The sequence below is a fragment of the Paramisgurnus dabryanus genome, chromosome 17 (assembly GCF_030506205.2).
Source record: "Paramisgurnus dabryanus chromosome 17, PD_genome_1.1, whole genome shotgun sequence".
NCBI lineage: Eukaryota > Metazoa > Chordata > Actinopteri > Cypriniformes > Cobitidae > Paramisgurnus > Paramisgurnus dabryanus.
Window position 1 is genome coordinate 9432456 of NC_133353.1, and position 144179 is coordinate 9576634.

Below are 144179 nucleotides of genomic sequence, written 5' to 3' on the forward strand. Positions count from 1 at the left end.
TCTTTTAATTGAAGATACATTTCCAAATAACAATGAATCACCCACATGCACGTAACCGTGCCTTTATTTCTACACTGAATGTTTCTTTCATGAGAAACTCTCACGCTGGATCCTCATTTGCATTCTGATCAAACCATCGGTCCGGTCGGAAGAACTGAAGTCCACAGCTAATCTGGAATCTCAGAGTCGTTCTCTTACCGAATGAGATCCTAATTATTCTTCCACTGCACATCTAAAGAAATCCAGCTGCCTTGCGATGGGATTCCCATGACCCTGCCCCCAAAGAGACCACACGCTCGGAGAGAAAACTGCCCCCAAATACCCCCGGTCCCATCCCACTGACTCTTTTGTCTGGAGTTGGTAGTTCAGCGTCTCTATTGTTCTCCTTACGTCTCAAATTCTGCTCAGTTAACTGCTGTAGAGACTGGAGCTCATGTAAATGAAGGGGTTTGTGTGATGAATAGCTGAGAAATACTAGAATTTTAACTATGGAGTCCAAATGGATTATGATTTAATTATTGTAGCAACTAGTGGGTCGCTCAACCTGAGGATATTCAACCAGATGATGATACATTTATTTCTACATTGGCTTAACTTTAAAAAGAGAATATCAAACTATATTGCTGTTGCACAAATTCATCTGTCACTAGATAAAAACAAGAATACCAAATCAGGCCTGGACACTTGATGTAAGGACGCTTACATGTTCACAAACAATGCAATACAAAAAGTGATTTTTTCCTATTCAGCCAATGTTGATTTAAAGGATTATTCTGTAAATCTTTTTATAATAAAAAGACATTCGTTTTGGGTCGTCCATCGATGCTCCTAAAGCAAAACAGCCAGCAAATAAGCAAGAAGTCGCCTGTGAGTAATTTTCCTCTTTGATAAACATGCTGTCTTTCTTTTGACTTTATAATTAGATGTGTGTTTTGCCCTCGCTTCTCAAAAAACCTTCATGTAATTTCCATTTGACCACAGCTAGCACATTTGCATGTATTCCCCAGACGACAGCGAGTCTTTGTAGGAGAAGTGAAGTTGAAACTTGGATGTCTTCACCTCACAAGGCCAGCGGTGGGAGACCTTGACCTGTGATGGGTCGAGCAGGGACATCTGGTGCCTGGTCAGGTTTATTTATTTATTTACCTACCTCATAACAAAAGACAGGTGGTCACACGCGCGCGCGCACACACACACACATGCACATAAAACAAGAAAGTAAGCGGCCCTCTGTCAGAGACGAGACCTTTGTGTCTTATATAATTAACTTCAAAACATTTCATCCTGTGTGTGCTGTGGCATTATCATACAATGTCACGGTACTTTGATGTATACAATAGTATTACTGTGTTCAGGTACTTTACCATGGCACATGATAACATACCACAGTGTATTTTCACATTAGATGCCAGCAGTTTGGATTTAAACAAAACCTCCAGTATTAAACCCGTATGTGTGCCTGTCCTGCAGCTTTTAGAGCAAAATGGTAAAAAGCATCTGCTATATAAATAAATGAATAGTTGAGGTCAGGTGTGATCTTTAGATTTGAATTTTATCTGAAACCACATAGCAGTGAAGTAAAACTCTCAAATATCTTATCAACAATCTCAACATTACAAAGAGTTCAGAATGTCACATTTTCTTCTTCATCTATCAGTTAACATGCATGTATAGATCATCCGACATCATCATGTATTGTGTATAAACTGACAGAGGAGCTGTCCAACATCCACACAGCTGTCACTCCTTCACTAAAACACACACACATATATTTATAGGAACGACATCAGTAAGACAGGACTGTGTGTTTGTGCACAGCTGTTCCTGCACAAATGGGAGGTGAATACGGAGCCACACGCCTGCACTTAAGTCCATCCAGGAGTCAGCAGGGCCCGGGAGGATTTCAGGGGTCTCTGGCATGTGACACAAAGAAAGACGAGACGCATAGGAAGTCACAGCTCTGACCTTTTACAGTAAAACCCTCATGATGTTGAGAAGAACAGCTGAACACAAACAACAAACCGCATACACGTGAGGAGAGTTTGGTGAGGACTTGCTTTTGACTTCATCTTCTAAATATATAATGAAGTAAGAGATCTCAATGAGTGATTTATATGACACAAACAGTTTCAATTCTACATTTGATTAAGAAAAAAATATTTATTATTTGACTGATTCCCTATCAGAACATTAAAGGTTTTAAATAGAAAATCATCATTTAATGCACAATGGAAGAAATTCATACAAATTTGAAAAACCGGATTATGTAGACTTTTTTGGGGGGATGAGAAGCGGTGAGCTATTCCTTTAGGTGCTCAATGTTAAATATTGACTGCAAATTACAAACTATTAAATTAAATATATTTCAAATATAATCAACTTTGCATAGGGTCAGTACAGATTTACTGTTAAAACAGCTGAAAAACTGCTCAACAGTAAAATAAAACCTCGCAATAGACACTGGACACAGTACCAGATAATAAAATTGACAGAATTTAAATGCTACTATGGTATTTTTGAGTGGAACAGGCCCGCAGAGCCAAGACAAAAGATTGACTTTGCATAAGGAAAAGTTTTTTAATGAGATATTTAATACAATTTGCACTTTGTTTATTACTATTTGTTTATTTGCACTATTCATTTCCTGAAAAACATTTCAGTCTTAAGGAAAGCATCAGAATAAAAGCAACTTTAACCCTAATCCTAATTCTGATGGTGAGAAACAAAAGATCTCCACACTCACACCTCCGGACCATTAATAGTTTCTATTACAATGCTGCACTCTAGTGGCTAAAACTCAGAACAACACCACTGTATGAATGCAAGACTTTTAACCCTGGAGAAACCACAGGGTCAAATTTGGTCAATGTTAATTGCTGCTACACAACATTTTCTTGGGTTCTCCAGGGTTAAGATAGAAACGGTCATCACTTCTTCACGCTCATGTTCTTGTAAACCTGTATGACTTTTTGTAAAATATATTTTTATAAATGAGAGCAAGCACACAGTTTGTGGTACCTGTCAGCTTCCATAGTGTTTTAATCAACATGCAGTCAACTGTGTGCTTAACATAAAAAAAAAAAAAATTGTCCACCAGAATAAAGAAACTCATACAGGTTTAAAACAAGAGCGTGAAGAAATTACAATTTTTCATATGCCATTTTTCAAATCTCTAACACCACAGAGAACCAGCCAATAACTTAAGCTTCATATATTGATGAGAACACTGCTTATAAGCAATCATAGGGTTAACCTGGTTCCTGGAGTTTTATTTTACTGCAGAGATTCTGTCCAACCCCAAACAAACACCTCAACCTGCTAATCAAGCTTTTCACGGCTACCCAAAAATCTGAGGCAGATGTGCTGAAGTAGGACCACTGCTTTAGAACAGTAATTAAATACAGTTAATTAAACAGAAAACTGTTTTAAAAAACATCAGAAGTCATATTTAGGAAAGTCAAGTATTTATTTGAATAATCACAGAGTATTTACACAAGTAAAGGAAGGACAGGAGTAACAGTAGTATATAAAATAGTCATCTCATTTACATTTCATCAGTAATGAAGTAAAATCATTTCATAATGTCATCCGAGCACGTATCCATCGGTCTGTGTTCGATGAGCTTTGTGATCAGGATGAACAGCTGACACACAGGACGCGGTCATAACGCTCGCTGTAACTGCAATAAAGAGTTTCAGAAAGATGATCAGAGCTTGATCAACACAACACAAACATTAGAGGTGAACACAACACGTGTTTGTGACATCAGCAGTTAACGCTTCGCTCACTCACTCGGTAACAGCGCAGAGGTTGCAGCAGTGACTGGAGCAGCTGTTGCATTGCTGGGTGCACGCAGGACACGAAGATCGATCGCACTGCGCACAGGGCTGCCTCGACCCAGAGACCCTCTGACATACACAACACACCGCTGGACCTGACGCACAACCTGACAACACCACAAGAGTTATTAGATCAGTGACATCACAAAACAGCGTTTATAGATGCGTGTACGTATGGCAAGAACAGCAAAATAATTTAATCCTGATTTATGAAAGGTTCACCACAATCTACTATGCATTCATACATTTGCGCTGGATGTGAGAGTTTATAATTGGAAACACCTGGAAATGCACTGCATGTGGTTAATTACATGGGACAACCGATGAAGAGCCACAAATCACAGAAATCGCAACGATTGTTTCACGATGGTAATCTTTCATCTGGGACAGCCAAAAATCATGCAGCGTCTTCCAGGCTTAAGAGGCTGTGCAGAATGACTTTCGCATTGATCCCCTTAATAAACTCAGTGATGTGAATTCGAACGGCAATTAAATTACCACACGTCCTTGGCGTTTGAAAAAAAAAGGGTAATTCAGCCAGGAATTAAGTGAGTGTTCAGAGAAAGACATTCTGGACTCAGAAAGCAATAAAAAAAAACTGACTACCCCTGTAAATGAAGAAAATCTCTTGCGTCCTTTTAAGAAATAATTATTGTCCGAATAGGGCTTAAGACTTCTCTCAGAATCAGATTTATGCCGTAATTTAAACTGTATAATTATTGACCTGGAACGCTGTTTGCCTTCTTTAATCTGCCGTCTGTGCCGATGAGCGTTTGTCCTTTCAGAAGAGTTTGATGTGCAGGTGTTGAGGATCCAGAAGTCACATCAGACACAGAGACATCCGTCAGCTTCTCCTCTCCATCTGCCTTCCAGATTCGACCCATCACTGCTTTGGTCCCATTGAAGAGCAGATTTTTGGTCTTTTCTAAATAAACAAGAAACAAACAATTAAAGATCATCCATACAAGCTCATATTTTAAAGGAAACGCCTCGTTTTAGTCAGCAGCAGATGAGATTCATAAACACATTTAATGTGCAAATATGAATGAAACTTTAAGTACACGGTTTTTAAAGTACACCTTTGTTGGTTTTGAATAAGTGAGAACGACAAAATCACAACCAATGTATACAGCAAAAAACATTCTCCTTCTGTTGATCTAAACCTGTATGCGTTTATTATTTTAATCACAAAATATATTTTTATAAATGATAGACAGCACACAGTTATGGTACTCATTGAATTCCATAGTATTTGTTTTCCTACGATGAAAGTCAATGGATCCAATCAGCTGTGTGCTTGTCATCAATTATCAAAATATCTTGTGTTCAATCTGTTCATCAAAATAAAAAAACTCAAAGATCAAAATGAGGATTGGAAAATGACAGAATTTCCCTTTTTGTGGTGAACTAGCCCTTTAACATCATATGATATGAAATATCTCTGGATTACAGAAATGATCTCTCATCATACAATAAACCCAAGATTGATGAGGATTATTGGCGTTAGATAACGCGACTCACCTGTGACTGATCAGTTTAGTAAATATATTGATAAAGCGATAATACCGAGCATAACAGATCAGTAAACCGCGATTAAAAGTTACTAAACAATGTTTATACATGTTATAGTTACAGCTAGTGTTTAAGATCTTACCGTAAACCTCTTGTCTGTATTTGAGTCCAAACACTCCGCATTGGTTCATTTGCTTCTGGCCAACATGAACTTTATACTGAGAAGAAAAGGTTTCACTGAACGGATAAGAGCGCTTCGGCATTTTAATAAAACACAAAGACTTTAAAACGCGACTTTAACGCAAATAAACAAACTCTACAAAACAAACAGCGGGAAAACACCCACGCGCGCTCACGCTTTAAGGATGTCGTTTCTTCTTCTGCATGTCGAGCGGTTCGCGCGCTCAGTCCAGTGAACGCGCTCATCGCCACCTGCTGCTCAGAGGGAGAATTACATCTACACATCTACATCTACAAGATGTTTCTCTTCAAAATAAAAGTTTGATGAACTGAGTTGAGTTTTAAATATGTGCAACGTCTTACTGTGTATTTTTATAAATAAAAGTAAACTGCGCAAAGAATGTTTTTACCTTTCCAAATTGCCCTAGTAAAGAATGAGATTTGACTTATGTAAAAATAAATTTTCTGGCCAAATTTTTTTTTTAAATATATGCTAAATACATTTTGTAGGAAGTAAATCCTAATTAAATGTATTTCTAAATTTTAAAATATATTTAGTTTAAACCTTCATATATTAACATTTATTTTAAAATGTATTTCAAAGCCAACAAATACATGTCTAATTTTACAACCCATATGGCCAAAAATATATTTTTTCCTTGCCAAAATCTATAAATTATGTGTAAAACATAATATGTTTGCAGTTAAAAATATATTTTATTTGAACCTTTTCAAACATGTTATAAAGTTTATAACAAAAATGAAGTTTACTTTCAATAAAAAGTGTATATAAATGCTTTGTATACTTATTTTTCAAACATATTTCAGCAAATATATTTTATGACCATTGAAATATATTGCAAATTATATTTGAAAATATATATTTTTGTCATATGGGTATTTCTGCAGAGATCTGAGGTCAGTTCTGGTTCTGTCTGGGTTGTTTTTGGCACTGATAAGATGGGATCATGTTGACACAAATGAAAGGAACTGAATGTTCTCTGTGTCTATTTCTGAAGCAGATAATGTTCTGTATAATCTAATAATATCTGACAGCAGACAAAACACTGAGAAACATCCATCTTATTAATAAATCTGCTAAAACAATTAGCACAAAAGAAAACTTGTTTTAATGGATAAGATTGTGTGAAAGAGCAAAAACCTTATCTTATTCTGCAGCAGGTAAACTGGAAGAATGACATGCTTTGACAACTTGCAACAAAATATGAAACAAACAAAACCCTTTGCAAAGTTAAGTGTTTTAAGGTTATAAACATTGAAAATAATGAAGTTGAATTTAAAGAACACACTGTAATACCACTGTAATAAACAAGGACTTCAAACAGTTATATAAAGCTTTCTTGTGTTGATCAAAGACAATCAATCAATCAATCAATCAATCAATAAAATATAGTTGACAGATACACAATAATATTAATGCCTGAATATAAATACCAAGTTTATTATTTATTAAAGACTTTAAATGAGCAGCCAGTTAACCAGGAGACCCAGTGCGCCGGTCATCTGAAGATGAACAGAACTGGAAGATGTGCGTCTTGTAACGCAGGAAGTGAATTTATTTGTCAGGAAACACGATGTGGTCAGACTGCTGTAGTGATGTCTTATGGTCTCTAGAACATCTGTATCATACTTTCTCTGGATTTTCCAACACCAACCCACTTAACTGTGAAGAGATTACAAACATGAGGTTTCATTCAAGTTTCTCACTATGCTACAATGATGTTTGTCAGTTAACCGGGTAAATGACTTACTAGGAACGCCGACGTGATTCTCCACAAAGCGAATGTAGTTCTGAGCTTTAGGAGGAAGATCGTTCCACTTCCTGGTGGCTGAAGTGTCCGTCTTCCATCCGGGAAAAGTTTCATATTCCACTTCTACCTTCTGCAAGACCTCCAAGTTAGCTGAACGTACAGACCGACAGCAGGTGAAAGATGTTAAACCTTTGTTAAATCTGTGTCTGGTTATATTTACAAAAGACCGAATGTGACTCAGACCAACTCATCCATTTGATAAACTTAATCTAAATGTGAATCTCACCTGGGAAATATGGAATCCGTTTGCCGTTGATCTTATAGGCCACACCAACTTTAATTTCATCCAAAACATCAAGAATGTCTAGTTTAGTCAAAGCAATGCTACAGAAAAGAGAAAACAATAGCTGTAAGAAGTGAAGCACCTTCATCAGTAATATAGTGTTTAAAACATTTTACTGCAGCACATCATATCAAGTTTTTAAAGTTTTACGCAGTGTAATGTTGTGTTCACACCAGACGTGAATGAAGCGTTAAGCCGAAGTGATTTACATGTTAAGGCAATGCAAAGACGCAATAGACATCCTGCAGCACGCGAATAAGGGGCTGCAAGTTGAGCGTTTCAGGTGTTTGATGCGCGTAACGTGTGATTTGTGCATTCAAGCGCTCATAAAGCATCACAAACTCACGCAGTGAAGCCGTTGATCATATGCGCATATTTAAGGATGACCAAATCCAGCCAACCGCAGCGTCTCTTTCGGCCTGTAGTCACGCCCACCTCATGACCTCTGGTCTGCAATAGTTCACCTACAGCCTGTGAAAAAAACACAAAAAAACATATCTGATTATATTTATAATGTTAATATTATCAGGTGCAATGATACAGGTGCAGGTACTCACTTTGTGCTGCAAATAGATTGAATTATTAAGATGAAACACACACATGCATGTTGACAGATAAGCACATTAATAGATGAAGAGTTCCTGTAGGTGAATCTATCTGTAGCTCTGTATCTGAGACTAAAATTATCTTATGGTGGTGATGCTGTTTAATCACATGGAGTTAACAGTAGAGGACAGCTGGTTCACAGAGCTAATCCTTTCCATCCAAATGACCATAAGTGTGAAAGTTACATGATCTATAATTAACTCTAACAAACAAGAGATGATATTACTTTGTCTTAAAGTGCAGATCTATCTGTCTGTTCACATCAGTAAAGTTAAATTACGTCCACCAATCAGTGTCTTCACAGCAGATGATGGTGTGGTCAGAGTCTTACATTGAGTTGTTCTGTTGGAAAGGCCCCAATTCCCACTCGGGTTGTATAGGCTTTTGACACTCCGTACACCTCTCCTATGTTCGCGGGAGGGATGCCGAGACCCGTGCAGACGCCGCCCACCGTGCAGTTGGATGATGTCACAAACGGGTACGTTCCTACACGCAAGACGCACAATCTTTAGACCTGACATCTTTCCAAGTTTACATACTGTGAAGCATCTGATCCGAAGCGTCCTCACCAAAGTCAATGTCCAGAAGAGCGGCGTTGGCCCCCTCGACAAGAATTTTCTTTGGCGATCCGTGAATTGCATCATACATGAAATAGACACCATCTCTGACCAGAGGTCTTATCCTCTCTGCATACTCCTGCAAAAATGAAAGGAGCGTGAAATTAAGACAAACACAGACACAGTAAGATCCACACTGAGCTCATCTTGACCTTCTTCAGACCTTTAGCTTCTTCAGTTCACCCTCTGCATCCACCTTAAGAGTCGGATACATGGACTGATACTGCTTCACCAGGTGTTTGACTCTTTAGGAGTAAAAACAGGCAGTTACACTTGATATATAATCACTGAACTAATATGACTACTGTAAGAACATGACTGCATTAACCTCACAGCACACAAAGTTAAAATAAAGATGAACTCTAGCTTCAAATAAAAGACTTAATTTGCAAGATTATTCTTAATAGAAATAGAGTTTATAATATTTAGATTCATTTATGTTTTAACATGACAAAGAAATACTATATTTAGGGCTGACAAAAGATTAATCGTGATTCATTGCATACAAAATAAAAGTTTGTGTAATATTATGTATAAATACACACATACATGTATACATTTAAGAGAAATGTTATTTATGTATATATGTATTTAAATTATATATAATATAAAATATATCAAAATCTAAATGTTTCTTAAATACATACATGCATGTGTGTGTCTGTGTGTATTTATATTTATAAAATAATTTCCCACAGTGCACACACACATATATATTATGCAAAAACTAACTTTTATTTTGTATGCCATTAATCACGATTAATCTTTTGACAGCTCTAATTATATTATGATTATTAATATAAGATGATATCCTTAATAATGATTTAAATTAAGAATGAGTGTCTAACCTTGTAGAAAACTCATTGAAATCTGCCATTAGGTCACAAATGCGAAGTCCAGTACGAGAGGCTTTACATGCATACGTGGGTCCAATGCCTTTCTTAGTCGTTCCTATGCTGTAAACAAACAAACAAATAAATAACAGGAGTCTATCTACAGTATAATGATCCTGGTTCATGTTGGTGTCCTCATGTTCTTACTTTTTGCCCTCCTGAGCTTGTCTCTGAACTTCCTGAAGTCCATCAACCGCCTGATGAAAATCAAACACTGACACACAACGATAGACACATGAGATCACACTACATCATCTTTACATCACAACAGTATTTAGAGTTCAGAAATCTTTGTATGGCTGCATCACTATTTATCATTTGCAGAATAAAAGTTTATATCATATATGTGTGTGTATTCATATAAACATAATTATTATTATACACAGTACACAAACTTTAATTCTGCAAATGATTAATGGTTATGCAGCCCCAAATCTGTGATTTTTATATTTACCAATATGAGCTCGATCAGATATGACAAGTCTTTTCTCCCAACCTCTCAGACCTTTTTGTGAAAGAAAACATTATTTTGTATCATACTGTATATCACATGCACAACTACACACTGTATATGATGAAATTGTTTTTCGTGATCTCATGATCATTTATTATGATTGGAATGTAGAAACTTCTAAAGCAGTGTTAACTGTGTTTTTATGGTTTTGTATGAATGTGTTTGAAAAATGATTGTTAGACAAAATCCATTTTTTATTTTAAATGTGATTTATAAACAGGTCTTGCATAATAGTTATTGTAGAGGAGGGATTTTTACCTTTCTTCTCATTCTTGTCAATCTCCTCAAATAATCCTGGAAGGTGAATCACGACACCATTACCTGGAGATGATACAGACATTCATTTGCATTGTCCAGTAATCATCTCAACAGTGTTGACTGCATTGCATTGTGAAACCCAGTGTTTGATGTGCTCTGGAAAATGCAGTAGGTCATTTCATGCCAAAAGAAAATTTGCATACTCTACATTTGCAAAAGTACACTGAAAAACTATGAGTAGCGTGCTATTCCAAACATCATGTCTGATAATACTAAAAATAGGAACGCTAAGGTTTAATTTCTCTACTGTCTTTATGTAAATGTTTTCTTCTTTTAAAGGCACACTGAACTGCTGTGGAATGGGCAGCATTATTTGATGTGGTGACATGAACAGAACTATGGAGAAGACCCTCCCATTAAAAAAAATAATCAATAGCATTTAATCTTTTTCGTCTGGTCTCGTGGAGTAAGTGTCTCGTCACACCCATAATACTATATATTCTGTTCTATATACTATATATATATGTGTGTGTGTGTGTGTGTCATAGTTTTTTCAGTTTTCTGTGGTTTCTTTGTCTTTGATGTAAACCTGATTTAAAACAATGCAGCAACAGTGTAAAAAAGTGCTCTAATTTAAGAGTAACTTAGTTTCAGCTGATCTGTGACCAGTGCGTATCTATCTCACCAATGAATGATGTGCATTTCGTGCTGATGATTCCACTGGGAAGAAGATGAAAGTCATATTCCTTCTCATCCACCACCACCGTGTGACCTGCATTATTTCCACCCTGTGACAGAAAAACACACGTCAGTGACGTCACCAAAGTTCATCGAGGAAATGACTGTGAGAACAACTGGACATCTCTATAATAACCCTGTTTAAATTCACTGGGGTATTTTCTTCTGTATGGAAACATGATGGAAATATGAGCTAGCTGACTGGTTTGCCCTTTACTCGAGCAGATCTGCTGATAGGGCGCCTATTTTAACCCGGGTTTGTGTGCCGTGTCCTGCTGGCCTTCTCACATGTCCAGATGAAGCGCGGAGAATGTGACCCGACCACAGACATGACGTCTGTCAACATTCACTCTCTCGCACATCAAAAGTTTGATGAATATGATATATTTAACCTCTTCTGCACACATAACATGCATTGTAAGTTACTTTGGACCAAAGTAAATGCATTTTCCGAGAAATACCGTGTACGTTATTACAATTATAACATAGGACAGCATATCTCCTCTCTGGAGAAAGAAGGCAGAGAGGTTTGCGTAAAATCATCATCACCAGACCAGCATTGATGATTTACACAGAGAAATAATTGTATACATTTGCATAAGTTTAAATGATTATATAATATGAGTCTGTTATTATTACCTGACACCTGCACACAATGTCAGACTCTGTTGCAAGTAAATCGACAACTTTTCCTTTGCCTTCATCTCCCCATTGCGCTCCTAACACGACCGTCACTTTGTTCCCGTTGTCGTTTCTTGGCCGTTTAGTGGCGGCTGAGGTCGGGTTCGTGTAGCTCTTGTGGTCGTTGGCTGACCAGCTCATGATGAAGATGAATAATCCTCCTCTTTCTCCTGACAGCAGCTGTCATCTGAGGAGTATCTGAGGAGATCTCGAGGAGCACACGCGCTCTTCCATCGTCACACCTCCCAACGCCAAACGGAAGTAACGGTCACCTACTTTAAGTCTAAATCACTTTAATTTAAATTATTTTCATGTTTCAACTCATTGCTGAGTTTTTTAGTTCAACGTCGGTTTAATAAAGTTTTCAGTTTTATTATAAAGTAAATAAGTAGCAGACGTCATTAATCACATGATCCCTGTTACTTTTCTCCGCGTTGATGAGAGCTGCCCAATCAGCAGTAGTTTGCGATTACCGAATGAGGCATTCATTTAAAATAATTAAATAAAGAAGATTGTTGTTAAGAGTTTTTATATTAGTATGAGATTAACGAATCATTGGTACTGTTATATATAAAACAAGGCTTAGATTTACAATAAAACAAAAAAGTCCTGATATTTGAATGCGGCCTAAAAGGGAATAAATCAAGCGCCCCCCACAGGAGATGAACTGTATTGCATTACAAATCAATTTATAACAGCACGTGCCTATAAATAACAAAGCACTGCATTATTTCAAACTTTAGTGCTGAGTATGCGATATAACATCCCATGATTAACTTCTTCTGCACTCCATGAACTTCAATTTCAATGTAAAAATCAACAACATGCATGAACACAAACCTTAACCAGTATTATTTGCACATTTTTATTTATATAATTTATAAATTGAGCATACTCTTGATAGGCATGAAATACATCCTGACATCCATACGAAACTTACACGTGACGTGAATGATTTCATAATCCACCACAAATTCTAAATACAATCCTAATAATGTTTGTTACAGGTAGGCATTTTTATTACATTATTATTTTAGAATTTATACAAACTAATACTTTAATTGGTAATACCAAAATATTCATAACGTATAAAGTTTACATTCAGAGCAATATTATTAGTAAACAGTACATGTCTTAATTTCCAGCGGTAGCAAAGCATATTAAATGTTTTGTAAAAACACACAGCTATAATCCATGATTAATGATTATTCTTTACATCCAACTCTTTAAATACTCTTGTAATGCATGTAAACAATTTTTGTGTATCAAACTTATCTTATGGTGTGCAAATTTTTAAAACAAAGTTAGGTCAAAATTTGCATTTAAAAATACATATTTTGTTAAACCAAACACAAATACACAATGTGTTTCTTGTAAGCACGCCATAAATTGGTCCTCCACTGTATAAGGTGCAGATTGTGTGTGGTGTGCGCTGATCTCAGGTCAGTCTGTAGGCTTCCGGAGATTTAAAGCAGAATCACCGGAGGAACGCGCTTAACATTTCCTTCTGCCTTTGAGTTTCTTTTTCCTCAATTTTCCTGCAGTGTGAGAAAAAAACTCAATTAAACTACATAATCTTTTGACTGAAACTCGGATTTCACAAAGGAATTTTAAGAAAGCCTTCTGGTATCATTAGGGAGATAAACATCATGATGTCAAAGATCAAACCTTTCCTAACACTCAAAAAAACATCTTACAGGAAGTTCTTTGTTCACCCAAGAAGAGCATGACAAGTTTTCATTCTGACCCATTACACAAATATTTACTTTGCTTATCTTCCATTCTTCAGACAGATTAAAGTTACGATACAGAAGACACAGGAATGTCAGATATAAAGGTCAAAGGTCACAACAGCAGCATCATTAACTGCCTTACATACAGACAGAAACAACTCACGGTTTCATTATAGTTACACTCCTGGGTTGAACTTCATAGGAAAATTATTACAAATCATATCAATATAACTTAGGACAGAGATCATTGACAAGCAGGTTAAAATCACAAACAGGCAACATTTTGTTAGATCTGAATCAGTTATGATCAAGACAAGAACTGATTAATATGTTAAAGACACTGTACGTGTGAACATGATTCAATGTAGTTTACACAAATGAATGACAAAGACCCCCAAATCCAATAAAATCCCAAAGTTTAGAGACGAGAAGGTTATGTCACAAGTCATAAACATGTTGGTAAGCAGAAAGACATCACTTAGACGGATTTAAACGGACGCTCAGTTAGTTGGGCAGCGAGGCGTTGACCTACCTTACTGTAACACACACGCCTTTTTACTGCGTCCATTCCTTCTGTTACCCTCCACTTAAAGGGTTAAAAAAAAAGACAAACGCTAAAGGAACCATTGACATTTAATGGATGTGCAGAACATTACATCACTGCAAGGTTGATGGTTAACCTCACACAGATATTTGACATATGACAGTAATGGGATGAGAAAAGACAAACTCATGTTCATAATGACGATGATTAAAAGTTTAATGGGATTGTCATAAAAAGTGAGAATGACGATCCATTAACTTGATGAGGAGATGCTTATGGGGTGAATGGTTTTAAAACCTGTCATGAACATGTCGGTCATATTTCACCCAAAACACCACAGAAATAAAGAGATGATTAAAGAAAATTAAGACCAATAAGATTTTCTTCATGACAAAGATCCCCTCAAATTGTGACTCTTGATTGTCTTCATCTATGATGTCACAACTCGACAAAATAAATCTTAAAAAATAAATAAAATTATTTTTTAAAAAAAAGGGTCATAAAAGGGTCTTAAATTACTTCATGGAAAATGTTTAATTTCTTCTGGGAGCAGTTTCCCAAACAGGGTTTAGATTAATCCAGAACTAGAACTAAGTTTTAATTAGTTTTTACAAACATACCGTAGAAAAAAATAACTTTACTGTTTGCAATTTGAGACAAAACAATGGCATTGATAAGATCCATTAATGCAAGGTGTTTTTAAATGAAGGCAGCTCAAACATGCAGTTTAGTCTGGGACCAAAATAAGCCCTGTCTGAGAAACCAGCCCTTGATGTAGGGTAAAATATGACCTGAACATGTTTTCCAGAAACATCCCTGCAGTTCCTATGGACATATTTAATGTATTTATTAATATATTTAGTGTTTAAAAAAAAAAAGACACTTTGGGTTCCAAACACCAGTGCTGAACAATATGACTTTTATTAGATATAGAAATGGATTACCTTCATTGCTTTTTTTGTTTCTTTGAAAGAAACGTTTATTATTTTCAGCTTTCACAGGGGCGGGGTCTACATCAGGACTGGGTGGAGTTTGTGAGCGCTCTCCATCTAGTTCATCATGCGACCGCTGCGTTTCAACAGTGATTTCCGTCGACTCGTTTCCATTGCAGTCTACACGATCATCACGGGACTGAATCGCTTCATCCACTTGATCCTGATTATTTTCTTTTACAGAGTCATTATTTTCACAGCCACCGTTGAGACATGAGTCCACATAAGCAGCTGAATTTAAAGGGTCAGGCGTCTTTATTGGATTTGCATTCAAATCCTCTCCTGTTGCTCGGATATTATTCCCATTATGGTTTTCATCTGGTTGATCTGTATTTTTCAGCGTAAGGCACCTGGGTAATGGATCAGTCTGATTTACATTGTTTTTCTCCTGAGCTGATGATAATGATAATGATGTGTCTACAGAAGTGTTTTCCTCAGATTCGGTGCTCACAGAGGGGTTGTGCTGTGTGGAGATATCTGTGGTTTCAGGTGACTGGGTCTCCTGTACGTCTCGGGAGCAAGTCTCTGACTCACCGTTACCCGGCGATGTGTGTTCACCTTTGGGACTGAAGACGAAATCTTTGACCGGATCTTCTTGAGTAGAATCTTGTACTGTTGGAGATGCTCCGATGGCAGATGAGCCAGTTTCTTCTACAGACATGACACTTGCTGCATCAGAACAAGAAGAAATCGATTTGTTTCATCAACGCTATACGTTTGAGTTGAGTAGAGAAATGGACATGACAGCAAGAAGCAAAAGCGCAGAAGCATTATACTTAACAACACCTGCACTTTTTGTACCAATAAAAAAACATCACTTCTACAATGAAATGCTCTGCGTTGAGTGATGATGAGCGCTAAATGTTTTCATGCACTTACAGCTTGTGTTTCTAATTTTTGGGGTGACCCCGAATAGTCGAAGATTCGATGTTTCACAGTCGAATCGCAGATGTTTTATGAAATGAGGATCATTCAGTTTTGGCAAATAAGGGTGCACATGATCTGATATTAAATAATGTGTGGAAAGTAGCTTTCAATAAATATTTTTTTTATCATCGGATTTCACCATTTGTGGCTTGTGTTTTGTGCAATATGCCTTAAGCGCAGAGGGACATGTTCTGCACTTTAAAATAAATAAAAAACAAAGTCAAGTAAAGGTCAATTCTAATCTAATTTAACTCTGTTAATGTTGGATTGCTTTTCGTTTTATCGATGTTGCGCCGTTGCGTTCTGGCACATGCAATTTAGCCGAATGTGCTAGGTGCTCTGTGGAGTATATGTATTTTTTTATGTATTTAAAACAGGGGTGTTATCTTGTCAAATGTTAAGCTGTTCCTGAAATTTAAGTGATAACACTTAAATATATCTTCACTGTATATTTATGCCGGACACGATTGTCTCTTGTGATTTAATATTATTGTTGATGTTCACTTTCAAATTATTCCTGAAACAAATGATGATATAAGAATCAGTAGTGCCCATAAAATCATTAATTTCAGTATTTTGAGTGTGACATTTAAGGGATTGTATATACAGCTTAGTTTTTATCATTTACGGTAAAAATCCCAAATTTTGGTGTCATATGCTGATGTTTTTTTTTTGTCATGATTAATTTGATAATAAATTAAGTTTTTTTCTGTGTGCTGCTTTTGAATGAAAATAAAAGTTACCCATTTGTTGACTGTCTGGCTCCCAACCCATGCATACACGGATGATGCAACTATCAGTCAAATACAGGCAAGATTTGACAATTCTAATTCGAATATGTAAATGTTTATTCGGGGACACCCCTACTAATTTATATTTATTTACATGCACGTTTGCAGTTTTAGACATTGCCTAAAAACTTCAGTATGTAGATGAGTCGTGAGCAGCAAAGCCTCCTATTGGTCCAGCAGGCAGTGAACAAACAGGCTCAAACCCCAGAAGTCCAAACGCTCCTTTTCATCTCTAGCATCAATTCTAAATGTGAGTGGACAGGCAACACAATTGCTCTTTAAAGGGGTCATATCATTCTGTGTGATCTTGATTCATAATAAACGTTTAAATAAACTAATTAAACATCTTGACATGTAGAATGATTGACAGCTCTGTTGAGTTAATTGATCTTTATGCTCTTATCAGCATTAGTGATCTGTGCTGTGATGCATCAATTTATGATCCGTCAAACATGATATGACCCCAAGAATCTACTCAACACAGACAGAAGTGCATTTGGCCGGAGGAAACGGATGCGTTTGAGACTTCTGCGGAGAGTCTGACAGCCTCATGTCTTACCAGGCTCTCCCGTATCCCTATGAATTTCACTAGAAGACGCACTTTCCATTTCGCACCTGGGACGAGTCTTTCTCAGATGGAAACCCTTTCGTATATCCGCCAAGAGCTGGTCAATGATACAGTCGTCCTCCGGAGGCGGGGGTCCTCGTCTGACTGGAGGTACAGAAATATAAAACTCAATCTTGCGCTATTATTACTGAAGACTGATTTGTTTTCTTCGGAGGAAGCGCAGACACACAATTGGTTAATGAAATAACTCACTAATCTTTCCATCTTCTCCTTTCTGTCTCTTAGAGTCCTCCTCCGCCAGCTGCTGTTTGCGCTTCTCCGCTTTAGCAGCTTGTTCTTTTCGAATCTTGTTTTCCTGCAAGAAGAAACAAAATAACATCAGTCATGCTAACATAACCCGCTCATGATAATCAAGATGATTTTAACACTGGGGGATGCTGATGAACCGTTGCTAAGGTATCCAGTATCTATTAGGACTGCTTGATATAAAAGAAAGATATGCAAAAAAATAATTAACATTTTCTCTGTGAGAGTATTATTAAAGGATTACTCCACTTTCATAAATTTTTTTATAATTTACTCACCCCCTCATCATCCAAGATTTTTCTCCATATAGTGGACCTCAATGGTTTGCAGTTTCAGCACAGATTCAAAGGGTTTTAAACAATTCCAACCGAGGCATGAGGTTCTTATCTAGCGAGGCGACTGTCATTTTTGCAAAAACATATGCACTTTAAACACAACTTCTTATCTCACAGCTAGTGCAAGACACGCCAGTGTGACCTTACATATTATGTAATCACGTGGAAAGGTCACGCGATGCATGGGTGACTCGCACACTTCCGGATCATTTTAAAGGAACATGCTCACATTTTGTGAATTTAGCTTATTCACCTTATCCCCCAGAGTTAGATAAGTCCATAAATACCTCTCATTTCCGTGCGTGCAGGAACTCTGTCTGACGCAGCCCCAGCTAGCTTAGCACAAAGACTGGAAGTGAATGGCTCCAGCTAGCATTCTGCTCCCAATAAGTGACAAAATAACACAAACATTTTCCTATTTATGTGATGTGATTTGTATAGGCGGAGTGATTTGCTCGCAGCACCCGAGAAGCCCCTGGTGAGGAGCAGAGAGTTCGGTCAGAGTTTTGCAAATCACTCCGCCCAAGTAGCAGTGCTTCGTCTTCTAAGAATATAGTTCCCAGTCTGTATACTGTTAAAAGATGGCTGTGTCTCATATGACCTTGTTATTTGTACACGTTGTGACTATACAAATCACAACACATTAATAGGAAAATGTTCGTATTATTTTGTCACTTATTGGGAGCAGTATGCTAGCTGGAGCCATTCACTTCCAGTCTTTGTGCTAAGCTAAGCTAGCGGGGGCTGCGTCAGAGAGTTACAGCACGCACAGAGATGAGAAAGGCATGTATGGACTTACTTAACTCTGGGGATACAGTAATTAAGCTAAAATCTCTTCCTTTAAACGATAAACTGACACACAGACATTAATTCATATCATTACACACACAACAACAACAACAACATCTGAATGCTCCTCTTTCTCCACACTTGTAAACACTGGAGCGGTTGTCTCGCATACGTCATACGACCTTTTGACGTGATTACATAATACACTGGCGCATCACACTACCAGTGCAAGACAAGAAGTTGTGGTTTTAAAGTGCTTTATGTTTTTGGTGAAAATGAGCATGGTATCTCTAGATAAAACCCTTTTGTCTCAATTGGGATCGTATAGAACTCTTTAAAGCTGCATTGATATTGTAAACTTTTGAGGTCCACTATATGGAGAAAAATCCTAGAATGTTTTTTCAAAAAACATCTTATATCTTCACGACTGAACAAAGAAAGACAAACATCTTGGATGACATGGGGGTAAGTAAATGATCTGGATTTTTTATGAAAGTGGAATAATCCTTTAAAATGGTCAGTTATTGCAAACCACTGCTCTATTTGCAATACTTTGTACATACAAGGGATGCAAAATATTAAAATGATCAAAGATATTTGTTGATCTGTAGTACTGACTACAATCCAGCACAAGTCTATTTATATCAAAAGCAATCTTGGGGTTTATTTAAGTTAATTTTGGGTTGAAGCAGATGACTTACCTTCAGTGCTTTGACGAAGAGCACACGGAAGATCTTGATGTTACTGAAGAGTTCCTCAAGTGAGAGCTGAGAAACATCTTCACAGAAATACTGAGCCAGATCACTCTTCTTCTTTTCTAGACGAGTAAAACGCTCCTCAAGAGATTCACACGCTATCAGGTTCTTCTGCAGGAACATCAAGTCATTATCATTTAGACTCCAGATACACAACTTTCTGACCTCATGCATGTTTGATTTTATCATTCAGCCACTGGTAAAACACTGAATTAAATAAAGTAGCAAGTTCAGGGTTCCCACACCTTAGTTAACTTCAAATTCAAGGACCTTTCAAGGACTTTCCAGGTCCTATACCCTCAAATTCAAGGACTAAATGTGGGGACACATTTCAAGTGAGAGCAAGGTTACATCGTGTTACCTTTTAAGATACATTGTTACAGTTCACTTTCGAGGGAACTCGCGCTGCATCACTGCGGTGACACTTTGGGGACGCCTCCAGGGGTAAGTGTGTCTGAATGTGTATATCAAATTCAACCAATGGTGAGGCTTAACGACACAGACAGGGTGACGCGGGAGCCAGGAAGTATATCGCTAGCTGAAATATTGCCAAAGACGGCGTTACAGGGACGCAGGAAGTATGGCAAAGGAGACGCAGCGTCTCGTTCTCTTCTCATGGAACAACAGTTACATACGTAACCAGAGACGCTTTCATGTGTCAAACACAACTATGCAAAAAAGCATTTTGGTATGAATCAACATTCGCGTACAGAAGATACAAGCAACAAGTTTAGTATGTGTGCTTAAAAAGTCTAGAATTTTTATGATATTTTCCTACACTACACAGGTAATAATATGGATCTTTTCCAGAAAATGTCTTGCATAAAATAGATTCAAGCACTTTCAATGACCTGTATCTATGTATGTATATTTTCAAAAACTTCCCAGGGCCTTGAATTTTCCCCCCCAGATTCACAAACTTTCAAGGACATGTGGGAACCTGGCATGTTTTTGTGAAGTTGAGCATAAGCCTATCACATCATCATGCACACATTTACTCATTGAGCGTGACAGACACATGGTTGAATTGAATTCTGAATGATTTGTACCTGAATGAGTCCTGTGAACTGATCTCTGACATCATCAACTGAAGAGGAAACTTTCTTCTCAGCATCTCTCAACCGTTTCAAAAGAGCAGAGGTCTCGGACTGGATTGAGTCCAGATTTATACTGAGAGAGAAAGAAACACAGAACCAGTTCAGACTGAAATGCCAACGCTAATCTTGTGACACATACTCTTTATGAAACAACTATTCACAGTACACAACAACAGTGTGTTGAATTGTATTTACCCAGCAGCTCTCTCACAGGCCTCAATTTCTTCTGGAAGATTCAGCAGCTCTGGGTGGTTTAATTCTGCTTCCTAAAAAACACAGCAATAATTATATCTTCCTCATTTATCAGAAATCTATACTGAAAGGATGAATGTTAAAGCAGTGATGTCACAGCACCTCCAGTATGTGATGTAAGAGAGTGATGCGACTCTTGTTTGCTTTGGTTTCTGTGAGTTTCAATAGGGAACCAATCTTGAATCCCTCAGCATTTCCTGTGTGACTTCCCTGATAAAAAGAAAAAGTTTATTAGATGAGGAACTAATTCAGTGTTAAGCTGGCCAAAATTCCCAAACTGACCTAGAGATTTAATAAACCAGCAAACCATTGAGCCTAATGTTACCAAATTAAATAATTTCAACTGAGCAATAATAAAGAGTACGATCATTGAGTGTCTTACATAATTGAGAAAGTTTCCGACATCAAGGATAAGCTTACAGAAACTGGGCAGCAGAGAGCTTTGTCTGAGACCTGCCGGAGAAACACACGCACGCACATCTTAAACCTGCATTCATTTACCAAGGTAAACATTGTAACAAACATGGTCATATTATTAAAACAGTCAACGACTACTCAGCATGTATGGTCTTGAATATAAACAATGGAGAAAGAGCTTTCAAAATACTTATTAAAAATGAGTCATTCACAATAATAGCATTATGTTGATGTAGTTGACTTCTGGTTGTACAGGAAAGAGTTGAGAGATCAGATCAGATCAGACATAAACTTACTCTCACAGCCCGACTCTATCAGCTGAACTTTGGGCTTCAGGATCTCCAGTGTAGACTGAGTCTCTTCACACAATAACATGCATTCAATTCTCAGCTTATAACTGATGACAAACACAAACATATCATCACATCTTCATGACTTTAAAACACTTCAACTCGTAACAGGTCAAATGTAATATTACCATGGTACAGCCAAAAGTAAGAGGTAAAACCGGTCAACACTGGCCAGCTTGTCTAGATCTCCTTGAAATGACTTCAAGTTGTCGATCTAGAAGCAGAGAAATATAATTAAAGGTGTTTTGAAGTACTTCATTATATCTTAGTTTAACTACAGTATAAGAGTCAGACGGATGATTTCAAACACACTGATCTGTTAATGCGTTCGGCCTGACTCAACCAAATAATAAAAAATGTTTTGTTTTTGCAATTGTGTTCAGTGACCCTAGTGGTAGAGATGCACCGAAAGGAAAACTCTTTGGCCGAAGCAAAAAAATTTACACTCAGCTGAACAACTGAATTATTTTGCCAAATTTCTCCATCTAATCATTGGAAAAGTTAGAATTTCAGAATGTCCTTTTTATGATATTTATTTCACATTATTTAACACTGAAATTGTAACATTTCAGCTGTCATTATAAGGCCTTTTACACCTGGTCACTTAAAACTGTTCAATTTACATTCGACCACATAAATGAGTGCTGGCTAAACGGATATTAATCTGATCTTCTATTCTTGCACAAAATGCAAATAACCAATTCATTACTCCGCCTTAAGAAACTTGCAACGACGCTAATGTAGCACTGTATGTTGAACAGCAGACGCACGGTCAAGCATGAGCGAAGAGAAAGAGAGACGGCAGCAAAGTTGACAGGAGCGTGACAGAGGAAAAAGTTTTTGTTAATAAACATTTTATTTTCTGGTTTAATAAAAGCGTGTTTGTCATTGTAGCAGTTTACTGGTTCAAGGAAGTTTTTATTACATACCGCTGATGCTCTTTGTCGTTCTATGACGTAATGTAAAACTAAAGTCTCTCGTTCTCTGCGCTTGTGCATTCAGCAGATACCCAGGATCACCACCTCTGTGTCTTTCTCATACGCTGCATGCTGTTCAGGATGTCTTGTTTTTAAATGATAAATGAAACTTATAGTGCTGTATGTTTTTGCATCTTTCTCAGACACTTTAAAATGATATCACCAACATGTTTGCTGTATTTGGGTCTCATACTTTCCACTGGTTGCTATTCGATCACGTTGTCAAAGACCTCATTGTGCTGTACAATTATTTAAAAAAGTATTTTTTGCTATTTTCGGCCAAATAATTTCCTTGCTGAACATTTGGTGCATCCCTACCTAGTAGTGCATGAATGACACACTTTACCCTAAGATGCAGATCAAAGCATCAATCGCACTCAGTGCTGGAAACAAACCTCATGTTTTTCTGGAAGTAGTTTAAGAAGCTGTTTCAGGGATTCCACATCAAATTTAGAGCAATCGCCTTTCTGCACCATCATCACAAAGTCTTCATTAGAGCTGTTCAGAGGACAACCAAACATCTATGAAGGTCCAGTTAAAATATCAAGGTTTGAAGATGTTTTTTTTTTTTGTTCAGGATCTTACCACTTGAATTGTTTAAGAAATATATTCAGATTCAAATTCTTTTTGGCATCAATAAAGGATATCTGAAGAAAAACAAAAAACAAAGTCAAGCTTTAATCATATTTCAATACCTCTTTACGGTCGTATTGTACAAGTCACAACTGCATGTAGTTCCAGTGAATTTCATTTAGTTTAAGTATGCTCCACCTAATGCTTTTTCCTTTTATCTGGCTGTCATTATAAATCTCTCCAATTTCAACACGGCCTGTCATACAAATCCTTAAACAATACCCAGTTACAGTCATTCCAAAAAAACTGAATCAAGTCCCATCACGCAAACATCCGGATTAATCCAGACACCCAAATAATTAAAGAATTCAACTGGCCTTCATTTAAAAATAAAGCAGATTTGCAGGATATATTCATTTGAAGATTATTAAAACCTCTTTGGTTTCTTTTCTGGTTGGAGCGACAGTGCTTTTGTCTTTGGGTTCAGACACGGGCAGACAGAAGAGCTGTTCAATACTGGTGTAGTTCGGCTCTAACGGAGAATCAGCTGGAACTGATGACCACATCGAAGCACCATCTATAAAACAACCACAACAATTATGTGAGATGGGTCACTTACGACATTTAATCCTCATATGAACTTTGAGTGTACCAGACACACCTACATTACATTTATTCATTATCCAAATGAAAAAGCATTACTCATAAAGAGCCAACAGTAAGCACAGTCTACAAAGCTGTGTTACATGCAGGAATAGAGTTGAAGTAGATAAAAAAAGATTAACATCATAGAAGATAGAGGATGGTTTATATACATGTCAAATAATAAACTGCTCCACTGGTTTTGTTTAAGTTCCTCTTATACGCTGTTTTGTTTTGATAAGTGTGATATCTCACCCGTAACTGCTCTGGAATTCAGTTTCTGCCAGTTGAGTTTCTTCATTCGTAGGGTTGGATAGGGGCCACTCTTCACAGGCATGCTGTAACACTGCCCAAGAGCCTGGAAATTCTTTGCCACAATCACATCCCCCATACCTGGAGGAGGAGGAGGGCACGGTGGACCAGAACCTGGTGGAGGTGGAGGACATCCTAATCCAGGCAGTGGAGGAGGTGGTGGTGGAGGACCTCCAAAGCTCATCCCTGGAAGAGGAGGAGGAGGGGGAGGACCTCCAAAGCCCATCCCTGGTAGAGGAGGAGGAGGTGGTGGCAGACCTCCAAAGCCCATCCCTGGTAAAGGAGGAGGAGGAGGAGGTGGTGGTGGTGGCGGTGGAGGCACAGCTGCTGTTTTTAAAGGCACTGTTGAGATGACAGCAGAACCCACACCCGGTAGAGAGGTTGGTGGTGTTGAAATCTTGCTGAGTGGTTCCTGACTGGTTGATCTGCAGGAACATTGTAGTTTCTCATCATTCATCTCAGTCTGAATGGCTTGATTCTTTTTGTGGTGCACACGACTATCAACCTCAAAAGAACCTTTGGACGATTCCTTTGCAAAGATGAGGCGCTGCAGTATCTTCTCACACGATTCCATCTCAGCTAAAACAAATCCATCAAAGAATAAAATCAGTCATTGGACTCTTGGAAATTGTGACTATTAACTACAGATTCATTAATGGACTTCAAATGGCAACCTAAAATATTACCAAAATTGGGAACACATACTGTATTACACAAAAATGTATTACACAAACACTTTAGCAGACGCTTAAAATTAAAGCAATTTACAAACTAGATGTTTCTGTTAAGGTTAAAATTCTCATGAGCAGTTTTTGTAACACACAAGTTGTCTTACATGACAACATTCTGAAAGTTTCATCAGTGCTATTAATTTAACCACAAAACAACCAGAGCAAGAGGAACTTTTGAATGTTTCCACAGAAGAGCATCTCATGAGCTTGTTGCTATGATCAAAAGCTGAAGTTCTCGTAGAGACACGTGGTCTAAAGATTTAACACAGGAAGACATTCAGACAACTATAGCATCACATATCTTAATTAAACACCAAACTGAACAATTTTTCTCAACATTAGTCTTAACTGAGCTGGATTAGATAAACACTACTACTTTATTCTCATTTTAGGAGCACTTAAAACAGAAATACAATGGCGATGTGATGGAATCAGAGGGTAAAATAACATAACAGTACTGTTTATTTACCCTTGACACTGGGGTTGTGCCGATAGTATCATGTATCGACGATCGTCAGACATATCCTTAATAGCGGGCTTTCATGATGACAGCTGGCGAATAGTTATTATCATCATCATCATCATAGTTTCACATTAACATACGCATTGCATGCTTTTTCCTGCATGAGAGGGTTTGTGGGCTTCATTTTGCGCGAGAGAGTTTGTAATGCGAGCAGATTCTTAAACTCTTGCTTGGACCTTAGCACACGGCATGGAATCCCCCTAGCACCTGAACTTGTAATACGCACAGCTCTGACATTTCCTTGCATTAGAGAGGTTGTTAGGCGGGCAGAGGGTTAAAACCAGTGAGTTTGTTGTTCCCACTACGTTGTATGCAGGAAATTTTAGAGCACCTGTACTTAATGACGCGGATGAACTAATGGCATTTGTTTTAAGAAGGTTGCCGTTATGACAATGTTGCCCTTTCTTCCTTTTTGTCCACCCATTTAAGTGTCTTGTCATAAAAAAGTAAAAAAATTACAAATAAATGAGCAAACTACTGCCCCGCCCCCAGATACTATTGTGTATCGGCAATCTCACAGGCTGACAATAGGACGATCTCAAACACTACTGGACATACATCATAAACAGTACAACAAAGACTACCATGATTTTAAAATCACTGTGGTATCCCAAACCTGACATTACTAAGCTTTGGTAAGACTATACTGTAGCTGATCTTCATACTAAAGGACAAAGTGATTAATGAAGAAGAACTCACAGTTCTGTGCTATCATAATGGCTCGGTTACTAAGAACCTCCAGAGCCTGCCAGATATCCACTCGCTCAGGACCCAACAGCAGTAATGCTTGTAATATAGACAACAGCTGTAGGGATGATGGGAAACTGCTAACCTAAAAACACGAGAGATGAGAAACTGTTGGTCATATATCCTCAAAAACAATGATCACCATGTAATGACCAGAGATGAGTGACAAAATACAGCGCTCACTTTAGTGAAGAGTGATGTGAAAACCTCCTGAGGGTCATTCATATCAATCCCACCATAAACCCTCAGGAGCTCCTCTTCATCGTCAGACATGGCCTCTTCAAACGCCTCACACTGAATGATCAAGTCTTCATCATCCTGTTCCCTAACACACACACACAACATACATACACACTGTTTGTGTAGGACAACACACAGATATCTGTCCTTAAACATGAACTTCAGTGTAATTGTCAAATTCAATCCTTTGTTAGTTTGCAGTTCTTCTAATTTTTTAAGGGAAAGATCACTTTTACACTTACATGAATTCAAATTCAGATTACCTTAGCTTTGGCAGTAGCTGAAGCAGCTGTAATCCTGGTGGAGAAAAATTAATTTAATATCCATGAATTAACACACAAACTATTCCACTACTGTGTGTTAGAAAGGTCAGATTAGTCGCAGCACAGGTAACTTGACAGCACAGGTGAACACAGTTAAGACATGATCATCACCCCAGTGGCTGTGTCTAGAATAGCACACTGGCATACTATGCATACTACTTTTACATTATGTAGTATGCACACAGGTGTGATATTTCTGTATAATGTCTGTATGATATGTCCCACCATGCAAACACAAACTTGACCTTCTCTTATTTAGTGTAATCAAATGAACCACAAATCATTTATGTCATCACTTATTTCACAAATGTTGTCATTTTTTGAATTTTACGCAAAACTTGAGCAAAAGTCAAAACTAAAATAATTAAATTAATTTCTGAGATACTAGTTCACACACCACTGTAGTTTACTATCTAGTATGTAGTATGCAGTCTGCTAGTGTTCTTTAATGAACTTAATCAATGTCACAGTAAAGCATCTATAGAATAACATCTTTAAGTGACTTACAATGTGAATATTTTTTATATATACTACCAGTCAAATGAACAGACACAGCGGCTTATTCTTTCTTCTGATTGGTTGGTGCTTTAGAATAATTATTCCATGAGAACACACAACTGTACGTGTGGGATTATCTGACAATATTAATGCCTTGTGGAGATTATGTCAACTTCATGAGGAGAATAATGAGATGATTATAAACTATATAAAACAGTTCTGGACTGATTTTTTATTTGAACCGTGTAAAGTTAATCACATGTATGCACAATTGTTATCCATCTACAAAACAGGACTTTAAACGTAGACATTTAGATCCTAAGGAGCACAGCCATAAAATCAGCCACATTTTGACTGGTACTGTAGTTCATCTATATTATGCTACTATGAAGCAGAAAACATAAAAGCACTGTAAAACAATGTATTTTACATAAAAAAATATATAATTGACAACGGGCCATTGAATTATTGTAAAATAATGCACACACAAGGTGGTAATGCGGCACGACCCAAAGAGGAGACCATTTATTTGAAACAATTTAAAAGACTGGAGTGAATTATTCCTCTTAGACATTGCTCTGATGGTTATTTTTAGACATCTTAAAGGTCAGGTGTGCGTTTATCAAAAAAAGAATGCATACCTGTGGAACATTTCTCAACCAATCAGAATAAAGCATTCAACAGGCCCGTGGTCAGTGGCGGCTCGTGACTGCTCATCCCAAGGGTGCAAATTCAAAATATGTGTTCAGAGTGTCACGTGTGTTGCTTGCATTTTCAAAATATGTGTTTGTTGCGTCATGTGAACCATGTGTATCACGTGTTTAAGCGTCTCTTTTATTTTAAACCCTTTAGACGCGTCTGCAGCACGCACTTACTTTGACATGACGAACTTTGCATCGAGCGCCCTTGAAAAAAGAAGTCACCGGCCGCCACTGCCCATAATATAATACATGTTAAATATATATATGTGTCAAGTATAGCCACCCAAAGGATTTCTGTTTATTTAAACATACCAATAAACTCCTGCCGCATTTTGTCTCTCTGACGCAGGTCATCGATGCTGAAGATGAAGGCGTTGATGACGCTCAGAAGAGTCACCATATAAGGCACATTATCTGTAGTCTGGAGCTCATTCATAACCACACTGAAGCGATACTGTTGAATCTTTACAGACTTTAAAAGAAAACAACTCAAATTATCAGTAATGTCATCTGAACATGATCATAATATCTGCTTTCAAATACCTAACAAACAAACTCATGACGTAAAATCAGTGTTTATGTTTTTGGGAAAAATCAGGCCACAAATCTCTTTTTGACTCAAGCTGAGATGATATGAAGTCGTGTAATACAGAACAAAGGCACACTTTACCAAAACAACAACTCTATAACACTGAGTATATCGCAATAAAGTTTAAAGGTTCAAAGTTGCTTCTTTGTGACTTAAAATCAATAACTTTAGATTCACAGAAGCCCTTAAATGTGCACACAAAGTAACTGTGAACACTTGTGTTTGGTTTGTTTAAGAGACACTTGCCTTGTAATGTTCGAGGGCATCCAGAGCCAGTCTGTGTCCTTCTGAAGAGAACATACTGAGGGCCGCCAGCAGCTCAAATACCTGCTTCTTCACCATCGTGTTGGAGGTGTCCAGAGCTGGAAGAAAGAGGAAAGGTACCACCGCATTGTTAGATTCTTCCTCCATGCGTTTCCTCCGTCTCAACTGATGGGATGTGTTAGGGTTTTGGGGGACGTAATGTGAACTTTGTACTTCTTATGGCAAAAAAACAGCTAAGCATGTGATAGGTGTGAACAATGTTGAGCAATGCAGATACCATGACCACTGCTCTGCTCAACGGGAATGTGTGTGTTTTCTCAAATCTATCCTGACCTCTTAGTCTAAGAAAAGTAAACGGCTTTGGAAATTACAAATCTTTCAGCATTTACTCAGCATATCATCAAATCAAAATATTTTCTTGTAGTCTGAATTAAGGTGGGTTGCTGCATCCTGATTCTAAAGGACATAAAGAGTGGATTTACCCTGAGATAGTTTGCGCACGTAACCCTCGTTGTCCACGATGAAGTGAATCCCAGCTGAGGAGTTCATGACGGCTTTCACGCAGTTAACGCAGGTCAGCTGCAGCAGAGCGTCTGAGATTCGAGAGCAGCCTCGACCCGACAGCCGGTCCAGAGCCTCCAGGAGCAGGTCCAGTCCGGAGAGCTCCAGAAACTGCACCATCCAGACCTTGTCGCTCCTCTCCAGACGTTTCTTCAGACCGGAGTAGTTGACCACGGAGGGCACCTGCAGCAGACGGATGCAAAGTTCTGCGTCTGCGTTCTCCAGGTTGGCATCCTGCGAAGAGTCGGAGTCTTGAGACGAGCCGAGTCGACCTCTCACCATCGCCCATTTATTAGGGGTTACGTCTGTCTTTATAGACATGATGATGAAGATGATGAAGATTCTGTGAAGTTAGAAACAGAGACGATGGTTATTATAAAACACTTTTCATTTTGGTCTTTTTCACAACTTTGAGGGCGGTGTAAATAACTCAAGAAGTTACAGCAAATCGATGTTCTTGATCAAGAGCACAACGCTTACCATGTTAAACCTGATTTTGTTTTAACCCAAATAAATAACCTAAACCTTGAAATATACCCTCCATTACTCAAGAGTTTTAGTTTAATGCATGATTTCTCTCATTCAACAAGACGTTTTCAGTTGAATTAACTTATTTAAGCTTATTTAAATCTGTGGATTTCAACATTTCACCCATCATGGATTGCAGCATGCATACATTATATTTCTACTGTTATAGGACTGTTGTTTTGATGTTTTTATTTATACAACTGCAGCTGTTTTTGTTATGATTGTTGGTTATTATTTTTGTGGTGAAGTTAAGAGCTCATCGTCAGATTTGATTACTGTCACCGTCATTGAGATTTCTGTGTAAAGTGTTGAGGTCTCTGTATAATAATAACAAGTTGAAGACTTTGCTTTCCTTGGAGTTACATTTGCTTTGCAAGATGGCCTCTTTTTATAGAGACAAAATTATAGAGATAAAGTTAAAAGTTTTATAAAAGTATGATAAAATAAGACATGTGAAAAAGTTTCTCATTATTGTTAAAGGTGCCAAAGAATGCATTGTAATAATCTGTTAAATTGTTCTCTGATATCTGCACAGAAGGTTTGTGGCTTTATTAAGTGCAAAAAATTATCCAGAGTCAGTTTTATATGTCCATTTACAACCCTAGGATTTGTCTTTATAATAAAATGGTCTATTATTATCTTATTTGAAAGGGTCATGAATAATAATGTTGAGCTCTGCTCTGATTGGCTGTTTCTCCTTCAGTAGCTCTGTGTGTGTGTAAACAGATCTTATGTTTGAGTCTGTATCAGATTTTGAAAAATAATCAATTGTTTGGAGATTGTTAATGGACGTCTCTGAGTGGTAAGTTTGTGTTTTTTTCAGTATGGACCTGCAAAACGTAACTGTAACGTCAATAGTAGAACGCTATCAAATAGCCTTAACTAGCATATAGCATTTACTAGCATATATAGCATTAACTAGCAACTAGCTAACTCAGCAGTCACAACTTTTTTTAATCATTGTAACAACATTGTACTTAATTTACCGTTGTGGCATACATCTTGCAAGTAATGTAACAGTCGGTGTTACGTTGAGATTGGTCTGTTTTCCAGCGGTCTTTTGCATGCATGAGGTTTACATAAAAAGTAGAAAACAATGGTGTTTGAGGCTCATGATATGTCTTTACCATGTACACAACTCTTATTATTCATCCATGCGTACATAAATACAGTTGTATATTCTACGGCACCTTTAAAGGCTATTTGTAGAACAGAAAATGTATTACTGGGTTGAGACATTTTACATTCAGTGAACAAAACAATCTTAGTACTTTTAACGTGAAGTTACTTTGTTTGTTCAGCAAAGCAAAAGTAAAATGTTTAGGGCTGGGAGTATACTTTTGAATTTGAATGAACATGTCTGGGCTTACAGTGTTGAGTTTAATAATAGCAACCATTAACCTTCTGCTCATTAGTTCAGATGAGATTAAACCGTAGACTTCACCCATGCTAAACACTACTGTATCACAACTAAACCAAATGTTATGTCTTTACAAAAAAACCATATTGAAATTTTCATTAGAAATACATTTTTAAGAGCTTTTCCAATGCCTAGGTGTGTTTTTGTGAGATTGACACCTTATTATAAAAGTCTGACACATTCAAATAGAATAAAGAGGTTAAAGAATAGAACAAGGAGGATGTCATTGAACAAAATACAATAAGATTTGTCATAAGGAAGGACATAACCTCTATCAGAAGGGGTCATATTGAGAGGAAATGTGAAGAGGGGAACAGAAGGAAACCTCACCCACCACCACCGCACCGAACAGAAACACCGAACAGTCCAGACTAGCAAAAGAAAACACATTTCAACATTTCTCCATGCTGGATCAAATGTGAGGAACAAATATGAGGCTTGCTTCATACTGATGTTTAATCATCTGAGAGATCTGCTAACATTTTCACCCATGCAGAAACTTTCAACATCAAGTGTTGGCAGGAGCGACGTTACAAGCGTCTCTGAGATGTGTCTGCGCTCATGCTGTAACACAGACCTCATTTCATGATGAAGTAAACACCGACTAAACCTTGCAATTCAACAGAAATCTCTCTCATATACAGATGAAGAGTGAGATGTGAATGTGTGTGAGGTCAGGACACAAATATACTTCAGTCAGTGTTTGTTTTCAGACAGGTTTGGGTTTGTTCAGGAGTGGCTGATCTGTAGCAGTCATCATCCTCATATGTGAAGCAGAACGAAGAATTTAAGAACTTTTCTGGGAAGATGAAAGTCACCATCATCTACAATAAAACATTCACCTGATGTTTTATTCATTAGGTTTACTAAAGACTAAAACATCTCACTAGTGATCACTAACCAGAAAGCATTCGAGCAGCAACCTTTGATAATAAAGTAGAAAGGTAAACCTCACCCTTGGGTCTGCTTGGAAGGTAAACATCCCGTCCAGGTCATCAAACAAACTTCTGATGTTGTTGTGTACTGTAGCTATGTGATGTTTTAGTGTTCATATCATTGAAAAATCTCTCACATTCAGCCTCCACCGCTTCAAACATCACACTGATTATCTAATACTTCACACAATAGAAAGACCTAAACACAACACATCAGCCATCTGATTCACTTTAACACAACAGATTATCACTGGAATACTGCAGGGATTACTGTGTACACAATCAAAGTTTACACACCTGAACAAATAGAAACAAAATGTCTAATGAACCGTGCTATCAGATTTATTTCTACATTTTGACTAAAGGAAAATGTAACATATTTATCCTCACAGAAAAGCTATTTTAGTTATGGATGTGTTTGTTCTGGGAGGTTTGGGAATGTTCCAGAAATTCCAGTTACATGAACGTTTGTCTCTGGATGCCAGTTACTGCCTGGTAAGGTGAAGATAAACATGATCTTATGATTCACCCGTTTACATGCGTACTTTCTCACAGATCGGACTACACCACCACTTTCAATACAATCGAAATCTGCATCAGATCGACCTCAATCGTATTGATTAGGGTGTTTACATGAAGACTTTTCAATCTGAATCAATACCATTACAAACAGATTATTTGGTTGCATGTAAACGTACCTAATGACAAATTACATTTGATATTTTTCATGTATTTACAAACATTCATATTAATGAAGAACTTTACTTTGTGTATAAAATCTCATAAAAAACATACTGATGATACATTCTTCTGTAAAATGATCATAAAGTCACAAGTGTGCCCTGTAAACATTCTCAAAAAAGGCAAATATTCATGCAAGAAGGAATTTTACACCGCATGCTTGAAATTTCCTGGACACATTTCACCTCCATGTCTCCTACAGATTACGCTTGTGAAGGATTTCAGCACAGGAAGGAAAACTTGTTTTCCTGTCTTAAGTCACGTTGGTTCGTCTTTTTAATACAGTGAGTACATCTCACAAAACCTGTCATGAAAATGATGCCAGAATACATTTACATTTATTCACCTTGCAGACAAACGACAGAGCCTTCAACATTTGTACCATCTTAATGCACACGATAGATTAGTTTTGCTTTAAAGAGAAGCATGGGTGTGATAGTGGTCTAATGTCTCACATGCCTGTAAGGGTAAAAGTCTGGTGGTTGAACTACACAATCAATGTTCTTGTTAACCTGTAAACATCAAATCAATCTCACAATGATATTACATTCCTTTCGGCTGAAAGATTCTGGGCAATACTTCAATGAAACGCCAATAAAAACATTTCATGTATTAAGAGTTGTGCAAACCTTAGGGTGTTACTATAACAGGAATGCTTGATTTACAAGCTTCAGCAGATCTGTCTGAGGGTTTCCTCATTTCCTAAGCATCAGGCTTTTTCTGACACAATCTAACGGGACAAACAACAGCAGCTTCCCGTACGATGCAAATGCAGCCCTTTGATAACCGCTCTTGACAAACAATATCAACTAACATGACAGGAATCGTGCCAAAATGATAACAGCCTGTTATTAACCTCTAAATGAAATCCTCTCTTCATCCTTTATTATATCCATTATTATTATTATTATTATTTATTAACCAGATAATAACGCATCATTTAAAAAATGAGAAACATAATGTTGGGAATTAAATATGCATCTTTACAGGCATCTTAAACATGAACTATCACCACATTAACAGTGTTTATCAAGGTATCACAGGTTTAACACAAACACCTTGTGCAACTGTTTGAATCTGTGAGCTTCAGACATAAATGATGCTCAGATTGTGAAGATGTAACTTTCCAAAGCACCTGGTGGAGTAAAAGGAATTGAGGACTGAATATCAGGCTAAATAACAACCTAGCAACCAAACACATAACCCTAACAACCATCTAGCAACATCATAGCAACCATCCACTACACCTTTTCACATGCAAACCCAACTTTTCACATGCATGCATTTAGCAAAGACAACTATAAATTTAATTTTAATTTCTAATGCTAACAAACCAAGAAGACATCGATCTGTGCTCAACAAAATCCTGCAGTGAATGCGAAGATAATCATTTTCAATAATGAAAGAGGTTATAGTGCAGTAAATAAAGATGTGTCCTGCAGCAGAGACACAGAGTCACAACATCTGCTTAACATCAAGTACAGAAAAACACTTTCTCTGCATCTGATCACAAGCAGCTGTTCTTTCTCTCTATAAACACCCACACAGATCAACAATATTAAAACAATGAAAAACAAATTACTGCAAACATGACCATATAACGCCATTGCAACACTCATAGAAGTAAACTGTTGTCTACATTCTGTTACAGTAACATCATATTCAAAATCATCTTTATAGATATCATGCAGTAACTTTTAGTTTGAATTTAAATCATTTACTTCTACATGTCATGAGCTGTCATTTAACACCAAACTCATGGACACATATTTATTATATAAACATTATATCATGATATGAACAATCTCAAATCTCAACGCAACAACACAGCCATGTTTAATCTGATATATAGTTGTTTGGATTAAGATGACAGACGTGATTGTATTTGCTATGTTTATGTAATGCTATGATCAATAATCAATAGTTTACAGGGCATTGATTGACCCGATAATTATTGAATAGATACTCTCTGAAATATCCGACAGTCAATTCAAGCCCTCATCTTCTCATCTTCTCCTAAACATGGAGGCGAATTTTCCTCCACAGCGCCACATACACACAATCACTGACTGAGAAACAGCAGATTTTTGCTCTATAATGAAAAGTCTTTTAATAAATCACCTTATATCCCTAAATCCATTTGAGTTGTAAACATGAGGACATTACCTGATATATCTACTGAATGTCCTTGAGGATGTGAAGCTGGAGGTCTGATGTAAGGAAACACATTCCTGATGTCTCTCCAGATAGTTTGTAACACTCGGCGTGGCTGCTGGATGAGAGTGAAATGTTGCTGTGTCTACACATGCCTGACTCCGCCCCTCCCCCATAGTGGGCGTGGCCAACTCAACAATCAAACTACAACATTGCTGCTCACTGCATTAACCCCACTGAAAAAATCAGCCAAGAACAGCAGAAATAAGCTGGTAGATGGATGTAGTTGATATAAGGTGGCAGTAGCTGCTTTACGCTGTTCCACCCCAGCCTGGCAAAACTGGTGGGTCAGCTGGTCTTTCAGCTAAATCCCACTATACCAGCTTAAAAAGTGACCAAAAAACTAGACCAGCTTGCTACACCAGCAAAACCAGAGAGCCAAGCTGGCAGAAGAGCTAAAACCAGCTCATCTGCTCATTTTTTTAATAGGATTCTGCACTCTTTATACTCTGATCTTAATTTACAAACATTAAGTAGTTTGTTCAACAAGTGCTGACTAGTTGTCACCATCTTAGAAATTAAAAATATTATTTTGCCCATTTCATAATTTTTTGTTGTTGTCTAAAATTGTCTAATTTCCACAAAAAAGTTACATAAATGTATTAAGAAATAGATGATACAATGTGACTAATGTTTATTTGGGCTCTTTTAACTAGTAGTGAGTGCATTGCATTGTGGAAAACAGTAACTACAATAATGGCTATATTTACTAGTACAAATTACTACTGAAAAATGCAGCTAAGACCAACAGAAGCTGGTTTAAACTGGTCCTCCCAGCCTGGCAAAGCTGGGCCTCACCAGCTAAGTCCTGCTATACCAGCTTAAAAAGTGACCAAAACACAGCTAGACCAGATTGCTACAAAGCTTAAGCTGGTTTTAGCAGTTTTTTCAGTAGGGAAAAATCATAATACAAATATTGTGGCTTACTACCTTATTCTGTGCAGTATATACTTTATTTAGAAACAGAGGCATTATGCACCAATAAATATTTCAGAGATATTTCCATTTTTAATTCAGTATAGGTTAAATAATAAAATATATGCTCAATATTAAATTAATATTATTAAATATCTAAAACTTTAAAAATATTTCAACACTCCAAGACAACTCCAAAAGTCTAATTTCACAGAGCATAATCTCCTAAATTTTGAAAGAAAGAAATGTTGTCAATGTGCATGATAAGAACTTTTGCATTGAAAACTGCTATTGCACATGTATCTAGAGACATTTATGTGTCATGCATACTTGTCTTGGGTGAGGTTCACTCCAGATCCTCTGATTCAGACAGAAGAACATCATGATCAGAGTGAGACAAGCATGATATAACAATGTAATAATAGTTATTGAACAGATAACTAAGGTATTATTATTATTGAGATGAAGGTTTTTTTAATATGCTTCACTGTAAGAATGGCTACAGCATGCTGTAAATTAAATTTCTAATGCATTACTTGCCAACTACCAACAGAGCAAACAATCTAAGTGCACTTAGCATAAATATTTTAGTGCATCTTTATAGGGATAAACTGAAAAGCACAGTCTTCGTAGAGACTGTTGTGCAATTTATCTTATATGCACACGTATTTATTTTAACAATCTATCCATAACATGAAACCGAATACGTGCTTGTGGTTATTTTATATGTACAGGTATGCGTATAATTATGTAACGTCACGTTATAAAGCAATGACAGCGAATTCATCAGTTCATCCGACACTGCAGGTGGCGCTGTGCAGTTTTAATGTGTTGATATCTGTCGCTTTAAAATCACACTGAAGAAGTTCACAAACCCATGCTAAACATCTCAAGAGCTTTATTATCATCACAGTTTTATTTTCACAACCAAATAAAAGCATGGCGTCAACAAAAGAGCTTTTACAGATGGATCTTTACGCGTTATTGGGTGTTGAATCTGTAGCTACACAGAAACAGGTGCGTCTCAGCTGCACACATCACAGTATTCATAATCATTCTTATCTCATTAATGCCTTTTATTTGATTCAAGGACACATTTACTTTAATCTCACCTTTATAACAAGTTCAGGTGAAAGAGGGGATGTTTCTTTGTTATACATTTGAGAATCTATATAACTGTTATGTACCGTAATAGATGTCACAGAATCTCTTTAAATGAATGCATTTCTGGTTCGTCTATTTCATGTAAAGAGTTTTACATTGTGTATAACATGCTCATAATGAGAGCAGGTTTTCACTTTTATCTGTTTTGAGGATTATTATAGTCTATTGATTAACATTAACTAACAGTATTATCATCTGATCTGATGACTGATGTTAGAAGCCAATAATCAATAATGGTTTTAATAAGACCAATAAATTACGTAATTACTAAATTACTGTGTTTTGTTTTAATCAACACAATTTTCCTAACACATTATTATCTGTAAATAATCTACTGGAAATTCAGGGTTGTAATGAAGTTCATGACCAGTAGGTGGCGTTGATGCCAAAGAAATGATGATGAGTTTTACATTGATGTTTTATAAACTCAGCCCTGGTGTTGTTGTATTGTGGTTTAATATTCTTACAGGAATCTCATGTTGAAGCAGAAAGCTTGAGTTTTGTCTTTTGCACTCAAATAGTTTTTTCATCTGCCATAGTATAAAATAGGCTAAAATACATTTACATTTATTCATTTAGCAGACACATTCAAAGCGACTTACAAATGAAGAAACATTTAACATTTTGCCAACAGTTGTATAAAGTCATTAGGGGAGAAGTAACACTTTTGGGCTTTGTCTCTGTCTTTCAAAAAATATTTAAGTTATATGAATCATTTTTCACAAAATCACCACACACATCTCTGCTACAAATGAACACTTAAAGTTTGTTTGTGTGATCTACCGTTATCCTACAATTACACATAAAGTGTAAGGAGGGCAAACATTTTCCCATAGGTGAGCTTCATTGTAACAAACAGAGGGTTTGTTGTTACACCTCTAGAAAATTTTGTTTAAACACAAATAAGTCAATCAAATTCTGTCGATATACTAAAGGTGGATATTGTTTATATATCTGCCTTTAATAGATAGATATCCACACATTCATCAATCCATGATCCTTCATTTAATCATTCGTCTATTATACATCAATGCATATAAATAGTTTTTAGACAAAAAATAATCAAAATAGTGAGTTATTTCCCCTGATATTGTATTAACAGTTATCATTTTGATGAATAGTATTTACAACTAAATCCTAACTACTAAATGTAACAACTAACCCCGCTGTGTAATTTTTTTTCAATCCCAGCTATCAGTTACTAGGAGTTGTTGACATGTTTCATGGATGTTATGTTTTAGGTAAAATAATATACGGTTGGATTTGATGACTTACACACCCAACTCAGAAATAAAAATAAAAACTTAAGATGAAGAAATTTACTTTCATGCCTCCAACACTCTTTATCAATATCTTAACCAAAACACATAAAATCTTTAACAAATTGACAGGAGATCTTCTGACAGCAAGAGAAAAAGACCAAAAGCAGAGATTGCTTGACTCTGTAGAAATATATAAAGTAGTCGTGTTACAATTAACCCCACGTTAGTTTGTGGCCTGCAGCGCTCACCCCTGCTGTATCTGCCAGCCATTCAGCAATGTGCAGTCACACATCTGAAGATGTTTTTAGGAATCATTCTTGTGTTTGTTGTTTTATTTAAAGTATATCAGTGTTCACAGTGTCTCTTAAACAAACATTAGTCAGCTGTGCTCCTGCTGATTTCATACCATCTTCTATAGAGATCAATTTAGCACCAATGTCAGGGTTAATACTGTTGATGTGTCGCTGTAAAGGCGTGAAAGTGCACCGGCAGAGCCCAGCTGACTGAGGCTTTAATAAGGTATTAGTGAGATGATGCCAAAGCAAGTTTGAGTCTTTGTCTCCTGTGAGACGTCTGTCAGCAGCAGTAGACATCATCTAATGAAAAACACAGTCGTGAACTCGGCCAACGAGACTTGCGGCCCACATTCCCAAAGACTCCTGGGAGTTTATGGTGAAAACAGATTTCTGACCGAGGTCTCGTACAGAATGTACACATACTCCAGTGCGTGTTATTCTAAAATGCAAGTCATGTTTGAAATTTGCTGGCAGATGCAGGTTTTAGTTTTGTGCCGGATGATGCGTGTGCAGTTTGACAGTAATGTGTGCGCTGTGATTTAAGACGAGCACTTGGCCCGGACATCTCTAAATTTTCAGGCTTGCGGTGAATGTTACCACCATCTATTGTTATAAAACATCCCCAATGGGTTATGCTTTCCAGGAAACGGTGGGTCCGGCTTTGCTTTGTCTTGTGTAAAAGTTTGTGCAATAACTTTTTATGTAATAGCTGCACCAAACACAACAGAGAATCTGAAATATTAAAGAGATATTAAATGCAAAGAAACACACAGTGGCTTGGGCACGGCGTCAAAAAGCATTTGATAATAAAATGGATTTAAGGGTCCTGATGTTTATTTGTGGTCATGTGTGCACGAAACTCAAAACGTGATTTATTTTTGCTGTTTTACAGATCAAGAAAGCGTACAGACAGAGAGCGTTATCCTGTCACCCGGACAAAAACCCAGACAATCCTAAAGCTGGTGGGTGGAGTTTCATCTTTGTGTATTATTTACTTCATGCATGCATTAACGGTGCATTCGTTCATTGTGCTCCTATATAGCTCAGTGCATAAGGTCATGGGTTTGAACCCAGGGAAACACACATACTCATAAAAAATGCATACCTCGTAATGCATTATAAGTCAGAAGTTGGATAAAAGTATCTGCCATATGCTATGCATGAATATAAAGTTCATTCATGTTAATCAAGGTGCTTGCATAAAACATTTTAACCATTTCCACCCTCTCCGTTTACAATTAAACAGTCGGTTTGCTTAACGTCCCTGCAAATGATCTCTGTAATGATTGGCTGAGCTCAGTGGTTTAGTTCCCACTGAATAGTAAATATCTGTTGATGGGTGCTTGTGTCTTAATAACCATAACTAAAGTTTACTTTACTGTGAGAACTTTTCATTTCAAAAGAACAAAGACATTTCTATTATATGACCCATCAGAAATGTTTATACAGGTTGGCATTGATTATGTGCCACAAAAATAAAGTTTTCCTTGGTTAATAGAGACTGATCTCTCTGGCCTTTAGACGTCTGTGAACTTACACAAACTCAATGTCACCATTGTCCTCTTCTGAGATGTGTGAATGTAATTCATACACAAGACAGACAGATGCAGGGCACTGTGACAAAATGATCTCTCCTCACTATGAAACCCAGTGTAAAGCCAAGCTGTAGCGTTTGCCCGGGCCAGCGTTTCACAAACGCTCAGGGCTACAACAGCGCTCGACAAATCCTACAATCTCCAGCATGTGGCTTTTCTTAAGGCCTACACAGAAACATGTACATAATCAATGCTGGGAAAATCAGTCCGTGTCAGGACAAACACAGCGTGCACCTTTGGAGAGAGTTGCATGTGTTTTGAAAAGGAAATTTTTTCTGCGGTCTCTGGATGAATTTCACAATTCCTGATTTAGTCAAAAATGGGAAACGCGGAATAGTGGAGAAGCTTCGCCTCCCATGAAATGAAAGAGGATACGACTGCGGGATATGCAGACGCACATGCGCCCGTTTATTCCCTCGCACGAGCTGAAGTCTGCACGGGGGGTGAGACGGAGGCCAACGTCCCGGGTCACGAAACCTGCTCGCGTGACGATCCAGCGAGCTGCCCGGCGTTCACACACGAGCTCTGTTATAATCACGCAGGTAGCGTGAAACCGGAGCCCCGGGCTTGACGTGGGCCCTCTCTGTGACCGTGGGTTCTTTTGGGGGTGAAACCGGAGCTTGCAGAAGCTTGTTAGTGGAGAGCAGGAGCTCTTCAGCCATCCGTGAGTCATTAGAGGTCCACAGTGTGTGATTGCTTTGATTGCTCATGCGGTCCTGTGGGGGTGCAGCAAGGGACCCCCAAGTTTACATGGAGGAAATCAGCAGGGTATCATTAGTGGGAGCGGCTTTCGTGAGACTGCTGGCACCCTGCTTTAATTCAGGAAATGTGTTCGCTAACAGGATAGAGAGGAGAGAAACATTACAAAAATATACCTGGTAAAGACTTTCCTTGGGCTTTTGAAATTGAAGAACAAGAGGGTTTATGTGCTGCCCACATGGAGTCATGTAGTTCAGTTAATACAGCATGGGTTTGATCACAGGGAACACACATACTGAAAATAAAGTGCTAAACGCCACCTCCACCAAAGAAAAGATGATATTGACACACATAAGACATTCATCAAATATTTTAGCTTCAAATCTCATCATTCCCAGAATTGGAAGAATCCGTTAAACAAGTTTTCAGAGAAGTCAAATTGGGTGAACGACAGCACGCGTATGTCGGATTTCAGTTGTCGAGCTGCAAGAGTTTACCCGGTTAAAGGAGGTTTACTGAATGTTTTAGCCTTTACCTTTGTTCAGAAATGACAGCAAGGAGTGACTGTTAATAAATCGTGTGGGATTGGGAAACTGTAGATCATATTTAAACTTGGGTCTCTCGTGAGCAAGTGTTGGGAAAGTTACTCAAAAAAGTTATGAATTAATTACTAGCAACTAATTACATCTTCAATCATGTGATAAGATTACTGTACTGTACAAGAAATTACTCTCTCCAAAAAGTATTTAATAACTTATCACTTTCTAAATCCTATTTAGTAAATGATACAAAGATTAGCTTGAAACTGCTGGAATAAATCATATAAATGTACATCCAGGGGTCAACATAAAGGACTTCCCGGTGGCCCGGGGCAAGCGTAAGAGACGTTCGGATCAGTAAAAAGCATTGTCACTTGACCGATCGGGCCAGTGCTTCACCCTCACTCACTAAAATATATTTTCATCAATGTATATTATTTAACATCTTTGAAGAAGACATTTACTTGGGTAAATCACGGCAAAAGAAATGATGTAATATTTTGCACAATTTGCTGTCAGTTTACAGGTAAAGCAGAAAAGTTGGGAGCCTTTTTTCGTTGGAACATGTCTGTTGTATATGTATACAATTATATTTGACTTTTGAATTATTATTTTTTAATATGTGACATTTTTTTATTGGGGCCAGTGAAATCTTTAGTCACTTTGAAACTGTTTACTACGCCTTGTTTAAAATGTGGATATTCTTTCAGAAGTGGAGGTTTTGATTGCACGTTTGAAGCGAAATAGTCAAATTTGTTAAATAATAGCTTCACTGAAAAAAATGACTTTCTTACTTAATATTTTAGTTTTATTGTAAGGAACAAATATCTAAAAATTATTAAATCAAGATGTATTTTCTTGATGAGCAAAATGACCTAAGAAAATAAGTCGTTTTTTTGGACAAAAAAACAAAAACAAAACATCAAATGTAAGGGAATTTGTGCTTAAAGCAAAAAATGTGCAAATGGGGTAAGAAAAAAATCTTGAACTTTTATCTTAAACTCCTAATTTTACAAATCATTTATGAAAAAAAGTTACTTAAGAAAATGTATCTTGATTTAAAAAAATGTTCGATATTTGTACTGAAAACAAGACAAAAATACCAAGAAAGTCATTTTTTGCAGTGTTAATGTCACTCGCTGGTGGATTAGTTAGTTTTGATGTAGACCTTGAGATCTTTTTCTTGCTGTAGCTGTTTGAGTAAAATGAGTTTGTTTATTTGTCTTGTACAGCTGAACTCTTCCATCAGCTCTCTCAGGCTTTGGAGGTTTTGACAGACGCTGCTGCCAGGGTAAGAATCACATTTCATTTATCGATACGCATCCGTGCATCATTACTGTCATGTTCATCTGTATCTCATTCACCGACACCTTCATCACTTCTGTTCTCTCAGGCTGCCTACGACAAGATCTGCGCTGCTAAAAAACAAGCTGAGGAAAGAAACCGAAAACTAGACGACAAGAGGAAGAAGATCAAACTCGGTCAGCTGCTCTTCCTCATTCTGCTTCACAGCGATGACCTCACACACGTTCCTTTATATCACGTAACATTTCTGTCGTCTGTGTTTGTGTTATGTGTAGATTTGGAGACACGTGAGAAAGAGGCAGAGACTCAGAAAACCGAAGAAGTCAAAATTAGCCGTACGTTAGAAGAGGAGGTAAGATGCTTTTCATTACTGTTAAATGGAAGCAATCAGAAGTTCTGGGCTTCTTGCACATTAATGTTCAGGTTTGAGTCCAGAGCAGTGTTTCATATTAAGAATATTACATCTCTCCGTCTGTTTCTCGCTGAGGTGACTTATTCAACGCTATGTGCGGTGCCAGTTTTTTGAGTATTGTCTGGGACTCGAGCCCATGACCTTACTGTTGCTTGCGTCATGCTCTACCAGCAGAACTAAAGAAGTTCATTACTATTCACTCGCTGCTCTTTTCATGTGGAAAGATTACATTTCCTGAATTTAGTTTCTGACTCTGTGAAGCGTTCAGCTTCTTTTGATATTTAATAATGATGTTGATAAATGTTGTTTATAAGTTCATTTACTTGGAACGTGTCTGCACTTCTGTCCTAAAACTGCAGTAATGTCAACACATTGAGCTGTTGTGGTCTCAGCCGGTCGATGTTTGATGTGTAGAGTTTCTGTGGATATCTTAAGGGGGTCACACAACAGACGAGAAGTGTCGCGTCATGAATCTAAAAACAGAACACATTATTAATTGTTAATTGTTTCAAAGCAGCTTTACATGAAAAGATGTAGGGGAAAACACAGAATAATCGATATATAATATATGAAGCAGAATACAGCGGCTAATAATAAACCGTACAAGCGAGTATAGTAATAATGTTACATATACAGGAAAGTGCTAAGTTAAGCCAATGTTAGCTGACTCCAGGGTTTGAAAAAACCCTTGAAAAAGATACATATATATTTATATATATATAACACGATAGGGATATGAAACGAGTAGGCGGATTAAACTGGTTCAGCTGGTGGTCGTTGGTCAGGCATTGGCTGGGGATCACGTTGAAGGACAGCCAGTAGATCAGTGGTGCGATGACCTTCACAGCAGCAAGAACTGGGTCTGTTTGTCTCATTGTCCTCGGGGTCGAGGACGAGACAGGGAGAGAGAAACAGAATCCTATTAGCGTAGGGGCCGTTCGCATGTAATGCAAGTGTCATACGGTATTGTGGTTTAAAATTCGCTTCGGTTCCAGACAGGCTAACTATTGCGGCATAAGTATATTACCCAGATGAGTTATGTGAATGCTTTGTTCTGGACAAACTAGCTATTGCGGGATAGGTACATTTACTGGATATTTTATGTGAATGCTTTGTTAAATAAGAATGTCTTAAGTTTAGACTTTAAGTGTGTATGGATTAATTAAATATAGCCACAGATGCTAGAATGACGTTAAGAAATAAAGAAAAAACTGTTGGTGAAACGGCTCAACACAGTTATGTTAGATTATACCACGGGTCTGTTGAATGCTTATATAAGAGGAATAATTGACTCCTTTGAATTATCTGAAAATAATGCATAATTTTTTAAAGGACCAGTATGTAGGATTGTGGCCAAAACTGGTATTGCAATCACAAAACTTGTGGCTAAAACTGGTACTGCAATCACACAACTGGTGGCCAATACACAACATGACAACACAAACATCAGTTGAGGGCTGCAACTCCACTTTTTAAATGACAATATCCTGACCGGACCACTGTTGTCAGTGATATAAGTATTTGAAATGAAAATGATTTCTTAATGTCTAGTGACATAGCAGGGCCATTTTATGATTCATTGATAAAAAATTCCTACATACTGTTCCTTTAAATTATAATTATTTATGAATAATTCAATGGCCGGTCATCATGTTATTGATTTAAAGATCATGATTCGTTGAATATAAGTTGTGTGATTGTTTGTCTATTCTAGATCGCACGTCTGAGGGAAGAAGGTTCAAGAGAACTTCAAGAACAGCAGAGACTCGTGCGAGAGCAGATCCAGAGAGAGACGAACACTAACACAAACACAGGTAATTTATACACACACACACACACACACACACACACACATGCAGAGTTTGAGGATGATATATATATATATATATATATATATAGAATAAAGGAGAAGTGAATGATTGTGTGTGCGTGTGCACTTTTGTGTGTGCGTGTGCACTTGTGTGCGTGTGTGTGCATGTGTGTGCGTGCGCATGTGTGCGTGAGAGTGAGGGAGGTCTTGGCGTGAGCTGTGAAACCAGGCTCACCTCTTTCAGACTGGAGCGTTTGCACGCTAGTGGGGCCCTCAGGGGTCCGTCAGAATGTCTGCGGTGAGGAGACGTGCTGGAAACAATCCCTCTTCTACTCTTAACTTGAATAGAAAGCGACAGTGACCGTATCTGTGTGCTAAATGACCTCTGACAGCCGTCTGTCTGTCTGTCTGTCTGTCTGTCTGTCTTATACCTGAGCTGAGAAGACGAGTCGAGTGTCCTGTAAGACTGTTGAACTCATCTCTCTCTCTCTCTTTTATATCCTTTATTCTGTCTTCACAGACTCGTCATCAGGATGGAAGAACAGCAGTAATGTGACTCCTAAACTGAAGGTATAAGATTAGCTGATAATAAATCACTGTTATCACAACCATCTCATATTAAATACTTAATGAGATAATGTGAACGTACCGAACTGTATACGTCCAGGTGTCTTATGCGATGTTTCTGTGAATCTTAATAAAAGACATTAGCTAATGTGTTAGTGCATTTAATCTAAACACGCCTGATGAATTCACTTCACCTTTGTCTGCTCTTTTAGAAACAATAAACATCAGTATAAGTTCTGTGGTGATGTACGGTGTGTTACATCAGCGTTTGTCTTTAGAGATCTGTGCTTCAGACGTATCTATAGATTATTGTTTTTATTTCTTAACTCTCATAGGAGACGCTCAGATGAAAGCTCTGATTCTTTGCTGTTTCTCATTACATTTTGTTCATACTAAATTGATGCCAAAGGAGACAGAATCAAGATTGCATTTCACCCCAGAAAGACAAGGGGAAAATTAAGTTATTGTAGTAAAAATCTTTTTACAGGATGTGAATTTTTTAGGATTGTGAGATTTCATCTTTCCTTTTATTTGTGCTTTTATTCAGAGCTAAACAATCAGGTTTTCACGCTTTCTGTTTATTTCTCAGTTAAAGTGGAAATGTAAAAAAGATGATGCAAGCAATGCAGGATATTCTCAAGAGTGTCTTCAAAACCTCTTTCAGAAGGTGAGAAAGTATTTACATTCATTAGTTTTCAGGAGATTTGGTTTTATAGACCCAGTGTTTCTGTCCAGGTCGGATTAAAGGTCATTAGGTTTAATCTGAGCCATCATGGAGGTCTATCCAGTCCAGGTTAGGTTGTTTTAAAGTGGTGTGAGAAAGTGACCTCGTGTGTGAATAAACAGTTTTGTGTTCTTAATGAGAGCAGTCTGGTGTCCAGCGCCGCGGGTCTCGGCTTTGCATGACATCAGCTATTAAAAAGTTTTTATTTCCCCCCCGTGTGTGAGCCCCATTAAGTTTTGTAGCAGAGCAAAACGCCGCGGGCCGCGCAGTGCCCTCTTAAAGCGGCGCAGGCCACCGTTACTGCCCTGCTTCACGGACACGTTTAGTGCCGTCTGGAGATCTGCGAGGAAATCTGCTCTTCACATGCAATCGATGGCACGCACTTGCACACCTCGTACACCGACGCCCCCTGTCCAGAATCTGTTGGCAACACCGCCACTCTCGTTTCAGTCAATTGTCCTTCTACACGCACATCTCTATTGGTCGGCATTGGCGTAAACAACTCGTAAAAATCCAGCACTGTTACGGAAGCGAAGTGGGCGCTGAGTATCACATTAAGCGAGCGATTGGAAACGTCAAGTACAGTTGATGTAAAGACTCCGGCGAGAGCTGAACCGTGTGTGTTTTGGCCTCCTCGAGTCTTACGTCTACCGCGTACGGCCTTTTGCCAACGCGGGTCAAGGCCTAAGTAAGCTTTAGAAATGCTTGGATATATAAAATAGGCCTCCATTGGGACTCTCTGGCTGCTGTGTCACCGTTGGCAAGTCAAACTACTTCTGAAAGTCAAATACATTCTCAGACAGCGATAAAACAGATTCTCAGGGACCTCAAATTCTCAGAAATGTCTTTTCCAACTAAACGCTAATGGATTAAATGAACACTTCACCCCAAAATCCTGCCATCATGGACTCCCCCGCATGTTCCTCAGAAGAAGGAACAGACTGTATCGGGTCGGTGTTATGATGTTTTAAAGTGGTTAAGGCTTTGGTCAGTCTGAACTTCATTCTTCTCTCTGAGGGTTGAAGGTCAAATACTGAATTCCTGATGTAAATTCATTCTGGCAAGCGTCTGGAGATGAAGAACGGCTGATTTCAGTCCCATCAACCCTGTGAATCCCACCATTAGCAAAACATTCCTCAAACATACTGACTAGTTCTTGAACACATTCTCATCAGGTCCAGGGTTTCTCATGGCCCCGAACAAAAATAAAATGCGTATCTTAAATATATCTACTGACTGTTGTGTTGTATGATTTGTTCTGCAGTATGGAGACGTGTTGAACATTTTAATCTCCAGTAAGAAGACCGGCAGTGCTGTCATTGAGTTTGCCACAGTTAAATCGGCTGTAAGTATTTCTTATCTGTTATATTGTTCACATATTGGTTTCATCTCATTGTAAACATGCCTATGTTTATTTTAAATTAAGACTTTTATCAATTTTAAGGTGGTGCCCTCAAATCCCTCTTACCATTTGTCTCAGTACTGTAATACTTTTTTCTTTTAATTAAATTGAAAATTTCAAAGTCCCTGGTTGCCCTTTGTGCAGGCACTCTTCAGTTTTTTGTAGCCTGAAATGAATGCAAGTAGCCAGAATAAAATCAAACATTACTTTTAATGTAGAATATTGAGACAAAACATCTATCAAAACACAAATAATACATAAAATAAATCAAATTACAATCTTTAATACAAATATTTGCTTATAACTGAACTGAAATTTAACTAACTCATTGAATGGGCCAAATTTTGCCAATACAAAGCTTATAGGGCCACTATCCACAATATTTTTGCTCTGCTATTCGTGTTATTCGTGTGTTTGTTGTTTTTTAACAAACAAATGTTCATGCTCATCTCCACACTGCACTGCAAAAAATGATTTTCAAGAAAAAAAATTCTTAGTATTTTTGTCTTGTTTTCAGTAAAAATATCTAAAAATTCTTAAATTAAGAAGTGCTTTCCTGATGAGCAAAACGACCCAAGAAGATAAGTCTAGTTTTTAGAAAAAAAATTTTGTGCATAAAATAAGCAAACAAATCTGCCAGTGGTGTAAATGTTTTTCTTGAATTTGTCTTGAATTTAGTGTTTAAGAAAAATGTTTAAGATTTTTTTGCTTACCCCATTGGCAGATTTTTTGCTTGTTTTATGCACAAAATCACTTAAATTTGATATTTTTGGTCTAAAAACTAGACTTATCTTCTCAGGTCGTTTTGCTCATCAAGAAAAGCATCTTAATTTAAGAATTTTTAGATATTTTTACTGAAAACAAGACAAAAATACTAAGAACATTTTTCTTGAAAATCATTTTTTGCAGTGTGGATATACTCTCCATTTAATAGTGGTTTAATGGGTCACAAAACTCACAATTTGGATCATATAATGTTTTTCCAGTTACAGATTGAATAATGTTTTCAATCAGAAAAATAGGGGCTACTGTCGCTTTAAGAGCGAGTTCTGCATGGAGTCACATACTGTAGCCTTTTTTTGCAATTCTCTTCCCCGATATTTTCCCCGATATAAAAGCATTTCCCATTATCAAGCATCGGTTATCGGTTTTGTAAAATAGGATTAACTGATAAACGTCATCAGTTCAGTAGTGTTGTATTAATTGTGTCAAAACAGAATAATAACAGGAAATGAAAATCGCAACTGAAAAGTGAAAGTATACGCGAGCACGGTTTCAAACACGAATGCATAAATTACATACACCACAATTACCCAAACAAATCGGTGAGAGAATGCAAAAGCATTTATATATATTTTTCCTCTCTATAAATCAAGATAGGCCAACGGGCAGGATGGAGATGCATTGGTAGCCCGCCTGTAAGCCACAATAGCCCCAGGGAGTCGGGCTAGCAATTTTGCGAGCCCTGGTGTGATCATCTGATCATTAGTGTTTAATGTAAATCATAACCATTGGTGTTGCTCCGACCTGCTGACTGTCTGAGATTTGGGCGCTGTCGTTTAGGGATTGTTACTGTTTTGGGTTGGACTACATGGCCACAGTCATTAGCTGTATGGGTAAATGATGGGTCATCATTGAGACAGACGTGTTGTTGACGTGCAACGCTTGTGTTACAGACATAAATGATCTTTAGATGACATTTTTACGCTTTTTACTTTTATTGCTTGACAACCATTTTGAACACTAGAGCAGTATGGTGATGATTTTTGCTCACTCACAATATCTTTAACAGTGTGTAACTAATGTATCTCTTTTTTTGGGTTTAGCCTCCTTTTACAGGAACAGTGTTTTATGTAATGAATGTTTAATTTGCAGGATCTGGCGTTCAGAAATGAGAGTGGTCTGACTGGAAATCCTCTAAAGATCACATGGCTGGAGGGTCAACCTGACCCAGCATCACATCTAAACACACCATCAGATGTTTTCTCCTCTTCACAGGTACCTGCATACAGTTTACCTCTCAATCATTCACCGCCTTCACATGCACAATATAAGAAGAGGAACCGATGATAAATGTTGTATATCAGTGGCACTATGCTACATACCTAACTACATAAATACAGGCCTGAACCGAACAAACAGCTTAATGGGAAAATAATGTGCACGTAAATGTGGTCGTGCTTCTGTGCGTGAGTCTTACAAATTGTATTAAAAGTGTAACGTTACTGCAGCCATCCATATGATCCCGTGGATTTGGCACTCAATCTAAATAGCATATTTCATATATCTGTCAAAGGAAAGTATGTAAACATTCAAGGTCTTGCTTTCATATTGCTGTGCAAATATGTCCACCGTTCTCATTCTCTGACCGTGAGTTTCCTTGAACAATGTGTTTGGTGGGTTTGTTTGACTTGGAACTCACGCTGTACGCACGCGAGCGGCTCTCCGGACCCCCAGCACGCGTCTCATTAATGTCTGACCCGCCAGACTCCGACTGAACGCTCGGCAGGAAGGAGGGAGAGGAGGGGAGGGGTGCCATGTGTAATGTGTGACTGGCACGAGATCTTACCCCCCCCAAAAGCCCCCGAAGGGCTCCTGAACTCCCCATCTCCTTTACACCGCCTTTCTCTCTCTCTCTCTCTCTTTGTGTTTTCTCTCCTTGCACTTCCACACGTTTCTCAGTCTTCAGAGTCAGTGGACTTACTCGGACAGATCTCATTCCTCTAACAAGATCTGATCTCATGACAGGAGTCCTCTAGACCTCTAATAAGGTCTGATAGACCAGCAGATATGGAGTCTAATGGAAAATGTCTTTTCTCTCATGGATGTGCTTCACTAAAATGATGTTGCATTGTGAATCCAGTATCCAAAATTCAACCTTATGAACTGATTGTTGTTAGTCATGGGCTTGTGTTACCACCAGTAAACCTGACTTTCATTTGTTTCTTCACAAGCATTAGAGATTCTCTGCACATCATTAAATCTCCATTTAATAGCCTGTGTATGTTTGGGGTTGGATTGGGGTCGTGGTTCAATCTTTGGGACTTACCAGAACAATATGCATGCACGAACGCTATAATGGCAAACTGATTTCTCGTTGCCGATGTTCAGATTGCTTCATCAGTTTTTGGCTTTCTAGAGGCTAGTGAAGAAAAACATGATTATAATGGGGTCATTTTCACATTAGCTCACAGCGAAAGAGTCGTGTCACTGAACGGAGAGGCGAGCATTTGTGATTACATTTCTACATGCTGGCCAAGGTCAACTGAAAGCGTTTCAAGTGTCTGGCAGAGCCTCCGTGTAACCCCAAGTTTCTGGTGAAGTGGCAAAGACACATATAGAAACTTCTTCTGTCGGCTCGGATTCAAGAGTCGACTTCTGGTAAGGCAGCAGGGTTTTGGAGAAGCTTGTTGTCTATATGGTTTCACATTTATTCACTTTACATATTGTGCCTTTAAATGAGCTATTAATCTCAGTTAGTGGTCACTAAACAACAACGGCTGCAGCGTCAGTTAAAGTCCCCATGAAATCAAAATAGACAATTCTTATTTTTTAACAGAAGATTGTGGTGTTCATTATAAACAACTTATCTGCGTAAGTACATTTTTTTGTCATGAATTCACGTGCCCTAATAAACGTAAAAAAAAACAGAAAACATGCGAGATGACTTGGGCGAATTATCTGCTAACCCCGCCCCCTCCACCTCTCAAACACATCCGAAATAGCTCCCTATAGACGGTTTCATCAGTAACAACATAAACATGCGGCTTTCGTGGTCATCGCGTAACTTCCGGTAAACTCTGCAAAGAATAAATAACAACAAAGTCCTTTTAAAGTAGTTTATTTATATAACTAGCAAAATAAACAACACGTATACTCTAAAAAACAAACGGTGCTATATAGCACCAAAACAGTTGCTTTGGATCGTAACGATAGAAGAACCATTTTTAGTGCCATATAGCACCGGTAAAGAACCAGTGAAGCACCAGTGAAGCACCAGTGAAGCACCTGTGTAGAACCATATAGTGCTATGTAGAACCATATGTGGTGCTATATGGCCCCTATATGGTTCTACACTGGTGCTTCACTGGTGCTTCACTGGTGCTTCACTGGTGCTTCACTGGTGCTTCACTGGTTCTTCACCGGTGCTATATGGCACTAAAATGGTTCTTCTATCGTTACGATCCAAAGCAATTGTTTTGGTGCTATATAGCACCGTTTGTTTTTTTAGAGTGTAGAATACTTAGAAAATCAAAACATTTGTTATTTTCGAGGAGGTATTTGTTTAAGAGTTCAGTTTCAGCAACTAGTCAGACCATTAAACACGTGCGCCTGCTGAAACGGTCTATACCCTTAATAAGTAGTGCACTATTTGAGGGTACAGCTATTTGTAGTGGAGTCTGAAATGATAGTGGACATTATCGAGTGCACTTATTCAAATCTTTAATTAGAGATAGACAGAAATATTTAGATGTTACCATATATTTTCCCCGATATTTCCCATTATCATTCATTGGTTATCGGTTTTGTAAAATAGGATTAACTAATAAACGTCATCAGTTCAGTAGTGTTATAGTAATTGTGTCAAAACAGAATAATAACAGGAAATAAAAATCAGTTCAGCATATCGGTTATCGGGCACATAAGCAGCCAAATATTTGGTATCGCTTATTAAAAAAATCTGTATCAGTTGATCACTACCCATAATGCACCACAATGCAACTCAACAGCTAACTGCTACCCCTTCACTGTGAGGGATGTGCCAAATGAACACAATTTCACAGATGTCTGCGCAGTGCCACATGCAGTCAAACACACTTATGGTTTCTATAACATCTAATATAAAAAAACAAGGATTATCCCAGACATGCCACCCTTGACAGGTGATCCTACGAGCAGGGCCGTAACTGCAAATATTCTGGATTCAAACATTTTGGATAATGAAAGTACACGTTAACAAAATATTTACCACTGTGCTATTGAGTTTCAGATGTTTTAATGCAGAAATCTTACATACTGTGCCTTTAAGGGTTTTTGTTTTTTTTGGTTAAGTGTTCTGATGTTAGTATGTAGAAATAATCCCAGCATGAAAGGTAATAAATTTTGATATTTAACATCTGAGGTAAATCACTTCTCGTTTGTCTCTTACACTGAACGTCTGTAGCCACGTCGGAGCCTCGAGCGAGATTTTCTCCTTCTCCTGTCGAGTTGAACTTGAATTAATGGCGTCTGTGTAACGTGTAATTGTTCCCTGTGCACGGCTTTGATAATAAATCTACATTATTTGGATTGGATTTAGTTTCACCCCTGTAGTTGTCTGTATTTTGTATCACTCCTCCGCGCTGTGCTTCTCAAGGCGCGTGTGTGTATTATGGACGCTTGAGAAATTTCTTGGACAGTGATATAAATGACTAATAAGAGGTTTTGGGATTTTTGTTTATTTTCTTAAATGAATGCTTATAGCATTTGTAGCCGAAGAGCAGTGTTCTTGATTAGCCAAATGATTTGAAGCCCAGTTTTATCAAGCCATAGGATAGCAGTGTTACTTACACACAAAATACTTTTAGGGATTTGAAATGTTGGGTTGATATGAAGTTCTTGAACAGCTTCCACCGAGATCACAAAATCCGATGTGTAAAACCTTTCTCACCGTGAATCTGTGCATTGAGACGGTGATCTCTTTACAGTATGTTTATTGTTTTAACGTTTTGTCTCTGTTTTTATTTCCTGTCAAAAGCGTCGAGATTTCTGCCAGGAATGACATGAAGCAGAAGGATTTCAGCACTTTTCCTTTTACAGGCACACAATTCTGCCCAAAATAAATCCTCACTGTCTGCTGTGGGTCCTGATTTGCACTTGGCCGAGTCCGAGTTTGGTTCTCGTTCCCTACGTTGAAGTCCAAGAGAAATTTCTGGGAATAATAACGCGGTCATTGACCTTGTGTTAGCGGTCGCTGGTTAGTTTGGCTTTGTGGTGGTTTAAATAATGTTTTGGACTGAGCAGCGACGGACAGTGGCAATGCTTGAGCGCTTCAATGAAGAAACAAAGATGAATATCTGCGTGTTTCTCTGCTCTCTCTGGGTTTCATTCACTGACCGTATTACTTGCTTTAATCTGTGAGGTTATGCCACGCTATATTTTTATTTAAGAAGTCGATGTTTAATGTTATAGAACTTGTAGGTCTAATCTATGATAAATGTGAGCAGATCCAAAAGTTTGTGTGTAGGTAATAAATTTTGAGACGAGCCAGAGTATCAGATAAGTAAGTTATGAAATGATGCAGCTGTAATTGTGAAATTGATGGTCTAGTTGTGAACATGATCTCTGGCAGGCTCTTTATGAAAATATTATGTTTATGTTGACGTGCAGAAGCTAAAGTTTAATTAAATCTCATAATGATTTGTCTTTGGTGTTAGGTGATCAGCACGCGGTGGGTCGGTCGTGTTTTGTTCCATGCGTGTGGTGCGACTGCATCGCGTGTTTTGGGTTTGGGTTTAAAAGCGGTGGAGGATCTTGCATGTCATAGTCTGTTGCGTTTCTGCTGGAAACGGCCTGGTTTTGATGATGAACAGCACGTAGCGTGCATTATGCTTCTGAGAGTTTTTTGGGATCGGGTCAAATTCAGTAATGGCCTTTGCTGGTTATTGCATGATGTTCATTGTTTTAATGTCAGTAGTAAAGAAATACAGCGGCTGCTCCTGTCTGCGGTCTGTTATCGCTTTTTCAGTTCCTCTTGACTTTGGTTTCAGATTCTTTAAAAGTTTATTTTTCTATCGATTCTTCTTACCCATTGATTGATTGATTTGAGCCTTTCTGTGCTAAAGAAACATAAATCACAAAGAAAAATATAACTCCTACTTCAAAAGTACATCATGTTCTCATGTAATATTAATGCATGAAGGTCACAGCAGGCAGCTCTTAACTTATTTTCCTGCAGAGCCGCATTGTATTTATTACATGATAAATTTACATTTTATTTACAAAAAAAACTGTGGTTAAGCAGCTACCATTTCTAAATAAAAGAAGGAAAGTTTAATGATGAGGTGTTTGTTCAGCAGGTAGTGTTCAGATCTTCATCATGATGTCTCCAGAACAAAACCTCATACATGTAAATATATCAGATGTCTAAAGAATAATGAGGTTATTCTCCTATAGAAATAGAAACAGTGGATATATAGTCGGTCTCTGGATAGCACAATGTCCTGTGTTTGTATGTATAAAGGAGTCTATGGATGAAATCTTTTATTATTGTGGTGGTGACACAGACAAAACATTCATTTCAGCCAGGTGGTAGACGTGTCAGATAATCTCTCTTAACATCTTGCATATGTAGGAAACAAGGCTGAGAAATATTAACATGTAGGGGAGAGCGGGGCACAAACTAATGCTTTTTGGCTTTGTCTCTATCTTTTAAAATCTACCGTTATCATACAATTACATCGGAAGTGACAGGAGTGCAAACATTACCCCATAGGTAGGGCTGGGCAAAAAAATTGTGTTTTTCAAATTTTTGACCCTTTTTTTTGCCTTGCGCAATGTTACCAAGGAGGAAGAGGCGAGCATGTCATTCATTCAATCTATATTCTAATAAATTCTAATATAATATAATATTCTATATAATCTGTATTCATTGGATTGAACCGAGAACTGAGTATAAAAATCGTACCGAGAATCGAAATCAAATCGATCTGGAACATCTGAATCAATACCAAGCCCATAGGTGGGCTTCATTGTAACACACAGAGGGTTTGTTGTAACACCTGCTAGAAAATTGAGTTTAAACACAAATACTTCAATCAAATTCTGTCTATATACTAAAGGGGATATTGTTAATATATCTGCCTATAATAGATAGATATCCACACATCCATCCAGCCATCATCCGTCATCTAACCATCATTGAATTATGCAGCAATGAATAGAAAGAGATTTAAGACAAAAAAATCATAATAATGAGTTATTGCCTGTGATATTGTATTAACAGTTATGATTTTGATGAATAGTATTTACATTGTTTTCATTTCATTATCATTGTATACCTGAGGCTGTGTGACAACTAACCCCGCTGTGTAAAAATGTTTTCAATCCCAGCTATCAGTTACTAGGAGTTGCTGACATGTTTTAAAATGGTGTTTTAAAACAATGTTTTAGGTAACAAGACAGTGGTTAAAATAATATAAGGTTAGGATAAGATTTGGTGACTTACAAACCCAACTCAAAAATAAAAACATAAGATGAAGATATTTACTTTTAAGCCTCCAAAACACTCTCTGTTCAATATCTTAACCAAAACACATCAAAACTCTTCACAAATTCACAGGAGATCTTCAGACAGTACGAGGAAAAGACATAAAACACAGATTTTCTCGGCCCTAGAAATCCCGGGTTAATTTGTGTCCCGCTCATCCCTACATGCAGTGATTGCGTGTTTTATTTGGCCTTTAGACTTCTGTTGAACACTTAAAGCAATAAAACCATTAGCGAGCTGAAGGCTGAAAAGCATGATATACAGTACAGTACAGCGCAGTATATAGACTAGGGATGGGCATAATTAATCGACGATCGACAATTGATTGTTAAGAATTTCGTCGATAACGTTAATTTGTTATCAATTAATCGAATGCATTTTTTTTATCTAACTCCTGTTTCACAAATACTCCGTATGCAGTGCGTTTGCGTACGTGTGCGGCGAATCCGTCAAGCACCCGTTGCAGTTTTGCAATGCTTTATTTATCTCCACATATATCATAAATAAAAATAAGCAGAGTAACTTTGCAAGTCTACCCTTCCACATTATATTTATGTATGTATATGATTTCCAAATAATAAACGAGAGTATTCAACGACAAAAAAGCGTATCATATGGAAATAAATCCTCACAATATTATTATTTCTCAAAACTTTATGACAAAAATAAGCAACTGTATTCATACAGTTATTCAAAGATGCACACATTATTCCGCATATATTTAAATATTATACAAAAGTATTCATATAACGGCACGTCTCATATGGAAAATAAATATCCTCACATTAACATAACAGCACAATGAAATGAATAAACAGACAATGAAACAGGATTGAAATATAAATTGTATTATTATTACCGGAAAAAAGCAATATTGCTAAAATAACCTCTGAGGTAAATGCGTCAAAAACGATGTTACCCGCACAATAAGTCTAAATGAGCAATAAAAGTGAAACAAACATTATTAGGCCATGTCTCAAAACTTTATATGACAAAATATATTTTAAAGAAATGTATACTTACAGTTATTCAAAGATGCACACATTATTCCATATTACTCCCGTTTAGGAGCATGTTTGTCTCTGGCCTCGCTGGCTCGCTCTGTTATGTAATAGATTGACAGGTGCGCATCTCCGTCTTTCAAACATATATAATTTTGTAATTACTACCTTAGGAAAATTAGCCATGATTTTATCATTGTGAAAATGTTTTTTTTTTTTGCAGATTAAAAACGATTTGTATTTCCGCAATTTTACTATACAAATACCATGGTTATGGTATATTGTGGAGTTGGAGACCATAGTAAATTTGTGTCTACTGTTGTTTTACAACAAATAAAAACTAAAAGACTATGTTAGTATAATTAAACAATTGTGAATGGAGCTCACAAAACGCACGCTGTTTCACACATCTGTATGCGGAATAAGCCAAGTTAGCGCTGAGGTACCTGTGCATCCCGGTCAGTCTTCTCTGAGCAGCTGTTTTCGGCGGCGGCTGGACTGACGGTCACCATGGGTTGCGGTCGCGTCTGACCCCAAAACATGCTTTTATTTCTCAAAAAAATCAGTAGACTGGTGCAGAAGTTTTATGCGAGTTACTAAAGTTAGTTATTTTTCACGAGGCTTTAATGCCTAATTTGTTATAGCCATAATGTTAGAAAGGCTAATATCTTGCACTTTCTTCTTGCTTGAATAATTTTGAGTTACATTTTGACAAAACCTTTCAGATCTAAGTATTATGTTTTTTGTTTAATTTAATGTTAAACATGAATCTGTTTTTTTTATTTTGGAACTAATGAGGTCTCTGTTTAAGAACGCTGGCTCGCAGCTGCAGGTTCCGCTGCTTTAGAGCACCGCACATGCACGCACATATATGTTTGAAACATAGTTTAACTGTCTGCCACAAGTTGATCTTGTAATAAAGGTCTCATCGAGGAAAAGCACGCTGTATGTTTGTATTCATTGCATTTTTTAAGTATAAAAGTTAAATAACAAATTTTATTATAAAAATATTAATGATTAATCGATAGTCGATCGTTAATTCTCCCGACGATCGACAAAGAAAACTTAATCGAATGCCCATCCCTAATATAGACATTAGATTCTTATTACCATTCAGGTTTAATTTCACAATTTTTAAAAGCTTTACAGTGTTTTTGACATACAGTACATTATTGTGTGCTAATGTAAAGGTGCGGTGCTCGGGAAGCAAATACAGACACCCAGTTTACATTTGAAATGGTGAAATAAAATCTGTTTAATTATTAACTAGATTTCATCACACATTAACTAATGCTGTATCAGTAATATATAACTCTATCTGCAATGAAACATCACTTCAGCAGAGACGGTCTGCAAACTCTTACACAACTTTATATAACAGCACAAACCAGATTTTAAAAAAAGGGTGTGGGGTTTGGAGAAACAGTCCATTTAGTCTGAAAAACACTTTTCTAATCGTACATTTCCTGGAAGAAATTCTTAGTTGTGCAATATGAAGCAAATGTTCAGTGTCGTTGTTATTATTGTCCCGGGATCAGATGTGTCCTACAGTGTTCATACTCCCTCACGCTTCTACTGATGGAGATCGTCCATCACTTCCAGGACAGCGTCCAGTATCGAGGGTCCCAGATCCAGATTGAACGTAAACCCCAAATCCATCTCATCCGGCTGTGATTCCTCTGAGTTTGTTTGCATTGAATCTCTTCCAGAACTGAGACTTCCGCGACCGGGACTGTTTGCCGGCTCTAGGTGCAAATGTTGCTCCATGTCCTCCACCTCCTCGCTGTCCAGAAGTGGCATCGAGCTACATTTCTGCTTTTGAATGACAGGTGCGTCCTCCCATACGGGACTGTGGCGTTCCTCCTCCGGGTTCAGACGGGGAGGTTTCGGTGGCGGAGGGCCGGCCAGGAAGAGGTTCTGCTCGCTTTGAGAGCTCTTACGAAGCAGGCCGTGACCCGCCTTTAAGAAAGAGAGATCTCCAAAACTTCTGTCCACCCCGCTGTCAGAACTGATGTGCGAGAGGTGTCTGAAGTCTCCGAGAGGAAGACTGATCATGTTTACTGACACGACCTCTCTTCGCTTTGACCATCTGCTTGTCCATTTACCAGATTCGGGTTTGCGGCGTAGTGATGTCCTCAATGGCATTTTAATCATTAAGATCTTTCTTTAGTAGTTTGAAAACATTGAAATCTTGATTCTGAAATAACAAGAGAAGAGAGTTTTAGCAAATTGTGTAGAGCATTATCAGAACTGACAATAAGTATTTATTAGACAGTATGATAGGAGAGGGGTACGAGATCGGCAAAGGACCTCAAGCCCGGACTTGAACTCGGGTGTTGAAGCCCTGCCCACTACACCATCGGTTCAGACGACGATAAGCTTTTTAGTGAGAACAATTACACTGCGTCTTAACCCAGCATGACACAATAAACCAACTAGTCATAAAACAAACTATCTCTTCTATAAATCTAGATTTTGTGCTAATCACTTGAAACCACATCAAAGACATTTCTATTAAAGATTAAATAGTGCTCCTCTTGCTTTGCGCTAGGAGTGTTTGATTCTCAAGCGAAACACATTAGATTATTACTCTTTATATCCCATTATAATTGTGTAACATTTTCTTTTATTTTAAACAGACGTGTGTTTCTGGAAACCTGGGTTGTGTTTGTATTATGTAAAGGTCACACAAGATTTCTGCACAGCCAAAAATGTGCTTTGAATAAATGTCTGATGGCTACTAGCGGTACCCTCAGCCCCGTTTAAAATACTCCACCATATATTTAAATTCTTTCTGGAGGTTTCCTCAAACAATCATCGCTGTGGGCCTGCGGGATATTATTGACCTTTGCTTTTGGGACAGACTGCTTTAAAAAGAGACCTCGTATTTCTTCCCAACATGAACTTGTTTTGATTTGATCCAGGAGTGGGATTGAAACAGGAAAGTTGCCAAACCAGCACAGGAATGAAGTTAATGAAGTTGATTTAATCAAGAATTGAGCGCAGGTACCAGAACCACACTATAGTCCAACCACAGGTCATTTAAAAAGTGTTTCTTTGTAAAGTTAGGATATTTTAGTTCTAGTGGTAATCTGCATTTTCAGTCTTATAAAACACGTAAAGTTTAAACATATCCAGTTATATATACAGGTTAATGAGTCCCAGTTGTTTTTCTACAGTACGTATGAATTTGGCAGCGGACGGTCACACCTCTGTTTTATGCGTTTTACGCTTCCTCACACATTAGATCAGCGTGCGTGACTCGCAGGCTTCGCTCTTTAAATCTGTACGGCACTACAGAAACATGTTTTGTTGGCCAATAAAGGTTTAATCTGCTCTTTAGTATCAGCAGGAGACGAGGAGTCCGAACATAATGACATTCCTTTAGAAACATGCAACACACGGCAGGGAGGAAAACGCTTGATTGTTTTGGAAGGAAATGTAGTATTTCCAGGGTTTTAAACTAATAAACTAACAACTTCATTACTCACTGCCACCATAAAGAAATCACCTATCATAGAGAAAAAACACTCATCCACCGATCAAGAATCTATCACAGTTTTCTACAGGATTGATTTGATCTGGAAGCATCTAAAATGTCTTACCTGGAAAGGTGTGCAGGTGTAATGTGAAGATCTCACACCCACATCTGAATGTTAGACACTGAAACCGGCGATCGTCTGATGCCTTTCTGCCAACAGGACCAGACTTGTTAAGAGTATAATCTGAATCTGAGTCTTTAATCTCTACCTCAACAAACCTCATTAAATCGTCCTGAAACAATTCAATCAAGCATTGTTTAGATAAACTGGTTTGGCTGAAATATAAAACTGGTAACTTTAACATGTCAGCCCAGTAAATAACGAAATCTTTTTAGAATATGAGCATATTACTACAGACTTTAGGTGTCATGATGGTGGAAGTGAGATAGTGGAAGTAAACAAAATGTTGCTTTAGGCAAATGAATATTTCTCTTACTGTAACTCAAAATCGCTTCACTGGAAGAAATCTTCTTGTGTTCATGGCACCAGGCGCTTATTCCCGTTTCGATCTCGATGTTAAAGTCCACAGATTCAGATTGACGGGAGATTGTTGTGTCATTCAGCTGAAGTCATGATGAATGAATTACAGTCAGGTACAGGTGAGGTAGAGTTTGTCCTGCCTCCAGACCTTCCTCTTTCCTCACTGTTTGTTTGATCTGCAGTGATGTCACACCTGGCAACAGTCTATAGAGGAAGTGTTGTCTCACCTGCGCTGTCTCACCTGCGCTGTCTTGCTCTCTGATTTCTTACCTCACAGCAGGTAAAGGCACAGGCTGTAGATTGGGCCGCTGTAGGATTGAGGAGACTGTCTGTGATCATTAATGTTTGTGTCATTGTGTCTCTCTGCTGTTCCCTGTAGACTTTGTTTAAGCTCTTTCAGCATTAAGTTAAAATGAAAGAGGTTTATCTCTCTGGGACATGTATGTACAGGCCGCCCAGTGTTGCACAAGTTCTGTTGACATGAAGTTATTTCAGCCCGCACACCCACGCTGTTACATGCAAAACTATTTCTTTTGTCTCAAGAGTTACTATTGTTGTTTTCCTAGTAGAATCGATTACATGGCATTTGTCTGACATCATGCTGATGGTTGGAAGTGTCTGGAATATTTTGCAATGAAAGTCACAGATGATCAAATACACCCGGAGAAACTAGAGACCATTGACTTAGTCTTACAATGCAGCTCATCACATCCAAATTCAGGACACTCGTTTTAACTTGAAAAATAACCACAGGTACTTAATGCATTTCAATTACATTTAGTCATTTAGCAGACGCTTTTGTCCAAAGCGATCTTACAAGTGAGGTAAACAATAGAAGCAATTATAGCAACACAAGAACAGCGATACATAAGTGCTGTTTGGTCGTGCAGGCTGGAAGCCCTGCCAGTAGCGCATTGCAGTAGTCCAGCCTGGACTAGGACCTGCGTAGCGTGCTCATTTAGGAAAGGTCCAATTTTCAGGTAAAGTAAAAGAGAGAGAGAGAGAGAGAGAGAGAGAGAGAGATCCAGACTTCTGTAACCTGCTCTTCTGACTCAGTTTGTTCAATGCGTTCCCTTTGTGTTCAGTAAAATCTTGTTCAAATAAAGAGACTTGAATACAGGAACCTTCAAGTAATAATTATGTATTTTTTATATTTCTTTGTTCTTAACAAGTTTATGAAATGGCTCCTGGTCGGTTTCCGGATGAAGGCCAGATTCAGTGTTTTAATCTTGTGGCAGTTTTCTTCTCATAATTGCTTTTCGGTCAGAGTCCTTTAAAACACGTCCAGTAAACAAACAGCCGTCCTGCCTTCATCAGCTTCAGAAGAACCAGGTCTTCTCCACGCATGCAATCATTCACATAAACAAAACATCAGCTCTTCATCATAACATTTATGCAGAACTGGAACTGTGAATTTCAACAAGCTGGTGACTCCTCCCTGCCTTCGACATGAAACGCTTTCATGCAAACAGATAATCAATACAGTATCTGAAGTGGGTTTCGCTGTCTCAGGCCAAACGTCCACAGCAGACGCGGCAGAAGTTCAAGGTAAAAAAAACGTTCAGGTTATTTCTGGAATGCATTTGGAGAAGTGCTTGATTACTTTGGCTTTATTATTGAGAAGCATAAGTTGAGTTTGATCCAGACTCTTGAGTGTTTTTACTTTTTGTACTTTTTAATGCACAGTGTTTTTCTTGCTGCTGGGAAATGCTGGCAGATCAAAACTTTGAGTGCTTTTTGAATTGTTGATGTTCTTTTTTGTATTTAGTTTCAAGGGTTCATCTATAAACACCTAAACAGTTCTTAAACTAGTGATTATATAAAAACTGCAGGTTTGACGTTTTGGACTTGTTAAGTCACATTAAATCAAGAATCATCAGCTTGGAAACCAAGCTGACCTCCAAGGCCCAATTCTGTTGTTAAGCTAACACAATACTTTAAAACTGTCGTTTACAAACCCCTGGTGGTTCGTAGGGCTGTGTCTCGATACAAGGCCACTATACAATACTGGACAATTTTGAAAAGACATTTTTGTGCAGAATTAAGTAACGTGTTAGATTATTGTCTGTTGATTGTACATTAAATAAGCAGTGTTGTGACAGCTGTGGTTTTGCCATTCATTTATTTGCTTTAGTGGAACTCATAGAAAAAGATCAAATCTCAGATGTACGGTACTTAACTCATGTTGCGTCAAAGCATTTTACGAAGATAGTGCCTTACAATAAACATACCAACTTAATACTATTTCTCTATAAGAATCAGATTATTAATGTGACAGCTGTAGTAGCTCTATATCACTTTTTGTCATCTTTCTTCCCAAACGCGTTACTGTATTAAAAGAGAGCGGCTAATAAAGTAGTGCGCGCTTCATTGATTTTTAATGCGTGCAATAGGTCTTATGAGATGATGTGCAGTTTTTTTTTTGCACAGTTTAGGTTAAGATGTCTGTGCTTTTATACTAATTTTATAAAGAGAGTAGATGGCGTTAGGCAATGTGTGCAGATGTGTGCATGTCCAAGACAGACACAGAAAGTCAAGTATACCCCGTTACCTTTCAATTTACGTACTACGCAGGTCACATGCGTCCTTTCCATAAGATCACAGATCAACTACAATTTGTTACGCCACCTTCAAAAGTGCACCAGAATCGATATGGAAGATGCCGTATCGATGCACACATCATCAGGAGTTCATTACGATGTATTATTGTATTGATATTTTGAACACAGCATGTTCGTAAGGGAATTGTAGATTTTATTTGTTTAATTTGCAAGTCATGTGACCATCATACAACACATTATATCAGAAAACTGAGAACCCATATGCAAATGCAGATACGTTTTATGTAGCACTGAAAGAAAATTCACATATGAAGGTCCAATAAGGAATAATTGACGACAGGCCGGTGAATTATAAGAAAATAATGCACAATTATTCAATTATTCTGCTTATGCCAGGGTTACTACACAAACATTGCTCTGGTGCCTATTTTTAAGACATGTTAAAGGTTTGGTGTGCGATTATTGAAAAATAATCAACACCCATGGAACATTCTCAGCCAATACAGCGTTCAACAGAGCCGTGGTATAACAGATAATAACAACAAAACACAATAAAAGTCTTATTAAATTATTTAGGTCAAGTTTGAAAACCCCTGCTCTAAAACGCATAAAATACATAACTAATACTGTCTTAAATAGATCATTATGTAGAAAAAGTCAAGAATATATCTTGAGTGGAGTGTATTCTGGGATTGCTTTCTCTTCACTATCTTTTAGTCTTCTGGTCAAGAGGGCATCTGTGAGTCCTGTCTAGGTAGGCAACTGGCACTGCTAATCTTTATTTCTGTAATTTCACATCAGGTTGACATTAGAAATCTCTCTGTGATTTTATAGTGATGTGTGCATGTGTGTGTGTGTGTACCTCCCCACATCTCCTGGCACTCTATTATATGTGATTATTAAATCAAGAATGTACTGTTTGGATTTTCTTGGAGTCGTGCAGCAGATATAACAAAATTTGGGCTCTACGTTCATACACAGTTTGTTCATTGCGCATGAATGAGATGAGATGTCAGGGTTATTTCATGTGATTCCTCACAGCAGTGCCAGGTTTAAATGGATAATAGAGGTCGTATATAGATCCATTCTACTGCATTATACGTGACATGCCATTGAGTGTTTTAATAAATGAGCTCGGATCAAAAATCAGTATGCGATTATATGATCTACTAGTGAATATTTCAAAGCATCTGTCTCGTGTAGCTGTTGGCTGGCCTTTCTGGACATGATGTGGAGCCGTTCCACAGCAGCGCTAAAAGTTCAAATCCAGAAGTTATTATATTGAAGACTCTTTTGTGTGTGTGTGTGTTCATGGAGACCATATTCTGGGAAGATCACATTTTTGATTATTAAAAAATGAAAATTGGCATCATTTGCTTGCCTTCACTTTCTTCCAAACCCGCATGACATAACAGAGTCTTTTTTGAAAAATGTACATACTTCCTTTTATCCATGTAATTATAAGGAATATCATATAATGATGTCCATATGATATTTCATGTAAATTTACCCCAGCTCTCCTCTGTGTGATCACGACAGAAGCAGTAATGTCGACTTTATAAACACATCCTTGCTTAATCTGGGTCACGAAACTATTTGTTCATTTCTGTTTGGAAACTATTTGTGCAGTTTATCCCATGAACGTGTCGAGGATGAAAGAAAGTCGTGCATGTTTTGAAAACAATCAGAGACAGTGAATGATGACCAGCTTGTCCACAAAAAGACATTACAGTCTGATCTCTTCGTTCTTTATATCAAGCGTAAATCAACACAATAACAAAGTGAAGACTCAGAACTGCTGGTTTAGTTGGTTTATTTATTGTTGTATGTACAGATAATACTCTAATATGAGTTGTATTTTAAAAGCCTGCAGTTAGTTACTTGAAGAAAGAAATGTTTATTGTGAATGTGATTGTTGTTGTCCCTGTATTGTCGTCCCTGTGTTGTCCCTGTGTTGTCCCAGTGTTGTCCCAGTGTTGTTGTCCCTGTGTTGTCCCAGTGTTGTTGTCCCTGTGTTGTCCCTGTGTTGTACCTGTGTTGTCTTTGTTGTCCCTATGTTGTTTTTGTTGTCCCTGGGTTGTCCCTGTGTTATTCCTTTGTTGTCCCTGTGTTGTCCCTGTGTTGTCTCTGTGTTGTCTCTGTGTTGTCTTTGTGTTGTCCCTGTGTTGTCTCTGTGTTGTCTCTGTGTTGTCCCTGTGTTGTCTTTGTTGTCCCTGTGTTGTCTCTGTTTTGTCCCTGTTGTTGTCCCTGTGTTGTCCCTGTGTTGTCCCTGTGTTGTCCCTGTGTTGTCCCTGTGTTGTCCCTGTTTTGTCCCTGTTGTTGTCTCTGTTGTTGTCCCTGTGTTGTCCCGGTGTTGTCCCGGTGTTGTTTTGTCCCTGAGGTCCCTATGTTGTCTCTGTTGTTGTCACTTGTTGTCCCTGTATTGTTGTCCCTGTGTTGTCCCTGTATTGTCATCCCTGTGTTGTCCCTGTGTTGTCTTTGTCCCTGTGTTGTCCCAGTGTTGTCGTCCCGGTATTGTCGTCCATGTGTTGTACCTGTGTTGTCCCGGTGTTGTTGTCCCTGTGTTGTCTCTGTGTTGTCCCTGTGTTGTCTTTGTTGTCCTGGTGTTGTTCCTTTGTTGTCCCTGTCTTGTCCCTGTGTTGTCCCTGTTGTCGTCCCTGTGTTGTCTCTGTGTTGTCTTTGTTGTCCCTATGTTGTCTTTGTTGTCCCGGTGTTGTCCCTGTGTTGTTCCTTTGTTGTCTCTGTTGTTGTCCCTGTGCTGTCCCTGCGTTGTCCCATGTGTTGTCTTTGTGTTATCCTGGTGTTTTCTTTGTTTTTCCGCCTGTGATATTGGTCTTATAATGTTGGGCTTGTGTTTGCTGGAGAAATTAGCTTAGTTGTTACACAAACTCTGTTATCTCTTCGGTCATATGATCTGTTTTTTATAATCACATTTCTCTCTCTCTGTTGCTCTTTGTTTTTGTGTTCTTAATCGTCATTGCTGCGATTTTGTGATAAAGGCATGGGCACACATGTCCCTTAACCTCTAAAAAAGTGTTGGGCTATCATTTATCAAGCTAACCACAGTCTGTCGACAGATATGGATGAGGGTTAAAGAAAAAACAACTTCTGAACGTTTTTTCTTCAGCAGACCGTGAGCAGACCACCTCTTATGGACGTTGTTGAAAGAAACATCTCTCTGTGTAATGCTCTTGGGTTTTCAGCACTCGTATCTCAGCGTGTTTGAGAACATCCATGTGCTGGGTTCCTCCACACTCTCCCAGAGATCCAGTGCCTTTCATGTTAACTTGAATGAGTGCGAGGAGGGAGATCTTCTGGTTGTCATTCATTCCTTTTAGTCTTTTCAAATTCTCCAGTTATCTCCAGACGTCTTGGGTGTCTTGTGTTTGTCTAGCCTTGGGGGAAAACTGTGATGTAATGGCTACCAGATGTGAGCTGTGTTCCTTTCTAAAGGCATTTATGAAATTGATTTATATGTTATTAATGCACATGTTGTTTTAGTGTGTTGTAAATATGACGGTGTGGCTATACGATCTGGTTTGCTTATGGAAAGCTTGTAAATTCAAACACTACATGAACGTCATTGTGCTGCTTGACTTTAACTTCAGGTGTCTCAACTCAAGACAAGAGTATAATTAAAGTGTATCATCATAGAATTTGTGTTGCTTTTAGTTTGTGTCTGTTACATGTGATATGTCTGTATATAACAAAATTTAGAAACCGTAACATTTCTTCAGTTGCTCTTTGTCACAGATTGAATACAGTCTGTTTGTAGTCACCTGAGCTTCAGGTTCAGTATGGTAATGCTTATGCAAATGAGAAATGAGCTAAGCTTTTTTGAGCACAAAACCTTTCATGGGTCCTGCTGGGAATCAAACCCTTGTACAGTATGTGTTCAATTAGTCACCAGAGAGGTTTTGATGACAGCGTTATATTGATGGTGTACCTGCTGCTATGATGAATGATGAGATACGTTCAGTGCTTGTGACTCAAACTAAAGTTTTACACGCAGCGATGTCTGGATGATGCATTCAGAAGCGTTGAGGAAGAATCTGAGTCCCAGGCTGATTCAATGCACAAGAACGCTGATAGTGATGTCATCGCCAAAGCTGCTATTGGTTTCTCCTCCCGACTGCAAACAGGAAAGCCCTGGAGCTCAGATATGACATCAGTGCTGTTGCATTAGTCAACCCGGCAGCGGAGAGAGAGCGAGAGCGAGCGAGAGAGAGAGAGTGTGTGTGTGTGTGTGTGTGTGTGTTTGTGCTCTGTAGTCTTCACGTTTATCTTCTCTTGAGACTTGAATCTTGGCTAAACACTCAACAGAAGTGCTGTCTCCTGCAAACGTTTGGCTTTTCTACTTAAAGATGTGATGTAAAATTTTATTTTATTGTGCTTCTCCTGACAGACAGAAGATCCAGTTTCATCAGCTCAATGTCTTCTGTGCGTTTAACATTTAAAAGAAAACTCGGTAATGTTCAAATACTCAAATTCACTTCTTCCATCATTCTTTAATTGACATGCCTGAAAATCACGGCTTAAAGAAAATCTACTTGGAATTTGTGACGTTGCCAAAACCGTTTTGCATACAACAACGTGCATAAAATCCAAACGTTGAAAAGATTTGCCTAAACTGATCACGTAGGGCATAAATCCAAGCAAAAGCAGTTTTAATGTAGCTTGAGTGTTTGCTTTCTAATTGTCGTTGACGTTGTTGAATTTCAGTGGTTTCATGTTCTTGGCAGACAGTAATTCACATGTTTGTCCTCTCCGCTAGTGAACCCGTATTTATGTTTGGGTTCTATATTCTTTTGACCTTGCATTGTTTCGTTCATGGTATTTGAGGATGTCACGCAACATGTGCTCAATTGAAGTTTCTTCTAACAAATCCGATAAGAATCTCATTTGGATGTATCATTGTTTATTCCTGCTTACAGAAGAGACCTGCACACAAGGTTCGGGTGATGATCTTTCACGTGAGAATATCACGTCTGATTCTGCTTATCTCTCGTGACAATAAAACAAAACTGGGACATTTCGTCTCATTCTGGGCTTGGATTCAACAAAGTGCTCTTCAGAAAGTCGCTCTGTTAAGACATGACTCGTTTTATCTCTGTTGTTTGGTTTATTGAAGATGCAGAGGTTGTTTATTTTCTTCATTGAGTTTGCGTGATATTTGGTGGTTAGGTGCTTGATGGAGGCCTGAGATCATGGCATTGGAATGCTAATGGCAGCCCTGCTTCCGGAATGCTACGCTTCCCTGTCTCTCTCTCTCTCTTTCTCCTTGCTTTATTCATTGTACAGTGGTTAAAGTGAGAGACCCCATTCATCTCTTCCAGATGCACAATCACTTTCTCTCTTGGTATTCCTAGTTTTCATAGACACGCACATGCTCAAATCCAGACACGAGTTCCTTTGGACGGATTCATCTCTGGCTTTAAAACCTTAACAACACGTTTGTTTTGCAGAACGGCCGTGCTGTGTTTTTATTTATTTATAGTTCAGCGGGGGTGAAAAATCTCTGTTCTTCTTTTAACTCTGAACGCTGCACGTAATCCAGCAGAAAGAAAATCAGGTCAATTCAAAGGACACTTGATATCATCAGATGACTTTATACAACAGCTATTATCATAAATATATTTTATTCTGCATATTTAAAGAATAATGTGGCGGTATGAGAATGATACTCGACAGGATTTTGTCCAGACGCCAGTTCTATCATCGGTCAGCAGTCATTATTTTTACAATACATTTATGCATTTGGCAGATAATTTTATCTGAAATTACAGTGCATTCAGTCTATAGACGGTCTCAACAGTAACAACATAAACAAACGGCTTTCAGGGAACAAACGTAATCTCTGATAAACTCTGCAAAGAATCGAAAACAAAGTTTTAGAGTAGTTTATTTCTGATTACAAGCAAGTAGATTACTTTTTAATCATAATAACTAAACATAATCATAACTAATTGAAATCATAGCATATAAAAAACTAAAGTGAGCTAATGTTACTGTGTAAAATGTGTACAATATAATCTGTACTACCTTAACTACAGATCAGTTTTAATGATAAAGCAGTAGATTCTTCATCTAATTCATAATTTTTTGTTGTTTTTGATAAAATGACTCACAGAAACGACGCACATTATGCTAAAGAATTGTTGACCGACATTTCAAGATATTGATAAATTTCCTGTAATCCCACGGCTATGATGCAATATTATAAACGGAGCCAAAAGAAGTCTGTGTGAGGATTGCGTGTTACTGTATCAGTACTGTACTCCAATGAGCTGTGCTGTTTTCTGCTTCAGGGCTCGACGGATCAATGAAGAAAATACTATGAGTGTCTGTCTGTGATCTAATACTCAGAATTATGCAACAGCGAGCCAAAACAGTCCAGTAAAGCTTCACACGCGTCCATCAGAATGCCTGAGTCAGGATTGTGACCTCAGATTCTCTGTAAGGCTCTTGCGTGATTTAAAACAGGCCAGTCAAGCAGGACCACGAGGATAAACAAACCGTACCAAACCACTTCTCTATTTGTATTTCTGCTCAGCAACCGCTGAGAGATTAAACGGAGAGTTTCTGGCTAGAGATGAACTTCTTTTTTACACAACTCACGGTGATTGATTCAGACATTTTTACAATAATACTACAAGACTGTGAAGGTTTTTTGTTATCAGTGGTGTTTTTTTAACTCCAGCGTGCAAGTTAACATTATAGATATGAAAAAATCCTCAGTGTTAAACCTTTTGATACTTCACTTGTGACTGTTTTCAAGATCAATAACCTGAACCATATCTAAAACAACAAACTTCTTTAAATACCTTAGGAACTACTTTATATATAAATTTAAATGTATAGAGGCTAAAAAAATGTCAAGTGATACAAAATGCAATTACGTTTTGCTGTGGCTTTACATCAGTATAGTTTTATAAAGTTTTAGTTTTACTATATAGTTCTAAAAAAAAGTTTTATTTGTTTAAATGTGTACTGCTGAATGTAATTTCATTCTGTGTGATTTACAATAACTTGTGTGTGTGTGTGTTTTTGTGTAGGGTCCTTTACGCAATGAGCGTGATTATGAGAGCGTGGTCCTGATGAGACTGAGACAGGCTGAAGAGAGAAAGAGATTAATAGAAGAGATGAAGAGAGAGGATGAAGAGACGGTGTGACCATAAACACATTTTCATTTCATCTAAAGTCTTTTTACATTTTACTTCAATAAAACTTTTTTGTCTAAATTTTAAACACAGTTTCTATGTTTTGCTTAAAGTTTGCATGTGCATTAAATTCAAGGAAATCATTTTGATATTTTGTTATTTAATGCAGTGACAGATTTGATAACTACATTTTGGATAAAGCATTGAATGACACGAGACTCAGATCTCACTGTAATACCTGCAGAGGCTTTAATCAGATTTTTATATTTATCTGAAGTCTTAACTTAAACGACAGATGTCTGTGGTTGTGATGTTTTGTTGTAGTCTTCAGATGGAGAAATTTAGTGCACATTTCTTAACCATTTGTAAAAACTATTCTGCCATATGTGTGTGTATTTCAGATAAACACGCATGTAAAAATCACACAAACTTTGGTTAGTTGCTGTAGGTCAGATGGTTTCTATAAGACCTTGACCAGAATCAGCTGCAGTGGATGGGACTTTCTGTTCTGTTTACCTTCTGTGTTGTCTGTTGTGTTCATAAGAAACATTCATGTTGTTCCTCAATGTTGATCTACATACATGAGCAGTGTATTCATCATCTTTGATCCTTTCATCATGTGGTGTACACCAGGGGTTTTCAAACCAGTCCTAATTATTTTGAAATGTAGGAAATTTTATATAAACTATATCATTTACACTATACAGTAATTCTGTATGATAACACAAAACTGGCTATAGCAGAATGCTGAAGAATAATAAATGTTCAATGATATAGTGCTAGCTTACATTTAGATATCAGATTTACCAGCTGCTAGCTACTGTATAAACAAATTTTGTTATTTGCTAGTTAAACTATTATAACATAGATTAAATGTATCACTTACTTGACTTGATGTAGTCCTTGGGCTCAAAAATTGAAATTCCCAGTTTATTCCCATTAATTCCCATAAAAACATTCCAGCCTTGAAAATCCCCAGAATACTTAAAAATCCAGTTAAAATATTGTTTATTACACTTCCTCTCACACAAACAAACAATATATACCAAGATTTACTGTGATGTACATCAATTTTCATTTTTTCAACGTATTTTACAATACAAAAACCTGGAATGTTCTTATATTTTTATAATCAAATGATTTTAAGCAAAAAAAAGGAAAAAAAATTGAACTTACAATTCAAAGTTGTAAATCGATATATAGAGAGAAATTTTATACAACCTATACTACAAGTACAATAATAATGTACCCCAACCCCAATGTAATACATCAGTAAAAATGACTGTACTTACATAAGCATACAGTATATACAGAATGTCTCTAAATGAATTTAAAGACCATGAATTAGATGTATTAGTTATACATAAAATAACAATGACTCTGTAAACCTGTCAGTTCTCCATCTCCAGGTTTTTTGCAAGGCAATAACACTTTTCATGAGATGCCAGTAAACTTCCCTGCATCTCAGATTTACACAGAAGTCATGAGACCTCCGTACAGTAACCTCAGCTCAAACTCATCTTAAAAAGCCTTAACCATGTTGACCACAAACACACAGAATCACAAAGTGTCACTTGTCTCTTTATGAAGACACCAAATCAGCGTCTGGCCCACGCCTGTCATGTTAACAACCCTGTAGCCGATCTTCTCCAGTTTGTCTAAGACGAGTCGTGGAGGTTCATCAACGTGGTACTCTGAGCTGTGAGTAAAAAAAAAAAACACAATTACTCAACCACGATTTTAACAAGCAGTTTAGTTCTTATTGCAATCTGACTAAATATTACAATATATATCTCGCGTGCACTTTATTTGTTACAGAAACATGCTGTCAGCCTACATTCTTGATACTAACAGACAGAAACACAAGCTGGTGCATTTTGGCATATATCATATATGTGTAGAGTTGCAAAGGGGCAGAAAGTTTCCATTGGTCATAAGCAGACATGCAAGGGTATACAAATTTTAAAATGACGTCTTGACTTATTTAATTGTAAGTAGAACTGATTCTTTTATAGAGTAACAGCATCATAAACATTATTATAGTTATTGTAATTGTGCTAGCTTACATTTAAATATCTGATTTTATATATCATACAATATTTTGTGAACTGGTTTTAAGAAATGTGCATGTTATGGATGAATGCAAGTACTGTACATGCAGGGTGTGTGGCCTCAATGTCCCTTCAGCAGTGTGCTGTGTATATGTGACTAAAGCAATTCAACTGAGATTGCATTAAATCTTGTTGTTTTAAACTCAATTATGATGCAAGAGTTTTAGACTACATTTATGTTTCCTGTTATTTTTTTATAAACTTTTTTCAAATTCCCAGTTTATTCCCATATATTTCCGTTAATTCCCATGGATGGTTTCCAGCCTTGTTCCCGGAATTGTGCAACCCTATATGCATGTGAGATGAAGATGAGACCTGACACCATCAGGCTACTAATTGCTTACATTTAATCATTATTATGGAGACATTTTGATACATAGCACTGCACATTAAAAAAAAAAAAAAACCTCTGATCTGTGTCAGATGTGTTATATAAGCTGAACATGAACTGGTGTGGAGAATTTGAGTGAGTTACACAAAAGCCAAAGCAGAGGTTTAACACTTACAAGTTGTTTCCCAGCATGGTGGTTTTCCGGGCTCCGAGGTAGTTCATGACAGCGGGATCGGAATACTCGTCCCCGACCGTGGTTGGTCCCGTCTCCTAAAAAACAAATAGATTTTTATGAAGGTAACAATAATCAGAAAATGTAATGTAATGTTTAAGGTGAAGAAAGAAACCTTTGATATGAAACAACACAACTGAAGATATGTTTAAAATCTAGGAAAAAGTTTTTTTTTTCAATCACACAGTAAACAAAATTTTTTATTTCATTGCTTTAGATAAAAAAACAAAGCAAGTGTCTTCTGCAAATGTTGACCTAACTTTACATTAAAACTTATGCTGTATATAGTCTGTTCCTTTTTACTTTTATATTATTATCATTATTACAAAAAGAAGAAAAACCCACGACCTGGCTATAGGGTCAATTAAAATGAGAAACAAATAAGACAGGTGGCTTAACAAAAAAAATACACAATTTTAAATACATATAATTGATAACAACTGAAATAATTGAGAAAAAAATTGAAAAAATGAAAGAAGCTGAAAGATGTACTCAGTGCTATTAAATTGCTTAAGTGAACCTCTCAAGGTGTGTCTAGTTTTTTCCAACTTTAGGAAAAAGAGGAAATCATAAATCCATTGTTTAGGAGATGTGCTCTCTGATCCTTTCACCTCATCAGTATAAATTGTTGTGCCAGACCATAATAAAGGCTTCACAATGAGTTTGCTTTTTAGTAAGTTTATATGAAACAGGAGTTCCTATCATTGGATGATGGGCTGTTGGATTACTTCTGTCAGGTGTCTTTCCTAAATAAGACTGTGTGTATCCTATCTGTGTGTGACCTATCTTTTATATATATATGCTAGTGAATTCATCAACATGTACTAAAGCTGCTGTTTATATTTAGCTAACATGTTTTGTTTATAAACATTAAGGAAACCTACAGTACGTCTGTCAGTGATGACGTGTATCTGTGAGATTTAAAAAGTAAATCATCTGCAGTCTTTCAAGACAAAACTACATAAAAATGGAAAAGGAGTATACTCTTACAGTATATACTTTAATGTAAGCAGTGTTCTTGTCTTAGTGTGCAAGCTAAAGTTTAAATACACAAATGAATTCACCTTCATTTTGTTGTGTTTAAAGGTTAAAAGGTAAACATACAGTACATGACAGCTTAGTAAAACATCACAATGTATTACAAACTGCCTTTGCTGATTTCAAAACGGTGATGAATGACACACAGATCACGTGGGATAAATAACACGCAGTGCTGCTTACACACTAATAACTAATCTAATCTGATGTAGGTTACTTATATAACATCTTGAGTATTTACAGTATAATCCTCGACTGTATTTATCATAACATCATCATCATAATCAGACAGATGATCATTCAGGTCTCATACACACCAGTCGGATCTGTGTACTGATGAGGAGGTACGGCATTATCATTCACCAAACCTAACTTTCCAGCGGAATAAAGACGAGGATCTCTCAAACACCGCGTCGCGTCGCTTCTGATGTCCACGGCACGCTGTGCTCTGCGTGTGCACGTGCCCGCGCGCTCCCGAGGGAATGCGAAAACGCCCATCGCTCTCCACCAATCAGCGTCCTGCAAATCGACAGTTTTTACAGTGAATTATATGAATATATGCTATTATAATATTGTTTTACCTCTACATATAGATTTATGTTTTATATATCAATATTTTTCACTCACTGTCAATCCTGTTTATCTTTAATAATCACTTTAACTACAGAAAACAAGACTAGTGCTCAGTTTCCCTCTCTAAGTTACCTGCACTATTTGAAAAAAAAAACATATATATACAGTATATAATGTAAAAATAGCGAATTAGCAAGATTTAAGATTCAGTCTCCTAATGACATCATCCTCCAGGAAATGACATCATTTGTTTTGTATTGGGAAGGCAACAACACGTGCGTAGGTAAGTTTGAATTTTATTAATTTTGATTCCCTCAACAATACATTCAAAATGAAATGGCTGAATCAATATATTTTTGTTTATATTTTCAATTCCACAAATATACTTTTATAGTATTATTTAATACAAAGATATGTTAATAAAATATATGTTAATATAAATATATGACGGTTAAAACTAAATATATTGTCAAATTCAAAAATATATTTAATTAAGCTGTTCTTTCTAAAAAAAATATTTAGCATATGTATTTGAAACATATTTTTGGCCACTATAGTTGTTGTGAGAGCTTTTTAAAACTGTAATTATTCTGAAGTATCTACTGCATCCTTTCCTAAACTTTGTGATACTCCTGTTGGTCAAATTTGCTTCTCTAAATCGAAAGCAAAAAAATGATCAAATAAGATCCTTATTCCTTTTGGATTCATCTATTTCTTTACCTTAATTGGACAAAAATCTGATCTCTACAGCAAAACTTCTTTCTCACAAACAAAGTAAATGAAATGTCCTTTTAGGTCATACACAGATTTTACCCTATAAAAGATTTAAAGCTGACATAGACTTTTTGTTTGAATTATGATGAAACTGTGGTGCATTTATTTTAGTCACGTCACACAGAAGTTTTGGAAAGATATTGGTGTGTTTGTCAAGTGAAAGATTTTGCCAGGATTCTCAGTACGTATAAAAAAACATTAAATTTGGGTTTTATGATGCAGACCCCACAAAAGATAATGTTTGCTTTGTTATCAATCGAATTATTATTCACAAATGTAATTTCTCCAACTCTAAACCTGTCTGTCTTCCTGAAAGATGTTGAAAAATGTCTTATTTCTTGTGTTATGTCTTGTTTATATGGTTGTGTGTCTATGATGCTTACTATTCTGCACTATTCTGTCAACTTTAGCTGTTTTTATTTATCATTTATTTTGTTAATATTATATAATAGAAAAGAATATATGAAGTGACATGTTTCAAGATTAAGTATGAATGTATGCATAAATGTGCAGTCAGAGTAAATATCTATATATATCAGACGGATCAATAGAGATCAGATTATTAAATGGTGATCATGATGATCTGTAGCTCACTTTTTTGTTAAGAACTCAAAGGTCATGGGTTTGATCCCAGGGGTCTCATAGGGTCAATGCACTTTTGTACTGTTCAATTAAATGAACGTTTACTGATACTGATCTCATAATGAAGACATGTTGATGGGAATGATTGAAATCATTATGTTACAAAACACTCCTGAAGTTTCACATTTATTTGATCAAGAATTTGTTCTTTGAGTATAATGGTTGAATGTTTAATTTCCTCACTGCAAAATTGGTTATTTCTTTCTGCAAGCAGCTTTAATCATTGTAATATGAGCTTATAATCTGGAGGAAATGAAAGCATCTCATTAAAAACAGTGTAAGCTTGATATACATCATCAATAAGGCCAAACCTTTTGTCTGTGCTGTATTTATGCAGTGCTTGACTAACTCAATAATAATCCTGAAAAAAACATTTTAACATGTCTACAGAATAAGTCATGTATTAATTCAACACTTTGTTATGTTGCTGTTTATTCTTTTATTTCAAATATATAAACAATTAAATGAGGAAGATTAGAGGTACAAAAAAATATATAAACAATTAAATGAGGAAGATTAGAGGTACAAAAAAATATATAAACAATTAAATGAGGAAGATTAGAGGTAAAAAAAAATACTAACATACCCTTGGCTATGTATATTGTGTTGGACTTGATGAGACTATTTCCAGTGCACTTATGTATTGCTGTTCTTATGTTGCCATAATTGCTTCTATTGTTTACCTCACTTGTAAGTCGCTTGGGACAAAAGCGTCTGCTAAATGACTAAATGTAAATGTAAATGTACAGTATGTAAACATCTCTGTATGCTTTCTTACATTTCACCTTACATTTAAAGTAATGATGAAGATCAGGACAGTTTCAATGCATTGTAGGATAATGTATTCTTCACAGTGAATGTACTTTGCTGTATACTGCACATTTTGGCAAATGTTGGCCATATGGGTGTGCTGTACACACAGTAGATTTACATACTTTGAACAGTTTACATACTGTACAGAAACTGTAAAAACAAACAAGTGGATGTATCTGGTGAGTGTTGTCTTATATGACAAACTTTCATCACGATATGATCTTTCTTCAATAATCTTTATATTTTTATAGATATAGGTTTAAGAGGAGAGCCGAAGTCTTGACTACTTTTTTTGTTTTTTGTATTGCGACTGAGCAGCTGTCTGCTGTTTAGACCATCACTGTTTCATCTCTTTCAAATGTGAAAACGACGGTGGCTGTCCTTTCAGCAATATTTTTCAGTCTCGTTTTGAATCTTTAATTTTTGCATGTGTGCATCTACGTCGATGTCTTTTGGAATCTGAATTTCTTGTGTCTGTCAATGGATGGCAAATATTCAAGCTTTTTTTGGTGCTGCTAAATTTTTTTATGCAAAGAAAACAGGAAACCGGAGAGCTTTAAAGCCTCAGTCCAGAATAATTTTTGGGTTGTTATTGTTGTGCCAGAATAATGTTCCTGGAGTATTACCAACATACTGTGTGTCCTGCAGTTCCTTCCTGCCTGGCCACTATCACTGCAGTTGAGCTGATCTCAGGTCTGTTCCCATGGGCTGCCTGGAGGAAGCACTTTAAATTTAGAGTAAAGGTCACGTCCGTCCTTTCACACTATGGGCTTTCCATGTGTTGTTTAACGTGTGAGTTTTATTGTGATCAATTTAATTCACAAGGTGAACACAGCCCTGGTTCTTGTTATCCCCATACAGCAAAACATTTTTACATATATTTCAAAATATACAAAAAATGGCCGAAAATATATGTGCTAAAATATATTTAGAAATATGTTTACAAAAATTTGTTTTTCACCACTATATTTTTTGGCATTTTTTGTAATCTAAATATTTTTGAAAATATTTTATGATTTTGAAATCTATTTAAAATAAATAAATAAATAAATATATATATATATATATATATATATAAATTAAAGCATTTATGGTGAAAGGAAATCACACTTTTTATATTGTGACTTTTTTGAAAGATTTATAAAGGAAATCCTGTCTTACAGATTTTAATGAAGGAAGTGAAGACAGCACAGGTTTATTGTTAGCAGATCGAGAGACTATCTATAAATCAGTGACTTTTCTGTGCTGTTTCCTTCACTCTAAAAAATGCTGGGTTGTTTTTAACCCATGGCTGGGTCACTATTGGACAGAACACACTGCTGGGTTAAAATGACCCAACTTCTGGGTTTTTTCAACATGGTTGATTGACAATAACCCAGCAATCGGGTTAAAACAACCCAGCAGTTGGGTCATTTTTAACGCGGCAGTGTGTTCTGTCCAATAGTGACCCAGCCCTGGGTTAAAAATAACCCAGCATTTTTTACAGTGTTGCAGTGAGTATAGTAAGTGTATGAGTTTAATACTTTTATGTTTTTGCAAAAGTCTAGATGACCAAAAACAAATGCTTTGCTGTAATTGAAGAGTAACGGTTGCTGATAGTGTCTTAAAAATTCAGATTTGTTTACATTTAGGCATTTAGATCTGATGTTTCTGTGATGTTCCTCAATAAGTAACATTGCATAGGACACAAAGGTCATGGGTTTCATCTCGTTGAACACTTTGAGATATACTGGATAACACTCTTGTTATATATCTTGAATGCACTGTAGGTCACTTTAGATAGAAGCGTCTGCAACTCTTACAACTAAAACTGTAAGAGTTAAACTGTGAGATTGCAATGATGGTAGATGGTCTCCAAACTCATCCATCTGAAAGCATCCAAGCCACACGTGTATGATGTGCATGTCAGTACACCACACGTCATCTGTAATCAATCTTATCCTTCATTTTTTCTTACTTTTGGGACGTTTTTTTTGTAAGTTGTATCAGCACTGGACCAGAGCCATGAGGAGATGAAGACATCTGCATCTTAAAGCATGTGTGTGCGCGTGTTTTAAGGGCGGATGAGACGATACAGATGTTACAGGCAAACTGCCATCTCATATTGAGCTTCATTAAATGGAGATTCTGTTCCTGGATCAGCGTGAATCTGTGTGACAGTCAATAGAATCAGAGCCGACAGGAAATGACTCCATCTCATAATCACATTATAAGGTTTAGATGGATGATGGCTGACTTTATTCTCACCACATGTCGTACAGTAGCTGTTGTTTCACATGTTGTAAAGGTTAGTAGTGATTGTGCTTTTAATTTGATGATCTGTGTGTTAATATTGATGAATGATCAGCAGTCTGTTGGCTGTGGTAGATCAGCTGCAGTCTTCAGTCGGGTTTACATCATGTGTTTTACAATCAACACGAGTCTGTAATCTCTTCAGTATAACATTGAACAGACCGACAGATAACTGGACGAATTGGTGCAGATGAACAGAGACTCAGTTTATGTAAGAAGGTGAAATACGTCATTGTTATCGTGACACTGACACACAGATGGAGACTCTTATGAGGTTTCTCATCTGTCTGAAGAGGACCATTGACCTCCAGCTATTCATCTTAGATGTGCAAAGAGGAGATTACACTCAGTACACCAAAAAACCATAGTTACTACACTTTTACCACAAAAAAACATGGTTAATTTTTGTAAGGGTAAAGTGCTTGACATGTCTTGTTGGCTTTCATTGGTTGTAATTGCAGTTAAGCATTTGTGTAAAGATGTTTTCTAATGATCATTTAAAATGAAAACACTTGTTATATCTGATGGGTTTCTCTTTCTGATGGGTCACGTTTGTTTTCTCACAGGATTCGTGAGGTAGAGCAGACAGATAAGATGACAGTCTGTGTTAAGAGGCTATGATGTAACAGCACTACTGCTTTAAAGGAGAACCATATGTCTGTAAGGGCCTGTGAAGTTCTCGCTCCCTCATACTCATAAATCAAAGCCAGAGCTGCAGAACGTGACCGTATGGATCTGTCTGGAGCTCTTGTGTTGTCTCCTGTGTGTCGTGTGTGCGTTTAACGCGATTGTTGGAGGTCATGGTTCACAGAAGACCACATGTAGAGGAGGTGTGGAGTTAAGATCCTGCGTGTTACAGTTCTTTTGAAAGCATGATGTTTATGAACACATCACTCATTTTGCTGTGTGAAAAACGTGACTTAATCACAGACGTTACCTTTAACCAGTTCTCATCAAAAATATGTCCATCTGTGTTTTTACTGAAACTGAATCTCTCCTCTGAGATATTAGACCACACACAATACATGAAGATGCTGTTTCATGGCTAATATTTATACAGGACAGCTATGACATCTTGTAAGACGTGTCTTCAATCTTATCAGGTTATTTATGATCAGACAGATGAAATGATGAAAAATAAACATAAAAAGTGATCAGCGTTAGGGCTACAATATAAGATGCTGTCAGTGCCGACAAATCATTTTATTATGTGAGAAATATTTGTAAATATTGTGACTGTGTGTTTAAATTTCAGATAGTTGATGGAGGTTATGTCAGTCTGATGGATTGACTCTTGTGTTGTGTGTTTGTGTGTCTGTGTGTAGCTAGCTCCTTTGTCATTTGTACAAATTTGTACCCAAAAGTGAGCAGAACCTGAGGCAAACCTTTCTTTGGGGATGTCCTCATTTGATAAAACACTATAAAAATATACTAAATAATTGTTCAAATGATAAGAGTCAGAATTCAAAAGGTAAAAATGAAGACACTGAAGCACACTCTTTGATAACTCACACATTCAGGTCCAAATACCCACAAGGGACCCAAGTTTGAAAAGGATATCTTCATTGTCCTTTCTGACTAAAGATAAAGGCTCAAAATTCAGTTAATATCCAAATACATAGTTCTTCAACAGGGGGTCTGTGGTGGTCTGCGGCGGTCCTCCAAATATTGTTTGAATTCAAACACATTTTTTTTAAGAAAAATGAAGTTAGGCATCAAACAAGAGGCATTATTAGGCTAATAATAACATTAAAATAAAGATTCAAATGAATATATTTAAAATGTTATGTTGCATGTTAACAATGTGTTTATTTTATTATTATTTCTAATGTTACCATCATAACAAAGTATATAAATTCAGTCATACATGATACATGTGTATCTCCTCTCTATCCATTAAGTGCAGGTTATAGTCGTGTGGAAAGAGTCATTATCCTAATATATTTGGTAAACCTCCTTTAAAGGTGCAGTGTGTAATTTTTAGAAGGCTCTCTTTACAGAAATGCAAAATAATATACAAAAATATATTTTCAGGGATGTATAAAAACCTTTTTTTAATGAACCGTTATGTTTTTATTTTCTTAGAATGAGACGGTTTTATCTACATACACAGAGGGTCCCCTTATGTAGAAGTTGCCATTTATTGCCGCCATGTTTCTACAGAAGCCCTTAATGGTCACATTTTTGCTCAGTTGTCTCTGACGATGACATGTTTTTCCGGTGGTGGCTACCGTAGCTTCTCTATGTGATTAAAAGCAAAGGGTGAGCAGTGGACTGAGCCGTTGGTTGCAATATGCAACCTCGCCACTAGATGCCGCTAAAATTTACACACTGCACCTTTAACTGATTAATAAAAGCTCAACAAATAAAATATGACTCATATGCACGTTGTTTATCCAATTCATCTTCTGTGCACTTATTGAGGAGTTTGAAAAATTTTGCAAAACTGGTACTTCTGAATGGTCTAAGGCAGAGATTAAGTGGATTTGGAGCGAAGTATTTGATGAACGTATTATACGTGCTGAAAACCTTTTCTATACTGTAAAAATGAGCTGTAATTATGCAGCTGGTTGCCAGTAACTTACTGTAGAAGATAAAGACTGACAATGTTTCAAAACAAACTGTTGCCAGTAAATAACATCAATGTAAAATCTACAGTAAGTTACTGGCAGCTAGTTGCCAGTCATACCCAGTAATGCTGTCATTTCTAAAGAATTGTTTTACAGTGTATTTTCTCATCCTGTAGCTAGTTAAATGACATTTATTTTAAATGAGACGGCTCCTCAATTCAGAATTTTGCTCAATCATGGTTGACCAGACCTACCTGTACAGTATTTTATGGTAGATGATTCATTCGTGAAACTCATACAGCTGTGTGTAGTAGACACATGAGACGACTCTTTCACAGAGCACTTATTGTCTGGTGTAGCAATGATGTTACTCAATCTGTGTTTGCCGTAACTCAAGGAGTCCTCCATTCTCCTCCCATGACCGCCATATGTGTTTAGTCACGTACCCCTATAGCTCTTGGGAAAAACCTCTGGACCTCCACGTTCCTCAGACTGTATGAATTGGCCGGTGACCCAAATTGCAAAGCATAATTTTGGACATCTCGCAGGTGTCAGTATGAGAGAATGAAACTGGATTCGGGTTGGGATTTTTCTCAGCATATTTCTCAATAACTGGATCCTGTAAAGTCATATAATGGTGTTGGTGACCTGAGAGCTGCTCTCCAGCATAACATCACTCCCAGCGCTGGAGCCTTTCACCTTTGGAAACGGCACTGTTTGTATTGGCGTCTGGTTCTTCTCTAGACAGAAAACTGTTTGCCTTGAGCAACAGACAGAACCATTGATTGTTTTACTGACAGCTCAGCTCGGTCTTATTATTTTCTGCTATCTGTTTGTTACTACATAAACGAATAATGAAACACACCGAAAAAAGTTTTTAAACGGTAGTGTACTACATTTCTGTGACATGAGCTTAATTGGAAAGTTTTGTGTATTATGTGTTGCATTTGGCTTGTGGTGTGCTGTTATCATCATAAAGATCTGCTTATATTGCACTTGTAACTCATAATTTTTCCAAAATGCTCAAAATCACAGCTAATGTTTTTAACAGTTCATTTGTTACACTAGAAGTGAAAAGTCAAAGCAGGCACGATGCATTGTGGGATAGGATACAGTAAATCTGACACAGACTATATGCTCATAATGCTGACAGTATCTCTCTCTCTCTCTCTCTCTTTCTTTTTTCTCTCTCTCTCTCTCTCTCTCTCACTCAATTGCTCTCTGTCTCTTTGCAAATGAACCTTTTACTACAGTCTGGTTTGTTGTGCTCCAATGGGAAAATTATCCTGAAAATTGGATAGTTAGATTATTGTTCTACTTACATGTGTAAATAATCAGACAGCACTGTTAACTCTCCACTGACTCCTGCTTTAAATACAACTGAAAATCTTACAGCATGACAAAAAATGTTACTTCATTATTTTGGTACACAATGATAAAGGCGATGAACCTCAACATTTCTAAAAAGTGTTCAACTAGGTACTAAACTCAACGTTTTTTTTTTTTGTAAAACTCACAGCTAATGTCTGTCTAAAGCTTCAAGCACATTGGACTCCTGTGGTACTAAAATTGACCACCATTTGAAAGTCTTGATACTGCAGCACAATAAAAAATCTCCTTTATTTTCTATCGGTTTAAAATGTGATTATTGATAGTTAATAAGATGAATAAGGCAGGTGATATCTGACTGTCTGTGAGATTTATATTTAAAGTTTATATGTTCATGTGGAAGATTTTAGACCCGGATATTTTTGATATGTATTTGTTTATTCATAAGCTCATAAAGCTGTAAGATTGATCGAGTTTAACACTTTTTTAAATTAATTTAATAATAGAAGGGAATATATATTTAATCACTCATTGCACATTTGTGAGGCTCTTTTATTGTTTTAATATAAATTAAATGAATGTGTTTTGTTCTGAATGTATCAAATACACTGCATTGGTTTAGCTAATAAAGATGACATTTATAGAGCCTACGCTTTATAAAACTTCATTTTAATGTTTACTTGCAAAAGTGTTTAGACTCTAAATCTTAAGGTTTCATTTACATTAATCTAAATGTAAAGAGGGATGATATCATTTATGATCATCATGTGGTTTTGTGTTATGATGTTTAAGCCTACTGTAGCAAATTTGATGTAAACAGTCAGTGTTTCATTGATATTAATCTCAAATTCCTTTGTCAATATTGACTTTGAGGTTGATTTAAATAGAAACAATAAAATACAAAAAATTGACACCCTAATACTGGCTGATTTTGCAAGACAAACATTTTTATAAATTTTATTAGAACAAAGCTAAATTTCCTGTAAGTTCCAAACCTGAGCAATATTCCTGATCCTTATGGGAAGTTCATAGTCAAACTAATTCATTGGAATGAATTCAAATTAAGTCACCAAATCCAACCTTTATATTATTTTAATCACTGTCTTGTTACCTAAAACATAACATCATTTTGAAACACATCATCAACTAGTAACTGATAGCTGGGATTAAAATACAGCGGGGTTAGTTGTCACACATTAAACCTCAGGGATACAATGATAATGAAATGAAAACAATGTAAATACTATTAGTAAATGATAACTGTTAATACAAAATCAGGGGGAAATAACTCACTATTATGATTTTTTTCCCTTTCATAAAAATCTATTTCTATTCATTGCTGCATAATAGACGGATGTTTAGATGAAGGATCATGGATTGATGAATGTGTGGATATCTATCTATTCTAGGCAGATATATAAACAATATCCACCTTTAGTATATAGACAGAATTTGATTGAATTATTTGTGTTTAAACTAAATTTTCTAGCAGGTGTAACAACAAACCCTCTGTTTGTTATAATGAAGCCCACCTATGGGGTAGCGTTTGCACTCCTGTCACTTTCAGTGTAGTTGTACAATAACAGTAGATCCCACAAACAAACTTTAAGTGTTCATTTGTAGCAGTGTGGTGATTGTGTAAAAAAATTATTCATCTAAATAAATATTTTTGGAATGATAGAGCCAAAGCCAAAAAGCGTTCGGTTGTGCCCCGCTCTCCCCTACTCAATGTTTTGATTCTGATGAAACAGCTATAAGAAGAAAATCTAATGTTTATATAGTGGAGAACAATCATAGGAACTTTAATAGGTAACTGCAATTTTATTGCAAAAACTAAATGCTTATATTTTCTGCAAAAGTTCTCACACTTCTGGAGTATTCTGGATTACTATCCAAAATCAACTGATGTCCATTATTGATTCAATAAGTCTGTGAGGTTTTTTGCCCATGTTATTATACGAGCACTTAAAGTTATACATTACACTGCAAAAAAAAGACTTTCTTACTTAGCATTTTTGCCTTGTTTTCAGTACAAATATCAAAAAAATCTTAAATCAAGATGCAGTTTTTTGATTAGCAAAATGACCTAAGAAATAGTTTTAAGTGAAAGTTTAAGTTAAAAAATAACACAAACAAATCTGCCAGTGGGCTTAGAAAAAACTCTTGAAATAAGTTAACTTTTTTCTTAAACACTTAACAATTTTATATTTTTTGTCTAAAAACTAGACTTATTTTCTTAGCTCATCAAGAAAGTGCATCATGATTTTAGAATTGTTTGATATTTTTACTGAAATCTAAGTCATTTATTGCAAAGTAGCACAACTGTTTTCTATGTTTTAATCGAATAACTTTCTAATGCAGTGTATGTAGTGTATATGCACAGGTGTCATCTGTCATCTCTGGTTAGTTTTCTCTTGGATGTCAGAGCAACACTGGATAATAACACAGAGATTTGAAGGCAACTCTATCGCCCCCTTGAGAACTGAGCTTTGTTACTGTATGTGCAGCAGGATCGTGGCGTCTGTGTTTCTGTTCTTCTCTTAACAGATCGTGTTGTTTGAAATGTATAATAAATGCATGAGTACAGCAGGTCTGTCCTAACGTCTGCTCTCAGATTCTTGTGTACTTTTTCTCTTAAACCTGCTGCACTGTTTGGCTACATAAATAAACCCCTAAGTACAGTATTTAACCTTTACTGCAACCAAACATGACTGTAGCTTTGCCACAGCACATTATTCCCTACAGTCTCAGTTCTGGGATTCAGGCTGGTATTGATGGGAGGGAACAGACTCTGTTTATTTGTTCTGGCAACATGACCGAGCACTACCTGGGGGGAGATCTTAACCCCCCAAAACCTCATTTGGAAAGAGATTTGATGGTGAAAAGAGGTCTGGACTGTTGGCGAGTCAGCCAAAGTGCAATGCTCTGTTAATGGTCTCAGTATTGTAGCACAGACACTCGGTCTCCACAGAAAAGAAGAAGAACTGGCGTCGTCTCAGCCACCTGCCCTCATCATGACTTTCATTGCTTTCATTTATTTCACATTTAAACCACTAGAAGTCAACTAAATGAAATTTAAAGACTGGACTCAGTTAACACAATGACATCTTAGATTAATATACATGTATTGCTCAATAACTGATCTTTCAGAGAAGTCTCAATTCAGCTTTATTTCACTTAAGTTTCATAAAGACGTACTTAAGAGAAATAAAGACGGACCAATGTAATCTCATGGCAATTCGTAAACAGTAAAAAATCTTTACTATTTTAAATTTAATCAACAATTCATTTAAACTTTCTTGACAGTGAGAAGTTGCTATAAATTATAAAAATAAAGAATTATTTTTTAAACTTTTTTTTAACTTATAGAAAATCCTCCCTGGTCAAGAAAGTTGAAATGAATTGCAAATTCAAGTTGATTAAACTTCAAAATTAAAATAATATTATTTAGTATTTGATGAGGTGGCTATTTGGTTATATGCATGGAGCGATCTTAAAAGTGCGCGCAGTAATAAAAACCTGCTGGAAAACTTCATTAGTTTGGCGATATCTTCAATATATGGAGTTATAATATTTATAATTAGTTCAATTATAAGTTTAATTTAGAGTCTAATTAGTTAAATGGTTGTATCCTTCAGAATGATGACAATTCACCGGAAATTCCTGAGCTGGCTTATTGAAAACCAGGAAATAACCGTGCATATTGTCAATTCGTATTAATTTGCACATCCACACTTGCATGTTATTGCATGATTTGTTTTCGCCCCTGTGACATAGAGTGGGGTTTCATTATTATTTTTTGATTATTGTATGTTTTTTGTATGATTCTCTTACAAATATATACGACTTTGCCAACTCATAAAATACGTACAAATTTCTCTGAGATCAGGCTGGACATACATGAGATGAGAAATGTTTGAGTTTTTATCGAGATCTCTTCACAAGTTTTAGACGTTATGGTAAGAAGCCAAATTCAGTCTTTATTATATTGTATAAGAGAATGTGAGATTTTAAAATCATGTTTTCTTAATTTTTTATTTATTTAAATAAACCTTTATAAAGCCTTGATAAATCTCTCTTTTGGGCAGGTAACGGTTCTGAACAGTTTACCTCAAGTAAACATGGAGACTGATCTCCATAAAATCTAAGCATTCACATTAAACATCTATTAAAATGAAAAAGGTAAGCATGACATTTCATATATCTCATTTAAAACAAAAAAGTGTGAAGATTTTTATCTAAGCTTTCTGAAGATTCAGTACAAACAGAAGCTGAAAGATGATCCTATTTGTCAACTTTACTGGCTGTGATTTACCCATGAAAAGATTGAAATGTTGATAATAAAATTTGATGAACTGTTAACTTGAGAAAGCCACAGATTGTCAGCTGCTGTTGGAGCGATATGAAGTTCCCTCAGTAGTGTGTAATTGTTTCTGGCTGTGTAAACCTGAACACAGCGTATGTTAGGTCATTCCTATAATCTCCATCATGCTGTTAGGTTTTACCCTACCACCGTTTGGGATCTTCAGAAACCTTTAACAAATTTCCTGAGCTTCTGTGTGACGCTCGACTCGACCGCCTCTTGTGCTGCACAAAACTATCAGACTGAATGCTGTATGAGAAAGAAAACATGCAGATTTACACAGTATGCTACATTATTGACCGATGAAACTATTGATTTATGTCTTCAGTCTGGCCAAGAATCACATTGAATAAATATTGTGTTTAATATGACTTACCTCTGTTTGGATTATGTGCTAAGAGTGAATAAGAATAGACTGTAATGTAGACAGTTAAAGCATTATTTCATTTTTTAAGCAAGTTTAATATAGTTTACAATTACAGTCAAATAATAATGATGAATATTCATCAGATGGCTGGGTGGACTATAATTGAATATTGGTTACGTTCAGGACATTAAGTCAGAAATCAAAAGCAAAGTATCCATAAGTGTACAATGTACAAAGTTGTTTTTGATTTAATATTTAGAGGTCACTTATTGTTTAAATAAAGAGTAAAACACAGAGACTCTGTGATGTTTTTACACTGATCAGTACTGTTCAGTTCAGTCATCACTTTTGACTTGGCCAATAGTTTATCTTTTAAAATGATGAACACATTTCCAATCTTACTCATCATCAGAGACGTGATGTTTATCTTTACCTGTGTGAAGGTGTTTAGAGATCTGACAGCAGGTTTAAATATATACAATATAACATCAGCAGCACATGAATATCAGTGACACACGCTCAGAATCATTACAGGATGATCAGATATAAACTCAACACTGTTCAGGAAAACATTCACAATAAATCAAACTTGTATTTTATTTTATGATGTGGGGTTTATTGTTGAATATTGATGTCAGACAACACATTTCCTTGTTTTCTATTTCCAAACACATTTTCATGTTATTGACGTGTTTTCTTGTTTATCACATGATGATGTAATCCTGCGGTGAGGAATTATTTTCTATTCCATGTAATTCCAGACACATCGACTATTCACTTTTCCAGATGAGTGTGTGTGTGTGTGTGTGTGTGTGTGTGTGTGTGTGTGTGTGTGTGTGTGTGTGTGTGTGTGTGTGTGTGTGTGTGTACACACATATGGCTCTGTTAAAAAAAGTGAGACTTGTAGCAAACAAACACAAACCACAGTTCTGCAGACTCACACAGACTGCTTAAAGCAATGTGATTTTATTGCCACAGTAATTCAAAGCTTTTCATTCACAAAAAACAAAAACAAACACGCACACACACACACACACACACATTCTGGTTTCCATGTTTTGTGACGTAATGCATTTTATACGGTACAAACTGTATATTCTATTCCCCTTACCTACCCCATTCTCTAACCCCAACCATCACAGAAGCCTTTCTTCTACTTCACATTTTTAAGAAACATAATTTTGTTTAATTTATAAGCTTGTTTCCTCATGGGGACATCTTTTCTGTTCCTTGTCTATCTGTCTGTCTGTTTGTCTCTTCTGTCTCTTGTCTGTCTGCTTGTCTGTCTCTTGTCTGTTTCTTGTCTGTCTGTCTGTCTCTTGTCTGTCTGTCTATCTGTCTGTCTTTCTGTCTGTCTCTTCTGTTCCTTGTCTGTCTGTCTGTCTGTCTGTCTCTTCTGTCTCTTGTCTGTCTGTTTGTCTGTCTCTCGTCTGTTTCTTTTCTGTCTGTCTGTCTCTTCTGTTTCTTGTCTGTCTGTCTGTCTGTTCTGTCTCTTGTCTGTCTGTTTGTCTGTCTCTTCTGTCTCTTGTCTGTCTGTCTGTCTCTTCTGTTTCTTGTCTGTCTGTCTGTCTCTTCTGTCTCTTGTCTGTCTGTTTGTCTGTCTCTCGTCTTTTTCTTTTCTGTCTGTCTGTCTCTTGTCTATCTGTCTGTCTGTCTGTCTCTTCTGTTTCTTGTCTGTCTGTCTGTCTCTTCTGTTCCTCGTCTGTCTGTCTCTTCTGTCTCTTGTCTGTCTGTTTGTCTGTCTCTCGTCTTTTTCTTTTCTGTCTGTCTGTCTCTTGTCTATATGTCTTTCTGTATGTCTCTTTTTTTCTTTGTCTGTCTGTCTGTCTGTCTCTTCTGTGTCTTGTCTGTCTGCTTGTCTGTCTGTCTGTCTGTCTCTTCTGTTCCTTGTCCATCTGTCTGGCTCTTGTCTGTTTGTTTGTCTGTCTCTTCAGTTTCTTGTCTGTCTACCTGTGTAGACACTTGTTGTACTCGTATGTCGTGTATGAACATGTGAGCGTGTGTGTGTGTGTGTTTTCATGTGGTTGTTTGTGTTTGCGTCTTTATGATTTTCATACACAGATGTTTACTAAAAGTGCTACCTAAATACTTTTTTTGCACATTTCAGTTCATATTCGTGATGTCTCAAAATAGCACAAGTTCAAAATTACTGCATGATAATGGAGCACTTTAAGTAGTGTACACTATGGAAGTGGACTTCTTTTTCACCTGCGTCTACTATGAAAAAGAGTTAATACACATAAACGTATAAATCACATGTAGTACAAGAAGCATTCTGTCAAAGTGTGTTTTAGTCAAACAGACACAGCGTGAACTTATCACCACATTTATTTTTGCAAATAACATTATAACAGGTGTAAATAGAATGATTTTATTATATAAAAGACAATGTTTATTTAAAAAGAAAATGCATTTTGTCAGCTTCAACATTTAAAAATCATTATTTGTATTTACAACAGAATACTGGTTTCTAAAAATGATGTACATTTGAGTTTCATTCTTAAAAACAACACTTAAGATACACTTTGATTAGAAATGTATATAAAACAGCTCCTTTGAGTTTATTTGCTGAAAGGAGTGATATATACGGTATATATTTTGCACTCTTTAAAGAGTAACTAAACCCTAACCAACTTTTTTTAGTTAATGATATGTAAGAATGATGCTTTATTAGTGCTGTTTATTGATTTTAGTAAGTTTTTTGACATTTGGATATAAAGTGTTTCAATACTATAATATATGGTGTAAAAACGTCTGAGTGCTGCCCTCTTGAGGTTGAACGGTGGCTACTGCAGTTGAATTTTCCTATTGGATGTTGGGTCCAAAATATGACTCGTGACGTAAGCAGGTTCAAGATCACCACGCCCTTGTTATGATCTCACCACACACTTGGTAGGAGCTTAGTTCGTCCCCTCTATCTCCGTTGGGATCTGCCCACTTTTCTTGCATTTTTCAAATATTGCCAGTGGGTGGAGTCAGGCTCTGACCAGGGGTTTAGTTACGCTTTATAACCCTATACATTTTTTATAGGTTCACACCTCTGGTAATAAACTTCCTCTGGGCTTGACAGAGATTTGATAAAAATGAGGCTTCAATGTTAAACCATAAGAGCAGTTTAAAGTCAAATCCTGTGCAGGGTCACGCTCAAAACTCAACTGGTGCAGTAATGTGGCGACAATCAGGAAAACTTCTACTTTAGCTATCTGCTCTCCAATGCATCTTCTCTTCCCAACAGAGAAAATCATCACGCTGTTGGTCAATTCCTTATCCAGATCTCCGTTCTCATCCAAGAACCTGGACGGGTTGAAGATGTGAGGGTCTCGCCACTTCTGAGGGTCATGATTGACCGACCACTGATTGATGAACACCACGGTGTCTTTGGGGATGCGAAGACCCTCGATGGTCACGTCTGAGGTGGTCGAGTGGGGTATGGTGACCGGCACGAGGCTGGTGTGGCGCATGGTTTCGTGGATGAACGCGTCCAGATAGACCAGGTTGCTTTTGTCTTCTATTGAGGGGAGTCTGTCACGACCCACCACTTTATCGATCTCCTCCTGGAGTTTGCTCTGGATCGACGGATATTTGACCAACAGAAGCAGCATCCAGTGCAGGGTGGTAGAGACGGTCTCCAGACCTGCTCCGATAAGATCAGCCACAGTCGCCTCAGTGTGAGCTTCGGTCAAACCGGTCTCTGCGTCCGCATAATCTATCGCACCAATAATGGCGTCGCTCATGTCCCTGATGACTTTGGGGTCATAGGTTTGCCTGTGTTCCATGACTTTTCTTCTGATGAAGGAAAAGTAGTCTTTGTTGAGGTCTTTAAAGGTCTGAAAAACATTCCTAACAGGATTGGGAAAAGACTGCAGCCAGGGCATAACATCTACCAAACTTCCAGCACCTACCGTCTCGCTAAATTTATTTACTCTGCACAGGAGAGCTTTAAACTCTTGGTCATCGTGTCCGTAACGTTTCCCAAAACAAAGAGCGCAAATGATGTTAGCGGCTGCAATGATCAGTTCATTAGACGGATTGAAATATTGGTTCTTTAAACTCAGTTTCAAAAACGTTTGAATCAATTCCACAGCCTCAGCGGTGATGTTCATCTCAAAGGCTTTTTTCGTTTGACTGTTTGCTGAAGAAAAGGCACGGATGGTGGACAGAGCTATTTTACGGTGGATCTTCCACCGTTTGCTGTAACTGTTGAACGTCATCCCATTTCCTCCAGATACCGAGCGAAAAGACACAAAGTCGGGTCTGCCGGCAAACTCTGCAGCGTGTTGTAGCAGCGCTTCACGTATGACCGCTTCACCGTTCAGAACCACAACGTCACTGTTTCCCAGTCTGATCTGGTAGACGTTTCCGTACTTCTCAGCCAGTTTGGAGAAGGTGATGTGGGGCATTGGTCCGAGTTGCATGGCGTTACCAACGAGCGGCCAAGCAAAGGGTCCTGGAAGCCTCTTCCTTACTCTTTGATTCCTGAACCAGAAACAAGCCTCCAGACAGCAGAGGAAGATGAAGGATGCAAAGAGAGCCGGATGGATTTGTGAGCTCCATCCCTCGATGTTCTTGCTGCCCTGCATGTCAAACGTCTGAGGGTTCTGTGATATTCTGAAGCTCCGATGGGTCTTTAAGAAAGTTTAAAGATTAGTAAATCTCTTTCATTCTGAAGGGTTGAGAGTGGGAAATCACAGAGGAATGTGAGGACTTGAGTGGCCTGCTGTGGTTTGTCCTCTTCAGCTGCGGGATCACAGAAACACTGTACAGTATTTCACCAGATTAGACGAGTGCAGAGTTTCAGTCTTGACGCTGTTATATATCTCAAGAGTAGGAGGAGTTTAAGTGAAAGGGGTACTTTACTTTACGTCTAGCTCTCTTTCTCTCCTCCCATTAAAGCTGGAGATGTCTGAACACACACATAACTCATTTAAGAGCAGATGAACACGGCTTTAGGGCATGTGATTATCTACAGCTGTCATTACTCTACTAGTTAATGTGATTTTCTACACATGTAATTAATCTGCTAGTTAATGTGATTATCTACACCTCTCATTACTTTGGCTTTGAAGGGTCAGGTTAAGAAAACATCAAGTTCAGTCGGCTCATAATAAATTAATGGCTAATTCTTTCTGTGTTTTTTTGTGAGAGTTGTCTATTCAAGTAAAATTTATTTGGCAATGCATTAACACAAATTCTCTATTTGTTCCAAATTAATTAGATTTTTTAAAACTATGATCACAGGCGACAAAACAGTTGGCAACTCATGAATGTTCAAGGTTTAAAGATGATGTTTGAGAAACAGAAACAGTGAAATCTGTAGTATAACAGTGTGGATTTAGCATGAAAGGGATGATAATGGATTTTATAAAATAAATATTATTGTACCTTAAAGATGTTTCTGAAAAGCTGAGAGACTAAATGCAAAAATAAATCTTGACAATATGAGTATGGGCAGACATTTTAAACTCTGTTGTGATCAGACTTTGTGCGTGTGTGAGAGAGAGAGATTATGAGAGAGATGTATAATATTAGATCACCTTTAATATAAAAACATTTTGGGGTAAACAAAGATATAGATTACATTTTCATGTTAAAACAGTACTTTTTTTAGTCCAGACATAGCTTATTTACCTTGAGAAAATATATATAATTATATATATATATATAAAATCTTAAAATATTGTATTATTTCCTGAAGACATGCACTTCAACTTTAAAAACTTCCACATTCAGTGTAAACATCACTATAATATTTCTAATACAAAATAAAAACATGTCTTTGAAAACTGCTGATTTTGTAGATGATTTGAGATCTCATCGGTGGCCGGTTGCATAAACACAGCCGTGAAGTTAAGACTGTGTCTGACCAACTAGCAATTAGTTAGGGCTAATCAGTCTTATTATTTGGATTGAAATTAGATATACCTCTTTATGTAACACTTATGATCAGTCTTGAAGAAAAATGACTAACTTTTAAGACTAGTCTATGCACGTGGCCATAGCAGATCTTCACACATGTTCTGAACGATCAACACTCTTATTGCACAGATTCAATCACCACAATCTCATTCAACACATACAATGCATCAATTTACAGAGACTAATGTTTATAGAGACTAATTGTGTAGTAGGTATAAATATAAATGTCTAATATGTAAAATACCTGAAGCTCATAATCAGACTGTATAACTGTGCTTATTTCTCATAAGCAGAATTATATGCACTACAGTGCAAATTTTGCATAGACATGAACCAAGCTGATGAGAAGAAGAGAAACATCTGACAGCTGTTCTTCTGAATTTCACAAACAAACCATTATGTGATATGATATAACAATCACTGATACATTGGCTATTGTGTGTTACTTCATACAAAAACTAAACGAAAGCAGCCCTGCTAATCTTATTCAGTTACCTCACAGCACATTCTATGGATGTGATTAAATCAATTCATTTGATCAATGCAAACATACCGTATATAAAATGTAAATATTTTGTTAAATATTAATCACAATAATACAGCATTCAGTGCAGCTTATACTCATTGTTATAGGAATATACGTTTTTGCATGATGATCTGGCATTCAGTCACAACACACGCACTGTGGTGGTGATGATGATGATGATGTAATGCTTTTGCTCATGCCGGAGAAACCAAGCCAAGAAGTTTTCCTCTGAGTTTTGCTGAGATTGCGTAATGAAGTGGCTTTAGCGCTAAACCGTACGTGCAGTCCATGGACAGATCCTGCGGCGCGTTGCTCTCAAACGAGCACTGGTGCAGCAGGATGGAGGAGAACAGAAAGATCTCCACCTTGGCAATCTGCTCTCCAATGCATCTCCTCTTGCCTGTGGAGAAAATCATCACGCTGTTGGTCAAGTCCTTATCCAGATCTCCGTTCGCATCCAAGAACCTGGACGGGTTGAAGATGTGAGGGTCTCGCCACTTCTGAGGGTCGTGATTGACAGACCACTGATTAATGAACACCACGGTGTCTTTGGGGATGCGAAGACCCTCGATGGTCACGTCTGAGGTCGTCGAGTGGGGTATGGTGACCGGCACGAAGCTGGTGTAGCGCATGGTTTCGTAGATGAACGCGTCCAGGTAAGCCAGGTCGCTCTTGTCTTCTATCGAGGGGAGTCTATCACGACCAACCACTTTATCGATCTGCTCCTGGAGTTTGCTCTGGATTGATGGAAATTTGACCAGCAGCAGGAGAATCCACTGCATCGCCGTGGACACGGTGTCCTGTCCCGCTCCGATGAGATCCGTGACCGTTCCCTCCACGTAGTCTTTGCTCAGCGTGGGCGCGCCGTCTTTGCCGTGCTCGATCACGCCGATGATGGCGTCGCTGATGTCCCGGGTCACGCACGGGTCGTAGGTGTCACGGTGCTGCACGACCTTGTCCTTGACGTACGCGAAAAACTCCTCGTTGAGGATCTTAAAGTTCTTGTAGACGCTGCGCACCGGGTTGGGGAAGGACTGTAGCCACGGCATGACGTCAACCAGGCTACCTGCGCCCACCGTCTCTCCAAACTTATCCACGCGACTCAGCAGCGTCCGGAACTCGGGGTCGTCGTGTCCGTAGCGCTTCCCGAAGCAGAGCGCGCAAATGACGTTCGCGGCGGCGACCGTCAGCTCGTGAGAAGGGTTGAAATAGCGTCCGTCCGCGCTGAGCCTGAGGAACATCTGAACCAGGTCCGTGGCTTCCCCAGTCACGTGCTGCTCGAAGTTTTTTTTGGTTTTGCTGTTGGCCGACGAGAACGCTCTCAGCGTGGACTGCGCGACTTTCCGGTGCATCTTCCAGCGTTTGCTGTAATTACTGAACACCATGCTTCGTCCACCTGATATTAACTGAAACGACACGAAGTTCGGTCGCCCGGCGAACTCCGCGCCGCGCTGCACGAGCGCCTGACGTATGGCCGCGTCCCCGTTCAGCACCACGATGTCGCTGCAGCCCAGTCGGATCTGGTAGACGTTGCCGTACTTCTTCGCCAACTTGGAGAAGGTGATGTGTGGCATCTGACCCAGCTGCATGGCGTTGCCCACCACGGGCCAGGCGAACGGTCCCGGCAGCCTCCTCTTGAACGTCAGGTTTCTGACCCACAGCCACGCCTCCAGGAGGAAGAGGATGATGAATGATGCTATCAGAGCCGGCTGGACCTGACCGCTCCACTCCTTCATGATGCTGCTGCTCGCCTGGAGTTCAAACTCAGCGTCCGTCAGAGACATTCTCATCGATTATTGCAAGAATATAAACGCCTCCTAATGCTTAGATAACGCTTTTAAAAGCCAAACAGAGAAAAATATCAATTTAGAGGGGGTCATCCAATAGTTCCCTGGCCAAAATCACAATGCAACTTCTTCCCTCTCACATGCAGCATCAGCTTGTAAAAATCACGAAGAGGACACAGTTAAAAGTTTCCAGTTTTAAGCTTAAATGCGTCTCTGAGCTGGTTTGTTTCTTCAGTGTCTTTTATATATGTTTGTAACACAGGGGGCCGGACCCGAGATAAATCACTCCTCCCATTGAGAGATTACAGCCGAACCTGCAGCCGAACGCAGAGATCCAGCAGCGCAACTGATTCTGTTTTAAGATGGACCAATACAGTCTCCTGAAGATGCGTATACATAGCATCCTTACCTGCCGTGAGAATTTCGGCGAAAAATTGTTTGCGTACGCGCGCTCGGGCTATTACATGTTTCTGTGCAAAATTGGGTTTTAATGCGATTATCAATTATTATTCGTATCGTGCTATTCATCTGCGCGGGAGCGTCAGGGTATCTGTTGGACGAGTGCGCGCTTCGTTGATCTGCGCGGAGAAATAACTGCAAACGTTGCATGTGTTCAGTAAGCTTTATGAAACTCTTATAATAAGCGTGATGCAAGAAATCATCCCAGAGCACAAACTTGCTTTAAAACAGACAGGCGCCCTGATTCACAGACACTGGACATTATAACTTTTTTTATTTATATCATTGGTTACAAAATTTGTATGCAATTTAAATTCATACTGATGCATATCTGCATTTATACATTCTTAATTCGTCAACCATAACGTATTTATAAATACAGTTTCAGAGTATAAGTCGTTATTTTTTGCACATATGTCAACATGTAGCCTACAACAGAGAGGGAATTCAAATATATTTTGTGAATGAAGTTCAGGAGAAACATTCAGTACATGTAGATGGTACATACCGTTCTGGGGTCTCTAGTCTCATTGAAAAACGTGCCAGGGTCTCTATATTCTTCCCACACAGATTTAAGATAATTCTTCACATGTGTATATTCGGGGGCATTGAGAGATTTCTTAATTGTAAGCATGCTTTCTTTCATAATGTCTAGTATACAGAATACACGATTACAGAAACTTATTTTCAGCTGGATAGAACATTAAAACTTGCATGTCCTTCATGTGTCATGTGTCTATAAAATATTTTTCATAGCTCATGTAATTAATTTATTTAGTAGGCTATCTGTATTGTGACCTGCTGCATTAAGTTACATATTGTGAGCAGTGGTGAAACTATTATTATTTTTTTAATGTGGTGCCCAAAGCTACTTTAGAAGACGCCGTGTAACCATGTATCAAAAAACCATAAATGAATCTCAAGATCACTGATTAGGTCTACTTCACATTACTCTACATTAGATATATATTCCTAATGCATTACTAGGTGTAAACATATATGCAAGGGTGAATTTTAAACCTTTTCCATTCTCACATCTGTCTGTTAACGAAGCAAAATATGCTAACTGCACCCAGCAAACATTGGTCCGACCGCAACGTCGTGTCCCTGGCCAAAAATAGTCGCGGTATGACGGCACAAATCGGTGAAAATATGTAACACAGAACATTTCATAAAAATGCATTCAGATACATTTGTACATGTCTATAGTTCTATGGGGTTGCATGTATAATTGTTACTTTGACTTTTACTACGTGTGCTTCAATATTTATACCCTGTTGTGAATCGGTTGTAAGAGGACGTCACTAGGTGACGTCTTTTACACGTGCATTTATAGTCCACCATGACCCTCTATAAAAAATCATAAACCTTCTATAAAGTCATTGTGAAATATGCAAATGCTGTGCCTACACCTTGGTTAATACTGCAATAATTAATTTAAGTGCAAAAAGTATTTTTTAAGAGGTTGTGAATAGACGTCCACTAACGTCTTTTACACGTCAAGACTAGACTAGTAGGAAAAAAACAGAATTATCTTTATGAAATACACGATTTGTATACAAAGTAAATATATTAACTTTATCTTGTTTAAATAAATTATAATCACAAAGTGCCCAGTGTGATTGCAAAGCCACACTGCATTTTAGTCATTATTCCAACCTGTTTTATTATTGAATGTATGCATATAAATGTAAAACAGATACATATCCGGTCACCATTTAGGTCTGAGTTGGATGTAATTTCAAAAACTGTGCTATTAATTTAAGAAATATTGTGATAAATCTAGGGATATTACAAAATCCCGCGATAGGACAGATTATCTCGCGAGATAGTGGTGACGTCACGCGTTCTTCCGGAAGTTCACATTCAAACACGAGGAGCGATTACGAGGGAGTTTTGTCTATATATCATTCAAAATCTACTGTTGGGTAAGTACATTGTGTATTATTTGATTAACGTGCTTAAGTTTTACTTGTTTGACACGAAGGCTCCGAAATAAACGTTGCCAGAATTGTCCACACTGAGTATTGCAATAATTAGCTAGAAGGCTAAAAGCTAACGTATTTTGAACTTATACATGGTATAAAGTATGTTTAAGGATACAGTCAAAGTAACTTATTAATGTAGCCTCTTGAAAGTCTCTTTCAGAAAGTAAATTATCTGAAAAATAAAAGTTATTTGGCATTAATGGAATTACAATGATTTGATTGCCTGAACATTGCACATGCAAAATATTAAATACTGTTTTGCATTAAAAGTTTAGCAGAAGTGTTTGTTTGTTTGATTAACTTCCTTTGCTTTTGTTTTGTACAAAGGAAAAGCAGAACCTCATCCAAATAAAAATAAACAAGCTGTTAAAGGCACTGTGTCCTACACAGACCCTCCAAAATATAACCACCCAAAACCCAAGTCAGGTAAATGCCTCAGTTTGAAAATACATTAACAAATTGGAGTTGTTATTGTGGAGTTAATATCATTAATTACAATTTCGTTTTATTTACAGTTGAAGGTCAACACAAACCAAATAAAGATGTGCATTCTACAAACAATAAAAAAAGGTATGGAAAACTGTAGATATGAATTTTTGTAGATATGACTTAAACAGTCTACACATTTGTTAATGTTCTAATGTTTCATATGTCCTTGTTTGTGCTAAAGATCAAGTTTTGTGTCCACCACACTTAGATGAGGTGTGCCCGACCCCTGACTTTGTCTACCCTACATTAAGTTGTACGTTTTTGACTGCTTTGCTTAATACTATGAAAAAGCATGATTCTTTCAAAAAGGACTTTTATATATTTTGATATGAAACTCAAAAATGTATATAAATTGTTTTGGTGTATTTTGTTTACACAGGCACACTTCATGACAGTAAACATCGGTATCACAATGGTGTGATTGATCTATACCCTAGAATAAGCTGTGACACTATGAGACGTACGTGCTACTGATGCTTTTTTTTGATGCATTCCCACACTATACAAACACATGAATGTCAACATAACAACATAATATCCAAAAACTTTGATATAAAAAGTGATTTATTTTAATATTTTACACTACTATGTATTTTTTAAAATACATTGTGCATGTGTATGTTTATTGTACTTAATGAAATTACATGCAAGGTGTCATGCAAGATTTTACATTAGTGACAACAAAGCTAAGAGTATAAACATATTTACATTTCTCTGAATCTGAGTTAATAGTTACAAATACAGAGCTTATAATATCTGTCATTGCTCAAGCACAAAGACCTAAAAGTACAGCCAGCTGATTTCATAACTAATGCAGTATTACACTGTGAAGTGATTTACTGTTAATATTTTACACTACCATATAATTAACTCTATTTGTACAGGTGAGGTAACACAACGAAAAAATTACCGGATGGAGACTACCTGATTCTTCACCTATGGCCTCAGCTTCAAATGCAACATGTAAGAAATGCTATATGACTGTGTATTTTGCATTATGAATACATCAAATATGTTGATAACAAGGTGATCTGCGTAAGTTGTGACATAAAGAATATGTATATATATTTCCATCTATCTTTCTATAACATTATTTCAATTGTTTTCACATTTAGGTCCAGCAACTGTCTGAGTTGGTGGATATTCTGTCAGAGACTGCGTGAACAACGTTATGAACAGGTATGTATTTCTCTTGATTTGTGTAATCCTGCATAATATTTAAGGAATATATATTGATTACCACCATAATTAACCCAGCTATTTATATTACTTCAATTCAGGATTTAATCCGTCACACATCACTTGTTGAGAAGTTTTAATGTTCGTAATGACTTAAACAGTCAGCCATACTGAAAACAAGAAATCAAAACATAATTTCAGTGTAAGCCATTACTTGTCACCCAAAGTTAGGGATGAGGATATAGTTCATAGCACTTGTTACATGGTAGATGAAACAAGTGAAGTTGTGAAGTGTTAACACATAGTGTATGTTTAAACATTGTATGCAATTGCTCATTACTGTTAATTGTGATTTATTGACCATTTAGGTAATTTGTCTAAGGTGAAGTAATCTTAAATTTCTTTCACAGAATGATGTCAAATTGTCTTATGGCAAAGTTCAATATGAGGGGTGGTGGACATCTGGAAAAGAAGTCTTTTAAAGGCACACCTTTGTATTATGTTATTCAAGGTAATTTGGGGAATGTTGATCTAAAAAAACTTGTTTTTGTATATTGATTGTAATTTTATTGTTATGCTTGATCTATTCAGGGGACATCACAGCTCACCTGTCTTTATCAGAAATATCCTGTTCATTTTTTGACACACCTAGTTAAGGGTCTTTCTCAAGGTCACCACAGTGGTTTTGTAGAGGGAGGGGACAAATGCTGTATCCCCCACAACTGATCTAACACTTATTTAAAGCAGAGCATATTTTGTACAATAATATATATAATATTAATATATCATTTTAGCTGTATGCCATAAAGATTTTGAAAGTAAGTGCATGTCATTTACCTCAAAATTTTAATTGTATTTATTTTAAAAAGAAACATATTCTTCTCTTCCTTCAGATGCTGTGAAGAGGTGGAGCCCAAATGCCACAGACTCGGAAATAGATGCAGCTATGGCAGACCACCTCAAGCACGCTCCAGGAAGAGCTGGGGGTGGTGGATACAAAAAAGCCTAACAGCTGTGATGTGTTAAAGAGAGAGTTCACCAAAAAAGGAAAATTGTTATAATTTTCTTATCCACATGTTTCAAACCTGTATACCTTTCTATTTTCTGCTGAACACAAAGATTGAAGAATGTTTGTAACTTCACAACCAATTAACTGTCAATATTTTTTTTACAATTGTAGTAATGGGTTGTGGGATCTGCTTTGTTAAAAACATTCTTTCACATATCTTTGTGTTCAGCAGAACATAGAAGGGTATACAGGTTTGAAACATGAGAGGGAATAAATGACTAAATATTAATTTTTGGGTGAACTATCCCTTTATAGAAAGTGTTTTGAAGTTATTATAGTTAAATGGTTAAAAAAATAAAAAGTGCTAAATCAGAACATGCTTCTTTTTTTGTTATGGCCACAAATATTGTGTTCTTTAATGTGTTTGTGAAGTACACGTGGTTAAAACGGTTTATGGACGTTCAGGTCTGACTGGACCAATTTTGAACTGATTTTGAACCTTTGTGAATATGTGTTAAACCTCAATACAATTGATTGCCTTTCACGATGTTACACAATGGGTGTATATTCATTTTATATGCATACATTTAAACTATGCAGCAACACATTTAAACATCCAGAAGACGGCACATTTAGACGTCCAGGGACGGGCAGAAAAGACGTGTAATTCACGGCCAAATGACGTCAAAGACGTCCGCTCAACTTTAATTTAGGGTATTTTTCAACCGCGATGGGACGTGACGAAGGGTCGTCTTTTCAACGGTCATAAAACGTCCACATGTTTGCTATATGAGGGCTTAAAACATTTATTTAAACTATGCAGGAACACATTTAAACATCCAAAATACGGCGCATTTAGACGTCCAGGGACGTGCAGAAAAGACGTGTAATTCACGGCCAGATGACGTCAAAGACGTCGGCTCAACTTTCATTTTGGATATATTTTTCAACGCGGACGGGACGTGACGAACGGACGTCTTTTCAACGGTCATCACACGTCCAAATGTTTGTTGGGCAGTAACTATCGTAAATTTGTTCTGGAAATCTAAACTCCATAAACTTAAACTTACTTTAAACAGCAGAGCTCAACACACAAAGGATTTTTTGGCAAAAAAAGTCATTTATTTAAAAGTAAATATGCATACATTTTTGTGAGTCAGGAGCAGTCTGGGATTTCCTCTTCTTCTTTTGTTATTTAATTAACTTTTTTAATTAGGTTAGGCATATTATAAGACCAAATGCAATAACATGTTGATTCGTTTAAGACATATATTAACCAATTGTTTACTATGACATATGAGCATTTGTCCGGTCCAAAAAGACGCAAACATGAACTGGTCAAAGCTCTAGCTGTGCACGCGCGCTGCCGGTGCGTATGATGCGCGCCGCGTTTTCAAGTTCAAGGTGGCAGTCCAGTCCAAATAATATTCATACAGTAGCTTATAAACAACATTTTAAGAATAAAAACACAAGGTTGGTTTTGGATGGAAAATCACTGCTAACAGAAAAAGAAAGGACAGTCTTAGACTTTTTTAAGTCCACAGAAAGACAATGATGCTATATCCAATCTACGCTAAAATAATGTAGAATTACCACTTTAATATTATCTTAATATTTGTTTTTTACCAATGTGCAACATAAACGCGTCGTGAAGTGAATTAAGTGAAAGTATTTGGGGTGGCATGCGGGGTGGCCAGTCAGATGCCAGGGGGTCCAGTGCCACCCCGGATACCCCTCTGTCTCCTCCACTGATCTAAGTTTTAAAAAGTCTCAAAACGCGTTACTTTAAAATGTATAGACTGTAAATATAAGATGGATATTTTCTTTACATTATATTCTCATATTCTTGTACGTATTTACTGTGATCTCTATTAACAATAAAGGGTTAAATCTCTGAAATCTCAGTAGTACTGAAGCAGTTATGATATAAGCTGTAGAAGAAAATGTTCCTGATGTAAAAGGATTCTCGTTTCTCACAGGCAGGCAGGATGTCAGGATCCCAGGTTTCCTCAGCAGGAGGAGTTTATTTGTGCAGGGATCTAATGACTCTAATAGCAGCACTGTAGTGTTTCCAGACCTCTACAGACAGTAGCATTGATTTCTTCATGATAGCTTGCCTTTTTTTCTGTGTGTGATCCAATGAGATTCTCTGTGAGGAGAGAAAAGAAATGCAGCCAAATATAATCAGTTTCAGTCTGCTTTGAATCGACTGTATGGGTCCCTGGTGTGTTTGTTCCCCAGGAGAGAAAAAAACATTTTCACATCTTCAGAAACGAGATTCTGTTTATATATGAAATGATTTTCAGAATAATAAAAGTAACTATGTCAAGTTAAAGTTGTACTTTCTCTTTATTGACAATACACCGTAACCGTAAACCAGATTTGTTTTTATGTTTTGGTGAGGAGCAAAACATTTTTCTGGCAATAATAGATCATCAGGCCTTGGCCTAACCTGTTTTTTTTATATTATAAAGCCCTTTGGACCGGCTATATAAAGGATAATATCGAGCATTCACAAAGTCACTAGAAATTGTTTAAGATCTTACTAATAAAATGTGAATTCATGGGCATTAAAAGCTCACAAGAAGATTTTGATTTACTTGATAATAAATCACTGCTACATAAACCAGGCCATTTACGCAATATTTCCAATTTAATATGCCATAATCTTTTTTTTATTAAAACATCAAAAATCATGGATTGATGCAAAAACTAGCGTGCAAGTGTTATTTTGAAGACACACTTTTTTAAAGCTTAAAAATAGTGAAATGACGTTATTTACTACACATGTGATGTGATATACTGAATGTCATGATTATATATCTCCCCTGTGCACACACACACACACACACACACACACATGCACACTAATAAGAGCCAGCTTTTGCGGTGAGCTGGTGTGTGTGTGTCTTGCGTGAGGTTGGCGTGTTTGCCTGCGATTATTCTCTTTAACCTGGCTGTGAAAGGCTGGCCGTGACCCCAGGCCGACTCTGAAGGGGGGACGGGGGTGTCGGGTGAGGAAGGTCAAAGACTTGGCAGCCGCAGTGGACAGGGGCCTATCCCGGTCTGGAGCTAATCACTGTTTACTACACTCATTTCCACTTTTCAGTGAGCTACTGTCACGCACGGCCCCGGGAGGGCGGAGGGGTCCGATGGGTTGTTTAGGAGCCAATGGAAAAGAATGAGCTGAAATGAACAGTAAGAGTGTGAATATTGATCAGACACCAGCAATGAACCAGAACATAAAACATCTGCGGTGCCAGCTCCGACTTACACTATTAAGTGCACATACGGATAAGGAATATAGTCTATAATCTCTCTCTCTCGCTGGAGGACACAAACTAAGTGTTCTTGACTCATCGATGCCATCTTGACCAAGTTAAGAGAAGATGGAGTTTATTAAAGTTGATGCTGATTCAGGTGTGATGAAATAGTTTGTGTGTGCTCTCAGGGATTGCTTTGTGGTTGTTAGGGTGTTTAATAATATGACCCGATGATCATTTATATCTGAAGCACAAATGCTTTTTTTGCGTTACAGAGTTTATTTTTACTGTTGTATGAACAACAGCAGTGATAATTTAACAAGCACTACTCAGTGTACAAGGCCAATATTCAGTACGGATGACATATTTTTGATATGCATGAACATTTTGTTCTTATTATACAAATCTTTTCTGAAAAATCCAAGCTCTCATGATTCCAAAACATAAGCTATCTATAACTCAATCCGGTAACTTTATTGAATTATTGAGGTCAGGACTAAACCAGAGAAAGTTGCCTGAAGGAATAATTGTGCACTGATTTCACTAAACAACTGCAATGGGTTTGTGGACTGGCCAGGTACCTCAAACCATCATCTCCACTAACTGTGACCTCTGCTCAATTAATTTAAGGTCATGAGAATACAGAAGTGAGTATGTCCTCCAATCAGTATGGAGCAGATGGACATGATCAGTTACTATAACATGATACCCCAGTGATAGAGTCAACCAATAAATAGTTTCCAGTGTGCTTATAATGTGACATCATCATATTTAACACAGAGAAATCTGATGATCCATGATGATATAATCATAATCAGACCTTTTGTGCAAATCAATGTCACAATTTGATTTATTTCAAATTCATTCTTTATTAAAACACTACTTTACATTTTGGTCAAAATCCCAAAACGTTTTATTTCTTAATGTTGAATTCCACATTTTTAATGCCTTCCAGACTTTTGCACCTTATTACAATCACGTAGTTAAATTTGAGTTTCTTAAATACATTGCATTGCACAGCACTGTCTCCTTTCTTGTCTTGTCATTCAGAGCAGTTTGTTTGTTTGTTTGTTTGTCCTCAGCAGATAAAACAATGAGGTAACTGAAGTATGTGGTTATTTTTAGGTTGCTGTAACTGAAGTAATATTGACTGATATATTGAATTTAAGAGCATTCAAACTGATGCATACTGACTGTAAAATGATGATAAGATTTTTTACGTTTTTGTTATGTGAATGGCTTTTATTCCTCTATGAGTGTGTGTTGTGTTGTGGTTTATCCTGCAGAATGAATCTGCGTGAGAGGACGAGTTGCGTGCCACAACGACCTAGCGTGCACAGATCCCGGTCACCGGGCCGACCTCCCCTGGGAGGAGGAGGAGATTAAAATGAGACGGAGAAAGAAAAAAAATAGGGCGAGAAATGACTTCCAGATGACCCCAGATGATCTGAGCAGTGAGCTCATGTGTATTTGAGACACACACACACACACACACACGCACACCCACGCACACACACATACACAAATATAATAATCACATGAGTACCATGAAAGTTTAGTGGAGACAAAGCAAACACATAAATTGTGGAGGTGATGGTGTAATGAAGTTAATTCTACTGTAACATATTTTATTATGTCAAAAACTATTAGGGTGTGTGTGTGTGTGTGCGTGTGTGTGTGACAACATTTCCTTAATTTTGATTTGTGATGTCCTTTTTCTATTTATAAACACATTATACAAGTATATTTGTTTTATTATCTAAAAAGGAAAATAAATGTGTTTTCCATACAGGTAAAAGACTTTTTAGGTGAAAATGTGCAGAAGTGTTTAATTTGTGTTATTTTGTTGTTGGGTTTGTGTTATTCTCTTGATTGAATCACACAGTTAGTGCTGACCGACTGGACTTTACTCTTACGTAACTCTGAGTGATTCTCTGTGTTTTACACCTGCATGTGTTTAACTGTTGGCTCAGTTTGTAATGGTCATGTGACTCTTGCCTTGTTGTGTCTTTTAAGGGGTTTTACTTACAGCCAAGAGGATCGTCTTCAGAATCCACTGGGACTGAATCTCCGGTCACAGACTCATGGGATTTGTGGTTTGATCAGGGACAGTAACTGCGGGTGGTCTTTGCAGTGGTTTGTATCTTTAATGATGAATATCACACAGTCATTTACATGTAACCATGTACACATGCAGTAATTAAAGTTCATTTCCCACTACAGTATTCCAGCATCACTCTCGCTTAATCCCGGCATCTGAATTTTATTCTGGGATGAAAGTGTGCAGTTAACGTCCGCTTAACCGACCGGCGGTTTGTCTGTTTTAAATCTTGTTTATGGGCTATAAATGTGCTGATCATCAAGTGGCAGTGATGTGGCAGCTTGTAAGAATGAGAGATTTTTTTCTTCTTTAAAATTAAGAAACAGAATTTTCCCCCTAACTGAACAATCAGCCGCTTATACTGAAATGTTTTTTCATCAATGAGATGCATTCTTTCTGGCTCCGGCTCTGATTTCCACAAACATTGAGCGGACTTTGACTCCTGCTTCTGTCCTGTTGAGCTGTTTGTAATTCCTGAGGGAGATTGTGACAGATGTTTGAGAAAGTCAGACATTATTATACTGTAATTAAATAACTCTCTGGGACACTTCACATAATGAACTATTTCCTTTAGACAAAAGTTTTCTGCAGCATTGCCCAACATGTGGTTAAGACTTTGTGTTAGTATCAGCGCTCTCGGTTTCTCCGTCCTCCTGTTCATTGGATCACTGGAATCATGACATCATTAATATCAGGCCTTCTTTTCATTTATTATTTGACCAATTTATTGTTTCCACAGACTGTTCAGAAGATGCATTTAGTCTGGTGAATAGATCCTGGGCTCATGGTTTTGACAGATCTGCCTTTACATGCTTCACTTAACTATAAGGGGGATTGACTCTTTATTCTGCATTAAACACATATTGACATAAGAAAGAAGTTAAACATTTTCTATTTAGTTTTGACTTTAAACCCATTGTTTCAAAAGGAAACCAACATGAGTCAGTGTGATCATTTTAAGGTTAGTTTGATGTAGATCACAAACCTGCACACACTGTTAACCCAGACTTTGTCTTTAATTTAACAACGAAAAACATCACTTCATATTTTGTTTTTTGGATCTATGCTTGAAAAACTAATTAAACTTTTAAGCATGCAAAATTCATTAAACAAAAAATGTAAGTAAACTGAACTTGAAATGATCAGTACATGTTGTGAGGAATATCCATAATCTTTGCGGCTGAATATTTTGATTATTATTTATGCTTTATCGCAAAATAAGAACTGATAAGAACTTTAAATACTTAAATATTTGTTAATTTAAGGTTTATTATATTATATATATATAATGTAAATGATACATTTGCGAAGTCACCGTTCAGGTGATCAGTGTTTCCATGTTCAGCACATTTTATTGTAGTTCTCTTCACAGTACTGACACCCTTTGTAAAAACTAAAAAGATTTCGTGCAACAGATTTCCATGCAATTTTCTAGTAAAGTCATCTAATTTGGGATTGCATTCATAAAAACAAAAAATATAAATAAGAAACCTTGAGAAACTAGCTCATGTATTTTTGCAGTTTAGTCGTCAGTTAGTGTCATTCAGTAATAACTCTTTACGTTCTCTGTCACGTCTGGGATTATTGTATCATCTATTGCACAGCAGCTAAAAACATCTGGCCAATAGCGCCACCATAAATCCCACAATCCACCTCAACATCACAATGCTCATTTGTTTTTAAAATAGCTGCAAACTCCAGTCTAAAAAAGTCACATTGCTGTATTTGTCATCAGTCCTCACCTTCCCTCACTGCTGTTCTTTATTTGTCCTTTTTTCCATTTGTCTCTTTTCTGTCTGTCTGTGGAAAACTTTGATCCGAATGCTCTGTGCTGCCGAGTCAATGATCGCTCATCCTAAACTCATCCCAGTGTTTTAAACATCATACGTCTGCTTTCATTCACTTACATGTGGAAAGATCATGAGGTGATGGAGAAAGGTGTGTACATCTTTCCAAAGTCAATGGAACAACTTAAATGTTAGTTTAAATATCACCATTTAAACAGAATTACTTTAAATGTTCACTTAGATGACCTCAATGTGTTCATCTGAAGTCTCTGAACTGAGGTTTTCTCAGCTGATACAGAGCAGTGTTTGAGTTGAAATGAAGTGTGTGTCAGTATATATTGTCTTGATCTCTCTAATGTAAGAAAAACTCTGAGTTCTGATCATTATGAACGCATTCACACAGCACTTTGGTCTCAAAACATTTCTGTAATTCCAGAAAATCATTGGCAGTGTGAATGAACCAAAAATCAAATGATCCCGGACAAATCTTCCATGTATTTTCTGTAATCTCTGTGTGAAAAGGGCTCATGTCTGTTCTTTCTTTCTTTCGTTCTTATGGCTATATTCATGGAGAGAACCGGGTAATCCATACACAAGTTGGGGGAGGTACAGTATTTCCAGTTCACCTCACTTGCATGTTTTTGGCCTGTGGGATGAATCTGGAGTTAAGAGGACTCTTATGTGACAATCCTGGCGTCAGTTGTCTTTGCGTGATCGTGTTTCACCCCTCCTCTCTCACCTCTTAACCGTTGCTGTAAAGCTTCTCTTTGGGTCACTTTCACACCCTAGTTAGGCAACACACTGCTTATTTTGGCCCGGCGCCCGTGTGAAGAGCACACTGTGTGCAGGCAGAGCTGTGAAATGAATTCAAGACTGCAGAAAGTGAATGTAGGACAGACGGCTGAGAGTTTTCATGTGTGCATGTTTCAGTTCACAAAAGTTAAGAAGAACACACATCAACTGAGATATTCATTCTTTACAATTGACTTTTTATTAGTCTTTTTCAAAACTGTCTATTGATGTTTTTGTTCTCAGTCATAAAGCATTGTGCTGTGTCAGCCAACCACTGATTTTCACCTTGGTGAAATAACTTAAAGATAGACAGGCAAGTTATTTAAATACACTTGAGTTCAGCGAAAAATAATTTTAACAGAGACTGCATGGATATTTAAACAACCAAATATCGGCATCTGAGATATCAGTATGGTTAAAAATGTGGGTAAAAACTTTACTTTTTAAAATAAGGTTGACATTTGCATTGCCCACCTGCAACTTAACATAATAATAAATAATTACATTTATTAATAATAATATTAGAAGAAACGCTTCATAATCCTGACTGTATGCTTTTCATGATTGCTGAGCAATGTAGTTGAGATTGTTTCCATTTCACAACAGCTATGAATGTGTCTGAATAATTCACCTTGCAGTAGTATTCTTTACAATAACATTGTTAGATTTCCCTATGCTTCATTGTATTTACATTCAGGGTTGTGCTTCAGTTTTTTTTACTTAATTCAGGCCTTTTTACCGATATTCTTCAAATAAAGAAATGAGTGATGATTGTCTGTTGAACTGTGATGAAGATGTGTTCTGGATAGAAAATGGAATAGAAAGTCAAATAAATGTGAATAATTGTCAGTCTTTCATGACCTAAATCAAATAATTACTGAAGGTCTTTGCCAAAAACTGAAACAGAAGATTAATTCTGTGTACTGTAATGGATGTTAAGTAGTTAGTTGTGAATTGGTCAGTGATTGTCTGAAAACCGCTTAATTTATAGCAGGACGATGTCTTGGATGGGAATTTGAGTTTGGCTTTTGTGCCTGAATCTCCTCCAGTGGAAAATGAGCCTGTGAGTGATATTCAATGATTTGCATGATGGAAGAATAAATATTGATTATAGGAAGGTCAGTTTGGTGAATAACTTATGCACAAAAGAACTGAATTGGTAAGGCACCGTTTGCACTGAGCATCTTAAGGTCTTCTTACGCTGATGATGAGTTTCATCTTCTCATTTGAGATTTTTCAGTTTTTAAGTGACATGTCGTAGTTTCTGAAGTTTCGCAGTAATGTCATCATTGTTATTGAAGTGTTTCATCATTTAAACATATCTCCACTGTACACAAGTGCATGAATGCACACGTTTGTAATTACACAAGGTCGATTTCCAGCCACTTTCTCTTGTGAAATGTCTCAGAACATCTGATCAGAATTACAACATTTACAGCGGGTTTTATAACATATAAATACATATAAATAAACCTTTTTTCATTTGAAGAGAATAGCTTTTATTATGATATGTTAAATAGAGAGATTTAACTGAGGTTTATAGCTTTATTGTTTTCCTCACCGCTAAACGCCTCTAAATGTAAATGTAGATTTATGTGTGTTGTGTAATTTAATCTTTTAAACTGGACAGACACTGGAAACCAGAAGCGAAGAGTAATAAATCACATGAATTGTGACGCTTTGATGAAATGTCTGGCACTTTGAACAGTGTGTTGTAGATTAACCTTTGACCCCCCACCTTTCTTTACTTCCTCTGAACCGCACGCGAGCGGCTGGATTCAGCAGAACATTCATGACGTGTAGTCCACATGTGCATGTGTCAATCAAAGACTTTTCTGTTTTTGTTATAAAGCCCCATTAATTCATTTATCACATGGAAGCAAAAAGAGTTTATTAGAAAATTTAATACATAAAACAAAGAACACATTGTTCAGAATTGACTGCATTTACATGCACAAGTTAATTTCTCTACATGATCTCTGTATTAAAGGTGCCAAAGAATGCATTGTAATATCTGTTAAATTGTTCTCTGATATCTACACAGAAGGTTTGTGGCTTTATTAAGTGCAAAAATGATCCAGAGTCAGTTTTACATGTCCATTTACAACCCTAGGATTTGTCTTTATAATGAAATGATCTATTATTACCTTATTTGAATGGGTCATGAATAATAATGTTGAGCTCTGCTCTGATTGGCTGTTTCTCCTTCAGTAGCTCTGTGTGTGTGTAAACAGATCTTATGCTTGAGTCTGTATCAGATTTTGAGGAATAATCAATTGTTTGGAGATTGTTAATATAGGATTGTTAATGAACTTCAGCCTAAACGATAGAATACAGCATTAACTAGCATATACTGCTAACTCAGCAGTCACAACTTTGTTTTTATCATTGTAACAACATTGTAATTAATTTAATGACGGCATACATCTTGACTGTAATGTCACAGTTGGTATTATGTTGAGATTGGTCTGTTTTCCAGTGGTCTTTTGCATGCACAAAGTTTACATAAGAAGGAGGAAACAATCGTGTTTGAGGCTCAAGATATCTCATTACCATGAACACAACTCTTATTATTCATCAATTCCAGTTTTATATTCTACGGCACCTACAAGCGGAGTGAATTTTCAATTTAGTTCTAAGTGAGCTGTCCCTTTAAAGGTAGGGTAACACATTTTGAAAAATGCTAACGGTAGCCGCCTAGCAATGAAATCCCGATCCCACCCTCAAGTCAAATCGCTCTCCAAAGTCACGCCTCTTTCCAAACACATGAACACGCACAGATCAGACGGTCACGTCTCATGTCTCATTCACCAGTGAGAAAACTTTGCAGTACAAAGTGAATAACACTTCCAAAATAACCAACATAAACAACTGGTTTACATCAGAATTAGTTTAAGCACACATTCGATTGTGTAGACGTAGTAACTATATCGTTATGCTAATCCGGAAAACGAACACAAATTTCATAAGCAACACAACGTTTCATCAAAGTAGAATATCTGAATCCATCTCAATACAAACATATCGCGTACCTACCTTACCAAAATAAACAGTGCAACGACCCTTTCAGACCCTTTGCCTCCTGTAGCTGTTTGCATCTCGTGGTAAAGCAGTAAAGTTACAGATGTTAATTTGGGTTTTTGCTCTTGCTCATCCAGGCAGTTTTTGCTGTTGTTGTTATAAAAGATGCATTTAGTTTTGTTGCTCCTGTGTAGGTTGTCAATTCAGCAGAAAAGTTTGCTGTTCTCGCTGTTTACAGACAGAGCGCACGTGAACGCGCCGATGACGTATGGTATCTGCGTGGACTCGCTGCGCGGTGGGAATTCAAATTACTCTTACGTATGAGGGACATAAAAGGAAACGTCCGTTCGGACCGAAATCTATGATTTGTTGAACATTTTTTGGTCCTACGCCTTTCACAGATGACATACATTTTTACAAATACATTTAAACAACTTAACACAGTGATTGCTATCAGAATGTGAGGAGACTTTTAACCAGCATAACTAAAAATGTTTCAGGATCAAATCTGTTACCCTACCTTTAATTATGCAAATGACCATCCAACAAGAGGAGCTGAAGGGCATGTATGAGTTTATATAATGAATAAATTAAGAATGTGATGATGTCAGAGTGATTTCGGGCACACAAAGCCATCGGCGAGCACAGATAATGTGGTTTGCCTGATGATGATTTCAATAGAGCCACATTACTGTTTTGCCACGATACCCCACAGGCCCAGCCGACCACATCCGAAAGACAAACGTTCAATACAAATGAGAATTGTTCTTCAAATCTCCCATTCCCAATTCATTTTTCCTCCCAGGAACAAACGGGTGGTCGTATAAGGAGAGCTCTGAATACAACAGATGTGTATTACAGCTGATAAAGGATCCCACGATCTTCCAGAACGAAGAATGCAGGCGAAAATCTGTGCTTTACTATGTAAAAGATCAATAAAGATGATGGTATATGAGCCAAATGTACAGACATAACACACTGCAGCAGCAAAACAGATCCATAGCCCTGATGATGATACAGAAACACTACACACACACACACACATAAATAAATACTGGATATACTGTGTGTGTGTTTTAAAGGTTAACTTTGGTTGGTATCCTCATATCATCAGATGTATCTTCTGTCGTGAGAAGAACAGCAGGAGATCACAGAGGTCTGAAGACTTTAACAGGTTCCTGCACAAACCCCCTGCTGATCTCACATCAGGAAACTCAAGTGATGATGAAGACTGATGAAGAATGAATGTGAGGATCATCAGATCTTCTGACTGTGTAAAGCTCTGACCTTTCACCCCAATGCACCTCTTTTATCTTGAGGTGGACTGGTGCACAGACAGACAGACTGGCCATCTTCATTTCTGCAGTGCTTCTGTAATGTATTATATTTCAGATGAGTGTCCCTGTGGCTCAGTTTGTTAAACAATGTGTTAGTAATGCAAACGTTGGTGTCTGTGATTTAAACAAACTTCTGATGCTTAGTGTTTAGCTTTAGTAGGGATATATCATTGTGCCTGTGTTGCAGAAATGTACAATACATTCCCCAGATCATGCATTTTGTTAAAGAGCGGGTAATATTACATTCCTACGTGCAATAAAATCAGTGTTGTGTCTTCTTCAGATATATTAATGTTATATATTTATTATAAAAGTCTATATGCATTGCAAGTCATTTTCTTTTTTTATGAAAGAAGGATGAAATGGACTCTACTAATGATCACCAGCATTGTAATAGTGTTGGGCCGTCCAGACCACAGATTCAAGGCATTGCTGCATACACAGACAGACATCTACACTGTAAAAAATCCAACATTAAGAACATTAAGTAACTTGAACAAAGATTTCTTTGTTGAAGGGCGTCAATTGATTATTTTGTGTTCACTGAATGAAAAGAGCATAATCATTCAGCTAACAAATATTATTTTGGACTGATGTATAAGTTTTTGTCCAATTCGTTCACCCAACTTGCCAAACTGAGTAATCTAAACAAGCAATTAAAAAAAAAAAATGGTCGAAATGGTTCCCAGCATGCATTGCGACATGTTCACTTCTTTGGTTAATATTTACTAAAAAAGATGACTGTTTTAATGTTTGCTGGATTTATTTATGTTGTTATGTTGTTAATGTTAGTTATATGTTGTATTTAGAGTAATTTTTAAAGAATTATTTTTGTTCATTGTTACCATGATTGAGAAGTGTGTTTAGTGTAAAGGGCAGCACAATGAGTTAGCGCGCATCATTGTTGCCTCACAGCAATAAGGTTTCTGGTTTAAGTCAGACAAAGACTTTGTTTATGAGACCTTTCTGTGTACACCCCCACAGTCCAAAGCATGTGGATTAGTTAAATTTGGATATACTAAATTACTCTTTACCTAATTTAGCCACTAGTTGAGTAAACATAAAAATTAGCTTATTACCTAATCAGTTTAAGTTGGTTCAATTTTTTGGTGTAAGTTGACATAAGTCAGGAAATTGAATTAGGTGAACTACATCATCCAGCAGTTGAGTAAACTCAAAAAAGCTATGCAGCAAGTTGCCTTGAAAATTTAAGTTAAGCCAACTTTTTATTTTTTACAGTGTATCACTGATCTGATCTGTGTTCATTCTTGTCACAAACCCAGTCTGTTTTCCTGCCTGTTTCCCTTTGGTTTTTCCAGTCATCTACCTAGAAACTCCATTTCCCATGATCCTCCATGCTCCTTCGTCTGGGTCTCGTCATCATCATCCTCACCTGCCAGTCATCACCCTCATCACTTCAATGCATAAACACCCTGCTGTTTCCGTAGTCTTTCATTGGGCCCTTAACTACATCGAGAATTTACTTTAATAATGAGCATAAATAATAAAATGTTTAACAAGAGAAGGTCAGTGATCATAATTGCCATCTTAAATTATCATGACGTGGAAAATCACATTTCAATTGCGATTACAAACTGTTTAATCATGTAGATTCCATCAGATTTACTGAATAGATCGAACAGTAAATCTTCTGTGATCTCTTCAAGCACACTGCAAAAAAATGACTTTCTAACTTAGTTCTCTTGTTTTCAGTACAAATATTAAAACATTCTTAAATCAAGATGACTTAATAAGAAGTCTAGCTTATAGACAAAATATACAATTTAAGTGAATTTGTGCATGAAACAAGCAAAAACATCTGCCAGTGGGGTTAGAATAAAATCTTTCCCTTTTTTTCTTAAACACCTAATTCAAGAGAATTTCAAGAAAAGTTAATATTTCCAGTAAATATAATGTTATTAGACTGCACAGTTGACTTAAGGCTATTTTAGTCTCAGACTATAATGCATGTTTGATCTTAACTGAAAACAAACTCTATTCAAATATATTAATAGTGTCATTGTTTTGTCTCTTTTTTTTTGTAAGGTAAACTAAATGTCCTAACATAACTAAGGCCTTATCCTGGCTAAATCTAAAGCCTGTCCGGAAAACTGCCTCCAAAACTTTTAATAAAGTCTCTAGAATTTTTTTTATAGTATTGCATATTTGTAGAAAATCTGCAGCCTGTTTGCTTTAATTGTCTTTTGTTTTATAGTCAAACATGTTGTACTGTTAACTGAAAGAAGAAATCCTGTATGGCAGTCATTTCTTCAGCTTGTGGTTTGGCACTGAGAATCTTTCAGACTATTCATCATCTGTACATAAACAAACATTTGTCATTCTGTGTGTGTATCCCTCATGTTTAATGTCCAGCTCTGACTCCTGCATCACTGCCTGTTGCTCAACAGACGCACCACGGACAATGACTTTCCCGCAGATTTCCTCATCCTATTCCACATTCACCACATCTGATCCGTGTAAACATCTCTCATTGACCGCAATGCATTTCCTGGTCCTTGTCTGTCGCCAAAGAAATGATTTCGAGGGAAGCATCTCCAGCCACACAGGATGATTTTCATCCTTTACTCATCCACCTATAGAGATTACATCATTAATACCGTGCAGCGGCGGCCGGTGACTTCTTTTCTGTGGGGTGTGATTTCAAAATATGTGTTCAGAGTGTCATGTGTGTTGCTTGTCATTTCAAAATATGTGTTTGTTGCACACGCATCAAAAGGGTTTATTATAAAAGAGAAGCTAAGACACTCACTTACCACTGATTACACATGAGATTAAAGCAAGAATCGCAAAGAGCGTCTCTTTTATTATAAACCCCTTCAAAGGGTTTGCAGCAGGCATGTATTTTGACATGACACATGATGCACATGACTCACCACAAAACTTATTTTGACATGACAAGCCACACACCCCATGGGCTAAATACATGTTGTGATCATGCGCCCTCAAAAATGAAGTCACCGGCCACCAGCCATTAAAAAACCAACTGAATGATGGATGTAAATGATTCACTCATTCAATATCTAGGGTTGAAAGTGTCATGAATGAATGAATAAAGGATTTACAGACACTGAATCTGTGTCTCATTAATGTCTCTCGACTTCAGATGACATCACACTGAGATTCATTCATGAGCTTCATTCACATTTATACAACAAAATCTGAAATCATACAGCGCCCTCTTGTGGATCTATCTATCACATCATGTCAACTGTACCACTTATAAACATTAATTTAAACAAAATATTCAACAAAATGATATAACCATACTGTATGTGAAATCAAATAAAGTGCTAGTAATTGTAGACTTATAAAAGAAACAAATCAAACTCAGGTCTATGTAGTTTTCTTTAATGGCACTAATTTATATTTTTACAATCAATAATACGTTTGCAGAGGTCTAAATACATTATAATTATTTGTAAGAGTTAAATCATATTTGCTGAAAAAATACATTGATAAAAGCAGATGTTTTCATAATAGTACATACTTAAACAAGTCAAATGATTTCAGATGTATTACAGATGAAAATAAATCCTTCATAGTAACTACCACTGTCTGTTATTCATGTTAACTATCAACAACCAATAGATACAAATAGATATCAAATAGATAATGCAGTTAAAGTGATTATTATATGATTAAAATCTCATTTAACTGTAAAGATTATCTTCTGCGGTGCTTATGGTGGATTGAGTAATGGTGGCAGTGGAGCTGGATCGGTCTGAATCATCAGAAAAACCATCTTCAAAATCATTACGGATGTGATAATAATAAAGAAAGAGGAAAAAACCTGATGGACAACAAAACAATGAATTACATCACTCCTTTATTTTTGACATTGATTTAAGAAAATAAAAATTGATTGAACTAAGGCTCATTCTGCAGAGGTTTCTTGATGTCGATTATTCTTTTATCACATATACAGAAAATTACCCAACATATCAGTCACCTGTAATGAAGATGAGATGAGTTTCTTACCCTGAAATGAGTTCAACACAGTGAAGATATAATAAGACGGGATGATCATATCTCCATAACTGAAGAAAGCAAAACCCCACGTCAAACCAAAGAGTAAGAACAGACTCAAGATCATCAGCATCTGTTTCTTGAATGTCAATCTCTTCACGTCACCCACTTTCACATTTCTGGCTTGGATAATTTTGGTGACGATCATAATGAAGATTCCTGTAGTAAAGCAGAAGACGATGGAATAGAAGCCGATGTTTACGATGTAGTGAATGTAGATATTATTAATCCAGCACCTGAAATCAGAAAGTAAAAAACTGTTGAAGGTCAAAGATAAACATTTTGTTATTTTTCAGCACACATGAAGCCAAACTTACATTTGTGATGTTGAGCTGATCTTTATTGATATATACTCTCCTAGAGATGCAATGATGATCACGACTGGAGACGGAAACACTGAAAACAAATTCAATAGTTTGTGTGTTTTCATGACAGACAGACAGACAGACAGATTTGAAAAGGATCTAAACTCACCCCATGCTGACACTGTGATCTTTCTCATGTAGTTTTTAATTTTGAGGTTTTGTCTGATGAGCCATAAATACATATGAAGAGCTTGAAGGAAGAACCAGGTGAATGTTGCCAGCATAGAGTAATGCATGATCAATGCTACGAAAACACACGCAGACTTGTTTTGTGTGTTTGCGATATTCTCATTGGACAAAAATGATAAATTCAGTAGAAATAAAGCCACAAACATATTGATCAGGATCTTTGTTGCCTGGTTGGATCTGTTTTTTCTATTGTATTAAAAAAGACAAAATATGTAATCAGACTGTTGACCTTCATTTTTGTTTTATCCAAATAAAAAAAGTACACTTAACCTAAATCTTTAAAAAATGTCCACCATTACTCAAGTGTTTCAGTTCAATGCACAAATTGCATGATTGCATTCATTCAACGAGACATTTTGAGTTGAATCAGTTTATCTTCTCTTATTTATATATCTGGATTTGAACGTTTTACTCATCACGATTTGCAGCATGCATAAATGACCTGCTAGTGTTATATGAGTGTTGTTTTGCTTTTTGTTGTCTTTATTTGTACAACTGCAGCTGTTATGATTGTTGTTTATTATTTTTGTTGTGAAGTTAAGAGCTCACCGTGAAATTTGATTATTGCCACCATTATTGAGATTTGTGTGTTGAGGTCTCTGTTTGAAACCTTTGTTTACTTGAGTTATCTTAACATTACAAGTTTTATAAACTATGTTAAAATAAAATGTTTCTCATATATTGTATCTCATAACTGACCATTTGTAGAAGAGGAAATGTTTGGTTAATCTAACAAGAATATATTGCTAGTTCAGTGAACGAAAAATTTCCTGTTTAGTAGATTTAACTTAGTTAGGCTACTTGTTTGTTTGTTTAACAAGGCAAATTGTCATTTTTTGGGCAATGAGTTAACCTTTGTCCAACGCTATCTCACGAGAATTCGTACATATTTTACGAGTTGGCTAATTTGTAATAATTCATATGATCACATTCGTAAATTTTGGTACCATTTGCCTTGACCCTTGTAATGCTGGGGTTAGGCGTTCGGTTTCATTGTTGTTGTTTTTTCATGAGAATCGTACGATTTTGCACGATAAACTTCATATGAATTGATACGAATTAGCCAACTGGTAAAATATGTTTGACAGTTTTGTCATGTGGCCTTGTTTAGTTTATCATTCATGTCTTTTATTATGTAGTTCTGTTTCATGTTCATGTCTTTTATTTTGAAAGTCTTCATTGTCATGGTTGTCTCTTGTTTCCTCATTCCATGATGTGTCATGTTCTGATTGGTTCCCTGTCTCTATATATAGCCCTCATGTTCCCTTTGTTCTTTGTTAAGATTTGTTTATAAATGTGATGCATCTACTGGTGGTTTAATGTCATGTCATGTCATGCTTTAGGGTTTGTTCTTGTTTTAGGTTAATAAACTGCACTTGGGTTTTCAACTTGCTCGCGCTTCAGTAGATTATGTTACACGCCGCGTTTTTTAAGTTGAATCAACTTGTCTGCTTTTCAAGTCAAAAGGCCCCACATGTTAGGGTTAGGGTTATTCGATCTGATGGGTTTATTTTAATGCTATTTTTAAAGACCAGACAGGTTTAAAAGAAAAAAATTAGTAAGATCTGAATTATTAACATCACTAATGTGTTATAACTGTAATATCTGTGATACTTTACCGTAACAGAAAGTGCATAAACAGAGCGATGCCCAGAAAAAACATGGAAAAACCACAGCCGATATTTGTGATGTACGTCAATGACGCCAAGTAAGGTGCTGTGATGTTTGAATCAGGCATTGACTGAAGGATAACAGAACAGATGGTTAGACATCAACCAGATGAATGAGATTTAACACAAGAATACATCGAATTCTTCAGTTTCACTGCTATGACTACATGAATCATATTTCACATTTGGTTTGGATAAACATGAATACAAACACATAACTCTTTAAAACATCACACTCCAAAAGAAAATAGAAATGTGATCTTTTGATATCTCTGTTGTTTTCCCATGACTGGACTGAGATCAGACAATAAAGAGCAAATGCAAATCTTTGCTGAAGTTTCACATCAGAGATCTCAGCAGTGATGACACACAGTTCAGATTTGCTAAGTCAAAAATCAAAAGTCAGAGATCTGGATATGACCACAAACATTTTATATTAAAAACTGATCTGACATCAGTTCTTTACATCTCTCTACACTGCATGTCAACAGTCCACTTTGTTTGTTTTCTTTACTCCTCAAGAGAAACATCTGAGCTATAGTTAAGTAAGGAATAATTGATGACGGGCCATTGAATTATAAGAAAATAATGCACACCCAAGGTGCAATGCGGCACGACCCGAAGCGGAGTGTGCATTATTTTCAAAGGACCGGAGTCAATTATTCCTCTTTTACCACAGTTACCACAAACATTGCTCTGGTGCCTATTTTTAAGACATTTGACAAGTTAGGTTTGCAGTTATCAGAAATTAATGCATACCCACGGAACATTTCTCAGCAAATCAGAATATAGCATTCAACAGACCGTGGTATAATAAAATATAAAGGACAGAGCTATGAAATGTTACCATCAGCACAGCGAAGAACGTCAGATGTGAACATGAGCATTGGATGATTGTGTTGTTCAGTATTTTTGTGTCACAGCCGAACGTCGTCCATATCACTTCTCCTGCGCAGCAAAGAAAATAAAGATAAAAGAGAGAGATTTGGTGTAAATGAATTGTGTAATGCAACAATTTAAAACTTTATTTACCTTTGCCACTCCAGGAATTGCAGGCTGCATTATCACTCTGTAAAAAGATGCTTATTTTCATTTGATCACCATCTTATGTTTTTCATTTATAATGGGTTTCTTAAGAAAAACTTTCATTACCACATTTTCTGATCGAATTAATATTTCAATATTGTCCGTAAGATTTGAGATATTTGCCCCCATTGTTATTCCATACACTACATTTTTCAAAAGAGTATGTTTATCTGTGACCTGAAACAGAAATCATACAATCACATTCAAACATCTTTAAATGAAACAGCTCTGATAATAACATCTTTAAACAGCAGAATGATCATTTAGAATACAACACTAAAGCATTTGTAAACATTAATAAAAAACTTTCACCACTATCTGCTGAGATGAAGATACAGGTGGGGGTCTAGTGGACCAGTCACAGCACTTGCGGTCCGAGTAGAACTTATTAAAATTATAGCGAGGTGCACGATACACTTTACACTCAGTTTAAGATATTAAACACCACCATAAAAAATATTTGCTGCCTTAAAAAAAAATTTAAGTTCACCCAAAAATGTAATTTTCTCACTCTCATGTTGTCTTAAAGCTGTATAAATGTATTTGTTCTGATGAATATGAAGGAACATATTTTGGGGAATGTTTGTAACCAAATTGTTCATGAGCCCCATTTACTTCCAAAGTTTTCTTTATCCTACTATGGAAGTGAATGGGGCTCATAATTGGTTTGTAACAACATGAGTGTGAGTAAATTGACAGTTTTTTGGGGGGATAAACTATCCCTTCAATCAACTGAGATGAGTTGTTATAACTTATAAAATAAAGTTGACTGATTTCCACTATATTTTATTTATAACAAATCATCTCTAGTCAAGGTAAATAATGGTAATTTAAAATGACTTGTAAAACTGAGTTTTAGAAAAAAAAGATTTAAGGCAGCAAAGTGATATTAAACATATATTTATAGATTATCCAGTGAAAGATCTTGAAGGAGTGCAATTACTATCTAGTAATACATTCAGTTGAGTCATAATCTAATTAATTATCAAATAGTCGCTTTACATGAAGATCAATATAATTGTAATTTTATTTCGAAACCATTTCAGTTTATATATGAGGCAAAAAGCCCAGTTTTTAGTTTGGTAGATGTTAAAGATCTGCTCATGGATGAACCAAAGTTTAAAGCATTTTAGCATCTGATTAATAAACATCAGCCAGAGGAAGATGATGAAGAAGAAAAACAGAAACAACAGGTGAATTGTGTATGTGTAGGATTACATTGATATTCATGTTTTTGAACTGTAGAATTCCAACAAATGTGCTTCCATTGTTCTCCAAACCCAAACCGGATTTATTGAAGGCCTCTTTGGATATTTTAACATACCATGCAAACTTTGTCTGCAAGATATTTTGATTCTCATTAATCTGTAAAATAATTTTTTTTACAAATAAATAAAAAATTACACAGCAGATGTTTAACAGGTGTTTAACTGGTGCTGAATTCTTACGGTTAGGTTATCCTGATCTGATGAACAGACCATGCCCCTGTCTTCTGGCTCTTTCATTGCGTCCTGTATGTAGATAAGACCTTTAACATTATCTTTGATGATCGCTTCAGTGCTTTTATTCTGTAATGTCATATTGTAGATTTTCTCCTGAAGTTTGTCCATCATTTCTCTGAAACATGATTTAAAATCACACAATGCTCTGCAGCAGATTAAACACAAGTAAATAAATGATGACAGGTGACTTACAAGGCTTTTGAAGCAGTCATTTCTCCTGGTGCTGTCGTCATACTGGGAGTTGTGGTTCCTGAAACAGGTGTAGTTGTACTGAGAGTTGTGTTGTTTAAATCAGGTGTAGTTGTACTGAGAGTTGTGTTGTTTGAATCAGGTGTAGTTGTACTGAGAGTTGTGTTGTTTGATTTAGGTGTAGTTGTACTGAGAGTTGTGTTGTTTGAATCAGGTGTTGTCATAGTTGTGTTGTTTGAATCAGGTGTAGTTGTACTGAGAGTTGTGTTGTTTGAAACAGGTGTAGTTGTACTGAGAGTTGTGTTGTTCGAATCAGGTGTTGTTGTAGTTGTGTTGTTTGAATCAGGTGTAGTTGTACTGAGAGTTGTGTTGTTTGAAACAGGTGTAGTTGTACTGAGAGTTGTGGTTCCTGAAACAGGTGTAGTTGTACTGAGAGTTGTGTTGTTTGAATCAGGTGTAGTTGTACTGAGAGTTGTGGTTCCTGAAACAGGTGTAGTTGTACTGAGAGTTGTGTTGTTCGAATCAGGTGTTGTTGTAGTTGTGTTGTTTGAATCAGGTGTAGTTGTACTGAGAGTTGTGTTGTTTGAAACAGGTGTAGTTGTACTGAGAGTTGTGGTTCCTGAAACAGGTGTAGTTGTACTGAGAGTTGTGTTGTTTGAATCAGGTGTAGTTGTACTGAGAGTTGTGGTTCCTGAAACAGGTGTAGTTGTACTGAGAGTTGTGTTGTTTGAAACAGGTGTTGTCGTAGTTGTGTTGTTTGAATCAGGTGTAGTTGTACTGAGAGTTGTGTTGTTTGAATCAGGTGTAGTTGTACTGAGAGTTGTGTTGTTTGAATCAGGTGTAGTTGTACTGAGAGTTGTGGTTCCTGAAACAGGTGTAGTTGTACTGAGAGTTGTGTTGTTTGAATCAGGTGTTGTCGTAGTTGTGTTGTTTGAATCAGGTGTAGTTGTAATGAGAGTTGTGGTTCCTGAAACAGGTGTAGTTGTACTGAGAGTTGTGTTGTTTAAATCAGGTGTAGTTGTACTGAGAGTTGTGTTGTTTGAATCAGGTGTAGTTGTACTGAGAGTTGTGTTGTTTGATTTAGGTGTAGTTGTACTGAGAGTTGTGTTGTTTGAATCAGGTGTTGTCATAGTTGTGTTGTTTGAATCAGGTGTAGTTGTACTGAGAGTTGTGTTGTTTGAAACAGGTGTAGTTGTACTGAGAGTTGTGTTGTTCGAATCAGGTGTTGTTGTAGTTGTGTTGTTTGAATCAGGTGTAGTTGTACTGAGAGTTGTGTTGTTTGAAACAGGTGTAGTTGTACTGAGAGTTGTGGTTCCTGAAACAGGTGTAGTTGTACTGAGAGTTGTGTTGTTTGAATCAGGTGTAGTTGTACTGAGAGTTGTGGTTCCTGAAACAGGTGTAGTTGTACTGAGAGTTGTGTTGTTCGAATCAGGTGTTGTTGTAGTTGTGTTGTTTGAATCAGGTGTAGTTGTACTGAGAGTTGTGTTGTTTGAAACAGGTGTAGTTGTACTGAGAGTTGTGGTTCCTGAAACAGGTGTAGTTGTACTGAGAGTTGTGTTGTTTGAATCAGGTGTAGTTGTACTGAGAGTTGTGTTGTTCGAATCAGGTGTTGTTGTAGTTGTGTTGTTTGAATCAGGTGTAGTTGTACTGAGAGTTGTGTTGTTTGAAACAGGTGTAGTTGTACTGAGAGTTGTGGTTCCTGAAACAGGTGTAGTTGTACTGAGAGTTGTGTTGTTTGAATCAGGTGTAGTTGTACTGAGAGTTGTGGTTCCTGAAACAGGTGTAGTTGTACTGAGAGTTGTGTTGTTTGAAACAGGTGTTGTCGTAGTTGTGTTGTTTGAATCAGGTGTAGTTGTACTGAGAGTTGTGTTGTTTGAATCAGGTGTAGTTGTACTGAGAGTTGTGTTGTTTGAATCAGGTGTAGTTGTACTGAGAGTTGTGGTTCCTGAAACAGGTGTAGTTGTACTGAGAGTTGTGTTGTTTGAATCAGGTGTTGTCGTAGTTGTGTTGTTTGAATCAGGTGTAGTTGTACTGAGAGTTGTGTTGTTTGAAACAGGTGTAGTTGTACTGAGAGTTGTGGTTCCTGAAACAGGTGTAGTTGTACTGAGAGTTGTGTTGTTTAAATCAGGTGTAGTTGTACTGAGAGTTGTGTTGTTTGAATCAGGTGTAGTTGTACTGAGAGTTGTGTTGTTTGATTTAGGTGTAGTTGTACTGAGAGTTGTGTTGTTTGAATCAGGTGTTGTCATAGTTGTGTTGTTTGAATCAGGTGTAGTTGTACTGAGAGTTGTGTTGTTTGAAACAGGTGTAGTTGTACTGAGAGTTGTGTTGTTCGAATCAGGTGTTGTTGTAGTTGTGTTGTTTGAATCAGGTGTAGTTGTACTGAGAGTTGTGTTGTTTGAAACAGGTGTAGTTGTACTGAGAGTTGTGGTTCCTGAAACAGGTGTAGTTGTACTGAGAGTTGTGTTGTTTGAATCAGGTGTAGTTGTACTGAGAGTTGTGGTTCCTGAAACAGGTGTAGTTGTACTGAGAGTTGTGGTTCCTGAAACAGGTGTAGTTGTACTGAGAGTTGTGTTGTTTGAATCAAGTGTTGTCGTAGTTGTGTTGTTTGAATCAGGTGTAGTTGTAATGAGAGTTGTGGTTCCTGAAACAGGTGTAGTTGTACTGAGAGTTGTGATGTTTGAAACAGGTGTTGTCGTAGTTGTGTTGTTTGAATCAGGTGTAGTTGTACTGAGAGTTGTGGTTCCTGAAACAGGTGTAGTTGTACTGAGAGTTGTGTTGTTTGAATCAGGTGTTGTCGTAGTTGTGTTGTTTGAATCAGGTGTAGTTGTACTGAGAGTTGTGTTGTTTGAATCAGGTGTAGTTGTACTGAGAGTTGTGTTGTTTGAATCAGGTGTAGTTGTACTGAGAGTTGTGGTTCCTGAAACAGGTGTAGTTGTACTGAGAGTTGTGTTGTTTGAATCAGGTGTAGTTGTACTGAGAGTTGTGGTTCCTGAAACAGGTGTAGTTGTACTGAGAGTTGTGTTGTTTGAATCAGGTGTTGTCGTAGTTGTGTTGTTTGAATCAGGTGTAGTTGTAATGAGAGTTGTGTTGTTTGAATCAGGTGTAGTTGTACTGAGAGTTGTGTTGTTTGAATCAGGTGTAGTTGTACTGAGAGTTGTGGTTCCTGAAACAGGTGTAGTTGTACTGAGAGTTGTGTTGTTTGAATCAGGTGTTGTCGTAGTTGTGTTGTTTGAATCAGGTGTAGTTGTAATGAGAGTTGTGGTTCCTGAAACAGGTGTAGTTGTACTGAGAGTTGTGTTGTTTGAAACAGGTGTAGTTGTAATGAGAGTTGTGGTTCCTGAAACAGGTGTAGTTGTACTGAGAGTTGTGGTTCCTGAATCAGGTGTTGTCGTAGTTGTGTTGTTTGAATCAGGTGTAGTTGTACTGAGAGTTGTGTTGTTTGAATCAGGTGTTCTCGTAGTTGTGTTGTTTGAAGCAGGTGTAGTTGTACTGAGAGTTGTGTTTTTTGATTTAGGTGTAGTCATAGTTGTGTTGTTTGAAACAGGTGTAGTTGTACTGAGAGTTGTGTTGTTTGATTTAGGTGTAGTCGTAGTTGTGTAGTTTGAAGCAGGTGTAGTTGTACTGAGAGTTGTGTTGTTTGATTTAGGTGTAGTCATAGTTGTGTTGTTTGAAACAGGTGTAGTTGTACTGGGAGTGTAGGTTGCAGTAGGTGTTGTCGTACTATGAGTTGTGTAGGTTGCATCAGTTGGTTTAGTGCAGTTCTTGGTGCACATCGCTGGAGTCTCACTTAGGTTTAAAGCATAGTAGCTCACATTATTCCCTGTAGTTCATGAAAACAGAGAAGAGATTACATTTTTCTTTGACACATTGTTTTGCTGTATCCACACAACTGAGAAAATCTTAAGTTTGTGATTATTATTACTGAAAGTCTCTGCCTTTATTAAACAAACCAGATCTAAATAAATGTAATAGTAGTTCCACATAAACCCATTTAAGTAATAATAGGGTTATAATCATACAGAATGACATGAAGACTTGATGACAGAAACATTTAACCTGAATACAGCACAGCACCAGAGAGACATTTTTGGTGATGCAAGATAAAAGTGACACTTTTCATAAGAGCATGTTATAATAAGATACAGATTTACCGTTGCACAAAAATCCATACTGAGTCACCACATTACAGATCTGTTCAAGTTCATCATTAGAGAATCTCTTGAAGATGATAAAAGAGGGGCATGAGCAATCTGTTAATAAAACATTCATTACTTTAGTGTCCAGATAGAAACCTGGGCTCATAATTCATAATTGACTATTTATCTAAATCAGTGGTTTTCAATCTTGTCCTAGGGGACCCACTGCCCTGCAAATTTTGCATGTCTCCCTTATCTAACACACCTGATTCAGATCATCAGCTCATTAAGGGACAGATCCATGAACAGAACTGGGTGTGTCAGTTAAGGGAGACATACAAAATATGCAGAGCTGTGGGTCCCCTAGGACAAGATTGAAAACCACTGATCTAAATCATATCCCACACTAATAAAAAAAAATGCACTTTTTATGTTCCAATGGCATCATAATGTAACACACACAAACACACACACACACACACACACACACACACACACACACACACACACACACCTGCTGAACCCTGAGAGGCATTTGATGGTTGTAATGGTTGGATGTCCTTTATGTATAATGTCTTATACACTACTGATTCATTTAGAATTTTGTTGAAAATGAATGTTTCGTTTCCAGCATTTGTTCTGCAAAGTCCTGAAAATCAAAAAGATCATTTTAATTTTTACATTTGCTTACAATGTGACTAATTTAGATAAAAACTGCATATATAACCCTGGACCACAAAACCAGTAATAAGTCGCATGGCTATATCTGTAGCAATAGCCAACAATATATTGTATTGGTCAGAATTATAGTGATTATAGAATTATTATTATTAGATTTTTTTATGCCAAAATCATTAGGACATTAAGTAAAGATCATGTTCCATGAAGTTTTGTAAATTACCTGTAAATACATAAAATTTCAAAATATTGACCTTTATGACTGGTCTTTCTGGTCCAGGGTCACATATTAAATGCAGAAAATATAATAGCTTGTACCTATGGGGAATGTATTTTCTTTGAATATAATAATGCAAGAATTCTCTGTCAGATTATAAAATGTTGGGACTGGTAAAGGCGTCATTGTTATAGCTGCAACAAAAAAAAACTTAATGAAGTTGATTGTACATTCAGGTATCAAATAAATTCTGATAGACAGTTTAGCTAACATGAGCGTGGACATTTACCTGGACCTGGACAGCCTGTGGATTTTAACTGAATAAACAGATTATAACTAACCGTCCCATCAGAAGTGGCTGCACAAAAACACATTACATTATAAGACTGTTAATATGTTTGTACATTTACTGAATCAAAATATCCTAATGTAAATGTGATCTAAAGGATCTAATTGTAGTAAACAGCACATATTCATTACTAGTACTTTCTGTTTCTTTTAAATAGTTAGTAGGTAACATACCCATCTGAGATGTAGCACAGAAGATGAGCCACAGAAAAGTCTTTATTTGCCAGGACATTGTGCTCAATGACAGCGACCTGTCAAAGACACCAGACGCTGAAGTTTATGTGAGGGATAGAGAGATGATTTTAATCTTCACAGGGATATGTGTTTACTGCTCAAACAGTCAAATTACTTTTCAGAAATGCAAATCAAGTTTCATTTAGTTACACGCACTCCTCTTCATCACTTCACACAATGACCCCAACACTGCAACAAGAGTTTAAAGATGACAATCCAACCTTTATGAGTGAATAATAGATGACATTTAGCAGAGATTCTGTAGATGTGAAAAACATAAATCTTTCATTTTACACATAAAACATTTTGCATTGTGTTTTCCATAAGCAAATGTGAAGCACATTGTATGTCCATGTGCAACAGTTAGACTGAGCGCTGACATATCAAACATACATGCAAATGAGTCCTCAGGACTGTGTTGACATCAGAAAATTATGTGGTAAAATGTAAATTTGTTTCCTAAAAGAGGATCTATCTTTGGTTTCAGTAAAAGAAATTCTGGTCCAGGCTTTCAAAACCATATCTGGCACTTTGTTATTTGTGTTCAAGAGTTTTCTTGTATTTTTCCTCAGTTTCTTTCATCATTACTAATCATGTAAAACAAACTGAATTAGGCCAACTAAGACCCTTAAATAAGTAAAATAGTTTGAGATAAAGTCTATAGATTACATTTTTCACTGACTTTATCAAGGTAAACAGGAACTCAAAACAAAGCAGTAGAACAAAGAAGTACACAACATAAATACAAACACAAACACACACGCACACAAACACGCACACATACACACACACACACACACATGCACGCACACCTGAGCTAATTATATCTCTATATTTTGTATTTCATTTTAGTTCTAATACATATAAAATACTGAATGATAGATTAGTACAGCATTTTACCGTATTTTACTCAACAGGTTTTTTAAATATGGTTTAGAAAGCTAATATGGTAGAACTTTACAGAAACGTCCATATTTTCAGCACACAACATCACTGTGTGCAGAAACACATACAAAAATAACACACATATGATCAAACGTTGTGACACGAGACTGTTAGTAGTTTAATTTCACACAAAAACACTTCTTCATACCATGAGCTACTGTAATATAAACCAATAGCGCCCTCTTGCTGTATTAAATGCGCATTGCACATTCTGTAAACCCTGAACATGCTGAGACAAAATTAAGTTTTGCTTGTTAACAGTTAGTATGAAATTACTGAAGCATCTGTTTGACACTCCTTCACACAAATCTTCAAATAACAATCAGTCTGCAGGCCTGACGGTGCCACGTATGTGTTGTTTTTTGCCAGCATGGCAAGAGGAGGTTCACCAAAATAGAGGAATGTCAAGGTTGGATAAGGCTTACAAGTGGATTTTTCCCTATAGGTGCATTACAAGAGAGGAGATTGTATGTGATGTGGATGAGGCTATGTGGCCCATCGTCAAGACAGAAGAGACTGAGTATCAATAGTGGCTATACTCCAATAGATTTTACTGTATTTTAGTTTACATGTATTCTCTGTAAGATTTACAGTATTTCAATGTTCAGACACAGTTTGACAAAAACGAATGTCACCGAATCAATAAAAAAGCATCAACCTTTTCTTATTCTGGATCCAATGCTTTGGCAAAAAGGCAACATGGACAGGCAATGATGCACTGATTCGCATTGAGTATTTTATTTTGTTGTCCACTGTGTAATGATTGACTGAAAGAGCTCATATACTTGTGTGCAAGTTGTGTTGTTTGAAGGCAGGTTTAGCTTTTGTTACATATTTTAAATGTTTTAGCGTGGTTAGAGTTTTTTGCAAACAAAATGTGTTGTGCCAATGTTTAGGTCTGTGTGCTAACTGTTTTGAAAATGTAAAGTTTGAGATGACATTTATAATCATGTTTATTCAACCTGGAGTCCATTTGAATCATTGTTATTAACATATATTTAAAGGTGCCAAAGAATGCATTGATATAATCTGATAAATTGATCTCTGATATCTACATGGTTTGTGGCTTTATTAAGTGCAGAAAAGATCCAGATACCCTAGGATTTCTCTCTATAATGAAACAGGTTGTTATTACTTTATTTGATTAATATATCACAAATAATAATGTTGAGCTCTGCTTTGATTGTGTGTCTCTAATTTCACTAATACTCACATCACTCCATGTTAATGTTAAAAATTATGATGTTTAACTTTGAACTTGAACTTGGCCCTAACACTTTCCATATCGCTCTCATAAAGCCTGTGAAGCAGAGAAACTGAGTGAAAATAGTCCAGGAGGTTTTAAATGAGCGCTCCTGTTTCCTACATTAATATTTCACAGGGTTTCTTTAACCAGGTCACAGTGTGGCAACTTACAATCCTGCTTCTGTTTAAACAAACAACCAACCAAGCAGAAGTGTGACAATTCACTTTCACAAACTTTACAAAAGCAATCAAATGATAGAAAGTTTAAATTAGTCCCTGATGATGACACACATGTGCACTGTTATATAATAAACAATTTATAAACATCTTTAATCTGTTGGAAAAAACGGAGCGTTTTCCACACTTATAAACACATTACATCACAGCTGTGTGTTTTCTTCAATAATGCATGTGAAAAAAACTAAAGGACAACACATTAGTATGACTCCAGTGAATATTAATCAGGTACGTTTTACACACAGAACTTAAAGGCTTAATTATGAACAACTATTATAAATTATAAGTCATATAATAAACAATAGAAAAACACAAAGATAATTAAAGTTAAAGCAAAATATTAAATTAAACAAATGTAACAATTGATTAACTGAGATCTCAGATGAATAGTGTATAATGACATGTTTATTATACTATAAACACATGAAGTGTTTCCCTGCCAACTGAACAGCTTAAAAAACATAAATGTTACGTTTTCATAAATTAAAGACTGACAACAGGTTTTTGTGATGGTTGAGGGGATTGGGGTCGGTCAAGGGAAGAGAATATACAGTTAGTACAGTAGAAAGTGCATTGTGTTTATGAAATTGTCCCTGTAAACCACATATGCAAACGTGTGTGTGTGTGTGTGTGTGTGTGTGTGTGTGTGTGTGTGTGTGTGTGTGTGTGTGTGTCCTGACACCTGTGCATTAGACGCTTGCTCATCTCTACAGGAGTCCCGTCACCTTTAACCTGTTCTGATAATCTGCTCTATAGAAATGCTAATGCAAACCCGCTGACACCACACATCTGAAGACCTCTGAGCACCTGCATGTGAACCACAAAAGTGATGACATCAGTTCAGAGGAATGACTTCTGTCCCGCTGTGAACATCATCATTTACACATGAATGACATTCATTACAGCTGGTTAAAGCTCTGGTCATTCTTCATTTACACAAACTGTGAGGTCATTACCACATATTTAACCTCTTCATTACCAGTTTTAAAGTCTGTGTTGTTTCTCTCATTCAGTGGCAAACATGCTTTCAATGAAATTAAGGCTGTTTTAAACATTAGTAATAGTTAATTACACTGACATAAATTAAAATATATATACTAGTATAAGAGTTTATCTGATAATTACAGTATGTTACTCCAACCCAAGTCAGGGTAAGAGGTTTAGGGTCAGATCAGATTAAAATAACTTTAGTGTACAGTTCAGCTGAATTATTTCTGTTATAATAAAAATATAGATCTGAAGATGCTTGTATTGTAAGTTATGCACTACTGTAATATTATATAGAAGACTTTAATGCTTTTCTGTCCATCTGTGTGTGAGTTTAATAAACTCTTGGGTGTCTCTTAATCACAGTTATGGATGTTTTCACAGCAGATGTAAGACAGACGGCAGTTCTTTTGAGCTTCACAGCAGGACACTTCACACCCAGGTGTCAGTCTCTGATGGGGATTAGTGCTTCATTCTGATGAAAGGCCTGTACAGTGCTATCAATAGACCATAGTACCTGACTGACCCGGTTCATACTGTCTTTTGTCCTGTCATAATGACCCCCCCCACACACACACACTCGATTCAAAGATTCAAAATAGCCTTACTGGGATCTCATTACATTGCCAAAAATAGAAACATTAAGTGTACATGTATTTACAAGCAAATGCATGTTAGAAAATAAAAGATATATAAAGACATCTATAAGTCTGTAATATAAGAATAAGATAATAAATAGATTTTCTCTCTCTCTCTTCCCCTTTTTTCTCTCCTCACAGCGGGTGATGTCATTCTTCACAACAATGACTGCATGTCTGAGCACAGAGTGAACCACAAACATTCATCCATCCCAAATCATCTACTTATAAATCACTTAACCTTTACCTCAATATAACACACACACAATCATAAACCAACCAAAAAAGTTTTTGATTTGAAGAACTTTGTAGTAAAGAAACTCTGCGCTCATGGGTGAATATATTGAGTGTTTTGAGCTGTGAGGGAATGCAGTCTGGTTATATCTTTATTCTGACCCTGGGTTTCTGCTCATTTCTGCCAGTAGCACACAGATCAATCTTTGCTTTCATCTTTCTCTTTAGGAAGCTGGAAACTCTTTCTAATGTTCAGTGCAGTGATGCTGTTGATGTGAAGAAAGGATGAACGTTCACCTCTCAGATATGATTTATTTTATTAATGATTTCTGATATGTTATGAAGTATGTCAGAAGACAGACAACACATGATTTATATAAAACTGTATGTGTCAAAAGATATTGTGCATTTATTATTGAAGCACTCTTGCTGTTGTGAAGGTCATGTTGTGCGAAGATCTTCTTTTGAAAATGATGCTGGAAGACCACAGACAGAGCCTGAAGCAAAACAATCCAGAGAAAACTGAAGATAAAACCTCATTAGGATGAAAGGAATGAGAGAGTATTGATCGAGATCCACAGGACAGAGAGAGAGCGAGAGAGAGAGCAAAAAATCACTTTCTTACTAAGTATTTTGGTCTTGTTTTCAGTACAAATATCAAGATGCAAAATGAATTAAGAAAATAAATCAAAAAACATAAAATGTAAGGGTTTAAGGAAAAAGTTCAAGATTTTTTTTACCCCATTGGTAGATTTTTGGGCTTATTTTAAAGCCCAAATTTACATAAATTGTATGTTTTTTATATTTTATGTAAAAATAGACCTATTTCTTACAATTCATCTTAATGTAAGCATTTTAAGATATTTGTACTTTAACCCTTAAACAGGCAAGAGTGGAAAACGTTGAGCAAAAAATCATTTCATGACATTTTTTGTATCATCTGGACTTATGTAAAAGATATTCATTGGAATTTTTTAAATATTTGATATATTCAGGATTTTATGAGTTGTATCTCCCAGGATACATTGCCCTATTAAGGTATAAAAAAAGGATTAAGTCATCAAAATTTATTTTTTATTTGCAGCAAAATTTATGTGATTCTGACTTCCTCTCTTGCTCTAAAACATGCCATACATATTTTTTCATCGATTTTAAAAAGTGTAAACAACAGGTTTACTAGTAACAATGCATGTAAATAACACAACTAAATGTAAGTAGGCCTAACTAAGAATGAGCAGTTTTTGAATGTCTTCATTGGCTTCGTTGGTGCTTTTTCTGCTCCATCTGCAAAAAATATATTTTTTTTAGATAATAATAGTTTGGTAAATTATTTAAGAATTGATTAATTTTGCATACTACCTGACCTACCCCTCAATGTAAACTATATGGGTCTATATGTGTTTCAATCAGAGGCCTCTTATTGGCTGCAATTTAGAGGAATGCATGCCTGATATGCGGAAAATTACCAACATTTCTTGGTTCTAATACACCACTGCACTGTCACAAAAAAATTCATCTTCATCACTTTTCTCAAAATCTGAAGAATTCATTGGTATCGGCTCTATAACTCATATTCCCTATTATTCCTTATACCATAAAATTAGCTGTTGTGAAGCCGTGAAAGAAAATATCCAGTTAAAATGCTAAGATGCAGTCACCTAAATATACGAATATCAGTTTAACCTGCAAATTTGATAATTTATTACATTTTTCAACTCAAAATACAAAGATAGGCAATATTGTGGTTAATCCCTTTTTTATACCCTAATCAGGCAATGTATCTCAGGGGATACGTATATTTCAAAATGCCCTAAATAACAAAATAAACAACATATAACCAAATTTTCTTCTTTAGCACCTCAAGACAATGTTCACAATTAATATTAGCAGTATTAATATTTTTTTTAAAGAAGAAAAGTAAGATTAATATTCATTTACTTACCCCAAAATCTGACTGTCCTGCAAAACCGGTGGCCATGTTGGATTTAGGTCAGGCTGACCAATTGATAAAAAAAAACTTGAAGCAAATAATGTTACCCACATATTCAAGACAGACCAAGGTTTGATAAGTGATATAAGGATTTGATTGAAAAATCTTTTTTATGCCCCAAACAAGACACTGAAGAGAGCGTATCCCGTGGTGCACATTGCCTGTTTAAGGGTTAACAAGACAACAATACTTAGTAAGAAAGTAATATTTTGCAGTGCAGGCCTTCTTGTATTGTGTGTGTTTGTGTGTGTGTTTCTGTGTTTTCACTTTTTAAATTATTATGCTCTTTCTTAACACACAAACACACACATGAACGACACGCACACACACACACACACACACACACACACACACAGATTTATTTGTGTTAAATTCATTGGTGACTATGCTTTTGTGTTGGGCATTAGGGCCTGAGTTTGTGAATTAGTTTATACTCTTACTGTATCTGTCGACAATTGACTTCTGTGCGTCTGATTTAATTTCTTCGTTTTGTAAGCGAAGCATGTGAGACAGAGTTACAGTTTTTTTCGATTGCTAAACGACAGTGGGCACAACTGGAGCTACATGTGCAAAACTCTAACTACAGTCTGCACTACCAAAAGTCACCTGAGCACAACTCTTAACATATGGCTCAAAACAGCTCCGTGCAGCCAAACACTAAACACAACCCTCACTGAGATAACACACACTGTCACTCACAACACACTGAGAGGAAAAACACTAACATCAAACACCAATACACAAAATACTAACTTTATATCTTTACAGTTTCAACAATTTCAGTGATGTCACACCAAGTAATGTTTTCTTTAAAGAATGATTTATTTATTGATTTATCACATTATTTTTTCTAGAACATCATAATTTTTTAAGGTAAATGAAAATTAGCAGTTTGCTTCAGTTGTCTGTAGTAATTTACGGAATTACAGTAATGAGAAAAAAGGTAGAAACTTAAAGTACATGAAAGGTAATATTATATATAAATGAAATATATATATGAAATTGGAATTTATATTTATATGAAATTGCAATCAGCAGTGTTTGAAAGGCACAAGGCTGAAATCAATTGTGTTTTGAATGTGTGGTTCACAGTTTTGACAGCAGTGTTTTAGCATTTGAACAAAGTGCTGTAAATCCACAGTGTGGATTGTGCAGGTTGTGGTTAAAGTCATGGAATAAGTGTGTAAAGTTTTGAAAACTGTGTTCAAGCAATGAAAAACGAACTAGAGTTTGGTCCACATGAACTGCTGCTGTGCAGACTGTAGTTAGAGTTTTGCACATGTAGCTCCAGTTGTGCCCACTGGCGTTTAGCAATTGGTAAAAACTGTAATATTTGAATGACACATAAGAAAGTTTTCTGTAATGATGTTCTTGTATTTTGAACAGATATTATGAAACTAAAGCACAACATTATTTTAAAAACTACACGAATTAACATTTACTCTGATACAGCAGATGATGTCATGACCTCACTATCATCTTACCACAAGGTATTTTGGTAACACTTTATTTTACGACCCGCAAAGTACCGCGTAATTAAACCGAATTTACAGCGTACCTATTTGTAACAACAGGGTAGGTAACCTGTAGGTATAAGGGAATAATATTTTAAGTTTGGGGTAATAAGGGGGTAAGAATAAGAAGAATTATAAATTATTTATACTCTAAGTATTTTATAACAACAGGGTACCTATTGTAATATTACGTGGTATGTATGACTTAGTCAAGTCTATGGGGAAATTATGTTTTATTTATTTTTTATTGTGAATTTTTCATATTGACTACTGAATGTTGTATACAGTCAATGTCTACGAGCCACATCGGCAAATAAATATAACAGCATATCACTTTTATTTTAGTAGCCTATATTACTTGCTTTTAATAACAAAAGTCAAGCTGATTTAATGTGGTTATCTTTTTTTTAAGGTAAGTACAATAAAAATAGCAACTTATTCCCTATTTACCAGGAAACTCCTACATTTGCGGACATATTTGAAATGGTGCTTTGCAATTTATTTACGGTAAACACAAGTATTTTAGCCAAATAAAATTTATGCAATGGCAAACCAGAATGAAACAACAGCAGATATCAGCTCCCGCTAAAGCAAAAGACGACTACATGCGTAGACTACTGCGCAGGTGTAGAGCGCGCGGTCGTCTGCTGCAGGAGGTTTGTTGGAACGCGATCCTGAGGTGAAATTTCTTTAAGATGTTTTAAAAACGTTTTACACTGTGGAGTACAGCTGCGAGTGATGTTAGCAGGTTCCGCATGCTGGATAAGGTGACTGGTTTTGTTAATACATGACTCACGCATTTCAAACAATGTTTTTCAAGAAAGTTGCTAGCTAACGGTAGCAGGTTAGCTAGCACATACTGAAGTAAGCCTAAAATTTATAAACGTAACTGGCTTAGAAAACTCTGTTTCTGTCAAGGCACAGTGAAGAAACATTTACTGAAGGCTTTCATTTATGTTTTTTATATGTAATGCAGAACAGCATTTGTGAGACGACATCAACTCATCATCCGAGTGGACAAGAACACCAACAGAGGAAGCCAAGCCGCAAAAACAATGAAAAATTGTCATTACTTTTTATTTTAAATAAAAGTTATGTGATAATAAACATTAAGTGTTGGCTTAATTATAGTGTTTTAAAGATGTTTTGAAATAAGTTGTTTTAAAATAAAAATAACAATATTCTGTATGTTTATGGTATTTACCCTATAACAAGAGGTGAACAAAGCACCACTTTAGTTTACAGCCCGCAAATATGAGAGTTACCTGGTACATACACAGAACAAGCGGGGAATAAGCCCCACTTCAATTTACAGCCCGCAAATATAAGAGTTACCTGGTACATACACAGAACAATCGGGGAATAAGCCCCACTTCAATTTACAGCCCGCAAATATAAGAGTTACCTGGTAACTCCTGTATACATATACAGATCAAAGAGGTACAAGTTGCTATTATCTTTATTGTGTGTTATATTTTATTTGCCGACGTGGCTTGTAGACATCAACTGTAGGCTATACAAAACACTTCATCAGGTAAGTAGCAAATATGAAAAAAAAAACATTACACATAGACCATATTACCCATAGACGTAAGTCATACATACCACGTAATATTACAATAGGTACCCTGTAGTTATGAAATACTTAGAGAATAATTTTCCATATATTCTTACCCCCTTATTACCCCAAACTTAAAATATTATTCCCTTATAACTACAAGTACGTACTGTAGAGGTACTCTGTTGTTACAAATAGGTACGCTGTAAATTCGGTTTAATTACGCGGTACTTTGCGGGTCGTAAAATAAAGTGTTACCGGTATTTTCCCTAAATTCACATCTTTGTCTTGTGGTTGAAATTCAGCAGAAAGCCTAAGAAATACAGTCATGTTGAACACAAAATAAAACCCACAAAAACAGCTTGATGATTGCATGTTCACTAAAATCATCTTGCCTGATGTAATGTTTAAAGGCTCATGGAGCAGCTGCACTGTGTGCTACTGTAATGTTGTAGGTTTGTAGGTTGATAAACTCTTATCAGAGATGTTGATGATCCGTCTGACAGTTGATTGACAAGAGGTTTGTTTCCATCATGTGTTAAAGAATCTGACATCACCAGTGACTCACAGCGTAGAGGTCACAGCAGATCAATGACCCTTCATAACATCTCTGTAATAAAAACTCAAGGTTAAATGAGGACGCATGAACATGATCAGTATACAGACATACATGCACACACTCCTCCAGCTCTGGCGCGTGTGTGTGTGCGTGTGTGCGCGTGTGTGCGTGTATGAGTGTGCCTGTATGAGTGTGCGTGTATGAGTGTGCGTGTATGAGTGTTGGTGCATCTATGCATGTGTGTGTTAAAGTGCCACAGCCTCCATCAAAGCAACACAAGACTCATGTATCTGTGTGGATAATCTTCTCCTCTTCATTTATTCAGTTTGCTCAGTTTCAAATAATGCTCATATAATCATGCTGTACTGATAAATACACACTTGAGTTACTGTAATGAATACAACAGAGGTGTTGTGTGTTGTGTGTGCTTTATCCTCAGACAGAAAAACCATCACTGATTCAGAATTTATATTGAAATATTAACAATATTAGAGACTGACTTCAAATCATGACTTTCATACAATTCATGTATTTATATAGAAAAATGGACAGAAAATCCCCAGACTGATCTGTTAATTTGTGCATGCGTGCGCGTGTGTGTTTGTGAATGTGTGTATGTGTGTGTGTGTGTGTGTGTGTGTGTGTGTGTGTGTGTGTGTGTGTGTGTGTGTGTGTGTGTGTGTGTGTGTGTGTGTGTGTGTGTGTGTGTGTGTGTGTGTGTGTGTGTGTGTGTGTGTGTGTGTGTGTGTGTGTGTGTGTGTGTGCGTGTGTGTGCGTGTGCGTGTGTCTGGCAGTGTGAGTGACTTTCTCTCCGTTGGTTTGTCCACTGTCTGATTCTGATGGTATTACTGAGCTGAAATGAGAGATGGGCTGTTCTGAGGTCAGTATCTGATTACTTGTTCTCACCGTGACTCAAATGACACTTAAATGTGTTGTTTACACTTCAGCCTTAACTGCATTTAGGTTGAGCTCAGATATTTAAATCAGAAACAATAACATGTTCAGGGCTGCATTTCCCAAAAGCATTGTTAGCTATGGCGGTAGTTACCATCAAACTCTATTGGTAACCACAGCACTTATGACCATTCGGGGAAACGCACCCCAAGTCCAGTCATTTTCTCAATTGTTACTGAGGTTAGTGCTTGATGTCATTATAACATTCATTCTGATGTGTGAATCATTTTCTCTTATCTCATTTGTTCTTTTACTTTTAAATGCACCTTCTTTTTTTCAGAATATTTGCAGAAACAAAATACCATTGCTTGCATTCCTGCTGTATGTCTGACCTTTACAGCACAGGATATGACATCATCATCACAACACAATGATCTTAACCACATGTTTTACATGTATGAGCTCAGCTGCCGTGTGTCAAATTGGGAGATTTTATCTTAAACTGCAACACTAAAACTGAGCTTTGAAGTATTTCATGACTTCATTTTGTCATGACATCACCCCCCCCCCCCCCCCCCCCAAAAAAGTTCTGACATCATTTATTCATTCCTTCACAAACCTGGCATGACTTATCTCAAACATGATTGGACATATTAATATACTTTAAGGATCAAACAGGAATATTTTATTCCAAACTTGATTTTCGAATAAAATATTCCCTGATAGTATTTATATATAAATATATATATGTATCTCTCTCAGGGGATTTTCTCCTCCTAGGAGTTTTCCCCCTGGACTAGCCGGGAGGGTTTTTCTCCTAGGGGTTTTTTCATCCCCTGGAGAGTCCGCCACCATTGGCTTAACTTAATACTTTACTGTATATGTTACATTATTACTATGCTCGCTTTTCTATGCTTTTTCCTACATCTATTAATGTAAAGCTGCTTTGAAACAATTAACAATTGTAAAAAGAGCTATAACATTTTATTTAATTGAATTTTACTGGGGATATATCAAATGCATAAAGTGCAATGGTCTAAATGTCTTATAGCAAATATGACATTGCTAGTTAAATTACACCTTTTCTCTATTTTTGATTTGTTAATTTAATGTATTTATTGTTAAATTGCAATGTTTCTCATTGTCCTGTTGTATTGTGGCAAAAAGACGACTTATTTCAGTTGAATTTAATTTGATTTCTGTAGGGCTTCTCACATTTTGCATTGTTGGCAAAGAAGCTTTAGGATAAACACATAAGAACAAAAACAACAAATATATAGATAATGGAAAAATGAATGATAGAAAATTGGAAAATTACTGCAATATCTGATCGTAGACTTTATTGAGTGAAGGTCACACAGGCTTTGAATGACATGAGAGTCAGTAATGATGTGATGTTTCTAACTGTGTGGAGAATTACACAGCATATTCCTGGGAATTTCCCTTCCAGACACAAGGAGAATATTTGGAAAGCTGAAGTCATTATTCTTTACTCTATACAGTGACTCATTAAATTCCATCAGTGTGTGATTATCTTCCCATTCTCCTGACTGTACACACATCACAGATGCCAGGCAAACACACCTGGCACAGGTAAACTTGTTGACTCACAGGTAGAAAGGAGATATTCGAGAGCTTTTTTGTTTAATAGCTCCTGCATATTTCAGGAGTCAGGATTACATTACTGCTGGCGGAGGGCCGGTCGAGTCTGCAGAAACAAAGAAGGTGGATAATTATTCCCATGAGTGTAAGTACAAATTGTAGGGATTTACTCCAGGAAGAGCTGTCCAAACTTTCATTCACATACACAAACACAAGCATCACTTTTGAGTTCATACTAATAACCACAAACAAGCATTTGCATCCTCATGCACACATTTTTACAAAGGAAATTTTGATTAATATCATTGCAACAATTTTACTTTTAATAAGTATGACACAAATTATACAATAAAATGTTTAAAGGGGTCATATTATGAGACTTTTTTAAGATGTAAAATAAATCTTTGGTGTCCCCAGAGTGCATATGTAAAGTTTTAGCTCAAAATACCCCACAGATCATTTATTATAAGATGTTAACATTGACACTTTGTAGGTGTGAGCAAAAATGTGCTGTTTTGGGTGTGTCCTTTTAAATGCAAATGAGATGATGAAATGCAAACACTGATCGCCATAATGGTGGTTTGTTGAAATTGAACGCACACACAGGTGCACGCGCACACACACACACACACACACACACACACACACAAACACACGCACACACATACCAGTCTTTAACAGCTGAAGCCTTCATAAGTCATGCGTCTGTCTGTCTAAACCCCCTCATTCACACCTTAAATTTCACACCAGTCTGAGAAAAGAGTCTCACAAATGCCAGAGAACAACAGAAGAACATGAAGGACATTCAACAAGAAAAAAAACAGAGCAAGAGAAAAACAAACATCTCAATTTATTTATTGCTACAGAAAAGAAAAGAAAAGAAAAACAATATACAGAGGTGAATGTCAGCAAGATCTAATGATCAATAGCAAAAATAAGCTGTCATTATATTTATTATGTATTATATTTATTATTGTGTGTGCATGCGTGTGCGTGTGTAGTTCACTTTAATTTTATCTTTAAGGAGTTTAAGATGTCCCCGATAAGTTTGACAGATCTCATTTAGATAGATCAAGACAGATGTAGTGCTTTTATCATTTTAGTTTGCATTGTATCTTTTATAAAAAAAAAAACGTATGTACACTTAACACATTTGTTTGTGTGTGTTGATGTGTTATTTGTGTGGTGTCAGTAAAGAGTCCGTCTCCTTCCAACAGTGTTGGTCAAGAATGTGTCTGATTAAAAATTGATAGTGGCAGATCCATGTTTAGTAGTTGGACTAAAGCCAGACACCAGATCCCATCTGTACCAGCCAGAATAATGATCACCTGTTGAGAGACGCACTCTCAGGGGCCGTAACATCAGCACATGGACTCCTCCATCAGTCCTTCACGGGCAATTAAACCCTAAATAATCTTCTACTCAAAGATCTGACAATACTTCACAATCACATCACTATGATTCTGTGTTATTGTAAGAACTAAATCTTTGAGTAAGAGTTTAGTGATTTAACTCTAGCAGTTGTAGACGCTCATGTTCCCCCAAATGGATTTTACAGATTGGGGTAAATATTCCCAAACATAACTGGACACACTGCCATTAATGTCTTCAGAATATGTGCTCCACAGCAATCAGACAATCTCTGTTTTGGGCATCTGGATGTAATCTCAGCATATCAAACGGTCTGTGTGTTTTTGTGTTTTCCAGACAGTAGCTGAAATTCTGTCTGGTGCATCAGATACCTGTGCAGATCAGATGTCACTACTTTAATGAGAGAGAGACTGCGTGTATCGGGGGTCAGACCCACATGACCCATCCTGACCGCCCACTTTATTATTCATGCCAGTTTTACCTGAGATGAGTGACAGCCTCGTGTGTCCTCGACTGCTCTCTTTGTATGACAGGTCTGTGTGTTACGCCTCATGTATGATTGTCTCTACGGCAACCAGGATGTTCTTTATAACGTGAGCAAGTGTTGTTAAACAAATATTCTTTCTGGTTAAAAAATATTTATTATAGTCATTCAAGTAATTGTTTACCAACATCATCTATTGTCTATGAAATAGCTCAGACATTTAAAATAAACAACAAAACTTTTTAGGTGTTATGGGACATAACGACAATAATGTTAGTGTAAATCTATGTCTGCAAAGAGAAGTTTTATCCGTGCACAAGATTCATGGGTTATAGAGGAAGTGAAGCATGTGATTGAACACATGCTTGGTGGTTTGTCAGAATAGATGGTTGATAAAACGGGTTTACTTTGCCCCCTCGCTCACCCGGCCTATCATTACCATAGAAACAGAGTTAGATTAGCAGGAGAAGAACTCATTAATGATTCAACATCGTTTTAGCATGATTATAAAAAGAAAAATACACCAGCTCATTTTCATGAAATGCATACATATGGTACACAGTGTGAAAAGTCGTCCAATATATATGCCTAATTTTGCATGCATAAGATACGCCAATCCTTCCTGTTCAGTTTTGTGTCGTTTTATGTATTGTTTTTGTCATTTTTTTCAGTTTTTTCTTACCATTGTCGCTTGGGTTTCGGGGTTTGAACAACTTTTTGTTACATAAAATGACATCCTAACCCAAACCCAATTCTAACCCTAACTCCAAGCGACCATGGTTTAAAAATGGACAAAAAAATGAAGAAACGTATTTATAATGACATTCTACAGCAAAAGCAAGTAGTTTAAAAAACAGAAAAAAACTGAGAAACCAATACATAAAACGACACGAAAAGATACAGCATATCAAATGAATGTGAAGGATCATATCGTATCATGTGCAGGCAAAGTTGAAATTTGGGGTATGTATTGCATAACTTTTCACACTATGTTATTTGTATGCACTCCATAAGAGTGGGTTGATTTAACAGTGGTTCCCAATAGCAATGGTGGCATGCAAGCAGAAAAGTTAGCATGTTTAGTGTACATCACGTGTGAGTTGGAAATGTTTGACAAACACTTATCTAAACAGTTTAGTATATAATGTCTGTTTGTGTATT

At 36.9% G+C, this 144179-nt stretch overlaps 8 protein-coding genes and 1 pseudogene across 14 annotated transcripts; 1 reads left to right on the top strand and 8 right to left on the bottom strand.

Annotated features, from left to right (window-relative positions):
- Positions 1–3442: 3442 nt before the first annotated feature.
- On the bottom strand, positions 3443–5741 carry siva1 (SIVA1, apoptosis-inducing factor). The gene is made up of 4 exons (XM_065249127.1): positions 5494–5741; positions 4564–4764; positions 3793–3946; positions 3443–3679 (listed from the first exon to the last, which is right to left on the bottom strand). Exons 1-4 carry the CDS (start codon positions 5612–5614, stop codon positions 3631–3633), a joined length of 525 nt encoding a protein of 174 aa, XP_065105199.1. The 5' UTR covers positions 5615–5741; the 3' UTR covers positions 3443–3630.
- An 897-nt stretch (positions 5742–6638) lies between these two features.
- On the bottom strand, positions 6639–12178 carry adss1 (adenylosuccinate synthase 1). The gene is made up of 13 exons (XM_065255179.2): positions 11912–12178; positions 11220–11322; positions 10535–10597; positions 10217–10267; positions 9910–9976; positions 9718–9825; positions 9033–9114; positions 8822–8948; positions 8584–8738; positions 7993–8117; positions 7590–7687; positions 7304–7453; positions 6639–7215 (listed from the first exon to the last, which is right to left on the bottom strand). The coding sequence occupies exons 1-13, from the start codon at positions 12092–12094 to the stop codon at positions 7163–7165; spliced, it is 1365 nt and encodes a 454-aa protein (XP_065111251.1). The 5' UTR covers positions 12095–12178; the 3' UTR covers positions 6639–7162.
- A 624-nt stretch (positions 12179–12802) lies between these two features.
- inf2 (inverted formin 2) lies at positions 12803–35409 on the bottom strand. 4 transcript variants are annotated; one of them, XM_065255190.2, is made up of 23 exons: positions 35281–35409; positions 29412–29833; positions 28912–29027; positions 28389–28548; positions 26818–26851; positions 26498–26639; positions 26267–26399; positions 24257–24892; positions 23794–23936; positions 23372–23433; positions 23182–23284; positions 21938–22023; positions 21756–21856; positions 21425–21495; positions 21145–21252; positions 20986–21056; positions 20743–20863; positions 19640–19804; positions 17761–17863; positions 17500–17652; positions 15175–15891; positions 14219–14272; positions 12803–13491 (listed from the first exon to the last, which is right to left on the bottom strand). In XM_065255190.2, exons 2-22 carry the CDS (start codon positions 29809–29811, stop codon positions 14220–14222), a joined length of 3678 nt encoding a protein of 1225 aa, XP_065111262.1. In that variant the 5' UTR covers positions 29812–29833; positions 35281–35409; the 3' UTR covers positions 12803–13491; position 14219. The 4 variants fall into 4 exon arrangements, with proteins under 4 accessions (XP_065111262.1, XP_065111271.1, XP_065111286.1 ...); XM_065255199.2 differs by lacking the exon at positions 14219–14272; XM_065255214.1 differs by lacking the exons at positions 12803–13491; positions 14219–14272 and having other exon boundaries at positions 15627–15891; positions 17556–17652.
- Positions 35410–37080: 1671 nt separating this feature from the next.
- dnajc17 (DnaJ (Hsp40) homolog, subfamily C, member 17) lies at positions 37081–72552 on the top strand. The gene is made up of 11 exons (XM_065255234.2): positions 37081–37260; positions 39858–39927; positions 43031–43089; positions 43192–43279; positions 43379–43455; positions 45230–45329; positions 45846–45895; positions 46482–46559; positions 47881–47961; positions 49894–50016; positions 70906–72552. Exons 1-11 carry the CDS (start codon positions 37183–37185, stop codon positions 71020–71022), a joined length of 921 nt encoding a protein of 306 aa, XP_065111306.1. The 5' UTR covers positions 37081–37182; the 3' UTR covers positions 71023–72552.
- LOC135737422 (cdc42 effector protein 3) lies at positions 58360–61843 on the bottom strand. 4 transcript variants are annotated; one of them, XM_065255250.2, is made up of 3 exons: positions 61246–61837; positions 60873–60954; positions 58360–59464 (listed from the first exon to the last, which is right to left on the bottom strand). In XM_065255250.2, the coding sequence occupies exon 3, from the start codon at positions 59419–59421 to the stop codon at positions 58840–58842; it is 582 nt and encodes a 193-aa protein (XP_065111322.1). In that variant the 5' UTR covers positions 59422–59464; positions 60873–60954; positions 61246–61837; the 3' UTR covers positions 58360–58839. The 4 variants fall into 4 exon arrangements, with proteins under 4 accessions (XP_065111322.1, XP_065111317.1, XP_065111320.1 ...); XM_065255245.2 differs by having other exon boundaries at positions 60873–60958; XM_065255248.2 differs by having other exon boundaries at positions 60873–61041.
- On the bottom strand, positions 71995–75187 carry gchfr (GTP cyclohydrolase I feedback regulator). Its single transcript, XM_065255261.1, has 3 exons — positions 75040–75187; positions 73628–73722; positions 71995–72709 (listed from the first exon to the last, which is right to left on the bottom strand). The coding sequence occupies exons 1-3, from the start codon at positions 75079–75081 to the stop codon at positions 72571–72573; spliced, it is 276 nt and encodes a 91-aa protein (XP_065111333.1). The 5' UTR covers positions 75082–75187; the 3' UTR covers positions 71995–72570.
- A 15606-nt stretch (positions 75188–90793) lies between these two features.
- Positions 90794–93855, bottom strand: cyp1c2 (cytochrome P450, family 1, subfamily C, polypeptide 2). Its single transcript, XM_065255277.2, has one exon. The coding sequence runs from the start codon at positions 93023–93025 to the stop codon at positions 91478–91480; it is 1548 nt and encodes a 515-aa protein (XP_065111349.1). The 5' UTR covers positions 93026–93855; the 3' UTR covers positions 90794–91477.
- A 137-nt stretch (positions 93856–93992) lies between these two features.
- LOC135737463 (cytochrome P450 1B1 pseudogene) lies at positions 93993–98175 on the bottom strand (annotated as a pseudogene).
- Positions 98176–117471: 19296 nt separating this feature from the next.
- LOC135731186 (adhesion G-protein coupled receptor G1) lies at positions 117472–128801 on the bottom strand. The gene is made up of 17 exons (XM_065249135.1): positions 128701–128801; positions 128468–128536; positions 128280–128372; positions 127798–127932; positions 127299–127397; positions 126869–126967; positions 123151–123208; positions 122905–123073; positions 122675–122821; positions 121523–121633; positions 121403–121439; positions 121218–121318; positions 120320–120441; positions 118621–118886; positions 118464–118542; positions 118099–118382; positions 117472–117910 (listed from the first exon to the last, which is right to left on the bottom strand). Exons 1-17 carry the CDS (start codon positions 128756–128758, stop codon positions 117771–117773), a joined length of 2067 nt encoding a protein of 688 aa, XP_065105207.1. The 5' UTR covers positions 128759–128801; the 3' UTR covers positions 117472–117770.
- Between the last annotated feature and the right edge of the window lie 15378 nt (positions 128802–144179).

What these genes read in the sequence shown, in the direction of transcription:
- siva1 (XM_065249127.1), bottom strand. Translation starts at nt 5,614, where the DNA reads ATGCCGAAGCGCTCTTATCCGTTCAGTGAAACCTTTTCTTCTCAGTAT. An exon ending in GAAGGCAAACAGCGTTCCAG is followed by an intron (nt 3,947 to 4,563) that starts GTCAATAATTAT and finishes TGGTGTTGTCAG; the next exon opens with GTTGTGCGTCAGGTCCAGCG. An exon ending in AACCTCTGCGCTGTTACCGA is followed by an intron (nt 3,680 to 3,792) that starts GTGAGTGAGCGA and finishes TCTTTATTGCAG; the next exon opens with TTACAGCGAGCGTTATGACC.
- adss1 (XM_065255179.2), bottom strand. Translation starts at nt 12,094, where the DNA reads ATGAGCTGGTCAGCCAACGACCACAAGAGCTACACGAACCCGACCTCA. An exon ending in GAAATGCACATCATTCATTG is followed by an intron (nt 10,598 to 11,219) that starts GTGAGATAGATA and finishes TATCATCTCCAG; the next exon opens with GTAATGGTGTCGTGATTCAC. An exon ending in TGACAAGAATGAGAAGAAAG is followed by an intron (nt 10,268 to 10,534) that starts GTAAAAATCCCT and finishes TTTCACAAAAAG; the next exon opens with GTCTGAGAGGTTGGGAGAAA.
- inf2 (XM_065255190.2), bottom strand. Translation starts at nt 29,811, where the DNA reads ATGTCTATAAAGACAGACGTAACCCCTAATAAATGGGCGATGGTGAGA. An exon ending in ATGCCCTCGAACATTACAAG is followed by an intron (nt 28,549 to 28,911) that starts GCAAGTGTCTCT and finishes TTTCTTTTAAAG; the next exon opens with TCTGTAAAGATTCAACAGTA. An exon ending in AATGCGGCAGGAGTTTATTG is followed by an intron (nt 26,852 to 28,388) that starts GTATGTTTAAAT and finishes TTTCTCCACCAG; the next exon opens with GATTACAGCTGCTTCAGCTA.
- dnajc17 (XM_065255234.2), top strand. Translation starts at nt 37,183, where the DNA reads ATGGCGTCAACAAAAGAGCTTTTACAGATGGATCTTTACGCGTTATTG. An exon ending in CCCAGACAATCCTAAAGCTG is followed by an intron (nt 39,928 to 43,030) that starts GTGGGTGGAGTT and finishes TGTCTTGTACAG; the next exon opens with CTGAACTCTTCCATCAGCTC. An exon ending in ATGTGACTCCTAAACTGAAG is followed by an intron (nt 45,896 to 46,481) that starts GTATAAGATTAG and finishes TTTATTTCTCAG; the next exon opens with TTAAAGTGGAAATGTAAAAA.
- LOC135737422 (XM_065255253.2), bottom strand. Translation starts at nt 59,421, where the DNA reads ATGATTAAAATGCCATTGAGGACATCACTACGCCGCAAACCCGAATCT.
- gchfr (XM_065255261.1), bottom strand. Translation starts at nt 75,081, where the DNA reads ATGATAATGCCGTACCTCCTCATCAGTACACAGATCCGACTG. An exon ending in TCAGTACACAGATCCGACTG is followed by an intron (nt 73,723 to 75,039) that starts GTGTGTATGAGA and finishes TTTGTTTTTTAG; the next exon opens with GAGACGGGACCAACCACGGT. An exon ending in ACCATGCTGGGAAACAACTT is followed by an intron (nt 72,710 to 73,627) that starts GTAAGTGTTAAA and finishes TTTTACTCACAG; the next exon opens with CTCAGAGTACCACGTTGATG.
- cyp1c2 (XM_065255277.2), bottom strand. Translation starts at nt 93,025, where the DNA reads ATGCAGGGCAGCAAGAACATCGAGGGATGGAGCTCACAAATCCATCCG.
- LOC135731186 (XM_065249135.1), bottom strand. Translation starts at nt 128,758, where the DNA reads ATGTCCTGGCAAATAAAGACTTTTCTGTGGCTCATCTTCTGTGCTACA. An exon ending in GATCACAGTGTCAGCATGGG is followed by an intron (nt 118,543 to 118,620) that starts GTGAGTTTAGAT and finishes ATTTGTTTTCAG; the next exon opens with TGTTTCCGTCTCCAGTCGTG. An exon ending in ATCAGCTCAACATCACAAAT is followed by an intron (nt 118,383 to 118,463) that starts GTAAGTTTGGCT and finishes TTCTGATTTCAG; the next exon opens with GTGCTGGATTAATAATATCT.